This window comes from Glycine max, chromosome 2 (assembly GCF_000004515.6).
Source record: "Glycine max cultivar Williams 82 chromosome 2, Glycine_max_v4.0, whole genome shotgun sequence".
In the NCBI taxonomy this organism is placed as follows: domain Eukaryota; kingdom Viridiplantae; phylum Streptophyta; class Magnoliopsida; order Fabales; family Fabaceae; genus Glycine; species Glycine max.
In genome coordinates, this window is record NC_016089.4 from 6974347 (window position 1) to 7104045 (window position 129699).

At 30.7% G+C, this 129699-nt stretch overlaps 9 protein-coding genes and 2 non-coding genes across 24 annotated transcripts; 2 read left to right on the top strand and 9 right to left on the bottom strand.

The window, feature by feature from the left end:
• Positions 1 to 377: 377 nt before the first annotated feature.
• LOC100797930 (steroid 5-alpha-reductase DET2-like) lies at positions 378 to 2311 on the bottom strand. Its single transcript, NM_001289370.2, has 2 exons — positions 1900 to 2311; positions 378 to 975 (listed from the first exon to the last, which is right to left on the bottom strand). The coding sequence occupies exons 1-2, from the start codon at positions 2227 to 2229 to the stop codon at positions 505 to 507; spliced, it is 801 nt and encodes a 266-aa protein (NP_001276299.1). The 5' UTR covers positions 2230 to 2311; the 3' UTR covers positions 378 to 504.
• Positions 2312 to 9707: 7396 nt separating this feature from the next.
• LOC100798454 (very-long-chain enoyl-CoA reductase) lies at positions 9708 to 11628 on the bottom strand. The gene is made up of 2 exons (XM_006574735.3): positions 11251 to 11628; positions 9708 to 10392 (listed from the first exon to the last, which is right to left on the bottom strand). The coding sequence occupies exons 1-2, from the start codon at positions 11578 to 11580 to the stop codon at positions 9922 to 9924; spliced, it is 801 nt and encodes a 266-aa protein (XP_006574798.1). The 5' UTR covers positions 11581 to 11628; the 3' UTR covers positions 9708 to 9921.
• A 2210-nt stretch (positions 11629 to 13838) lies between these two features.
• Positions 13839 to 23392, top strand: LOC100806444 (centromere-associated protein E). Of its 9 annotated transcripts, none has more exons than XM_006574737.4 (6): positions 13839 to 14150; positions 14661 to 21204; positions 21287 to 21413; positions 21642 to 21735; positions 22631 to 22802; positions 22893 to 23392. In XM_006574737.4, exons 1-3 carry the CDS (start codon positions 14009 to 14011, stop codon positions 21294 to 21296), a joined length of 6696 nt encoding a protein of 2231 aa, XP_006574800.1. In that variant the 5' UTR covers positions 13839 to 14008; the 3' UTR covers positions 21297 to 21413; positions 21642 to 21735; positions 22631 to 22802; positions 22893 to 23392. The 9 variants fall into 9 exon arrangements, with proteins under 9 accessions (XP_006574800.1, XP_006574799.1, XP_014621256.1 ...); XM_006574736.4 differs by having other exon boundaries at positions 22896 to 23392; XM_014765770.3 differs by having other exon boundaries at positions 22691 to 22802; positions 22896 to 23392.
• Positions 23393 to 26357: 2965 nt separating this feature from the next.
• LOC100806977 (protein ROH1) lies at positions 26358 to 28477 on the bottom strand. The gene has a single exon (XM_003519937.5). The coding sequence runs from the start codon at positions 27978 to 27980 to the stop codon at positions 26844 to 26846; it is 1137 nt and encodes a 378-aa protein (XP_003519985.1). The 5' UTR covers positions 27981 to 28477; the 3' UTR covers positions 26358 to 26843.
• An 8316-nt stretch (positions 28478 to 36793) lies between these two features.
• Positions 36794 to 44828, bottom strand: LOC100798984 (uncharacterized). Of its 2 annotated transcripts, XM_003518549.4 has the most exons (13): positions 44583 to 44824; positions 44435 to 44500; positions 43647 to 43712; positions 43474 to 43549; positions 43280 to 43357; positions 42749 to 42846; positions 42248 to 42321; positions 41597 to 41684; positions 40726 to 40883; positions 40495 to 40537; positions 39564 to 39629; positions 38924 to 39001; positions 36794 to 37234 (listed from the first exon to the last, which is right to left on the bottom strand). In XM_003518549.4, the coding sequence occupies exons 1-13, from the start codon at positions 44679 to 44681 to the stop codon at positions 37157 to 37159; spliced, it is 1068 nt and encodes a 355-aa protein (XP_003518597.1). In that variant the 5' UTR covers positions 44682 to 44824; the 3' UTR covers positions 36794 to 37156. The 2 variants fall into 2 exon arrangements, with proteins under 2 accessions (XP_003518597.1, XP_014621262.1); XM_014765776.2 differs by lacking the exon at positions 36794 to 37234 and having other exon boundaries at positions 38947 to 39040; positions 44583 to 44828.
• A 1905-nt stretch (positions 44829 to 46733) lies between these two features.
• On the bottom strand, positions 46734 to 46818 carry LOC113000990 (small nucleolar RNA snoR118). The gene has a single exon (XR_003266297.1). It is a non-coding gene; the product is annotated as a small nucleolar RNA snoR118 (small nucleolar RNA).
• Positions 46819 to 49387: 2569 nt separating this feature from the next.
• On the bottom strand, positions 49388 to 49478 carry LOC113000991 (small nucleolar RNA snoR118). The gene has a single exon (XR_003266298.1). It is a non-coding gene; the product is annotated as a small nucleolar RNA snoR118 (small nucleolar RNA).
• Positions 49479 to 56589: 7111 nt separating this feature from the next.
• Positions 56590 to 61405, bottom strand: LOC100799499 (tubby-like F-box protein 8). Of its 3 annotated transcripts, XM_014765782.3 has the most exons (6): positions 61256 to 61334; positions 60774 to 60832; positions 59764 to 60215; positions 59544 to 59631; positions 58359 to 58491; positions 56590 to 57613 (listed from the first exon to the last, which is right to left on the bottom strand). In XM_014765782.3, the coding sequence occupies exons 3-6, from the start codon at positions 60103 to 60105 to the stop codon at positions 56902 to 56904; spliced, it is 1275 nt and encodes a 424-aa protein (XP_014621268.1). In that variant the 5' UTR covers positions 60106 to 60215; positions 60774 to 60832; positions 61256 to 61334; the 3' UTR covers positions 56590 to 56901. The 3 variants fall into 3 exon arrangements, with proteins under 3 accessions (XP_014621268.1, XP_003518598.1, XP_006574801.1); XM_003518550.4 differs by lacking the exon at positions 60774 to 60832 and having other exon boundaries at positions 61256 to 61405; XM_006574738.4 differs by lacking the exon at positions 60774 to 60832 and having other exon boundaries at positions 59764 to 60118; positions 61256 to 61402.
• Positions 61406 to 67043: 5638 nt separating this feature from the next.
• LOC100800562 (WAT1-related protein At1g43650) lies at positions 67044 to 71630 on the bottom strand. Of its 3 annotated transcripts, none has more exons than XM_006574740.4 (7): positions 71337 to 71629; positions 71177 to 71239; positions 70913 to 71029; positions 70563 to 70812; positions 69852 to 70013; positions 67611 to 67706; positions 67044 to 67378 (listed from the first exon to the last, which is right to left on the bottom strand). In XM_006574740.4, exons 1-7 carry the CDS (start codon positions 71537 to 71539, stop codon positions 67286 to 67288), a joined length of 984 nt encoding a protein of 327 aa, XP_006574803.1. In that variant the 5' UTR covers positions 71540 to 71629; the 3' UTR covers positions 67044 to 67285. The 3 variants fall into 3 exon arrangements, with proteins under 3 accessions (XP_006574803.1, XP_003518600.1, XP_025980787.1); XM_003518552.5 differs by having other exon boundaries at positions 67555 to 67706; positions 71337 to 71626; XM_026125002.2 differs by lacking the exon at positions 67044 to 67378 and having other exon boundaries at positions 67588 to 67706; positions 69799 to 70013; positions 71337 to 71630.
• Positions 71631 to 89309: 17679 nt separating this feature from the next.
• LOC100807507 (trihelix transcription factor DF1) lies at positions 89310 to 92210 on the top strand. The gene is made up of 2 exons (XM_026125004.2): positions 89310 to 89738; positions 90540 to 92210. The coding sequence occupies exons 1-2, from the start codon at positions 89428 to 89430 to the stop codon at positions 92026 to 92028; spliced, it is 1800 nt and encodes a 599-aa protein (XP_025980789.1). The 5' UTR covers positions 89310 to 89427; the 3' UTR covers positions 92029 to 92210.
• Positions 92211 to 106265: 14055 nt separating this feature from the next.
• Positions 106266 to 109859, bottom strand: LOC547624 (trihelix transcription factor DF1). Its single transcript, XM_003518553.5, has 2 exons — positions 109367 to 109859; positions 106266 to 108173 (listed from the first exon to the last, which is right to left on the bottom strand). The coding sequence occupies exons 1-2, from the start codon at positions 109660 to 109662 to the stop codon at positions 106574 to 106576; spliced, it is 1896 nt and encodes a 631-aa protein (XP_003518601.1). The 5' UTR covers positions 109663 to 109859; the 3' UTR covers positions 106266 to 106573.
• Positions 109860 to 129699: the final 19840 nt, after the last annotated feature.

Below are 129699 nucleotides of genomic sequence, written 5' to 3' on the forward strand. Positions count from 1 at the left end.
ATGTGCAATTAGTAATATATCCTTGTCATCAACTTTCTTATTAGCAACTCACATTTTTGTGTTACAATTACACCTTGATTATTTTCTTACTCTTGATCTAATTTTTAAATCTTTTGAGACTTTGCATTACAATTACAACCCGAGTAATAGAATGTGCATGAGTATAGGCTTTTGGAGTCTAAATTTCCCTTATTTTGTATAAGCTTGGTTAAATCTTTAAAGATATGTTATTTGAAATGGTTGACAGTGCAGAAGAGGTCTCATTGTGTCAACATGAAAATTTTGAAGGGTTGCAGTCTTTTCTTAAGCCTCCAGATGACATATAATAAAATTAAGCACTTTTTACTCCTCTTTCTTCAGTAGCTGCACTACAAATAATCAACCAAAGTTAAAAAATAGTTTATTAAATCACTCAAACTTGGATGTTGGAGAGCTGCAATTCCAATAAACACAATCTAGCAGCACACTTACAACTCAAGTAGAATTAGATGTTCATTACAACATTTAGAAGACAAATGGGATGACAGCCTTAACATGCTTAGGGAAATCTTCAAACTTAGAAAGATACCATTTCCTAGTTGAGTAACTCCTACCCACCAAGTACATAGTAGTGCCTACAGCGAAAGCGAATGAATATAATGTCTGAGAAATGAAGAAGATCCCATAAAACACAGTAATCTCAAAGAAGTAGTGGGGGCAAATCACAAGCTCAAAAAAGCCACCCTTTGGAATCTTGTACTCCTTTTCACCCTTTCCCCTCAATTTGGACAGAAGGTAATGGTGGTAGAAGTTGCCAATGATGCCAACTAGAAACAACACAATGCCAGGGTAGAACAGATTGATTGGTGGTTCTGGAAACCCTTTTGTTAGGTGTTGAGAATAGACCATAGTTACAGCTGAGAGGAAATAACTCAGAGTGATGGGGATTGCAGATTCAAGTGTCATGCCTCCACTATATTTGTGAATAAACAGAACCTACACATTAACAACATTCTTAATTGAGCTGAAATCCATTTAAAGAACAAGAATATGACACTAAGGGTTGTTTAGTGTTGAAAAATCAAGAATAGTGTCATCAGGCTATGATTGTGGACTGCATCAAATCACAACAACCGCAGCACAATTGTGACCGAAAACCATAATTTGAAATTCATTTGCATCATAATCCAGGCATACAAAGAAAACCATAACTGGTCTGCCACAACTCCAAGGTTTTTTTTAAATTGTGGTTACGGTTTCATCGTGATCTTTGATATTATGGAAAATTTCAGTCACTGGTGTAACTACAATTGTAGTCAACCCGAAAAACCTCGTGGTTGCGGCATACCAATTTTTATAGCCTTGCTAAATTCTATAAACCATCATCCTAAAAAAATATCAAGATAGATTTTAAATCTTTTTTGGTATAGACCAAATATATTTTTCACTGAAAGTCTGGAAACAATCTTCCTCGAACCAAGTAGAACTATTATAAAAGACAATTAGTTGCATATCCGGACTCAATCTTCACACCACTAATTAAACTAGCACAACTTTATGTCAATTGTTTCAGGTGACATGATCTTTAAAAATGACTGCAAACCTAAACTAAAAAATTACTATAAAAAAAGAACAATTTTGCACTAAAAATTCTCCTAATATTCATTTCATCACAACCCAATCTATAAGTCCACCCTAAAATATGGTGGATTGATTGGGAAAAAAGTCAAAGATAGGTAGAAAAAAAAGAAGAAAAAAATAGATTGAGAAAATGATATATGTGAAAAATGATATCATAAGAAAAGAAGAGAGTTATAGAAAGAAAACAGGATTATAATTAATAAACCTTAACTATTTCTTCCATATAATCTCTTTTTTTTTTTTGCATGCTTGAAGTGTAACAAAGCAAGTGTTACTTACCTCAAAGACCCTCTTGAAGTAGTGCAGAGTAACAGCAGATTGAAGGATGGTGAATCTGAGCCCTTGATGAGGAAAGACCCAGAAGGATGCAAGGCCAGCAAGAAAAGCAGGAGTGTACAGCAAAAGCATGCCAGCTTTGCTAGACAACTTGACCTGCTTTTCTGCAGAGGGATTAGCATTCCAAAACTTTGAATAGTTCAAATGCTTCCCTCTAATTTCTGACAAGAAAGCATTAGCCAGTATCAGGAAGCTTGTCACAGTCAACCCCCAAACCACCAGAGAAGGTGGCGGGGGGAAAATGAAGCTGAACAACACAGACTTAATCACCATGGTGTTTGCTTGTTTTGTTACCCTCTGTTTAGGTCTGTTTCCATTCTCGGACCTAGAGCTAAATAAAAGGCATGATGATCATGCACTTGTATAATAACATATTCTGTTGAAATAATTGTAGTAGTGGGATCCACATCTACTGTGTTTGTTTCTGATTAATGGACACGTGAAGAAAGTCCAAGTAATGAGAGAGAGAAAGAAAAGAAAAATAAGATACGTGATAAGGGATTGATCATTGATGTTAAAGAAAGAGAATAATAATATTTTTTCTTGCAATTTGAAGGAAATAAATTTGGGAGAGATGATTACACATTACACTTTAATTTAAAACTTTAAAGTTTAGATTTAAATTTTATTATTTTTAACTAATGTAGAATTTTACTTGTAACACTGATTCTAAAAATAGATTAGTAAAAGATGCTGTTGCTTCATGGCTTTGCGATCACATTCCTCTTCCTTCACCTTCGATGTGTTCCTCAGCTTCAGAGGTTCAGACACACACATGGTTTTACTGGCTATCTCTACAAATCTCTTCATGACAGTGATCATGAAAAGATCTGATGGTTTTTTATAAAGTGTATCCTTCTGATCTGCAACACCAGAAGGGTAGTTATGGAGAAGCATTAGCTAAGCATGAGGAAAGGTTCAAGCATAACTTGGAGAAGTTGCTGAAATGTAGCAAACATGTCTAGTTATCATTTCAAAGATGGGTAACCCACTAGTTATGGCAACCGGGATCACCACGACTAAAATTTTTATTTAAAAACATCTCAGGAAAAACATTAGAAAATTCTTTAAAAAATCTTTGAAATCATAGATGAGTTCAGGGCATGTATGTGCCTGCTAAACGGTATCTTTAATTAATTGCACAACACCATTAATTTTATAAATATTTATTTTAGTCCAAAAAACATATTCTTGAGTCTCATTATAAAAAATTCATTTTCTTATACTCTATCAAAACTCAGCACAAACAAGAATTTAAACTAAAAAATGATTAGTTATCAAATCCTCACAAACGTCATAAATTATTGTTTATTTTAATAAAATATATATTTTTTAATTTTTATTTTTTAAATTTACTCTAATCTATAAATTTATGATAGCAAATGATTATTCTATAAACTCTTATTATTTGAAAACATTAAAGATAAAATGATATCGATTAATGTTATCAAACAATTGCATGAAATAAAAAAAAGATTATTTTCTATCTAATATTGCAAATATTATGAATGATGTGAATTAATCAAAAGACAGATTTTTATTTTGCAACAAACTAAGGAAATATGATGGTTGCATCCTAGATTCTAACCCTATGATCCAGCATAAAATAAATGAAGTGATGCACAAAACATCTGATGACTTTTAGTTGTCTAGCGCGTGTGGAATTTAACACCTTAGACAATATAAAAGAAAGATACCCGTTAAGATGCTTGTTAATATACCTGTTAAGATATGGATGCAAGGCTTTTAGTTTAACTTCACTAAAACTTTCTTTTTGTTTTTGAAACAGAGATGGATATGAATACGAGTTTATTGAGAGGATTGTTAAGTCAGTCACCAGGAAGATTAATCCTGTTAGTTTACATGTTGCGGATTACCCAGTTGGACTAGGGTCACAGGTGCGATTAGTCTGGAAGCTTTTGGATGTTGGTTCTGATGAGGGTGTCCACATGATAGGGATCCATGGAAAGGGTGGGCTAGGAAAAACAACACTTGCCCTAGCAATTTATAACTTGATTGCTGACCAATTTGATGGTTCTTGTTTTCTTCATAACTTGAGAGAAAAATCAAACATCTGCAAAGCATCTTTCTTTAGAAAATACAAGAAAATTAAGTTAGCGAGTAAGAAGGAATTTCAATGATACAACCTAGGCTCCAGCAAAAGAATTCTCTTGATTTTAGATGATGTCAACAAGCGCAAGCAATTGCAGGAAATTGTTGGAAGACGTGAATGGTGGTGACTCAGGACAAACAAATACTAGCAACTCAAAAGGTTAAAAGAAGATATACAAGAATTCCTAATAATGAAATCCTAGAGATACTTAAACTCAGCTTTGATGCCTTGGGGGAAGAAGAGAAGAATGTTTTTCTTGATATTGCTTGTTGTTTGAAAGGATGTAAGATGACAGAGGTTCTGACTCTTTATGATGACTGCATAAAATATCATATTGGGGTGTTGGTTAAAAAATCTCTCATAAAGGTTAGGCATGATAAGATTTACTTGCACGACCTGATTCAGGACATTGGTAGAGAAATTGAACGACAGGAATCACCTCAAGAGCCAGGAAAGGGCAGGAGATTATGGTTACAAAAGATATAATTCAAGTTTTAAAAGACAACAAGGTAAGTAAGATTCGTGAATGTTTTTTTTTTTTTTTATCTTGATTCATCTATTTTGTCTTTCGTGTGTTTTTTTGAACTTTTCAAATTAATCAATACGAAACTCTGTCTCATTTGTATTTTGTCATATTAATCAATATCATGAATTGCATCTATGGAACTCCCCTTTTGTTTCTTTAACTTTGTAATGTGTGGTCACATCAAATGAACTTGCATCTCCTCTCAATTTTCTGATATGGTATCGGAGTTCTCTGATGGAGAGAGCAATGATGCCCCTGCCACAGAAGATGAGAAAGAGATGAAAGACATTCAAGAGAAACAGATCAAACAACACAAATTATTGAATGGCTTATCGAAGGCAAGTTTGAAGAGTACATTTTCCACATTTTGTAAATTATTGAATTAACTTTAAGATTATTCATTTGAGGCTTATTTCTTTGCAGAAGCTCGAGAATCTAACAGTTTTGAATTTTGACTATTGTGTGCTTCTGGTTGCGCCCCCACTCTCACCCCTTCCATGTGTAATTTCCTCTATTCTCGTATCCGACCTATATTACCTTTAGCACCAAAACTCAAAAATATTTGTAGTAGGAAGAAAAAAAAACAATTTATAGACTAAATGACCAAATTTATTTTATTCAAAATGATAATTTATTTTAAAAAATCACTTCAGTTTTTTTTTTTATTTAAAAAGTTTAAAACCATCATTCATCTTTTAAAAACATAAAGAATTAAATTAAAATTTTTAAAAGATAAGAAATTAAATTAAATATTTTAAAAATTATTGTTTCGGAAGGATTATTTTTCTTCTTCAATAAATTTCTAGTTTGTGACAAATGATTGATTAGGCTCTAGGTGCTAATTTACTTGGGAACTTTGAATAATGACTTGTTTAGGTAATTTTTCTATAAGTATAGAAGAAGAAAATAAGAATATATATATATATATATATATATATATATATATATATATATTAACAATCAAGGCCATAACATTTAGACTAAAATATCAATAAATTTCATTATTTTATTAAGCTTAATTTAAAGATATTATAATTCCTTTTCATTTTCTTTGATAAGTACAAGTTTTCTTTGACAAATCCATATATGCGACCTCATGTTGATTTAACAAAGAAATCTTGAAGGCAAATTGAAAGAAACAACTACTGTTGCATGATTGATTTCAGTTTGTTGACGCAATTAACCACGTCCAGTCAAAGCATGTCTTGTAGCTTCTGCGTAAAATTGAAAATGGACGTGAAAATTGGCTAACAAACACGTTCTTAGTTGTTGCTTTTACATCAATTTTAATTTAACCGTGATTATCAGTTGAACATGGATCCGAGATGTGCAATCAAACATACACTATATATAGGTGTGTTTGAATAAGCATTCACACACATTACAATGCCCTCAAACGGGAAAATTACTCTTCAAATGGATTGAAATAAACAACCGTTTGAGGTGCTGAAACAAAAACCCAAACACACATATAATCCTGATTCTGTCCAGATTTGATACAATTTTTATAATCGTGATCGCACCCATGTGCAACAACAACGTCTTCAAATCAGAGACACAAAGCATTGTGTGTAAATCAGGACGGATAAAATAAATGTTTACTCTCACTAACGTCATGCAATTTTATATGCTATAGCCTATAACTGAATGCCTGAATCATATCGAGTGACAGATCCAAGACCCTAAGTCAGTGGGAACAAATTATAAAAAATAAAATCAATGGTTCAATTATATAAATATAGATGGAATAAAATATAAAAATATAAAATTTTATTTACAAATTTAATGAATTTTAAAAAAATGAGAAGGTGTAAGTGCACCCCCAGACTTAACGTAGGTCATATCCCTCCATTTCACACTACTAAGTGCCAACACTTTCTCACCTCTCAAAACTCACTTTCATCCCAAATTAGATATTTTAAAGAAAAAGAATATGGGGTAGAGAATATTCTTCAATGAAGATAGCCTATGGGGTAGAGTTCTTATTGCAAAATATGGAACTTCTTATAGAAGAGGGGAGGGTGAAAGACTTAGTAAAGTGTCAAAGTGGTGGAGAGACATTGGGAGCGTTTGTTGAAATGGAAGGTTGAGTGGAGGAGGAAAAGATTTGTGTGGGAAAATGAGTTGGAGGAAAGATTTTGTGATGATTTAAAGTTGGTGGTGATGAGGGAGCAGGAAATTGATAGGTGAATTTGGAGGAAAGATTATTGTATAAAAAGAAGATAATGTCATTGAACAACATTTTTCTTCTCCAAAATTGACCTTACATCAAACTAAATTCTTTCTTCTTCTAACTCATCTTTAGTGGTCCAATGCTATAATAGACACCTCTCTTCCACAAAGATTTAAATAGAATTAAGAATCATTATTTGTGTTAGATTTTTTTTATCATATTTCTGTTAGATTCAGTTTTAACTATCATACATGTACAAAATAGATTTATAATTTTTTTAGGTAAGAGCTTATATTCTATAAAAAAAGGTAAAAGCTTTTATTTATATATATATATATATATATATATATATATATATATATATATATATATATAAAAACAAACTATCTTAAATCATAACTTGATAATGATTCTTGATTGTCATTTTTTCTCCTATTTCTTTCTCAAAATCTGGCAGCATAAGAGGACAAACTATCTTATATAGAAGGATGAATTTGTCACAGTGTGATCGCTAGATCGCTCTAAATGATAACATAGAAGTATATTTGTCATATAATATTTTTTTTATTTTTCTTCTTCTTTCCACTTTGCTCACAAATGTGTACCTGACCGATGAAAATATAAAATTTAATTCTTGAAAGTGTAAAAAGTGCGATAAATATACCTGAACGTTAATAGTAGATTGTGATTAATTATTATAATTAAAAAAATTTATAATAATTACAACAAAATGATCGAATTAGTAATTTAATATTTTTTTAACTAAACTCATATCAAATAACAAATAAAAGTCGATCTCCATTTAAAATTCCGATTAGGTTGTTAACTGAAATTCAGATCATAGAATTAAGATTAAATAGGTGAAAGTAAACAAAATTAAATAAAAAATATAATAAATAATTATTTTTTTTATTTTCTTTATTAACGTTAAATTAATGATAAAAATTCGTAAATTCAATTGAATTTAAAAGAAATAAACTTGTAAATAATTTTTTATACTCTCATGCTTAATGAAATGTTAAAGTAAAAAAAAAAATACTTTTTGTGAAACATTATAATTAAATCAGATCCATGAATAATTTTTAGGTAAAATTGTAATTGTAATGACATTTTTAATTTGTAAAAAAAATCATCTCCTAGTTAAAGATGTTAAAATTGAGAAACTTCTAAAAATATTAAAAAATCCAATGAGAAAAAAGAAAGCTAATGACCCGATACATTTGTTGTAATGTTTACACGTTGATTAAATTTTATATTTTTATCTTTCAGTGACGTATTTGTTAGGAAATTACACAATTTCATCATGTTTCATGGATGCATTTTCATCTTTTCATACACTTTTTACTAGTTTATGATGTTAAAATTGAAAAACTTCTAAAAATATTTAAAAATCTAGTGAGAAAAAAGGAAGACGTCTTTTTTTGTTAGGTCATGTATTTGTATTCTTCATTTATTTATTTTTTTCATTTTCGTTTCCTTTTGTTTTTCTTCCTTCTTTGCATTTTAATTAATTATTTATTTATTCATGAACTTTATTTTAAATTCTAAAAAAAATTAATGTGATTTTTATTTAGTGATTTATCGGACATGTATTTATTTTTTTAATTTTATTTTTGTTTATTTTCTTAAAAACAGGTTATATAAATAAAAATTAAATATTTAGATACATTAAAATTATGTTTATTTTCACACATGTACATTAATTAAATTAAATGCATTAAAATTATGTTTATTTTCACACAATGTACATTAATTAAATTAAATGCATTAAAATTATGTTTATTTTCACACATGCACATTAATTAAATTAAATACATTAAAATTATGTTGATTTTCACGCTTATAATTAATAATTAATTATCTTTCAGATAAATTATAAATGTCTGCTTCATTTTGTTGATGAGAATTGACTTAGGATGGCATGATAGCTGGTTGTTTTGAGATTTATGTGATATGGAATTCCAGTTTCTCTGACAATATGACCTCAGTGATTTAAGCCTGCTAAACATCAGATTGGCTTATCTCTCTTAATAATTTAAGTGAAATTTATAATATGCTTTTCATGCCCAGAGATTGCTAAATTTCAACAAAAAATATTATTTATTAAACCATTTAGCTAATATTCATATCACAAACAACAAATTTATCTTATTTCTTGGTGAACTAAGAGATGCATATGCTTTGCTACGGTTGAATGTTAGCTACATAAAGTGAGAAGAGGCAAGCACGAGTTTTAATTCTGCATGTAGACATGAGTTTAATTCTGCTGGTATGGCAAAATCTCGCAGCAGTTTCTACACAGATTGAAGAAGTAGCCATTGCCTTTCGATTTGATAATTGTTACTTTGGGCAACAATTTAATAGTATGTAGATTCTGAAAGCAAGAGTGGAGCCTAAGGATCATACAATGAAAACATGACTAAACTATTTAAAAAAGTATATTGTCCGGGCTTGATTTTAACTGAGTCCTATTTCAGTGCTTTATAATGTGCATCATGTTTGCTTTTAGCTGCTTTTGGCCAAAGTGCCAAAGGAAGGTGATAGTATTGTTTTTATTGCAGTTATGAATCACACTATTAGATAGGAATAAAGTTCACATTCTGGAAATAACAAGTGTTAGAGGGACCTCTTAAGAACGTATTTTTTTTAAAAAAAGTTAATCTCACGTCAGAGGCATATATGTCTTTTTAACTCCTAAAAAAAGGACTACAAAGCTCAACATTGTCTGATCTATTGTTTGTTGTCTTCTGTCTTTTCTCAATATGGGGGGGTATATATAGGAGAATGTCACTAATTCAACGTGGCAAATTAGGGGTTAATGCATATTTTAGGTATTTAATTGGCAAGAATCTAGGCCAACAGTTGCAATAATTGATTAAATCACCCAAATTTTGATGTTGGTGAATTGCAATTCCAAAAAACACAATCTAGCACATGTATAACTCAAGAAGAATTAGTTGTTCCATTCTAACATTTAGAAGACAAATGGGATGATAGCCTTTACATCCTTAGGGAAATCTTCAAACCTAGAAAGATACCATTTCCTAGTCGAATCACTCCTACATAGCAAGTACAAAGTAGCGCCTACAGTGAAAGATAATGCATATAGCGTCTGAGAAATGAAAGTAAAATTAGTTATTCCTTCCAACATTTCTAGAAGACAAATGGGATGATAGCCTTAACATGCTCAGGGAAATCTTCAAACTTAGAAAGATACCATTTCCTAGTTGAATAACTCCTACCTAGCAAGTATAAAGTAGTGCCTACGGTGAAAGAGAATGCATATAGCGTCTGCGAAATGAAGGAGAACCCATAAAACTCAATAATCTCAAACAGGTAGTGGGGACATATGACAAGCTCAAACATGCCACCCTTTGGAATCTTGTACTCCTTTTCACCCTTTCCCCTTAAGTTGGATAGAAGGTAGTGGTGGTAGAAGTTGCCAATGATGCCCACCACAAACAAAACAATGCCAGGATACAACAGATCGATTGGTGGTTCTGGAAGCCCTTGTGTTAAGTGTTGAGCATAGATCATAGTTGCAGTTGATAGGAAATAACTCAGAGTGATGGGGATTGCAGAATCAAGAAGCATGGCACCACTATATTTGTGAATAAACACAACCTACACATTAAAGAAAAAACAACATTCTTAATTGAGGTGGAATCCAATAAAAGAACAACAACAGAACACTATGGGTTGCTTAGTAAAATTCCCTCTACCAGGAGTTAGGGACTAATCTCTCAAGTTACTGAATGCATTGACGAAGTTGATCTTGTTCAACAAATGTTTTTCTATACACATTAGCTTGGAGATCAAAATCCCAAACTACATGCTTAAGAGACACATTTATTTGTCAATCATGTCACACCAAGAATCAATCATTTCCAATCAAAATGCAGCTGCAATTCTTTGTTATCAAGTATTTGATAGGGGTACTAATTTCTAAAACTTCCTTAGCAAAAGCAGTAAGACTGATTCTAAAAATAAATGAGAAATCAAATTAGAATAGTACTCTTTTTCCGCAACCATGATTTTAATCACGGCATCAAGGCTTTTGAACTCTTTTTCCGCAACATATCAAGTACATGTTAAAACCCTGTTACAGGTTACTAAATTCCAAGGTTTTAAATTGCCATTAAAGTTTGTTACAATCTTCCACGTTGTGAAAAATTACAAACAAATGCACTGATGCAACTACTATTGCAATCGTTCATACCCCAAAAGGTAGCAGCGGACCAAAATTTAAAACCTTGCTAAATTCTATAATTCATCATCCTAACGAAACATCAAGATGGGTTTTCACTTTTCAAAATGAATGGAAACCTAAAGTGAAAAATTATTACAAAAAAAAAAGAAAAGAAAAGAAAAGAGAGAGAACAATTTGATGCCAAAAAAGTCTCCTATTATTCATCCCATCATAACCCATAACCCAATCAATTAAGTATTTTGATCTTTTTATCTATTATAGAAGTTACATACCTCAAAGACCCTCTTGAAGAAATGCAGGGTAACTGCAGACTGAAGGAGGGTGGATCTGAGGCCTTGATGAGGAAAGATCCAGAAGGATGCAAGGCCAGCAAGAAAAGCAGGAGTGTACAGCAAAAGCATGCCAGCTTTGCTAGACAACTTGACCTGCTTTTCTGCAGAGGGATTAGCATTCCAAAACTTTGAATAGTTCAAATGCTTCCCTCTAATCTCTGAGAAGCCAGCATTAGCCAGTGACACAAGGCTTATCACTGACATCCCCGAAACCACCAGAGAAGATGGTGGTGGGAATATGAAGCTGAACAAGGCAGACATAATCACCATCGTTGGAGTTGTATGCTAATTGCTATCCACTGGTTTTGGTGAAGATAAATTGTTCCAGTGGGGTCCACGTATATCTGTTTCTCGATCAGTACAGACAAAAAGAATATAATAAATGTGATACATCATTAATTAAAATAATGAAACAAATCAGAAAGAAATACTATACTGTGTTGATAAAAAAAAAAATGGAAGAGAATGAGTTGAAAACCTCTTATCCTTTTATTTTTTGTCATCAAATCTGATGAAGTTATTTATTTAAACTTGAAACAGATTGCCATGGCTCATGATATGATATTAGTACATGATAAGTATTTATTAATTTTATTATGACTAAATTCTCCTAAACAACTTAATTAATTATTTTTACTAGAATTTTTTTTAATTACATTTAAGAGTAAATTATTAATACGAAATCTAGATCTCGTATAATGCGTTATTTTTTTTTTATTATATACAAGGACTGTTAAAAACTTAGGTACCATGCCGCAGCTTAGGAGGTCCACGCTAAATTTCGTCTAGTTTGTTAATTATTTTTTTCATCCCTGATTATAATTCTTGCAAGAGACTAAAAATAAGGATAAAAAAATTAAAAGACTAAAAATTAATGAAAAAAAGAGTTCAAGTACTGCAAATATAAATTTTAAAAAATTTAAGGACTAAAAAATCTAAATCCTTTTGTATATACAACGTTTAAATCAAGAGTTGAAAAATTCAAGTTAGTTCGTACTTTGATCAACCAGGTATTTGTTTAACACAGTTTATTTATATAATATATTCATTTAAAATTATATATATTTAAATTGTAAAGTTAAGGAAAATCTAGAATTACTATTAAGATATGCTCTCCAATAAATAGTTTCAAATAAATAATTTCAATCATATATAACTATCTGAATTATTTTAAAATAATTATTTTAAAAATTAATAAATTTATCATATATAATGTATTGTGATTTGAAGATGGTTTAAAAATTTTACACTAGTATATAACATTTTTTCTCATATATAATATATCATAATAATTCAAATTAATAATTAATATATTTTTTTAAAAAAGGTAAAAATTTTAAGCCTTAAATAATTTGGGAAAGGTCTTAAGACAATTGTCTAAATGGCCTTGTAGTTATCGCGACCTGCTGCTTATGTACCCTTTTTCTTTTGTTGAGTACTTGCCGACGAGGTTAGCATTAATATTATGGATTTGTATTCCGAAAATTCCGAACAATTGATTTTTGTTCTAACAGATATTAGTTTCACACTATTATATATACATATTCAACAAAAAATTCTATTAGTAGAAGAAAGTTTAACCAACCTTCATTTTTATTAATTACATTTTGTTGGAGTTTAGTATACAAATTTATTTGCTACTTTTAACATATATTACATTTTTTTTCTCATACGTCAGCCAGTTATAGTTTCTATTTATATCGTTAATTACATGATTCTTGATACCATGTGCTGGCTTGAGAAGTAGAAATAAGCTCTGATATGTTGGATACTTTAGTTTTAGAGTCATGGTGAGAGGGTGCATTGGTCCTTGTTATGGTGCCCTCATTCAGAAAGTCCTAGGAATCTTCCTATCAACCCAAGTTGTGAGAAATATGTTTTCTATATATAAACCTTAAGCATGTTGTTAGAACAAATATTATACAATTATTAAATGTAATAATTCAAAGTATAAGTTACATTTCTTAACCAATAAATTAAAAAGCTTTATATGGATTATTTCCATGAAAAATGGCTTCCACTTATTAAAGTTTGTCATTAATTTTTATTTCTTCCATTCCTCTATTTGAGTAGAAGTTGCCTAGCTTCTTTTTTCCAATTGATAAGTAATTTATTCCTTGAAATCTGATTGAGTTTTATGTGAATTACAAATATGATTCTTCCAATCTATGGCATGACTTGAGTTAAGCCTGACTGTAATAGACCAACACAAAAAAAATCATTAACAATAGTAAGTGAATCCTAGTAGTGGAATTTCATTTCAAGTGGCTCCCACCCACCAAACTTTGGTGCATCTGTTGTAAGAAAATAATCATGAAGCTCATCTGATAGGCTTTCACTTTATTCAACAAAGGTTTGACTTTAATCAAGAGAGCTTTCAAAACTAGTACATTATAAGGTTTTGATATCTTTAAAAGGAAAGGAAGTACTAGCTTCCCGCCAAAGAAAGAACAACACAAACCGTATAAGCATCCTCATATTTGGAACCCACAAGAGCTACAAGTGAAAGAAAAGAATAATACTTTTCTCATTTGTTGAAACTAAACAATTATGATGAGACAATGATAGAAGCCTCAAACATCATATTTCTGTTTTGTTACTCATTTAAAAATTCAACAATTTTTTTTTTATTTTAACATCTTGCACCACATTTTTTTAATCCTTGTTCTGTTAAGAAAATATTATAGCAGCAAAATAGATGGACCTGGAATTGGGGCTCAAAATCACTAAAACTAGAGATGACATTGCTTCCATCTCTGAGTATCGATTAGCAAAGGCAGGACCTATCTTTCAATCTAGAGAAACAAGCACTATGTTCATCCTCTCTGCTCATCTTAAAGGTCAGTTTTCATTACCGAATACCACTTAAATTAATTTCTTATTTCTTTTATCTTATGTGCTGCTGCCAATAGTTGTCCATAGTAGACATGCTTTTCTGCATAACGTATAGATTTCTGAGTTTGTAACAGTTTTTGTCTTTTGGGTGCATCACTGTTGTATTTATTCAGACCCCTTTGTATTTGATATGATTGAATAATATGAAAAATTCCATCCCTAAGAGTCTTCTTGTCACATTTTTACATAATTGATTTATTCTTTAGGTAGAGACCACAAAGCTCTCTCTATGAGTATTTAATGTAGTTGCATAGCATAATTAGGACTCAAACTTGAAAAGTAGGAGCAACACAAAAAGAGTTTTGCAGTCCATATTAGTTTTATTTGACTCAGCAGAATTGAGAGGATACCAATGGTCTAGTATATAACTGATGTATTTGTCTGTCTTTTTCTTGCTTTCTTTTATCTTTTATCCTTTATGTAATACATTATGGTAAGTATCTATGCAAACACAGGTTATAAGAGGAATAAAATTAACATCAAGATTAGTGAAGATGGTAGTAAGATATCAATTAGTGGAGAGAAGCCTGTTCAGAATATTTTGATGATGGGATGGTTAATGCATAGGAAAGAGGTTGATGTTGTAGGGTTCAACAAGGTTTTCAAAATTCCTGATGGGGTGAAATTGGACGGGATCAAAGCAAAGTATGATGAGGAGGAATGGACATTGAATATTTTCATGCCAAAATTGGTTAAAGGAATTTGTGGGGTTAGGATTGAAGAGATCAAGGAAGAATCAGAAAAAGGGAGATCAGAACTAGAGAAAAGTGAAGCTGATCAAATTCTTGGTAGTGTTGGAGAGACAAGCCAAAAAGGATCTAAAGAGTCTAACTCTAAAGTTGATGTAATGGAGGACGGTGAAAGTTTCATGGAGAAGAACGAAGGAGGAGTATCTGACAAGATGCTTGATGATGCCAATAGGGAAATAATTAAGGAGAAAATACAGAAAGAAGTAGAAGAGTCTAAGTTGGGAACTGAAGAAGGAAATGGAGAAAGTTCTGGAGAGAAAGGTGGAATGGAAGGATATGAAGGAATGAAGGCATCAGAACTAGAGCAAAATGTTGTTGGAGACACCTCACAGAAAATAGGCGACACAAGCCAAAAGGAAATAGAAGAATCTAAGTTGAGGATTGAGGATGAGGGGGTAAAAGGCATGGGAGGAGAGGTTGGAAAGACAGCTTATGAAGCGGTGAAAACATCAGAAAAGGAGAACAGTGTAGGTGAAGGTATGCCACATAATATTGAAGATACAAGTCATGATAAAGAGTTGGAGGTTCAAGAAATGGAGGACAATGGAGGTTTTGTAGAGGAGGAAAAAGTGGTATCTGAAAAGATGCTTGATGATGCCAATGGAAACAAAATTGGAGAGGTGATCCAGAAACAAATAGAAGAATCCAAGTCGGGAATTAAGGATGGAGATGGAGAAAGTGTGAAAGAAAAGATAGGGAAAGCAGGATACAAAGGAATGAAGACATCAGAAATAGAGCAAAATATTGGTGCACATGTCGCACAAAACATTGGAGATACCAGCCAAGAAGTATCTAAAGAGTTTGATATTGAACAAATGGGGGAAGCTAAAAGGACTGCTGGGAAGATTGAGAGAGAGGAGTCTGGAGATATGCGTGTTGAGGTCAATGTGTCTACCGAGGGAGAGACACTGGAAGAGTCAAAACAAAAACAATTTGGAGAAGAACCTAAGCCTGAAACTGAGGATAGACTAAAAGAAAGTGTTAAAGAAAGTAGTATGGAACTAATGAAGGCACCAAAACTTGATCAAAATATAGATGATCATATTCCTAGCAACATTTGTGGTACAAGCCAAGAATTCAAGAAGTCTAGGATTCAACAAAAGGAGAAAACTAAAAGCATAGAAGAAAATATGGAAGGAAGGGAAACTGGAAGGATGTCTGTTGAAGCCAGTAAGGATAGTCAAAAATGCATATTTGGAGATAGCATGAAAAAAGATATAAAAAAGCCTAAGATCGAAACTAAGGATGGAGATCAAGAACATGATGGGGAAAAGGCTGGTAAGGAAGAATTTGATTCAATGACAATAAGGGAAGTGTTTCCTAAGCAGTTACCAGAAGCTACTAATGAGGAAAACAAAGGGTTGAGTGCTTCAAAAATGCAAGACACTGAAAATGTCAAAGAAGCGATGATCAAAAGAAAATTGAAAGAGATTGATTCTTTTGTGTATAAGAATGAAGGTGAAGGACCTAGAAAGATGCACATGGAAGCCAAAAAAGACTTGACAAAAGATGTCAAAGAAGCAATGGTCAAAAGAGAAGGAAAAGAGATTAAATATGTTGTGGATAACAGTGGAGATGATGAACGCGAAAGAATGCATATCGAAGCAAAGAAAGACTTAACAAAAGAGACAACACAAGAAGGTGAAGATCTCAAAGAGGAAATGGTCAAAAGAGAAGGGAAAGAGATTGATTATTTCTTGGATGTGGATGAAGATAAAAACCCTAGAAGGATGCATATGGAAGCAAACAAAGACTTCACAACAGATACAATGCAAGAAACTAAAGATGTCAAAGAAGTAATGGTCAAAAGAAAAGACAAAGAGATTCAAAATTTTGCAGATGAGGGTGAAGGTGAAAAACCCAAAAGGATGCATATGAAAGCAAAGGACTTAACACAAGGAAGGATGCAAGAAAGTGAAGAAGTCAATGAAGCAATTGACAAAAGAAAAGGCAAAGAGATTCAACATTTTGTGGATAAGGGTAATGGTGAAGAACTCATCAGCATGAAGATAGAAGCTAAACAAGACTTAACAAAAGAGGCAATGCAAGAAAGTGAAGACGTCAAAGAAACAATGTTCAAAAGAGAAGGCAAAGAGATTGACTATTTTTTGGATGAGAATGAAGGTGAAGAACCCAGAAGGATGCATATGAGAGCAAAGAAGGATTTAATAACAGAGACAGTGCAAGATAGTGAAGATGTCAAAGAAGAAATGGTCAAAAGGAATGACAAAGAGAATGAAAATTTTGCAGAAAATGGTGAAGGTGAAGAACCCAGAAGGATGCATATGGAAGTAAAGAAGGACTTAAAAAAAGAGACAGTGCATAAAAGTGAACTTGCCAAAGATATAATGGTCAAAAGAAAAGATAAAGAGATTGATAATTTTGCTGATAAAGGTGAAGGTGAAGAACCCAAAAGGATGTATATCGAAGCAAATAAGGACTTAGCAAAAGAGATTATGAAAAAAGGTGATGTCAAAGAATTAACAGTCAAAAGAAAAGATAAAGAGTTTGATAATTTTGTTGATAAGGGTGAAGGTGAAGAACCCAAAAGGATTCTTATGGAAACAAAGAACTTAAAAAAAGAGACAATGCAAGAAAGTGAAGATGTCAAAGAAGAAATTGCCAAAAGGAAAGACAAAGATATTGAGTATTCTGTGAATAAGGGAAAAGGTGAAGAACCCAAAAGGATGATGGATGTGGAAGCAAAGAATGACCTTACCATAGAAGCAATGAAAGAAGCTAAAGATGTCACAGAAGTAATGGTCAAAAGAAAAGACAAAGAGATTAAGAATTTTGTAGATAAAAGTGAAGGTAAAGAACCCAAAAGAATGCATATGGAAGCAAAGGAGCACTTAGCAAAAGAGACAATGCAAGAAAATAAAGATGTCAAAGAAGCAATGTTCAAAGAAAAAGGCAAAGAGACTGAATATTTTGTTATTAAGGGTGAAGGAGAAGAACCCAAAAGGATGCATATGAAAGCAAAGAAGGACTTAACAACAAATACAATGCAAGAAAGTGAATATGTTAAAGAAGCAATGGGCAAAAGAAAATGTGAAGAAGAGATTGACTATTTTTTTAATGAGGGTGAAGGTGAAGAACCCAACAGGATGCATATGGAGGCAAAGGACATAACAACAGAGATAATGCAAGAAAGTGAAGATATCAAAGAAGCAACCATTAAAAGAAAAGGCAAAGAGACTGAATATTTTGTGGGTCAGGGTGAAGGTAAAGAACCTAAAAGGATTCATACGGAAGCAAAAAAAGACTTCACAAAAAAGACAATGCAAGAAGTTGAATATGATAGTGAAGCAATGGTCAAAAGAAAAGGAAAAGAAATTGATTATTTTGTGAATAAGAGCGAAGGTGAAGAACTCAAAAGGACGCATATGGAAGCAAAGAAAGACATAGCAAAAGAAACAATGCAAGAGGAAATTGAAAAGATTAAGAATGGAATTAAGGATAGTGATCAACAAAATGTACTGGAGAAAACTGGTAAAGGAAAATTTGAAGTACCAACTGAAGAGTTGCCCAAGCTAATTGGGAGGCCAGATGGAAGTAGAGGACTCAAGGTTGCAAATATGGAAGAACAAAAGGAGATGATCAAAGAAGAAATGGTTGAAACCAAAAGTTCAATGGAAAAAGTGAAAGGAGAAAAGTCCAACACAACAAGCAAGGTTACTGAGAAAAACATGGCAACTGAGATCATACAGAAGGAAACTGAGGAGTCCAACATTGAAAGAATGTCTAGAGATGGACCATATGTACCAAACAATATGGTCAAAGTAGTATTTGAAGTGTTGGGGACTTTCCAGGCAAAGCTTCCCAAGCAGGTGATTGAAGCAATTTCCCAAAATAAAAAAGAAAAAAATGAATATGTTATTGTGAAATTGAAAGGAGAAGGATCTATAAAGATGCATGTTGAACCAAATGACGCTTTTGATGAGGATGAAATTGAGGACATAAATCAGAAAGAAATCGGAAAGCCAAAACTCAAGTCTAGTGACCAAATAAGCGAGACAGATGATGTTGATGTTGGGGTATTTGATGGAAGCAAAAGACCAAAGTTTCCAAAGATGGGGGAAACAAAAGATGTCAAAGAAGACAGTGCAAAAATTGAGGAGTCAGTGGAGAAAGTAAATGAAGACAAATATGAGAAAATACAAGTTGAAGAAAAAGGGGGTATGAGAAAAGACACAACAGGGGAGTCTACTCAGACAGAAAGAGAAGGTTCTAAGATCCAAACAATGGAAAAAGATCAACATTGTTTACAAGAAACAATTAGTAAAGGAATATTTGAAGCAAGCACGGCTGCAAAAGAAGAGTTTCCTGTGATAACGGTGGATTCACTAGCTGATAAAAGAAAGGGACTAAAAGGAAAAAAGATAGATGAAGCAAAAGTTGCCAAAGAAGAGTTAGTCAAGCAAACAAGTGAGGAAAAGAAAATAATTATCAAAGAAAAGGGTTCTAGAATTGAACAATTTGTGAAGAAAGTACAAGGAGAGAAATATGAAATGATACAAGCTGAAGCAAAAGAAGGTTTGAGGAAAGATATAACTAAGGGAAAAGATCAACAAGGTTTGCAAGAAGGGACAAGTAGAGGAAGATATGAAGCAAACACAACAAGAGAAAAAACTTTGAAGCCAGAAATTCCTCTAGAAAAACAAATAAAGAAAGGAGAACCAATCACAAGAAAAGATGAGTTTGCCAAAGGACAAAAATTCAGGGAGACAATACAAGAGGAAATTGAAGGGCATAAGGATAAAATTGATGTCAGTGATCAACATGTGCAAAGAGATGTCGTCAAAGGAGTTGGAAAAGTAGACACTATAGGAAAGGAGATGATCAAAAAAGAATATGTAGCACATCTTGGCCCAGTAGCTAAAAGGATGGAAACAAAAAAAGACTTGAAAGCAACTCCTGAAAAAGAGAAATACACAATAGCTCAAAATGTTAAAGATGAAAAGCCAAGGATATATGAAGAAAATATAAAAGTTGATGTTGAAAAGGTGGATAAGAAAGGATATCAAACAAAAGTTGTAGAAGAAGGGATGTTAAAAGGGGAACACAAAGCAGAAGTAGTTCTTGAGATAAAAACGGAAAGGCCAAAGGTTGCAAAGAGAGAAGAAACTAAAGAGGCTTCCAAACTACCATTCAAAAGAGAGATGGGAAAAACAATTCAAAGTGCAGAAGATAGGAGGCCTAAAACAGGAGAAATAACTTCAGAGTTTGAAAAGGTTATTGAATTCAAACAAGCTGTAGAAAAAATGCATGAAAGTCACAACGGAGAACATCAAAGAGACTCAAAAGAAGTCACACCTAAAAAGGAGGTGAAACCTCCAACAATAACTCCAGAGCAAGGAGTTGAAAAGTCAAAGAAGGAAGATGTGTCACCTATGCCTATGGCAATCCAAAGAAAAGAACCTCATGAATTATCATTGCCAAGCAAGGACTACGAAATTCCAAAGATAGAGGGAGTACAACAAGAAAAGGAGGGGAAAAGATTCACTCATGCACTAGAAGCATTCACTTTTAAAAAAGAAGAAAAAGAACTTGCGCAAATTTCGGGTACACATTCAAAAGCAAAAGGTGAGATTGACGAGCCACAAGTAAATCAACTGCCATCTCCATCTATAGAAATGTGGAGCAAAGAGTCGCGTGAATTAGAAAAGAATGGTATAAAAGAGGATGACTCAAAGGCTAAAAGTTTAGTGAATATGCAAGAAGGAAAAAAATCTATTCATTCTTCAGAGGGTACTACAACATCAGAAGTAGTTGCAGATGAAGCGGCTAAACCCTCAAAATTTTCAAGTTCATCTTCCACTCAACCATTTGAAGTTGAAGGCAAGGATAAGATAGATGCTAGTAGTGACGAAGAATCTCAAGTTTCCAACAGGGACCCTGAAATAGATGGTCAAGAATCAACCAAAAGTGAAACAGACGAAGAAGTTGAACAAAGAGAAACACTTCAGCCAGAGTCCCCTGAAGATCAACAATGCATAAACAAAGATCAAGAAGAAAGCCATGAAACACATGAAATTGAAGAAAAGGTTTATGAGCAAGTAGATGAATTCGATCAAGAACACTCTCAACTGTTAGAGGAGCAAAAAGAATGTGAGGAGGAAGCCACTGAAGGGAAGAAGAACGGCCAAAAAGGATCAAAGAAACTGTTTGTTTCGATTATCATAGCCGGATCAGGCCTTCTTGCTTCTGGAATATTTCTCTTTATTCGACATAGAAGAGCCAGAAAAGGGTAAAAAAATGTGTTCGTTAATCTTGTTTTTCCTTTTTTGCTATGAAGAAAATCTTATGCAGTGTGTCTGTTTTGCTTGCAGTGGTAAGTGATACTCAAAGTGAGCAGAAATTCACATTATTGATCGCTTTTGAACTCAAGGAAATTGAATGGAAAAGTGCATGAAGTGGGTTGTTCATTCTATACATAGCAACATCTTTGTTCTTTTGGTAAGCACAATGGTCTGCATGACTTGGATCTTCTCATGTTTCAGGCTATGAAAAAGAAAAATATATTGGCATGATTAATCGTCAACCTTACGCAATTAATAGTGGTTCATATATTGCCAATTAATTTTTTAAATTTTTTTTTCTTCATTCCTGTAATTGATAACTATTTTTATGTTGGCAACATATTAATTCATAGCACTGATCATTTTAAAAATCCTGGCAATGGAGTTTTACCAGGAATTTTGCTTCCGTGTGAGAGTGAGGAGGATGTGTTCACTTTTGATGAAGGAGCTTTTCGTGCCCAAATGGAGGCTTGTACCTGGTAACTATTTTGTTCCACAAATTTATTTGTGCTTACTAGTGTCTTGTCTGTTTTGGGGATATTTTTTATCCTTTTAAAAACCATTTCTAGTGCATCAAAATTTACTTTTGATAATAATATTTATATTCTTTCGTTTTGTATGATCTGATAGAGCTTTATAGAGCCTATCCCTATATACATGTGCTTCAGCATTAGGCTTTGTGTCTATGCAAACATAAATGTTGAGTCATCACTCATTTGGGCAACCTGGTGTTTTCACAGCTTAAAGCAACATATTGCTTTGAAGCATGTATGCTTATTTTATGTGTTGTAAATATATGGTTAGATTTATGGTCTTATCCTTACTGCATTTGTCCTGTAGGTGGTAAAGATAATGGTACTATAGTGGTGTAAAGAACAATGCACTTGATGATTTTTTCATCTTTTGAATCTTTTATTACTTGTTTAGTGAAATGAAATATGAAATGTCTGATGATGCATCTGGATTAATATATATATTTTCATAGGCTATTAATCTGTTTATGTGCGTGTTCAGAAAACAAGCAGTGGTGATGAATTACTGGCCGGAATAGCATTTGGTCTATATGCTGCTTCTATGCTCAACCAGACTTTCATTTGTGATGTATCATATGTGAATAAATTACTTGAATTATTTTGTAAAATTAGGTTAAATCAGTTTTCTGTTAACATCAAATTTCTATTACTGCCATCAATATTTTTATTACTCTTTAAATTTTTCTTTTTCTTTTTGAAAGAAACTGTACTGCTGGAAATTTATTGTTCCATATTGTTCATTGACTTCATTCTACATCTTGTTTCGTGTTAATTAGAAGGAATGAGAGGTCATTCATTGTTATGTATGCCATAATTGAACTTCAAAACATTGCAATTGCAGCAAATTCAATACTAGACCCCCTGATAGAGATACATGCCATTGTTCTTTGGACATAATTAGATTCCGACATCCTTGAAGTTGGAAATGGAAGCATGATGACCTAGGGAAGAATATCGTGCCCCTGCTTCAGCAAAACAAATGTCAAATTTCTCAAGCACTTCTTTATAGAAAGGTACGGTGGCAGGTGTGGACAAGTCCTCTCAGTAATTTTTATTTTTTTTTATGAACAAATGTTAATGATTAATTTGTTAATTTTTATTAGCAGGAAGAATCCAACCCATAATTTTCTTTTTCTTTTCCTTTTTTCATAAGCACCCAATCAATCGTATATCTCCATTAAGTCCTCTCAGGAATAACATGGTATAGCAATAGCCTTATGGAATACAAATTCATCAAATGCAACAATATTGGGGAGGATTAGTTAATCATAAACAGAAGCTGTATTGGAAACAGGATACTTGGCTTTTGTTGAATTTGGAGCTTCATTGCTATCGGCATGCAAATGCAAAGGGATGGTCCTAATGAAATGAAAGTAAAGTACCTTAGCTAGTTAGCTACTACATCGGAAGTAGATGGTCAAATGTATCAGTGTTTATGAAGTGGAACTTTTACTTGTGAGGATTGGTTTGCTATGCCTATTATATCTTAAGATTGTACTAGAACCAGAACATGGTCATAACCAACTAATCACACTACCTGTAATAGATGTCATGTCACTATTAGCAATTCAGATGAATAAGCACCGTTTATACTTATATTAACTTGTTCATAATTTAATATAGGCTTTCAATGCAATAATGAAAAAAGTGAGTTATTAAAAATGTTTAATTATTCATTCCTCCTCATAATTTTATTATTAATATCTTTTTAGTTCTTATAGTTTGAAACTAATTATATTAGTCTCTATTGCTTATATTTTAATTCTCTTTTAGTTTTTATAATTTATATTTTAATTCTTTTTTAGTCTCAGTTTAAAAGTGATTTTTTTAGTGCTTATAATTTCTATTTTAATTCTCTTTTAATTTTTATAGTTTAAAAATGGTATTTTTAGTCTCTATATTTTATATTTTAATTCAATGTTAGTCCTTAGTATTAAAATATGAGTAATATTGTCAATTATAATTAATTATAAAAATATTAGCAAGTAATTCATAACTAATTTATCACAAGATAATTCATAATAAAAAAATAATTGATAATTTATAACAAATTTGTAACTAATTATTTTTATATATTTTTTCAGTAAAGATTAAAATATAATTAAAATATAAATTATAAAGACTGAAAAAATCACTTTCAAATTATAGGGACTAAAAAAAATTAAAATATAAATTATAAGTGTTAAAAATATCACTTTTAAATTATAAAGACTAAAAAAAATTAAAAATAAATTATAAGGACTAAAAAAATCACTTTCAAATTATAAAAATTATAAAAATATAAATAATGAAACTATAAAAATCAAATGATTAATTTAATCTTAAAAATATAAGTCATGTACAAGATTAAGAATTATTAATGTTTTTAAATAAAAGCTGAGATACCATAAAAATGGTGTGGGATTGACATGTGACACGGTCTGATGGAGGGATGGAGCTACGTGAGTATTTTTAAAATTAATCGATATGTCATATAACATGTCAAAATTTAATTAATAAAATATACCGACATTATAAAATAATTTACATTTTCATTTAATATTAAAATTAATGACATTTTCAATAATTTTTTAAAAGTTATTTGAAAGAGGAAAAAAAATACACTCATTATAGAGTAAAATCGCGGAGTGATTTATTGAACATTATATTTTATCAGTTTTACGACATTAATTACTGCTGAAAATTTTAGAGACCACCACAATCTGTGGCAGAAGAAGTGTGATGTTTACCTGAAAACACGAATTCCAATGGCACTACAAAAGAAGATACTATTGACTATTGAGTATTGACTTGATGAAGAAGTCATACGTTGATCAAATCCAAGAACAAATGTCATGAGTCATCTCGCAAAGAAAATCAATCCCACTTTTACTTTTTTACATTTTCTCCTTTCCTTTTTTACTTTTTTAATCAATTCTTTTTTTTTTCCTTTCTTCCTAAATCATCTTCTTAGTAATCTAATCGTCTATTTACTCTTATAAAATATATTTTTATTCGTAAAAGTTGAGTTGTTAACCTCTTTATTCAATCACTTTTAGGACATAAGTAGTGGGAAAAAATTGTGGAGAGTAAAGGCCACAACATTTGGCAGAACAACAATTGTGATTTTACGTTAGCTACCTGAAAGGACAAATTCCAATAGCGCAACAAAATATATTATTGACTTGTGATGAATAAGTCACACCTTGACCAGATCCAACAAATAATAATGTCATCTTAGATAGCAAAGAAATTCAATTGTAGATGATGTTTGACCAAGTCAATGTCAAAGCACTTTTATTAGCTTTGACTGGAAACTCAATCTCATAACAGATTCATCGAACTCAGTCTCGTGACACATTCATCTCTAGCACAACCCTGCGCAGTTGCAGTCACATCTAATAATTATAAAATAGCGAATCATCATCATAACCAGGGAACAAAGATCCAAATAAGACAAATAAATACTTTAATTATTTATTAGTATATTATTAGTAAATTGGCTTCAGGGACTTTTATTTTGTTTAGTAATTGAGTTTGATGAAGCATTTATACTAAAACTTGTAGTCCAAAATGCAGCACCAGAATCCTTATTTGAACCTATTTTCTCAACTCAAATTGTGTTGCTAATACTTCATCAGCGATATCTTGATTAACCTGGGTGAAAATTAAACAAGCCCTTTAGAACACTCTACTATGACCAAATACATTTGCACCAAATTACAGATAACATCATCTGATGCAGTTGTAATATATTACATTTATAATAGTGTCTATCTCCATCGCGTACCAATTACAGAATGATTATTATTAATAATCGTAACAACACGGCTCATATTAGAACATTTATAATCGGGACAGCATCTAGTCACAACACCAGTTTGTTCTATTTTTCTTTAAGACCAAATATTTGAAACATTTTATCATTCCAAACATTACTACCTCAACAAACCCCCAAACACTCACCTTTACCTCTTCGTGAACTCAAATGTCATCTACCTCTTCATACTATTCTCCTCTATATAAGCTCTTTGTTTCTCTTCAAATTTGATGTTTACCAGCATTTTGTATGCTTGGTTGCTCTTTTTTGGGTTATTGAAATTGAAGATCTAAAAATATATGGATTGGCATTTCACACATTCTCACAATCAGTGAATCAGAATTGTTAGATGAAAATAGGACAATTCATATTGTATCTTAGTAACTTAGACTTGAAACAGTTCTTATTGGCTAAAACACATTCGAAATTTGAATCATCTAATCTTCACCTAACATTTCTGTTTTGCTAACAATATAAGTACGTGAAATCGCTGACTGCAACAAATTTGAATCTTCTAAACAGAAGTGGATAGATAGACATGTCATAACAACATAAAAGCTCAAGTCAAGTACATTCAATTTGAGGGAACAAACTCAACCCACCTCATTTTTCATTTACAATAGGTTCAATAGATTGCTTAAACAAAGCCAAACTTCTTTTGCATAGAGTTACAGCTTTCACTTTTGGGTTATTATAATTACAATAATAGAATTTGCTTACAATTTATGTAAACAACTAAACATTTAAAAAAAAAAAGAAAGAAAAGGCCTTGTTACAATGATTGCTATCTGAAGGCAAAGGCTGCAATCGCAGCAACCACAAGTTTGCAAGTACAGGATCTACTTAAGGAAAATGTATCATTACACATACTCGCGATCAGAATCAACTACAATGAGGATGCAGCAATGCAGCAAAACACTGAGAAAACTGATTATACAATAAGCCACATCACAACACAAAAAAGAGAAAAAGAAAACACAGACCACAAAGGTCCACTTCAAATTATCCTAAACTCTATACATTATTTTGTGCTTCATACTTCATACATACAAGAATCCTCCCCTTTATATACCATACTATTATCATGATCCTCAACTTAAATCACCATATCCTCTTACCACTCCCTGGTTATCCTCCTAGTCAACTTTAGGTCATTCTCAAATCGAACTTATCTAAGAAAGCAAAATCAGGCTACGATCTCAAATGGCAAATGTTAAGCATCAACAAACAAACAATAGTTTTTTATTTTTATTTTTTACCCTCTACCATGAGAGTCAAGCCCCTCGGTTCTGCCGCGCACAATTCTATGGAACACCTCCCTCACTTGGCGTTCAAGAGGGTCCAATCCATCTTTCAAGGCTTCACAAACCTTTGAAACATCTTGCACTCTCTGTCTGACCTCTTCTCCCTTCTCCTCACTCAAAGGAAACTGCACAGAATCAGCCAAATCATTGATCACCCTAGCACACTTCTCAATCTGGTGAATCTCCTTCAGCAAGCCACAGGTGTTCTTTCTCTCCCTCTTCTTGGACTCCTCCAAGATCCGGTCGTGCAGCGCCACCACCGGAGCCGCCCATGGGAGCTGCCTTGGCAACGAGAAATGGAGCCCCAGCCCACGGTCCTGGCAGGGAATCGCAGCCACAAGGGCCCACATCACAAACACCAGAACACAACTCATTGTATAAATAGGCAATGCAAGGCCATTAGTGGCAACGATATCATTAGCCTTAGGTGGGGACAAGTTGTTCCCAAGTGCTTGAAGCTGCCTAGCAGCAGACCAATTCCTTGACACACTCCAAGAAAGTGACCTAAAATGACCAAAGGAATTATTGTGGTGATGATCCTTTGAAGCATTGTTTCTACCAAATGACCTGTTCCTATGTGCTATAGAGCCACTGGAGCTGGTGTCCTTGTCATCAAGCATCCCAATGGCCAAATCGACCAGCGCCTTCTTGGCGCGGCGAAATTGGCCCTCACCAATGCTCCTCTTTTGATCCAAAGCGCAGAGAACAATCTCCAACAGCTTCTGCCACTGCCTAATCTGTTCAACCCCATCACGGATTGCGTTGCACACATCAAGCGCCTTCACATTACGCTCGAAAAACTCGCCCACCATGCGATCCAAGGGAGGGTGCTTCATCACCTGAGCCCTGTGGTTGTGGAGAATCACCCTGAACTCCTCTTGGCAACACAGGAACGAATCTAGCAGCTTCCTAACCCATGAAAGAGAGAGCAATTCACCACTTTCAGCCAAAGATAGCTCCAGGAATCGCTCTGTCACATGCTTCTGAAACAAATCAAGCTCTTGCTCCATGCTTGAACCCTCCATGGAGTGAACCTGAACCCCACGAAGATTCAGAACAGAACCTTGAAATTCTGCTGTAGTACGCATTATTCTCACACAAAGGTTTTAAATTGCGGTTGTTGCAGTTGTGGTTTCGTCACGATCCTTTGATATTACAGCGGATGCAACCACAATTGAAGTTGTGGTAACTCCCAAAACCTTAGAAGTTGAGGCCAAAATCACGATCACAGACCCAGTTGCGAAAACTGAAAAATTGAACCCAAAAGTTTGGGACTTTCTCTCCAAATTGGAAGCTTGTGTTAGAGACCCATTCCAAGAATTTGGAATTGAACTTCCCAGGAACGAAAAATCCACTTCAAAAGGGGAAGTGCAGAGCTTCGAATTGGGGAAATCCAGAAACGAAATCCGAATTGGGTTGGGACCCACTTGGGAATTGGAGAGTTGATTGAGAATGTGGGAAAAAGTTAGAAACTTGAGAGAGGAATGAGACAAGACTCAAGAGGGAGTGAAGGGAAGAAGAGAGGAAATGGGGATTGTGAGGAATAGAACTCTGAAGAGAGGGTATATATATTGGGGATAACTGGAATTTGGACCGCGTTGTAGGGTTGTTGGAAAATGAATAAAAAAAAAACGGAAAAAGCTTAAAATAAAATATGTGTTAAAAGTTATTTCCATAGGGGGAAGTGAAAAATCGCTTAACTTTGATCCTTGGTGGTTAGTGAAAATTAAGGTAAGCTTCGAGACGCACCTTCACACGTTTGGAACACGGTGGCAAGAGTTAGTACAAAAAAAAAAAAACTATACTCGGGGTGATTGATTGGTTCAATTCAACATCCTCAAAGTGTGCTAACTTTTAACACCTTCCAAAATGAAATTTTTTATCACTTTCTTAAGATCAAGAGCATATATATTTATTAACGTAACTTATTTCTTTTTTTTATTTTATCAAACATAATTAATTATTGAAAATAATTTAAGTTTCACATCAGTTAAAAATAATCTCACATTAAAATATATAAGCGAAAGATAACTCTCATCCATTATTTAACATTATCTTAAAGTACTTTTTGTACAATGGATCCACTTTTTCACAAGATTTGGTTGCTTGTATCAGTATTATTAGAGTAAGATTAACACGGGTATCATCCCATTTACATCGATTATTATATATATATAAAAAGAAGAAGTTAGTAACACGAGGAGATCCCATTTCTTGCAGAAGAAACACTGCGTATCTGTAAGAAAATGAGAGAGAAAAATATTGAGAACCAGTGAGAGTAAAGTAAAAGTGGCCTAAGCACCAATTATTGGACTAATTTGCATGCACTTTAGTAGTGATCCTTCAAAAATACCGTTGCTTAAAATACATAATTAAAATAAGAACCTGCTGGTAAAAATAATATGAAAATCTTGATATTATATAAGATTGTCTGTCTTTACATGTTTATAGTTTGATAAAAAAAATAATTAAAAATGAAAAAAAATAGTTAAAAGTTATTACGTTTGTTTATTACTTGATGAGTTAATTAATAAATGTAAAATGATATAAAATTTGTATTTAGAGAAATTAAATACTTTTATGATTAAAAGAAGCAGTGTAATAATTTAAATAAATAATGTAATATTAAAAAGGATTAAATAAGAAATTTTATAAAAAAATACTAAGGATATAACCAAAAAAATTATAAGTTTAAACGTTGTTTTATGTAGTGTTTGAAAAAGGTAAAATATTTAACGAGATAAGTATAGCCAAAAAAATTTAATGAGACAAACTCATTTATTTAATAATCTTGTTTTAATTAAATAAACTTGTAAAGCCGTCAAATAAATTATATGTTCATTAATATAACTATCTAAATCTAAATACACTTTTTCTCTTTTAATGGTTACTTTTTTTTATAACATATTCAAATAAATTAATGGAAATGTGTTTATAATATTTCTTTTGTAAGAATTTCTTAATCAATGTGTTATAGACATCTATTATTATTCTATTAAACTAAATAGAAAATTATTTATATTAAATTTAAACTAAATAGTCACTAAAAATCAGTACTTTTAAAAACGTAAATGATTTTATTGTATAAATAATATATTATTAATTTAAATTTCTTATGTTAATGTAAATTGATTTGCTTCAAGATCTGGAGATTTGAAAATTATTTTTACTTTTTTATGGTATTTTGGAGGGAAACTTATTAGATGCCTTGTATTGGGAAAGTGGACGAGAAGAAAGATAATTAAATAGGAGATTTGCATTGTAAAAATTTAAATGAGTATACTCATAATAATTTAAGTCTTACAATTTAATTAATTAAACTGAATTAAAGAATGTAAAAAGATTTTAAACTCCAATTATATATGCTTTAAAAAGAAAAGGAAAATAGAATTAAAAAAGTGACGAAACAATTTTTTTATTACGTAGGTGATTACGTAACAAAAATCTTGGTATAAATTGATTTATATTTAAAATAGAGAAGTTCCGATAAGATTAATTCTTTACTTCATAAATGCGTGGTTCAAAAATCGCATTCATTTATTTAATGAAAAAAAAGGGATACGACCCACACACCATCATTAGGTAACGCCATAATGTTTCTTGGTCAATAATCCAGTGTTATTTTCTATCTTTTTTTTCGATGCATACCATTATTTTCTTTCCAATGATATGATATTTTCAATTTCGTTACATGAACATTATGGTATGGATGTAAAATATTTATTAGTTTTGTTGAAGATAAATTTAAGCACGATAACCTATATATTAATATTTTTACGTTTCAGTGTGGAGGTTATCGTTTAATTTATATTACTCAATAAGTAAAAAGGAGATAAAGAAAATAAAGTTGAAAGAAAAATATATATAAAAAAAGAGGTAGATATAGTATTATATTTACTTTTAAAAAATATTTATGCAAATAAGTATAAGATTTTTTTATGTAAAACAAAGTTAAAAAATGTTGCATATTCATATCCTTACATAAGATAACAAATTACATCATATATTTATCAAAAAAAATATTAAATTAGATAAATAATAAATATTCCCAAAACACTTAGATAACAAATTACATCATATCTTTATCATAAAAAATTAAATTAAATTAAAAAAATAATAAATATATTCCTATAATACGAATATTTTTTTCATCATATATACTAGTATGAAATATTTATTGATTTTGATATTGAACAATTTTTACTGAAAATTTTAATTGACTGTTTTTAATGAATTCTCTTTTTTAACATGAGATTGAAGCTCTTGATTTCACTCAATGACATAAAACATTTTTAGAATATTTTTTGAGTTGAGAGCATTTGAACTCTAATTTTCCACCTTTCTTTCTCCATTCATCATTTTCTAACTATTAGATAAATCTTATATACATGTTATTAGAACATTGATATTTATAACACTTAATTCTTTCATTTGAATATAAAAAAACAAAAGAACATGTTAAATAATGGTATAGTAATATTATAAAGATGAAAGAAAAAATAGAGAAAGTCACCAAGCAAAGATGATAGGTGAGATTCCATTATTAAGATAGTGTGTGCACACTCCTCATAAACTAAACTAGAGTTGTGTTGTGGATGAGCATAGTGATGAAATGTGAAGAGTGTCTCACGTGATGGTGGCAATATGGGGCATTTGTGTTGAGAAGTTGGGGAACTTGGGTGCATGGCTCACCACGTGGAGGAGTGGGTCACGTGGTTAAATGTCACAGTCCGGTGAGTGAATACACTCTACGTTGGCGCGTGTCAAGGACGACTTGTTCTAGAAAAAGAATACGAAGCGGAATGACGATGACGTGTGATGTTCTTATTCCTTGATGACTAAGTTATTGTCCTTCACACTTGTCTTATTTGATATACAATCAATGCATTTTATGTTGCAAACTATTTTCTTACTATAAAGACAAGAGACACAAACAAATGTTTGGCTTAATACGTCTCTTACTGCACTAGTCCACCAGTTTTTGTGTGGATTTATACACTTTTCAATACGATTAGTAAATAATATTTGGATTTTTTAGGGTAAGATTTTGATATTTTTTAGTGTTATTTAAAATATTTTAAGGTTATATTTCATAAAATTAGTTATTAAAATAAATAAAATATAAATAATATTTTTTTATTCATACGAATTGAACATATACTATAAAATTTATAACACTCATCAACCTTGTTCAATTAATTAAACTAAATTTCTTTGGTCTTAAATGACATATTTAAAATATGTAATAAGAAAATTGAATATTTAAAGATAAAAAAAATAAAATATGAAAATTTAGGAGTTAGAAACTAATATTTTTAAAATATTAGAATCTACTTTAAAAAATTTATTTATCAAAACAAGTTTTTTAATTAGTTAAAAATTTTAAAATTAATCAAAATAACTTCTCAAATATAACATACGTCGTTATCTTACTTTTGTTTTAATGCGAAGATGATTGTATTAATAAGTTTCTTTTTTATTATTTTTTATTTTAGTTTTTTAATAAACAGTATGTTTGTAACTCATGTGATGGATACGGTAGTTGCTTTGTCAGCTAAACCTTTTTTTTTCAATATATTAAACTTTTTCTAATTTATATATTTTCAGCATTATATAATTCCAACAATTTATTGCATATGCTCATACATGCAATTGGTTTTGATCTAGACCTTCTAAGATCAGATGTGATCCACAAATTTATTTCTCCATTAAGCTATTTGTCCTCTTCAGATACTCAAATTGTTATAAAAGAAATGTTTCATATAATAATTATGAATTATTATATCTTAAAAACGATGTTTTATGTGGTGATGAAGAAATCACGATGTATGAATAATCACCTAATTTATTCAGACCAATTACTTAACCAAATACCGGTTTGCCAATCTAATTAATCCCAGTTGAACCGATTCACTGATTGATCAGTAATTAATGTATGCCTCAAGAAAATGAAAACTAGGGACCACAGATATTTCATTATCTATGAAATCATTAAATTTATATAATTCTCTTCTCTGAAAGAGACTCTGACTTGTACAGCTTCAAGCAAGCTTTAACTGATGATGATTGGCATGCATCTTATCTTCATAATCATTTGTGCTGGAGAAAGTGAAAAGATAACTAAAAAAAACTAGAATTAATTGATATAAAATGCACAATATACAACCCCACAAATACAATTATTAGATGGACAAATAAATTCTAGAAGTAGAACAGAATCTAAACAAAATTATTCAGAGAAGACTTGTTTGTTTTATTCTCCTTTGCTTAATAAGAAAATCAACATTGAGATTATTAAACAATTACACCTACACGTGTGCTGGATTGCTCTTCCCTCAAGTTATGAAAATGATAAACTACTTGGTTCTTGTTATTATCTGTGCCATTTTTTCTTAAAATCTGCAACCAATTCACTCTAGGGCTGCGTAATTTTCAGTGTGTGATTTCTTCTATATACTCGTACGTGTTTTCTAAAAGTAACAAAACAATAGTTAAAAAATAGAAAGAAAAAAATATAGATAAAACTTGTGTGTAGTATTAGCACATTAGAATCTTTTAGTATTATTTTTCAATTAAAATTAAAATTTTAGTTTAATAACTACAAATTAAAAATGACAAAGATTATTAAAATTTCTAATATGAATAAAAAATAACGCATGTTTAAAATGTTGCATTTAAATTTTTTTCTTAAAAATAATGAAACTCTATTTCATTAATAGTAAGTGAGAAAAGGGGATATGCTAAGTACAAATAATATATGCATTTCTGATATAGATCTATTTGACTACAATAGAATAAAAACTTTTAGAGCATAAGTATTTACTGAATAAATCCATATTCAAATAAGTTACAAAAAAATATTTTAAAGGCTACTAATTTTTTAAATTTTGATTTTACAGATAATACACCTCTCAGTTCTCAAGGATATATGACAAATTTGATTCACTGGCTTACATAAGAAACTCATCCCATTCTAGAACACAAAATCTCATGACCCCAAAGTTAGTATCCTTACATAGAGAAAAGCAAATGTGGCTGGCAAATGAGAATTTGACTTTATAGACTAACAACATGTTTTCTTTTAGTACTTTTTGTGGTTTAAAAAGGGAGGGAAAAATTGAATTTGGCAGCCCAAAATTCAATATCTTCTTAGAAACTTGAGTTGTTTGATAATTACATGCATGATTACGTATGTCATTAGATACTGATGATCCACCATCAAACATTATCCTTCAAATTAAACACAAGCATAGATGTGATGTAGATGTGATTAACCATCAAACAATTTGGTATGAAATTTTAAATCAATTATTTGATGGTACGGTTCAACCATATGGTACTATCATCTTTATCCACACACGTAGTTCAGAGGAAGACCTCAATTTCTAGAGCAATAATGAATGTATATTTTTGAGGTAGGTGTATATGGGTAGAAAGAATAGAGAAAAAAAAGTGATAAATAAGAGTATAACAGAAAATAAAGAGAGAGAAAAATGAGGTGAAAGCAAATCGGAAGAAAAAGTGTATATGTATTAAGTAATTTTCAAATTTTTGTGCACATTTTTAAACAAAATAACTTAAGCATGCTGAACAATGGATAACAAACGAATGAAAGAGTTTCTGTTGTAGGAGGATTCGTTTGTTTGCATGTTTTCAAGAACAATTTTTTTAAATTAAAAATTAAGATTAAAAATTAGAAATGATTAGATATTTTTAACAAACAAAAATTCTAAAAATAAAGTAGCTCAATTTTAAATTTTTTGGAAGAGTTAAAATGGGTACTTTTGTTTTAAAAAAATCTAAAAAATATATTATTAAATGTCATTTATGCTTTATTTGAAACACGCGAAAAGTATCTCATGTGTTCCTTTTTCAGTCATCTAAAAAGAGAAAAAAAAAACAGAAAATAAAGCATGAGACTCACTAATATTACGATCCCTCTGATTTTGGATGAAAAAGAAAGAAAAGGTTATTTATATAATTAAATTTAAAAGACTAAACTATTCTAACTTCTGCATACTTCCATTTTCTATTAGAAATATTTATATTATTTTGTATACTTTTTTCTTTTATTTTCTACGTTATTAAACAAGAGAAATACTAGTTTCAACTTTTTTTTTTTTCATTTTCCTTCCTACCAAATCATATAACTTTTTTTTCTTTTCCTTTCAATTTTTCCCCTTAACCATAACATACCCCTAATTATAAAATGTCTCCACGGTCGTACGTGACTTTTCAAGTGAAAAATAGCTTCTTCTAGAAGAGTATTTGTTTATTACAAATACTGAAAAGAAAAAAAAATAGCATGTTCGAGAAATGCATAATATGCAACATATTACGTGTGCGTCTGTACCCCTACGACACGATCATACTTTGCAGAGGAAAAATAATTGTATTGTATTGTATCCAGGTTGAATTTCAAATACACCTTTATACAATTTATATTTAAACTCTCTTTAAAAAATAATTTATATTTAAACTTATCAATATATGGAGCAATAATTGTTTTTGGAATGGACTTGTTCGTTTCCCATGTGTGTGTAGATGAGGTCAAACTTTTACTTAGCTCAGTCCAATTGCACCGCACAAAAGAAGTTCTCCTTGAAAAGACAATGTTGTCCTCGTCACATACAATTGCGCTAGTCTTCTCTACGATGATGAAAAACCAAAATAGTCATTGTCTTTATTATTGAGGTTATGACAGAGCCATATCGTTCATTTTGTTGGGACTCAATTTCGCACAAAATTTCCGCAATGGAGGTTTAAAATATTAAATTAGTTCATTTATACGAATAAAGCTTGACAATTTGAAGCTCTATTCATTTATCTCAAGTTTGCATAATTTAGTATTTGGGTGGGACAAAGAACGCCCCTTATTAGATTTCGATCATCTTATCACGTAACTAACATAATAATATCATCTAAAGATAAATCATAGAAGATTAATAAAACTAGCATAAATAGTAGTAGAATGATTTTTTTATTTATTTATTTACAGTACTAATAATTTTTCCTATAACTAGTGCGCCTTTTGTTTTTTGTATCATGACAAAAACTAACATAGAATCTCAATCTGATGTTTTCTTATCATTTTTATTTTATTTTGCGTTATGAGTCCCATGTATGAACTACCATCAAAAACACTAATTAAAATGATGAGTTCCATGATAGATGTACATGCACCTAAACATAACCCTCAAACTCAAATCCAAAATAGTTAAAGTCGGTGGCAATTTTTTGGATGTTAGCTTCATAACTTTTTTTCATTTAATGCACTTTCTGGCCATAAGATAAAGTGGGGGCGATGCCGGGATCAGGTGATATTTGATTGGTCTATGGTGTAGTTTATTTTTTTATTAGGGTTTTAATAGGTCGTTGGTTAGTTGCTTTACCAAAAGAGGGTCTAAATAAGGACCCTTCTCTTGCTTGTCCCCTAGACAAGAGATTCCCGGCGTTGAACCACTCAAGCACCCAAATCAGAGACTTCAATTTGCACTCCAGGGTCTTAAATTTCTTAGCTTAGCTTGAGTATAATAATAATTTATATATTTAAGGATAAAGTTGTCTATAATGACCCTATCTCATACTTTCGCTTAGCAATGAGCTTTCTGGTACTGATATGTTATGGCTCGAGTATAATAATAATCATAAAGAGAAAAATAACAAAGAACAGTAAAATGAAAGCCTAAAATATGGAATCTCACCGACCATGGCAATCCAAAATAATGTAAGCGTTCTTTTCCAAAGGATTCAAAGCATGGGAGACAATAAAGATATATTGAAAGAGAGCCTCCATCATACGCGGTAACATTATCAACATCATGATATTAAGGTATGACAAGATACTAGAAATTTAGCAAAGTACAAATATATAAGGGAAAGCTAAGAAAAGCTAAGAATCTTAAAAGTACTATCTGCTCATTGAATGATCATATGCTCATGTTCTGTGCCATATAGCACATTAATGGCCTTCTTTGTAAACCATACAATTAGCCTTGATATTTCAATAATTAATTTGTCAAAATAGGAACTTAAAATGAACATCACAAAATCAATACAGTGCACAAAAATAATGCATTCCGTAATCTTAAGTCACATTCTGTGGTTAGAAATGCATTATAACATGTACTGCATATGAAGTTTAATCATAATAAATCCACCACTTTTCTTTTTCCCTTCAAACATGAAACTCAACCATGGTTACATACATTGAGGTGACAATTTTCTACAGAGATGGGGAAATTACTGGACAGACACCACTTTATCAACTTGCACTTGCAACATCAGCTATAAATATGCTGCCTGAATCACACCATCCAGCCAAAACATCTTTGTCGGAGCACTGAGATGTAACATACAATAGTATTAGAAGTAATATTTCACATAAGTAAAAGCCAGTAAGTGTTTAAAGATAAGATAGAGAAAAAGCTCCAGAAGAAGAAAATAGAATCTAGCCTACATTATTTATGTGCTTGGCAGAACTACAAAGGTGAAACTCAACTAAGATGGAATGGATAAGTAAAAAACAGCAATATTCTAGACATCATGCATGTTTACATCCATTGCTAATTTTTACTCCCCTCTTTCAATTTACCATTTTACCCTCATTTTTACTCATAACACTTCAATTATATAACAATTCTACCAAGGTTTAACCCTGTCATTTAACAGAGAAGGGTGCTCGTGCAAAAAGATTCAAGCTACGTCCCCTAATGTCAGATCCACCCTTACTATCATTTATATCTCATAGTAAAAAATTGGCTAAATCATTAATTTGGTCTCTTTATTTATTTAATTAGTTTAATTTGGTTCCTTAATTTTCAAAATTGATGCAATGTTGCCCTCTATTCAATTGCAGGAAACCGTGTTAGCTTCATGTATATGTGGAACGATAAAGAAAAATGGCATGTATCAATCACCACATAGGATACCTTTGTTAGAAATTTTAATGTGCTGACAAAAAGGGTAACATTGCATCAATTTTAAAAAATTAAGGGATCAAATTAAACTAATTAAATAGAGGGACTAAATTAGTAATTTAGCCTAAAAAAATTTAAGTTAAGAAAGAACCACAATCTTTGAGGGATCTCCATTTTTTAATGATTCAACAAAAGAATGTCTCAGTATGAAACCCAACATGGTATTTGTTAAGCACAGATGTGGACATCTTACTATCTACGCACACATATCTTAAGATGTTCCAAGCTCATATTTGTCTTAGACATAATCTTGAATAGCTTATAGTAGAATAAGACGTGGGTTTACCACCATGTGGTGGTTGTGCTGTGCTTAGTTTGATTGCATGGACATTCAGTTTTTCTCATCTAATATATAATACCATCAATGACCAACTCTCCTAAAGTTTAAGTCATTAGGTGCAGACACGAGCTCTCTAAAACACCCATTCATGCAAGAGCCATTTGTTTTAAGTGTTGACAATGCATGGGCTCCTGAATGGAATTAGTAAGGAACTGAGGATTGAACTCCTGAATGCTTAATTACATTGGCTTTGATGATATCATGTCAAAGAACAACTAAGCATTCAGGAATCAGGAGAGTTGTTCATTGCCATGATATCAAAGCCAAGTGAAAGCATTCAGGACTTTGATTAATTCCATTCATCTAAGAAAAAGACTTCAATATCATGTCAAAGAACAGCTCTCCTTAAAAAATAAAAAGACATAAGAATTGGTTTTACAGTTCTTAAGTATAATTTTAGTTGATTTTTAATCTGAAATAAAAATAACTGTGGTTAGTGATGACCATACACAACTAATATAGGTGATGCTAGAAGTTCAAAAAATATAAACAACACTAAGCTGTAGAAATATACCCTTATCGATGCATAGGAAGTAATTGCACAAATTAAGTTACAAAAAAAGAAGATAGAGTAAATTTCATTTAAATGGAAAAGAGTGTTAAGATAATTTTGAAAATATCATGTGAAAGCAGATCCAAAAACAACATTTAGATTTCAGTTAGAAACCACAGTTGAGTGAAGTGACAAATCATAAACAGGCTATACGCAGACCTTACTAAAGCCAAGCCAATTTGAGTCTCCTCTAAATGAAAATATTTTGTTGTTCTCTTTCCATTGTCCACAAAAGACCTGCATTGGTTACTCCAAATTGAAGAGCATTATGAGCATCTGCATGGATATGAACTAAAAGTATAATCCAAAATATGGTTTTGTTAAGGAATAAAAAAAAAGCATTCATTACTCATCTTAATTACTTAAGAAAGTATTGAATTTTTAATTTAAGGTATTAAATACTTGTACTTTTCATTTTAGTAATTTCTATTTTTTTTATTCCTTAGCATGTTCCCTAAAGGACACATTAACAAAAGCCATTCAGAAAATGCTCACTTGGTGAGTTGCTATGTCATTTCTGCACCAAGTAGTCTAATACAATTGACACAGTAACTGGCATTCCTAGTGTGTATGGCAATTGTTGTATGACAATTTCATATGGCACCAGTTCGAATGCTAGTAAGAAAGAAAAAAACAATTGACACAGTAAATGCAAAATGTTCATTTTTGATTGCCATGTCTGAAGCCTCTGGCTCAAATGCCACTTCTAAAAAATGCTTTTAACATAAGCTAATTCAAACAAGTCCTAAGTATGTCCAAGTACAAGATAAAACATTGGTTAAAAGATGAAAAGAATTACCTCATAATCAACCCCTTGAATATAGATACAGTCAGGGTCAATTGTTGAGAAAGCCAGTCCTGTTATCTGCAGTACTAACGAAAACAATTAGAGTAATCTATGGCAGCAATAATACAGCAAGTAACACATGAAAACATTAGTCTTATCCCACCAAGTGAGGTCAACTATATGAATCACACAAGATTTTGGTTATTTTCCCTGTTCCTCTACAAATTTGTATAAGAAATAAGATGAAACAAGGAAGCATTTTTGTAATTATTTGTAAAAATATAGATAATGAAAGTAAAAAAAACATTTTCTCAAGCCTAATAGACCCTTAGTATTCCATTTCCTTTTCTAGTAGATCAAAGAAAATCTAGAGCTCAAATGATGTGAAAAAGAATAAGACATTGATTAACTAGCAATTGGCATTGGATAACATCATCTATTTTAATTAATCTTAACTTGAAATTGATTGCCCTATGTCATAGAACAATTTTGAGTGCACAATTGAAGTAGAGAAAAGAGAATCATAATTTGGTGTAAAATGTGTTTCAACTACACACAGGAAACTGAATATACAGTAATATGAAAACAAATACATAAATTACACTAATTCATGATTTAGTTGACTACTGTGTATCCTATGAAGCTAAACATAAAGGGGATAATAAAAAATGCGGTCAATACACAGAATGAATGAATTCAAAGGTGCATGCACATCATTTGATATATTATCAGACTTGAACTTGTTATATCTAAAATTAAGATGATAATTTGTCTTAGAAAATAAATTAAATACACAAATTGAAGAATCAGATTAGTTTAGTAAATCAAATAGCTACTTATAAAAAATACTGCAAAATCAAGCCTACGATATTCATTAAGAAACATTCTTTGAAAGTGGTAAACAAAATTGTTGAGAGAGATTGAGGCAAAGTATTAAACTGACCTCATATTTTGAACAGTGCACCAATCTAGACAATGCCGACCATCTATATCAAAATATATTTACAGGCCAAGATTAACAAGGGCAATGTAAAAAGTTTAAAAAAAGAAAGGAACAGTTGTCATAACTTCTATACAATATTTATGTTGGTTAAATGTTACTGACACAGTCACAGACTATAATGACATGCCAATTTATTGTTAGTTTTGTTCTGAAATCAAAACAGAAGCTAACCTGCGAGGATCATAAATAGTCACAGTACGATCAGCTCCACCCACAGCAACATTACCATTGGAAGAACTGCAAACAGCATAAAAGATATCGCCAGGGCTGCCACAAATCCGATGTACACAACCACCATTTTCTTTCATTCTCAAGTCCCACGTTGTCAGCTGCAATTATATTAACAGTTGATGCTCTAAAATATATACAAAATTATATATGTAAAGCATAAGGCAGAACTCATTATAAACCATGAAGCACAAACATTGACACATGGAAACAGATACAGTAAAAAGGAGAGGCCCACCAAGTGGGTTCTAGGAGGGTAGATACATGCAGTCTTACCCCCACAAACAAAGATGTTATTTCCAAGATTTGAACTCATGACTTCCAAGTCACAAAGCAAAAACCTTACCATTGAGTCAAGGCTCGCTTTGAAACACTGAGACACTATTCTAAAAAATATAGAACACTGATATGTGTATATGCCTAAGTGTGCCAAAATAAAATGAAAAGGTTGAGTGAAATTCAGTTCTAAAAAAATATAGAACACAATTATGTGTGTGCGTCTGCATGTACCAAAATAAAATGAAAAGGTTGAGTGAAATGAAAATGGTACATGACTAAAGCACTCATGCCTTATTTTCTCCTTTGATTATTTTAAATTGCTTAAAAGTTTAAAATGGAACCAAACTCCGTTTTTTTTCAAGTACTAAAGTCCGAGCCATGTCCTGCTATGTCAACACTCAACACATGTTGTCAGTTTGTCATGCCAAACATGTGTCTAATGCGTGAACATAACACCAAAATGGGGTGTCCATTCCATGATTTATAATTTGCAACATATAAAAACATTGAAGAAACCATTAGTCAACAAATTTACCTGGCTTCCTTCCGTAATAGCTAAGGTAGGACTTTGATTTCCATTGACTCCATTTTGCAAGAAGTTTAACGAAGTAGGGTACCAAAGCCTGAAAGGAAAGATTAACTAAGAGAAATACTCAAAAAGAAATATGAACAGATAAAAACATTTGTCAGACAGTATTCCTTGGCATAGTTGTCAAAATCAAGATTGCCATCTTGAAATAGATTACCATTTTGTTTGAGAAAATTCTTTCTATGTTGTCACTGAATCTATTAGTTCAGAAAGTCTAAAGAGGAATTTGTAGTCAATATTTTCGTTGCAAGCTTGGTGCATATGGCTTATAGTGACTAGCGTATCATTGGAAAGACTGAGTCATAGGAAATAGTTCAACTTTTTATTATTGTTCTTAATGTAAAATACATTTATTATTATTTTAAGCATATAAATAGCAAGGAAGCTTGTTGAGTATACAAACTCAAGCAATTCACAGAAACCTTTACTAAATCTTTTCCTGGTCTCTTCTCAAGTGTATCATATGTTTTAGAGGTGCATGTCATCAATATTACATCAATCACATGGAAGGAGTTAGAATAAGAATGAATGACAGAGAAAATACTTATTTTACTTGCACGGAATTAGACATGAAAACACAGAATAAAAATCACTTACGGTCGTAATGAGCGAATGTGGATGTCTTGATCATAAACATCAATGCTTTTGCAAAAGCTACGAGCAACAACTGTCTGGATAAAGGAACAACTCGACACAATTAGCAAAACCCATATACAGGTATGAAGTAGTCATAGATCATTTTTTAAGTTGACAATGAAGTCCCTTAACTAGAAACACCAACCAACCTATTAATTTTTTAGGAAGCTTGCCAAATTAAAGTTCTGATCACTGCCACGGCTTATATTTCTGTGCTATTGATTTTCTTATGACAATAGGACCAAAAATTTAAAAGTAGGATTTACACTGTGCTTGTTTAATAATATCAACAGTGCATTATCAAGAGATTTAAACCAAAGTATAGCAAAAAATTATTCTAGGTGTCTATACAGTTTTCTCACTGTAAAACTTCCCTTTTTTTGGAGTTCAAGAAGTACTTTAAGATTTTTCTAAAAAATATTCTGCATATGAAACCATCATTAATGATACAAAAGAACTTACCATAGACCATTGATTTGGGCAAAAGCAGAGTCCTGACCAACTTCCTTCCCCGATACCATTATCATGAGGCAATGCAGAATATGTTAGCTTGTCAACATCTGCAGATTAGCAGAAATGTGTCCAACTAAACTAAGTTAGTGACTCAGTGATAACAGTTAAAAGATGAATATAAAATCTCAGAAGGGAAATGCAAACAGCCAAAATTAATTTGACAAAATAGGTTTTGTCTGGTTCTACTGATATGAGATATGATCACTAGGTGAGTTGGGGGGTGAACTGTTGTCCTAAGAAGGAGGGAGGTTTGGGTCTTGGCAGGTTGATTTCTAAGAACATTGTCTTTGGAATTTGGCAAGTATATGTCTATGGCGATTTGGTTCACAAACTCATTTGGTCATTCCCATTGATCATTCATGTTTTCTTCAGATGTATTTTAATTTTTTAAGAAGGATCTCTTGTCATTTCTTCAGATGTTAAATTTAATTCTCAATACAAGGAAAGCCAGAATGGTTAATGTAAAAGAGAAAAAAATACCTTCACCAGACGCATCTAGTTTAGACACAATGAGATGACCATGTGAATCCACACTTCCCAGCAATATATAGCCACAGCCTAAAAACACGGCAAGTTAAAATATAGAATTGCTATATCCATGCAAATTTGGATGGAAGACACATTGTGGCAAAACAAAATATTAAAGAAATGATCATGATGCAAAAATCACATACCCTCCACCTCAGCAAGAGCAATACTCTGAATTTCTGAACGATGAGGGCATCGGTTGAGTAACGAAGAGGCAATAATCTACAATAGACCATCAAATGCAAATTAACTAAATTGATAAGTAAACATAAGCAAAGATAAAGCAAGTAGATTTTCTTTACAAGATTATAGTATATACCTCAGTGTGTTCAGGTATCAATAGGCTATCTTTTCCTTCGCTGACTGAAGATTCTCCCAGAGCAATCTACAGAGTAATAAAACAATAGTTAAGTAAAACGACCATTTGTAGGATTAAAAGTGGCCAATGAAAACTCAATAAACCAGCAAAGTGATATTTAGAGTTTTACATCAGCACAACCAATTTTACTAAAGTTTGTTTGGATAAGAAAATAGCAAGGTAAAATAAATTAAATGTATGACATAAGTTAAAATAATCTTATGCATAAGTTCAAATTAGCATTTGAAGAAGTTAAATGAGAGAACTTCTATAAATTGGTTACTGCATAAGCTAATTTTCCTCGTATAAGATCACAAGTATCTTCGTTGATCTTGTTCAAGCCGAGTAGAATCACTGGACAACAAAACTCTCTAAATATTTAAAGCAACTACTTGGCTTGAACTCGAGACCACTACTAATTAAACTGGAACAACCCATGTCTGTTAATCCATGCCCTCACCGGTGCATAAGCTAATTTTAACTTGGCGAGAAACTTATTCTATTTTAGTATTTTATATTCTTCTATGGTATTGTAAGTGTTTATTCAGAAGTTCATCTAAACAGGGCATAACTAACAAACACCAAGAATTTTACTACTCCATCCCAAGTCTCACAAGCCACACCAAATCGACTTGGATGCATTTTAAAACATTATTTTTTCTGTTAATGGTTTCCTTTCCAACTAAGTGGCATTTGGCCGAAAATGTCTAGAGCAGAGGAAAGAAAAAAAAATGAAGAAGTGTGCATACGTGGAGCTTATAAATGTGGGGACCGGAGGCTATGTAGACAAAACAAGAACTTGGGTCCTCGCAAACCTGAGAAAAGGTTAGAGTGATTGATATTGAGTAGCAGAAAAAAAAGTAAAGAATGAGAAGAAGAGATAGAAGAGAAGGGTACACGGAGAGCAAGACGTGTGCACTGAAGGCTTCCAGGAGAAGGGTCCTCAATCAGAGTGGAAGGAACCACTGCTTTCTTCAGACACTTCGCCTCCAACATCTCTCGATGGATATTGGATGCTGTGTCTGTGTGTGTAACACTAACACTTGGTTGTCTTTAGTTTCAGACTCGAGACTTTAGAGATTAATGAATTCGGACGCCCTGCTACCTCTTTGCTTTGTCTTTGAAAGCAAAATTTACATGCAAGTTAACCTTATATTACCAAATTAAATCAGGGAAAATGCTTAAATAACTTTTGCTATCCCTAACATAGACTATTTTTATTTTTATAACTAAATTATAATTTTTTTCAATTTTAGTATCTCATCTTTATGTTTAATTTTATTACTCGCCAATAGTCTGCTTCTATTAATTGATGATGTGAATAACAAAATGATATGTGAACAAATCTTGTCATTTTCAGAGCAACTGCCTTTTTTAAAAATAAAATTTTGTCCACGGTCAAAATCAAGCAAAAACAAAGCTTAGCAATCATAACCAAAACATTCCTTGTTTTATGATAAGTATCAAAGAAGTTATTTAAACCTAAATATAAAAATTTTTTTTTATGTATTTTTACTTTTGTTTTATTATTTTTATATTAGCTTATAAATTTGAATAAAAAAAATATATACTCCCATGCTGTACGAAATTTTATGGTTAATTCAAGTGTATTAATAAAATTTTATGGTCAAATCCAACCCAAAACAACTTTTTGTTAAGGAGTATCTCCCTGAATATAACACTATTCCATAATGGACATGATAGAATATAAGTTAATTATTATTAACCACTCATGAAGTTGTTTTCCTTGCGCATTTTTTTTTTACATTTAAGTAAGATTTGCTATTAATAATTTGATTTACACTTCGTTAATATAAACAAATTTAAGTTATTTTTACCAAAGTACTTTCTTTCCATAATAAATAATTTACAAATCAAGTTATACTATTATCAAGATAGAGAATACAGAATTGAAGCGTTATTATTTCATGCCGAGGACACAAGTCTATCGTTTCTTCCCACAAACATCTCATTGATTACAAACGCAGAATAAATTGAAAATATCTATAGAATCGACATTTGATCACAAGCAACCCTTAGGCAGTAGGCATAACCCAGAATATTACACTGAAATGACTGAATATCTCAAATTTCACATTTCCTACAATCAATGAAAAATAGGTGATGATATGCTAGGCCAATAATGACTGAACAGGAGGATGATCACTATCTGCACTCCAGCAGGGTCATCCAATCTAGCATAATCTGGTATCAACAGAATTAAATAGTAGCATGCACCAGTAAAAGAATTCTAAAATGAAACTTCAGTCACTGAACACAACCAACAATAAACAAATCAACATAAAGAAACATTGAGGTACATAATTTAAAAACAAGAAAGTAGAGGCACAAGGATGAAATATGGAAGGAAAAAGAGAATTTGAAGCCCTCAGATCTCATAGCTTAAAACAATCATCTACAGCTTTAGTCACTGGTTTCATTCATAACCTTATTGCACCTTCCAGATCAGGGTTTGCTAGCTTTGCTTCGCAAAGCACACGCACACAAACACACACACACACACACACACAGAGGAAAAGAGGTATATTGAGAGAGAGGGAGAGAGAGACAGGGAGACAGAGAGAGAAAGGTGCACTTCAGGTTATGATAGATACCATGTAGCTGCTCAACAATCTATTTGTGCATCATTGGGCAAAGTAACGAGCAATTTGCTTCAATTATCACTAAGATTCAGATATAATTTTGCAGTTGAAAACAAAGAGGAATGTATACAAGAGGCTCTGCAAAAATAAAAGCAAAACAGATAGAATACAAGTAATGCAACAAGAGAAAAACACAATTGCTCAGAACATCATGGCACATGAGAATGGCTTAACATTCATCATACATATGTAAAAAGAAAATAAAAAGCAATATGCAACATGGACGAGCATTAAGAAATTCTGAGGGAGCTCTCTTTGCCCAACAATAAGAAAAAATATGATTTTACATCGAAACTCTTTAAGCCAGCGGTTAGAAACAACGTAAACAATATGCAACACCAGGAACCAATGAATTTACCAATAAGTCCCTCTTTTATGTTGTGGGTAGTCAGACATAGCTTTCTAGGCTGTGCATTTCCATCAAAAGGGCAGTTAAAACTGCTCAGAGCCCAGTGCATGTCATCATTCACCAAACATGAGAAAAAATCAACAGATCCAACAATAAACAAATCAACATAAAAAAGAAAGAAAAAATTGAAGTACGGAATTCAAAGACAAGAAAATAGAAATCCCTCAGATCTCATAGCTTAAAATGAAATCATAAAAAGCTGATGTCACTGGTTTCATTCATAACCTTCACGCACCCTCCAATTGAAAGTGTGATGCCTAGCATTCCTACACACACACACACACAAGTAGAGAGAGAGAGAGATGCAGATCGGGTTGTGAACGAAACCGTGTAGCTGCTCAACAATATAATTGTGCATCACTGGGTAAAATACAAGCAGTTTGCTTTAATTATCAAATACTAAATTTCATTTTGCAGAGTAAAATTTCTTTCAGATATAAGATTTACTCCATTGAAATTAAATAAAATAAAAAAGAATCGAACATTTACAAGTTACTAAGACCATTTGAAGGATGCAAGATACAGAAAAATCCGCAACAAACAGAAAACAAGGTTCAACACAAAGAATACGAAAAAGAAGTAAACAGATAAAAAGAAATGGCGTTAGGGTTTGACTTGGTTCGGTGAGAGGTGAGCATATATAGTGTGTTTCAGTGCAAACCAATGTACTCACCGATGGGCTTTTATCTTTGGGCCGATCAAGTAGCCTAGGACCTTTACTCATTGTTAAAAATAATTAATTAATTAAATACAAACTATTAAACCAAACTTGAATAATAAAAATTAAAAGATACACGCACATAATTCTTTTAAATATTCATATAATTTGAATAATAAAAATTAAAAGATACACGCACATAATTCTTTTAAATATTCATATAATAATCACTAACTTAATCCAGACAAATATTTACGTTTTTATAATTCTTGAATACGTGGATTTTTTTCATTATTTACTCATATCGTCGTGCTTTTATATTGGTTTTTTTAATTGTATCTAAAAAAAATTGGTTTCTATAATTTACATTAATATTATGTATTTAGCATTTAGGTGGGACTTTATAAAAATTAAACAATTTATTCTACAGAAAAAAAAAGCACAGTTAATGCCTTAAATAAAACCTTTACGCCAGAAACAACCTGAAGATTATGTTCACCATAGCAACTTCCTCAAAGGCCCACATCCAAAGTTAACAATAGTGAATTCTCCAACAGTATTCATCTATTAATCCCGTTAACAATTTATATATATATATATATAAGAGAAATACATGTGAGAAAGTTAAATAGTCTTACGATAATTCAAACAAACATTTTTCCTTTTCTTTTCAAAAACATTTTAAAATTATTTTATAAAACAGATTACTCCTTTAACAAGTTAGAAAGATTATGAGATATTTAATTATCCAAAATTAAAGTTAATTCATGCAGAGAGCATAACTCTGTAACTGTTGCTTCCCACTATTCCTCATACACTCACTACAAAGGCAAGAAAATACAAACTAAAATGCAAAGATCAGTGGATCAACTTATACTGCCCTAAGAAAATTGCAGAGCCCTCAGATCTCATAGCTAAATATGAATCAAATCATCTGCAGCTATTGACACTGATTTCTTTTACAGTCTTCTTGAACCATCTATATATACATACATATGCACACGCGCACACCCACACACAGGCACACACAAATTGAGACAGAGAGAGAGAGAGATGCAATGATACAGGTCCGGTTATAAAGAAAACTAGGTAGCCACTCACTCAATAGTCTATAAATCCATCATTGGGCAGCAACAGATAGCACAAGGACAGCTTACTGTAATTTTTCCTATATACACTTCAATGAGCAAAAATTGACCATCTATTTAAAGAAAAATGTGAAAATCACAACATTAGTTATTAAGCATTCATAAATTACATATTTAGAGCAAAACTCAACTGCACATAGCATTGTAATTTCCAAACAACATAATCCTTAACGGTGAATACAATATAGTTCAAGAGATTCTTTTATTCCAGGATTTCCAAATTTCCAATTATACGAGCAATAAAGACTAGGATTTCATAACCTTGTCCAATGCAATCCCACCTTAACAAATCAAAGCAAGCGTCATGGGGATAAGATCACAATAAAGAAATTGATCATTGGGCAGGATTGCAGACAAATAGCTCCAACTATCATTATCAATGCTTATTTTCAGATAAATTTTTTTCTGAGTCACGATTCTCAGAAATCAATTTAAAGTTGTGAACAAGGAAGGGCTATATACTATACATAAATGATTTCCTGAATAAAAAGACGCTTAAACGAATCTGAGAGCATCATGTCACACAAAGGACATAAAATTTAATCACAAAACAGATGCTAAAAGAAACCACACCAAAGACTAATTAAGCAAGAAAGCCCATTAGTACCATATCTATTAGAAAACAATTCCCAAAACAATATATATAAAAGACAACAAAGTGAGACAAAAAGTTAAAAAGGCAGCACAGTGGATAGAAGAAAATGAGAAAATTAGAGATTTTTAATCAACAGCAAAGAATAACAAATTGCGATTTGGAGGGAATTGCACAATATGCAATGAGAACCAACGAATTTACCAATCAGTCCCTCTTTTTATGTTGTGGGTAGTCAGACATAGCTTTATAGGCTGTGCATTTCCATCAAAAGTGTAGTTAAAAGTTAAAACTGCTCAGAGCCAAGTGCAAGCATCATAATTCAATAAATATGAAGAAAAAAAACCAGCAAAGCCAAAAAATAAAATTTAAAAAAAAGAAAGAAAGATTGAAGTAGAGAATTTAAAATTTAAATACAACAAAATACAGAGCCCTCAGATCTCATAGCTTAATACAAAATCATCTACGGCTTTGGCCACTGGTTTCATTCACAACCATCATGCATCTTCCAGATAAGAAAGTCTAGCTAGCATTGCTCAGACACGCAAAGAAAAAGATATAGATAGATAGGTAAATACACACACACACACAGATATATATATATATATATATATATATATATATATATATATATATATATATATATATATATATAGAGAGAGAGAGAGAGAGAGAGAGAGAGAGAGAGAGAAAGAGATTCAGATGGAGTTATGAACGAAACCCTGTTAAGCAGTTCAACAATCTATTTGTACATCATTGGGCAACATAACGAGCAATTTGCTACAACTATCACCATTGAACTTTATTTTCAGAGTAAATCTTTCTAATTCTAGCTTATAATTTTTGCAGTTGAATACAAAGGGAAAATGCATATTAGAGTCCCTTCAATAAATAAATATATATATAAAAAAACATGACAATGAATAGAATACAAAGCAAATGCAAGTTGCTCAAAACATGACACTACACAGAGGGCCAAACATTTAGATCGCAGACATTTGTCAAAAGAACGAGAAACGCGAATACAATTCACCAAGGAATAACGAAGATATTGATGATAATGCAATAAGAAAAAAAAGCTCAAATTATACAATAATCAGTAAACGAGTATAAACACAAAGAAGAAGAAGAGATAAGTAGATGAGCATAAATATAAAAAGTGTGAATGGAAAAACGGAAGGGAAAATAGGGTTTGGGATTCGAATACTGCGACTGCGAGGGGAAGAAGAAACTGCATTAGACAATTGATCTGGTTTGGTGTGAATGTAAGCAACTGAGCATGCGTAGTGGGGAAAAAAAAAACTAAGGAATTTGCTGATTTGGACCTTATTTTGCTAGCGTGGGCTTTAATATATCTTTGGGCCGGTCAAGTAGTTCTTGTGTGACTTATTAAAATAATAGATTACTTACTATTTACATACCAATTGTTGCTAAGTACACCATCATCCCTCTTTTTTATATTTTAATTACTCATTATATCATTTTTTTCCTTAAAGGGATACACCCCTTAGAATTCCTTTTTTTTTTCATTTAGAAAATTTCTTTCTGAAATAGCATATGTCTATTTCAAAAATGTATTTTCAGGACTATGATACATAAATGATAATTTTTTTTTGAAGTTGTTCCAAGTGGTGCAAAGTTCATACTTAACAATAATATTAATATACTTAGGAACAACGTCATCATTTATTAGGCCGAACGCTTCATCACCTTGCAAAAGATTCTATGGTTTTACTCTAGCATTTTTCTTTTAAAAAACATGCTGCTTTGTTTGTTTTGTTTACTTTCTAAACTACTAACAAGTAAAGGCTATAATTAATATTATTAAAGCAAAAAAGTAAGAGATCAATGTTTCCCACTGTTACACGCCAAGTAGTACTTTAAAGTTTAAACGACTGGAATTGCAAAGCACGTGTCCAGGCACAGTGTTCATAACAAATTCTTATTATGACTTTTCTTATATAAAAACTAAAAAGGAAGGAGATAAGCATAAAATGCAGGTATAATAAGATAAAATAACTGAAACAAACAGACGTAATAGATACAGTAATAAATAATTAATAAAAAAGAAGAGATAGAAAATAACAGCATGTTAAAATTCCCTTGAAGTCTGGCATCAATATAAAAACTACTTTGTGTAGTTTCAATGTTCATTATATATTATATTTTATGATTCTGATGTGAAATCAAATGATGAAAAAAGTTGATACATGAGAAGAAAATTATCATGTTTGAAACATCAAAATTATAGTTATTAACTTCTTAAAAAATTAAATAAAAAAACATGGAAAATCACCTCCAAACCTGTAACCAAACAAGCTAAACTATTTTTGCCATAATTTATTTTTCATGTCCAAAGAAAGGAACTATTTTAATATCATGCAAGAGAGTATTCACATTAGTGAGAGAGAAATAGAGAGAGATGGAGAGAAGAAATGAGTGCATATTATGCTTTTTCTCCTCGACTCCTCTAGCTGTAACTCCACTACCTTGTAGACCACAACATACTTCTGACAAACAACTCTCCATCTTTTCTGACACCAAACTGTTGTTGGGGGAAGCCCTTCATCATTTTCTTCTTCAAGGTTCCATAACCATGCGAGGCACCAAAATCTTGTGCACTCAGATCAAGTGCAACAAGAGGCACCATGAGTAGCACTCATATGGTTGGATGAAGCAGCAGTGCTCACTTCTCGTAAGTCTGTCATGGATCAACTATACCTTGATCTATCTGCCACCCCAATATATGTTTCACAACATATATATCATATTGTAAGTATATATAATTAGGTCACTGACTCAAATTAATTACTACTATATATTATAAATATATATTGGTGTAGTGAGTCTAGCTATAATTAACTTTTTAATGTGTTAAATTCTATGCCCCTTTCTAGCTCTCAATTGTCTGTTCTTACTTTGTTGCATATGCTTCAGCTTTATCTCTGAATTTTTATAATTGGGGAGGTCCACTCTTCACCATAGAGTTTGAAACTGTTTTCATCTATATTCACAAAGAAAATAAAATAAAATATATTACAATTTCTTAAATAGATTTCATTATCTCGAGAAGTAAACTTTAATTTTCAAAATATAAGAATAGTGAGAGTTGAAAAACAAAATCTATGCACAAGGGAGAAGCATAAGAAGAAATTCCATGATTTTTTATTAGAAAGTTCGTTAGTAACTAAGATGATTTAGCTAGCATTAATTAATTTTTTTGGCCAAAATCCTCAAATTTGACATGGAACCAATCCATTCCAATTAGATAACTTGTGTTATGTCTAAAGATTCTGAATAGTTGAGTTTGCCTTTTTATCTGGCCATGTGCTTTGCGTGAACCTCTTCCTGTTTGTGTGGAATAGCGTATATATGTTGGGAAAATCTCGACAACTTTATGGTCTCGTGACCGAAAGCGATCCCAAGTTCCCAACCAAAAATATCTGTGAAGTAATTATGACCCCTTGGTCCCAATTCCACACACTCCACAAATAACTTGACAAATACTGGTTTTGTATGGTAACTTTCACTGTTGTTTTCTTACTCAGACAATTCTACTACAGGGCTCCCACAGTTTTGTGTTTATTGATTTTTTTTTTTTAAAAATGACAAACTATAATTAAGTCCATAACATTTTTTTAATACTGTACCTATTATTGTTTTAACCTAATAATATAATATATGTTATTTTGGCACAAATTGTTTGCATGTTAACCTGCTCCATATCTCTCTGTCCCTGTTAATTGCCCTTGTTCTCTGTTATTTTGTGACAAGAAAAAGACTCCAATGTTCGGTGGTGTAGTAGCCGGCTACTTTTTTTCTTTTCATAAAGGAGTAAACATTTACTTTAATTGCTAAAATTTTAAGGGTTATTCAATTTTATATCTAGCTTTATATTTTTTCACATTATTTTTCAACTCTATGAAATTTTATTGGTTTTAGTTTTTAATGCTAAAGAAAAAATATTGAAAAAAATTAAAGTAAAAGAGTTTTACAATATTTTTTAAAGTCAATCAAATGAGATTTTTTATGACTTTTTTACAAAAAGATTTACTGTATTTTTATCCTTAATTTTGAATTTATACTTTTAGTCTACAATCTAAATGTTGGCTCATTAAGGTTTCTCAATTTTTTCTCGTGTTATTACTTTTAGTCTTAGTAAATAACAATATTAATTAATGACGTAATCATCACTTTAGAATCTTGAATCTTGTCATGTTATTAAGAAATATAGTGCAAGTGTCACATGTAATTTGTTTGAGGTAAACTGTATTTTAAATCTCTTATATGCTGGTAACAGTTAACAACAGATTAAATGATAAAATATTAAAAAAACAATTAAAAAAACTACATAATTTCTTGATGACATAATATGTTACCGAGCTATCAACATCATTGTTAGTCATAATAGTTAACGTTATTATATAACATGAACTAAAAGTGGTAATAGAAAAAGTTTTCAGTTATTAGATTAGCAACTAAAAGCATAAATCTGAAAAATATCAGACATGAAAAAACACAGTAAACCCTTTACAATATTATGAAAAACATACAGATCTTAAGGGAACTTATCTTATGTTGCTAGATTTTATCTATTTATTTTCATTTTAAAAACTACTTTTAAGTTAATGTTAAAAGTAATGGGTTTAAAAAATATTTATTTAGTATAAACTTTCATGATATTTTTCCGAAATCAACTAGTTAATACCACCACAAATTCCACACGATTTTATGGCTGTGCTATACGAACAAAGAGCCACCACCATACCAAATCTGAAAGCAGTTACCTACCATTGCTACTAAAAGTGACCAACAAGATTAGTCCTCTCCTCATATTGCTATAATGCTCATGATCACTATGCATGATTCACTTCGTCTTTGTTGGCATCACTTATTAGTGATTAGACTGTCCCATGCACAAAGCAGCCATAAACCTAAACTAACACCATTGTGAGTTGTGAACAACCAGTTTACCTATTGTTAACATGTAAGGTTTTAAATTGTCATTGTAATTTTGGTTTCATTGCATTTTTTGACATTGCAAGAAATTGCATATAAATGTGGTTGATATGAGTGCAATTATGGTCATAGACACTTCAAAAACTTTGATGTTGTAGCCAAAATCACGATTACAAACTATTTTCTAATACTTTATTAACATTTTTTATTAATTTGAAAATCTATATTTTAAGGTAAGTAGATATAGAGAAAATAAATGAGCATATTTCCAAAACCGAGGAACATAAGTTCCACCAAACTAACTTCATATTTAAACCACTTTTTAGCAAATTTACTCAAATAAAACTGACATTCTAATTATCTTTTATTATACATAAGAAATAATCTAATTTTTTTATCTATCCCGTTAAATGATTAAATTTTCTTGTTGAGGTATTAATATTTTAAAATAAACTTTTACATCAACCAGCAATAGAAACCAAGTTCAACGAATTGGCCCACATAATCTAACAAAAATGAATTTACTCCGACCCAGCCTTTTTCTGGGTCCAAAGCCCAGCCTCATATTGATGATAGTGGCCCGAAGTTGACTGCGCTGGCCCTATTCTCATTCCCATCAAATTTATTTCAGCTCTTTTTTGTGCAAATCCTCATCCAAATTCCTACTTTTCACGGCTCCAATCTACATCAAAGTGTATAAAAGAGATTAACACCCAAACACTGTCATTTTTACACATGCAACTAATCACATTCTTCTATTTTGCCACGTCACATAATAGTGTTACACTAGTAGCAGAAAGTTATGGAAAATAAGAATGAGCAAGTATATATGAATAATATGATCCCCAAAACGTAATTTGACGGGAGAACAAGCATGCTAACAACAAAGGAGTGAAAGAAAATGAAAGCGTGATGTTATTGGAATGATAATATAGAAGAAAGTTTTATGAAGATAAAAAAGAAAGAAGGGCCTATAAGAAAAAAAGAAGATACAAGAAAATTTTATAGAAGATACAAGAATAAGAAGATGGAAGAAAATTTTATAAAAGATTAAAGAAAATTATACATGAGATAGAAGAGGAAGAAGAAAAGGCAAAAAGAATAAAATGATAAGAGAGGCTATGGTTTACTTATAAGATCAATATGATAATTACCATTTAGAAAGTTTCATTCTATCGTGTGCACCCTAATTGGAGAGGAAGAAAAATAAGAATAAGTAATAGAACGAAATAGATTTGGTCTCATTTCCTTCCATTATCTCTGCTTAAACCAAACAATGAAAAATTTATCCCATCCATTCCACCCTTTTAATTCCCTCCTCTTTCATCAATCCAACCACACCCTTAGGAGAAACTAGTGTTGACCAAAGGAAACAAATGAATTAAAAGGAGAAAGAAACTAGTAAATAGGGATCTGTTAGTTATCACAAAGAAGTGGCTCCTTTTTCCTTTTCTTTTATCCCGTTGGTCCCATTTCTTGCGTCTTGTAACTTCAGTTGTAATGAAAAGGAATGCCATTGTCTTTTCATTCATTTTTCTTTTTATTCATCCCTTAGATCCTATTCCTTTTTCTCCCCCATTGCTATTTGTTTGTTCGTTCCCACTAATATTTTTACAGCTACAGTGAGTGTGAGAGCACTTTTAGCAATGAAAATTCTCATGACAAGATCCTGAAACAAGAATGGATGACAAATTTCTTACAAATAAATAATTCAGTTGTCATTACTAATGGTTTTAAAACAAGGTCAATTATTGACAGCACAAAGCATTGTCGAATTCAATTATCCAGAATTACTATTGTAGTTATTTATTTATTTATTTATTTATTTATTTATTTATTTATTTATTTATTTATTTTGTTTTAGTTTAGTATTAATCATTATAAACCTTTTGGTGATTAAGTTTAACATGTCAATTTTAAAAATACATTTTGATCTTAATATTTAGCCCCCTAAAAGATAGGCTAGCCCACCCCTGCCTTTTCCATTCACAGAATACTTTGTCCTATATATAGAACGAGAAACAAAATGAGAAATCAAATACACCACTATGTTATTGCTCCTCCTCCACACATTGTGTAAAAGATCATCCATTATTGGCTAGCTGGATTATTTTAATTGTAGGATGGTTGATAATGAACTACTTTTTTATATATATAAAAATAAAAAAATCCATTGGTTAAAATGGCTCGGCTCCGTGCAATCTATGAAGCAGGATTTAGTGAGATTCTGGATAGCTTTAGCTGGATTCTAACTATATAGAGAGAATGGTGAAACATAAATAGATTAATAATTTTTAAAAATCTATATACATTATAATCTAACTCGAAATTCATTCAAATCAGTCATTTTACTCCCTAACTATATTATTCATTGCAGTCACCGCAATTTTCCTGGATCAACTCCTCGAATTATAATTTGAATTATCTACTCCAAACTTTACCATGAAAGTTATGAATTTGTAAATAACTGCTGCATGCTTAAATCTTAATGAGAAATTTATATTCATGAATTAAAATAATGAAGTACCAAAATATACTAATGTGTTTTTTGGTTCAGGAGAGCCTACCATAGGAAGAAGCCCATTACACTGCAGGGAAGCAACACATAGATAGTTTGCTGCAGAGAAGAAAAGGAAAAGCATATAAGAAAAATTACATTGAGCACAGGTTGTTCTGTCCTTTACAGTTATACTCTGGTGTAAAATGACTCCATGCAGCTTCACCTCCCAGTGAATAAATAAATGGAGATAGAATCCTATTGTCTTTGTACCACACCTCTCATTGTCACTATTCACAAGCTAGTTTTGTGTCAAAACTAGTCAAGCAAATGGCAAAAGCCTGAAATGCAGATAGGGGATATCTATAGTCCATAGTAAATATATCCTTGCCAACCTTGCCAAACTGAAGAATAATCTTGTCATGATCAGACTGCGCTGGCTGCGATGACGGTGTAGGAGCACCGGCTGCAGGTGGCTGCGTCGCAGCAATCAGCTGGAAATTCTTGACGGAGGCAACAGTCACCCTTCCTCTAAAGTTCAGGCACCAACACTGCAGCTGCTCATGCCATCTTGGAGATTTGTTCTTGAGAACTAAAGGCCTACCCTTTCCCTGCTCCTCTTCGTTGCCCGCCACAAATATGTCCGAGAACCTGGAGCTGCTGAACTCGGTTGAGTTGTCAATCGATCTAGCAAAGGATATGCTCCGGAAGGAATCTTCGAGGGAGCGGGGAAGGAGCTCTGGCTGGCCCGGGACAGTGCAACCAGGCTCAAGGGCTGACATAGGGATCGAGTGCATGGTGCAGTTCATTCTGCGCGGGCCCCTAGTACCAAGGACATTCAACTCATAGGTGATCTGGGCAATATTGTAGCTGCCACTAGGGACCTTTGGAGAAACTTTTTTTGAATAAAACCTACGGCTTCGGCCTGGAGGAGACAGCTGAGCATTGTTATAGGGAGGCTGTGTATCATAAATTATAAACTTGGTGCCAAGAAAATTTGACCTGAAATGAGGGGAGATTGATACAGAATAAGTTTATATTGCCAGAAAAATGCAGACAGTGATTTCTTGAACATTAATAGGGGGAAATAATGGTATTAGAAATTACAAACCATACACACATCCAGAAAAGTAAAAAGGAAAGACATGGATGAAAACTATTATCATTTCAGAATTAAACGAAGAACAGACATTAGACATAATTGGAGAAAAGTCAAGAAATAACCAAGGGCATTAATACTTGAAAATCATTGATGTGTTTTCAAAGTGGAAATACAACAATAGAAATTTTCAATTACAGTAATTATAGATCATAGATGCAGTCAAGAGAGAGGCTTAGCAAATAATAGCTTTTACTTAACATACCAAACTTTGTTAAAGTTAAATGCTGCTGCTTAGTTCTAGTAACTTGTAAACAAAACACCAACTTAGACCTTTTGTTGGAGCTGCATATATGTTACATATGTTGAGATCATAGAGGAGATGCAGACATGACACAATTGGATAAATTTAAATATATATCAAAATATCAAGCTCATTGAAGGGCAATGTAATGTGGGAGCATAACTTATTTGTTTTTTTGGAAGGGGGGGGGGGGGGGGTAGATTTTCATTTTCAAGAATAAACTTTTCAGAAAAAATACATTAAAACATATAGTTCTCCACATCATTTAGAACAGATATCAGTAAAACCATGATTGATCACACAAAATGCACGCTGTGATAAACTAGAATCCAAAGGGAATATACCTCAGTTTTCCAATGTAAGTGCTATTAGATCTTGATATGTTATCTGCATCCATTGATATAATATACTCTGTGCATGTAGTTCTTCTGGTCCGTTTTGCAGAAAGAAGAAACTTTCCATTTTCAACTAGCAATGCTGCATGAACAGTCATGAATTCAGAACATGTCCCAGAGACAATGACAACTAAGTCCAAAAAAATTCTCAATGTACATTTATAGGCTATAGAAGGTAACAACAATGCAATTTGTAGGTTCAAAAAATAGAACTGTGTTGTTTTAGTAGTCAATATAGTAAATAATTAAATCAATTCACTAAAAATTAGAAGAAAAAAGAAGGTAATCTATTTATTGTTGAAGTAGGATAGAAAAAAGGATCACAAACTATTTGCTCATGATTCTTGGTTTCCAGTTAACCTCAACTCAACAAAGCTGACTCAAGCATGCACAAAGGAGTAAGCATCTTAATCAGCATGTTAACACTTATTACTGTCTTAATGTAGTTAAAAAGGAAGATAAAACAGCTTGTAAGTAGGAAGTAAGAAGGGGCTTAAACTTGCAATCCCATAGCTTGCTAATTTTAATAAATGAACAAAGTAAATAGAGAAGTAGGCCATAGCAAAGAACTTGGCCATTGTAAAGTGTAGAAAACAATCTCTAGGTAGCTCAATTGTACAAACAATAATTCAGTTTAGATGAAATAGAATAAAAAATTATCAGTATGACAAGGAAAGTCTTGGCAAGATCTAGTTTGTGGGGGCACAAAATCATATATTTTTAGTAGATTTGCATTCATCAACATTTACATTAATAAACTAATAATCTCGTGATCTTGTAATCTAGAATGATGCCACCAAAGTTTGCAGGATGAGCTAACCTTAGATTGAAAAACAGATTTGGTTGGTTCACAAATCTTGAATGAGAATAAAGTTTTCAAGCATAAGATAATACCATTGAGCTCTCCATTTCCCCAAAAGTACATGAAGGGTCATGTGCTATTAAGTAAAATAACAAATCAAGGGAGCACAAAATCTTCCACATTGAATGACAAATCAGATTAGGTAATTATGGAAATAAGTAAATCAGATCATACATTACATGCCATCAGCTATTAAATTACATAAAAAATAAATTCAAATCAATCACGAAAAAGGCAACAACTCATGTGGGTGTCAAAAAAACTGTGCTTACCAGGACTAAGACAAAGGAATAGGTGGTATGTCAGATTAGATTTGTCTCTCTTGATGAAACACTGGATGGTTCCATCCCTTGAACCAGGCTGTAAAACAAGAGTCAATAAAAAAATCAAAACATGATCATGCATTCTAGTACAAAATTTATATCTCTCATGCATGGACCAGTTCTCTAAAATATATCTTGAACACAGGATAGAAGATAATGAAAGTCTCACCTGCTTCAGGGAGACAGGGAAAGTAATCTTCCCACAGAACTCAGGACTGGTAACAATTTCTTTGCACATTTCTCTCCAGGACTTGCACACAGCAGCACATGCAACCACATGCTTACGAGCAGGCCATGTACTCTCACTTTCTTCCAATCTTTTAATAACATCACAAAGAAGCTCAGGCGGAAGGCTAGCCCACCTGCTGTTCTGTATAACTAGCTGGCGTTCATGCGCCTCATGGACCAAACTATTCAACTTGCCCCCACCAGAAATCCTTACATCAAAACTCCTCCTTGATAAGCTTCCAAACCCATCCCTTACATCACGAACAATACTGCGGAAGGACATTTGCTACAATGCACTAACAGCCCAAGAGTTTAATGTGAATAACTCCACTTAATGGAAAACATTCCTCTAATCAAGATATCACAACTCACAAGTATTAGCAGTGCAAAGAGCTGCAAATCAACAAAACTTTAATTTAAATCCAGCTTCAATGCTTAGTTATTAAGAAATAAAAGTATCAGAACATAGATAGGGAAAAGCACAAACAGGGAAAAGGAAAAAAAAAAACACAAAACAGAGAGATTCTCATAAAAGAAAGCCTCACATGAACCTAAAGTCTAAAGCGGCCTAAAATTACAGACTTTTGTCAGAATCATTTTAAAACATTATCTCCAAGACTCCAACAGTTGAACTCCCTAAATCTAACTTCTCAAGAGAGCAACAAATTTTAATCAGAAAATCTTAGTATCTTACAAAAAATTTATGCTTCTATAAACCAGCCTACCTTTCCCCCACAAAGGGATACAAAAATTTAAGAAAAAAGAAGTCAAAAGTGAAACTAGAGCATCATTAGTCATAAAGTAATAAGCCTAACATATCTATTTATGTTATAAAACATGTAAAGAAAAATTCCTGAACCTCTAAGAAAGCCTCTCACACGCACAGGAGCAAACACAACCACACAAAGCAGAAAACAAGACATTAAATAGCTAGTAGTTCACATAACAAACCTCAATTACCAAACTTCAGTGAGAAATAAGGCTTTCTGTCCACCCTAATTACAAGAGATCTGTGCAGAACATAATAATAATAATAATAGTAAAACCAGAAAACAAATTTTCATAAAGAAAATCAATTCATGTACCACAGAATTGACAAGTCATGTAAAAAAAACTCACAAAAGATACCAAATTAAACCCCAAATGAAAATTCGACTGAAACTCAAGACTTATAAAAGGAGAAATGGAAACTTTCAGAAGCTAATAAGAGAACCCAGAAGAGCAAACTTGAGAAACTGTTCAGTAGACCAAGAAAATTACAGGTCAACACTCCAATTAAAGTTAAGAAAAAGAAATGGAAAAGGCAAAGAAAAAGAAGAAGAAGCAAACAACAAGGACTGCAATAACAAAAAGGGGCATCAATTGCAAAAGACTAGAAATTTAGCATTCAAGAAAAAAAAAGAGGGATGATCAGAGAAGAAGAAGAAACTCACCATCAAGTTCAAAGAAGCAATGTTTTGTTTCTCTCTGTGTTTTCTCGTTCCCTTTCTGTGTCTGTGACACAAACATCTAACTCCGAAAGACACGCACTCACTGCATTTATTAAATCCCACCAAGAAACAAACTACTTCAACTATTATTAATAATTATTATGAATTACATTAATTATATTATTAATTGTTATAGATAACATAACCATAAAAGCTGGCTTAATTAGTTATTAATTACCCAATCGGGAATTTTAAAATTGAAATAAACCTGAATTAAATTAAATAAGCTAATTAAAGTTAGCACCTACTTGGTGGAGACGTTTTTTTGCTGTGGACATGAAATTACGGTTTAACCCTTGACAGTTGACTTTTATCTAGTGGTATCCGACTCCGACCGAAGTCCAAACTACGTTACCCGAGTAACGGTGTGTTTAGAGGAAATGGAATACAACGCGGAGAGACGCAGGGAAGTTACGATATGGACGCGATTAAAATATGTCTTTTTTATTTATTTTTAATTAGAATATTTGGTTTCAGTGAAAAAAAATCTTGAAATATTCCAGTGAAGTTTGATCTTTGGGTTCTCTATAAAATTAATTTTTAGTATCATGATTAGTTTATGTTCCTGCTTAAAGAAGATTATATTCTTTGTTATGCACTCTTTTGATAGGTGCACTTGTCTAATATTTGATTGATTTGTCCTAAAAAAGGAAGAAAAATATATTATGACAGTCAAGTAAGGTTTTGGCAAGAATAATAAATGTGAATGAATAGTAATTTTATTTTAAGATTCTCATGTATATTTATACATATATTTGGTGGATATAGGATCCTTATGGGCCTTTATGTTTGATTATCATTTTAAGTAATTTGTTTTAATCATAATTATGTTATTTAACCATACTTTTTTATTATTTTATGATTGATATATGTTATTCTTTATCTAGTCGAGTGAGTATTAGATTAGCCAAATAGCCTAGTCGAATACCTATTTAGTATAATTTAGCTATAAAAATAAGAGTAATGTTGGAATAATCTTGTACAATGTTTTTTTATTAGTTTTCTTAATTTATTATATAAAGTATTAAATAAAAAGTAAATATGTTTATTATTTTTTAAATGATAGAAGTATTTAAGACTTATTTGATAAGTACAAATGAGTAAAATGAGAGTTTAATATTATTCTAGAAAAATTTATGACAAAAGTATTGCAGCTCTTTGATTTGGTGCATGTGATTGTAGGTTGCACACGCAAAGGTTTACTCTTTTAAATTTAATGGGATGTCACATAAATTAGGAAGTTCTAGTTTAGTTAGTTGAATAAAGTGTGTAAGTATTATAAATCATTTGATATCATGTTTAACTCCTATAAATAAAAGAAAAATGAAATGTCACATAAGTTAAGGTGAAAGGATAAATTTAAGTTTGATAAATTAAATGCAAGTTGGATTTATAAAATCAAGGTGAAAAACATTTTGGTCCAACTAATTTGACGCGACTTGGTTTGATTAATTTTAATTTGTTTTGTTAGTTTAAAATTAAAAATCTTGATCCAAGTTTGGGATTATTAGGGTTTGGTTACTGTGTGCAAAATTATTTTTGGTCAACGATAGTCATGCACTGTAAACATGATTAGTCTCTGACCTAGTGAATTGAGAATTAATATTCGTGATCTCTGACCCAAGAAAGACTAATATTTCAAAAGTTATAAAAAGTAATTATATAATACTTTTAAGTGATAATAGTTTCATTCTAATAAAAAGTGATTATTGAAAAGCAGTTTAATTAGTAAACCAAAATAAGGAACAAGAAGAAAAAAAAAGGAAGTTAATATTTTCTAAGCAAATTAATTATATGGAAATTGATAAAAAAAAATACTAGTAAAATAGAATGCACCAAGATACATGTATTTGTAGTGTAGAGATAAAAAGTGTAATGAGTTACTCCTCCAGTTCCATTTATACAACATTTAAGGATTTAAGGTTTTGACATAGACATTATGAAATACAATTAAATTATTAAATTTTCTATAAAAAAAATTAGCTAACTTCTTAATATAACATTTATCTCTCTAATTAATTTATAAGTATTGATTAAGGATAATTTTAAAAAAAATTAATGCAACATTGATTTTATAAAATAACATTTATTTTGAAATAATATTTTTAAAAACATCATATAAACTAAAACAAAGGGAGTAATTGGGATAGTTAGAAATTGAATGGCACAACTGTTAGACAATTATTCCAATTATAGCATGATTTTGTGATGCATGCAACAAAGAAGGTGAGTAATAACACAAAACATGTTTTCACTCTTTCTCTCTCTTTCACTCTTTCATTATTTCTCTCCACTTCCTATGATTTGGTGCTTTCATTAATCATGACAAAGGAGACACATTTTGTTTGCTTAAAAGAGAAAGTTGGTCTCATGGATTTTGAAATCACAAGAATTGCTAAGAACATGAAAATGAGGTTTATATAGATTGACACCTCAATTCAATTATAGATCGCTAATTTGAATGGGGAATCACACTAGTAGTGGCTCTAATGGTGGTTCAAGAGTGTCATAATCCGATGACGAAGAACATCTTATTAGGTAAGCTCAATATTCTTTGGTCCGAAGGGAGTGAAGTCAAGGATTATATTTTCAATTTTGATTTGAGAATTATTCTTTGTGCACAATTCTCTTGCAACTCACCGAGTCATGTTAACCCTCCTTGGCCATGGTGGGATCCACATATATACATCGTACAAGTATATGTTTCATATGGGTTACTTCTAGATGTGCAAGGGTTTGTAGAGGTTATGGTTTGGAAGTTCGATATTGGTTTCTACAAAGATAATTTTGTGGAACTAAAAGAGCTGAAGCAAACCTTTTTAGAGAAAGAATATCAAACCATTCAAGGTAATCTATTGAAGGTCATATGTTTCTTAATATTAAATTTTATAGTGCAGCAAAGACATCCGAAAGATCCCTTTAAAAACCAATTCATAAGGGGATGACCTACCCAACTATATAAACACTTATCATTTTTATGAATCATCCAATGTGGGACTCTTAACATAGATTATTGTATTATAGCAAGGATTTAACTTCTTTTGTTTCTCTGTGTTTTCTTTCTTTTTCCGTTGTCTTGTGAGATTGTGACACAACCTCTAACTCCAAGAGACATGCACTTAATGCGTCTATTAAAAGAGAATTGTAGTAGTACTGTATATGTAATATGTTTCTTAGAATTGTGCTTCATCAACTTTTTAGTTCTGAAGTTAAATGATTACTTAAAAACATACTTGCTTTTTGCTTAAGTAGGTTATAATCTACAAGTGGTTGCATTAATAAAGATTTATGAGGGGGAATTAATTACTTTTTACCTCGCATAACAATTCTCATTGAATATAAATTTTGGCCGGCCTTTCAGTTATGACTATTATAAGTTAACTAATTATATTTACTTAAAAAAATTATGCGTGTACATACATATATTTAATTTTAATTATTCAAATGTAATATAATAATTTTTATTATTGTTCTTACATTTTCAGAATAATCAAGTGTTATCATGTTGACTAATTGATTATGAGCAAGTTCATCTTGTGGTACTTGATGAGTTTACGATCGAAGCTTTGGTTACTCTGTTATCAGAATGTGCTTTGTTTCTTAATCCAATTTTTCTTTGTCCAGGCATGTAAATATAAGAGATTTCATTTCTCAAGATGCAAGGTTCCATAGAAAACTGTACGTTGATGCTGATTGTCACTCAACTTTTGAATTCAGAATTTAACGGATAGTTAGATAGATGTAGTGAAGCCTGAATAATTTCATCTGTCACATTTCAATTTGTGGTCGAGGCTCTGGTTCATCTATATAATTATGTGGTATGAATGGACAATGAGAATGTTGTAACTAATTATGGTGATTATGTTTAATTTGTATGATGAAAGTTCAATACTAATTCACTTTTGACTTATTTTGTTTCAACATTTCTATTGCGTGATATCACTGGTTAAGAAAACTAACAAGTCCATAAAAGAATTATATATGTATTATTCTTCCTCTCTCTTGTTGCTCTTGATCTTTACTCTCTAGAGGCATTGCTTCTTCTGAACCTATATTTTTATCTTTGAACTTGGTTAAAACCTTTGTTTTTAACTTGTTAAACTAGTTCTTAACCATTCTTCAAACTGTGAATTGGTGTAATATTTACATTTCACAATGTTAGAAGAATTATGTCTCTAAATATGATCATGCATTAAATAGTTATAATCTCCGCTAAACTTATCAGGTTTAATATAAAAAATACAAAGAATGGGATGGTCAAACATTTAGTTAGCATCAACATGTAACATGATTTGAAGAACATGTATTAGGATATATCATGAAAAAAAAAATGTTTCTCTTAGCTAAGTTAGTACATGTTCATCTTAATAAGGTAACTAATAATCACCAATTAAGCTGAAGCACAAATTTTGATTTTTGAATTTGAATCAACCTCAATCTGATGATGCTCACATGCTTAACTTGGTGTGAGAATTAGGCAGCTACCAGTTGCAAGGAATGAGTCTTTTAGTAGCATGGTGGTGTAGGTAACAAGGTCATCAACATATTTGTCTTAGGCCATTGAGAATTTAAGTATAAATATACATGGCAATAGAAATAGTTGTGTTATGTTTTAATATTTTAATAATTAATTGGTGAGAGAAATAATTAATTAATTGTGATATTTAAAGATGTAAGATTAGGATCGCAACAAACACACATAAAAACATTTTTAACTTAAAAATGTAGAAATATAGTATAAAATTGATAATTAATATAATTTTAAATTTTTCTAAAAAAATTCACATTTGACCCGCAAATACCTAAACACGACCCTGTTAGTAGTTCATGATCATGCAAGAATGTTTATAATCTCATATGGATCATTAGTGTTTCTGCTCTTGTTTCATTCTTACCCACCTACACCTTGTAATCTCATATTTTGCAAGAAATTCCAACTTGTTGAACAACTACAACTATGTGAGAACCCGACCTTTTGAAGAAATGATGGGATGAAGGAGAATTGGTTATGCAAAGCTTGTTATTAATTTTGAAAAGCTTGTTATTGATTCTTCTCTAGTATTATTCTTCCCATCTAGTGTGGCATTGTTGCTTGATCTCTACTCTCTGGTGTGACATTACTGCATCTGAAACTTTTTTTTTAATCCTTGAACTAGTTAAAAAAAAAGTTTACTTGTGTTAAACTAGTTCAAAGCCATTTTAACCGAAATGCTCTAGAATTGTTTGGCCTGGATGTTGAATTTTTTTAGGATTCAGCTTCATCTAAAGTAATGCGTATTATTACGGGTAAGGGAGAAAAACTCCGCTTAAATTTCTTCCCCTTGTTTTGATTTCTTCTAGTAGTGTCCCTAATTAATTTAAACATCATCTTTACTTTAATGCATAAAAATGACTACAATAGGTGACAAAATAAGTTTTGGCAAATAAGATCAGACAACAGAAATATAAACTAAGTTAAAAAAGCCTGACCTGTGAGTTTCATTCCTCGTTCTACAATCAATTCAAAAATCATAAAATACAATTAAGTATCATTTAATCTTAATTGTTGATTTTTATTTCATGTTGCATTACATACATCGGATAATCCAAATAGTAACAAATTGTACAAGTCAGTAATTGTCTATCAGTCGTTAAAAATGATAATATCATATCCCTATTTATCGACTCGAACGATTTATCATTTATATGACTGATATACTTGTACAAAAGATAAACTAAAAACAGTTTAATATAACGACAAAATAAAGCATTATATGTAATAAGATATTTACCAATATTCTCTAAGAAAAAAAGAGTATCCGATTAAAAGATAACAAGATATACACATAATGCAAAGATGCATAAGAAAAAAGACATTCAACATTCAAGGACATCTTTTGCTAAATTTTAAGTGCGGTCATACAATCTTATGCAGAGTTTTAGTCTAATCAATGTTGTACAAGGCACTCCAATCTGGTTTCCTCTTTTGTTTGTTCAGCTTCTAGGTTTTCTCCTTTTACACCATCCTTGCTCTTCCCCCACAGAACACTGTAGAGTCCAACCACTAGTAAAATAGTGCCAGCAACACTGCCATAATTAATGAAATGAAAAACAATGAGCCTTATTGTTATTTTGTTAAGGATGGTATATTTTGACAATCTTTTATTTTAAACAACCAATTAACAATTTTTTTTTCTTTTTATTACATCACATAATTTATCATATTAATTAATGTTTTTCTCTCTCAAGTTGTGAATTTGAACCTTCCCAAGTAAAGTGTTTCTTTCCACAAAATTGCTGAGAATATTGCTGTGATTACAAGAGCTAGAGGGGTGAACATTGCTGTGAAAACTGGGCCTTTCGTCTCTATTGTGCATACTTGCAGCCAATAACAAATGCCTGTTACAATTACACCCTGCCAACAAACACGGTTAGAGATAACGAAAAAGACAAAATATAAACTGGAAAAGGAAGAAGAAAAAAAGGTAATTTATCTGTTTGAAGAAGTCTAACAAAAAGACGAACTTTAATATTGGATAAGATTTCTTCTCAAATTTACTGAATGATTTAGACCACTGTTATATTTATTAATGAAATAAATGTAATTTTCTTCAATGATAAAAAATATTATAAAAAGATAAAAAAATTATAATTAACATTTTTCACATTACCTTTTACTGAAAGTTCTCACGGAGAGAAATTTGAACCTTTAAAAAAGTATTGTACTTTTATAAAGGAAAGTATAAATTAAAATAGTTGATGTGATGGAAAAATAACTATTTATACAAAAAGAGGAGATAATGAATTAAACAATAAAATGCTTGTATATCTGTATTTCACTTTTAAAATATATTTAAAATTTTAGGAGCTTTTTTTTAAAGATAAATTTTAGAAGCTTAAAGGATAATGATGAGAGCAAATATACTGAAAGACGTTGCATAAAGTTAAAAGATACGAAAGCCAAATACATTTAATTCATATCATAATCATCTCACTGTTTTTGTCTTATTCATTTTAATGTTAGAAAATGACTTTCATATTAATAAAAAGTATACGTTTCAATATAAACACAAGTTTTAAATTAATTTAGAAATATATCTCAATTTCTAATAATTCAGAACGAATTTTATTAAAATCAAATTTACCTAACTTTAAACCAAAAAATGTAAAGTGAATATATATATATATATAATATAAATTTTGTCAATATTTATTATTTCTCTTTTATCTCTTTGCTTATCATATGATATTATCCATTATTCATACATTTTTCTTTTCTTTCTCTCTTTTTTCCCTCTCTAACTATAAAGTAGTATTAAGCATCTTTAAATTATTTTTCATTATATAAGTAAGATTTGGTTCTATCTTTCCTATAAGAATTGGTAATAAGATCTAAGCTAAAACAGGAATGGGTTGCAATCAAAGTGTGGTCCATATAAATCTTATACCTTATACGTCAACGGTGTTCTCATATGATGTGATGGGGGCAACATTTTCCGGTCATAATGTCTATAACATGATTATAAACACATGATGGCTGTGAATATGACATTCTCCTATTCCCTAAAAGAGAAATGCAACCACATTTGGACGAAGACTTCCACTACGCTCTATTTCTTAAAAATGGAGCACTTGGAAATTCATTGAGGGGAATAACTATAGCAGTCCAAAATTCTATGATTATCAAGGTCTATGTGTACAGATCAATATATACCAACTTTCTTGGTTCCTTCGGATATCAAGACTACAAAAACAACTCAATTTCTATAAAGAAATTAACACAACTTTATCGTACGCAAAAGAGCACAAAGTTTTAATTTTCTTTAGGGCATCAAACTTTCGTTGACCAAGTACTATAATCCGATTTGTGATTCATTTATATTATTATTTTCTGCATCTTTTATTTATCTTCATATAAAATGTTAGGTATGATTCGATAAACTTCATGCATTTTACCGTGTAACTAAACACAGGCTTATGTATTTTCAACTTTTATAAAAGTTCTTTCCTATATAACTTTTTCATAAGTTGGGATGTATAAATTGATTTTAACTTATGAAATGTGTTTGATTCATTATGTTTTAGAGTTTATAGAAAAATTGAACCAAACATCACCTTACATCAACTAGTAAAAAACATTTAAATTTTTATGGCCTGATATATATTTTATATTTTTCTTCCATTCTCGTGATATTATTAATTATATTAATCACTTTGTCTCTCTCGATTCTTCTGTTCTTCTTTTTTTCTAAAGGTGTACAAAAATCCCTCCAAGATGTGGAAAACATAACTTTGCAAAAACAAAGGGAAAACATCAAAATCTTTCTTCTATATACATATGCCTAAATAAGGGGACAAAGTAGTTGATGTCAAACATGGTATTTTTTTCCCTTAAGAAAAGTTATTCATTTGTAGGGGCATATTTACAACTTTTGGACTTTTACCTATTCACTAATCACTAGGATTTTAATTTATATTTCAAAACATTTTAATATTTGTAATCTTACTATTTAATTTGCTGTGTAGTCTATGCATGCAATATTAGATTATAAACGCGTACACAGTAAGCCACAGAAAGAAGATGAATATCCCATCCAAGCCTCCATGCTGAAGGATTATTCCTCTCTACTGCTACAGCCACAACAGTAGACTGCATGAAGCTAAACAAGCATTGTATAGCAGTGAGGCGAAATTTTGCTGGGTACTGCTTCACAACAAATCCCTGAAAAAAGTATATATATTAGTGAAAAAATTTAGATGAAGCAAAATGCTTATCGTATTAAAAAAGAAGAGAAATTATATTTCTACATCTTTTATTGTGCAACTATTTTTATAATTAGTAAGAGACATAACAAGAGAAGAGAGATGTGATCAAAAAAGGAAAATAAATGTTTTAAAGAGTACATGTAAGAATAATATAGTAACTTGAAAATAAATCATATCATAAATCTACTATTTTATTGTAATAAGTAAATTACATTAATTAGTTACCCTTGAAGTTTCATAAAATCACTTAAACTTTCACAATTTTTTAAACATTTATGGTAACCTCTCTTATAGAGGAGTTTCGTATAATGTTTATTTAACGATCAGGAAAAGTAGTGTAATGTATAAGAAAATGTCAGTGTATATTTTTAAAAAATTAAAGAAAATTAAAGTCAAAGTAGATAAAAGCAGGAAAAAATTGTCTAATTTCACAAAATCTTAAGAGTAATTACTGTAATTTACTGGATACTAATATAATGAGGGAAAGGGCAATAAGGTACCTTACCTGCAAGATAAGCCACAAGGACCATGCAGTGTTTGCTGAGAGCATCATAAGAGAGCCTCTAACTATATCGACTTTGGAGTGAACCGTTGTTAATAGGTGAGAACTATGGTTTTGATTTTCTGGATACCATTTCATAAAACCCAGGGAAGGTCCTTTGACTAAAGCAAATGTAATTGCCCCAGCAAGGCTTAGAACAGACCCCAAAATCTTGGCCAATCCATGCACACGTTTTATGGAAATGCTTTCCACCCTGAAATTTCCAAAACCAATTTCACCATATCAAAATTTTGATTTCTCTCTCTAGGATTTGACCCTGCTTCAGAAAAATGGATGGTTATTTTTAATGTTACCTAATTAAAGCAGCCATGATGAAAGTAATGGCAGGGACAGTGTTTGTGGCGGCTGCAGCAAATGTTGCAGAGGTGTAGTTGATTGAAACACAGTAAAGGTTTGAACTCGCCGTTAACCTATACATCAAAGCACATACAAAAACAAAAAACTTAGGATATCATCATGTCACTATCAAGGAGTATATAATTTAGAATTTTCAACTTAAATCTTTGAATTGACAATTTTAAACAAAGTAATGGGGTCAGGAAAGAGACATATCATACCCAACAAGGGAAACTAGAAACAATTTGCACAACAAGCTGCATGACAAAGGAGCTGATTGCTTGCTGCAAAATTAACATACATATTAATATTTTTTAAGCATACTTATGGTAAGAATTAAGAGGGGCTGAGTGTAAAGTGTAAAATATAACTCTTTAGAACCTGTCAAAGAAAGCAAATGGAGATAGAGCAACAGATGCAAAGGCTTGTCTATAAACAACAAACACATAAGGGCTCATTCCCTTTGAAATTGCAGCCTTGGACAACAAGGCCATTCCAGCATACATAAACTGAATAAACAACATTGCAAAATAGGGTCTATTTTTCTCCACAGTGGCCACACACCCCAACAAAAAACTCTTCATTTTTGTGTGCTACCTCTGAATGGCCCCCTAGCAAGGAAACTTGTTCAATATATAGAGATTTTGGACTCAATATATGGCTTGTTGGCTTTATGCTTTTCTTTATTGGCTTTGCGCTTTATATATTTTGATATCAAAGTGGCAAGAATTAGGCCCACACATTTGAAAAGTTATATCACTAGGCACTAGCATCGTTTTCAGCAGAAGGGCAAGGCTCACACTGGCGCATGCTAAGATTATTATTGTACCTTTGCATAGCAAAGAAAGCAACACGGTTACTGTTATTTTTACTATTTGCAGAATTAAGAGGAAGCTTTTTGCAAGCACTAGTACTATGCCACAAAGAGATATTAATGAAACCAATCATGCATTCACTATTATGAGTACTTTGATCGATAATTTGTTTTTATCCTTAACAGGACCCTCAAAACCATGTTATGTGAGCTTAAAGCGTGAACAAAGCCATGTTAGTTTGTGCTGAAATTAAGTTTAATTAAGGGAGAATCTTATCCTTAAACAGGCTTTATTGTAAGGAATAAACTGTTCCAAAACAGTTGAAGTTATTAAGTTTTTAATATTAGTTAACTTTTCTCCCACATAAAGTTAACGTTTAAATATATTTTTATTTTCTCCAAAATATGACTTTTTTAATTTTACTTTATGATTTTTTCTTCTTTAAAAATTACAAAAATTTATAAGTGTACCTGTTAAAAAATATGATGATAATTTTCCTTTGTGTATCCTTCACGATAAGTTTCGTCAATCAATGTTGTTCTTTGTCAAAACCAAAAGGATGAATACATGTAAAGACATTCTGACATTCTCAAATAAGATATCACTCCAAATAATATATGAGAGACAAATAATAAATAAGAATATACAATATCTTTACCTCCAGAATTTAATCTTTTCTATACACGTTCTAATAAATCATCACATATATGGTGCATGGATCTTACCTTATCTTAATATTTACCTGCAGGTGATATCTTAGTAACAATTTAATTAAGATAAACCAAATTCTCCATCTTAGGTTGTGTCCTTAGAGTATTCGGGGAACCGACACCTGCTCAGTCCAATGCCAAGCTAAGGTTCCCTAGGATATGGTCTAGGGGTTCTCGACCATATAGGCACAATAAGCTTTCATAAGAGACTAATTAAAATTATATTAGTAGTACTTTATATTAAATGTAGGAATTAAAATAAAAACTTTCATATTTTTGTGAATTAAAAATATATTTAAATCTAAATTTAATCGATCAAAAATATTAACTAATGTACTGAAGTAATTATTTAAGAAAACAAAAAACAATTTTTTTTATGCGCAAAAGGGCTTAAAGGCCACTCAAAAACCTCAATTAAAACTTAAACCGGCAGAATCTACTAGCAAGTACAAAGAGATAAAACCAGGCTAAAGAATAGATAACCTCATGGCAACTGAAGTAGAAAGAACATACGTACCTCTCTAAGACATCCGCTACTTAATTAGCTTCTGTGTAAATATGCTTAAAATTAATAGAGACCTGATCCTAACTAAAGCTTTAATATCAGACGCCACACCAAGTTAAAAAACTCAGCAATTTCCATCCGTATAAATCCTCTATCTCAAGCAATTGTTAAGCCATTATGAACTCATAATTCTGCAGCAACCACAGAACAAACAATATTTGCAGAGAATCTCACAATTAACTGAGAATTATGATCTCTAGCTCTCACCAAACCTCCACTAGCCTCCTTGCCATCCACAGAACAAACAGCAGCATCAGTATTAATCTTAATAAAACCAGGCATAGGTGATTTCCATCTAATGTTCTCCACCCTCTGTTCTGGTTACCTCCCTTGCCCTTACTCATTTTATCTAATTAACAAGGTATTCATTATTTCAAAATTATAAAATTAATAGACTTAAATATATTTTTTATTATTGCAAAAAAAAATTATTTTATATCAAAATTATTTCAAACTTTCATTTATTCATAACAAGGTATTCATATATTTTTCACTAAATATTTTACTTAAATTATTTTATATCCCAAACTAACAAAAAAATTCCAACTATTTGAATAGATATAAGATTTTGAGGGTTAATTTTACACAAAAAAAAAGAGAGAAATGAAGATAATTAACTAGATTGTACAGTATGATTTTAAAAATAAAAAGATTTAATGTCTTTGAAAAAAATTGGGAGACTATAATCATACAAAGTCTAAACTAAAATGACTAAAAGTGTAATTAAATTTCTGAATAAATTGTGAATAAAAAATTTATTGGGATTAAAAAAATGTTATTTTTTTCTGTAAGAAAATGTTTTTTTTTGTTTTACTTTATACAAATACAGGAATAGGATAAATTAATTTATATTAAATGTGAAATTTTCTAAAGTAACACGTTTCATAACATATTTAGTGAAATCAGTAAAAAAAATATTTAGTGAAATTAAAATTTATTAAACTATTAAATTATGTGATTTTATTCTAATAATAAAATATAATATTAATTAATTTTTTTAAGTCATTTTTAACCGGATATAATCTTATTTATACTTGCACATTCTTTAAATCTTATTATGGTGTATATTTCATTCATTATGTCCCTCTTGTTGAAAGTCTACTAGAAATTATTCCTTATTTTTGTCTCATATCTTTTGCACTATTGATCGCTCCCTAACCTAGCTAATTGATGTTCGGAATGTTAAACTACCGTGAGTTTTGTCTCTTTTTAATTACAATTTTTTTTTCATACACACGATAAATCAAATATTCCCTAATAATATATTTGGAAAAATTCAACAATCTATTAACTATATATATGCTGAATCTTACTGCCATTATATATCTTCATCTGTGATCAGATAACTGTTTAGGAAAATCTTTAGATGTATTCTTTCATGCATTTATTATTTATTCTAAAGATTTTAATTTGGTGTAGTGCTTACCATTAATGATTATAGTAAATGTTTGATTTTAAGTGGCGAATTCCCGCATCGCATGCCAATAGGAGTTGCATTACTCTTCTTCGCAAGGACAAATCCATCCCATCAATTTTGGCACTATTAAGTAAGCACTATGATAGTTGAGTCGATATGCACTAAAACTGTGTTTTCCTTTCGAATTTCACTCATATAAAGGAAACAGTATATTTAGAGAGTAAAAATCTCAAATTATAATGTTTGGTAGAAAAAAAATAATAAATTATATTATTGATATAATTAGTTTATACAATAATTTTTACACTATTTTTTTTCTTGCATTTAAGCATTTATATTCATATCTCACTTTTCTTTTTCCTTATTTCAGTCTTTCATTAAATCTCGTTATGATACAAAACTTGGATACTCCTCAAATATTTAATGTATAAATACAATTTCTCAAAAGCAATTATTAAATTTGAGAGAATATCCCCTCTCTATCTACACACACGTGCTAATTGAATTGGATTGGTCAGTCAGATTAGTTAAATAAAAAAATCGGTAAAGTAACTGACTTAGAAAACTTAAGAAATTGAAGGACCAAAATGTTGGTTAAAATGAAGTAAAAAATTGGTTTGTATGAGATATCAGAAAAAATACCTTTTTATTAACTTTTTAAAAAATTTAATTTTTAAAATATTTTAAGCAAATAAAAATTTATGTATGTGAATTGCTACTTTTTTTTTAGAAGAATGTGAATGGCTACTATTTAAAACATTTATTATAAATTTTGTTAAAATATGTTTTAGGTATTTCATAAATGACCAATTTTTGTTTTAAGCCCCTAATAAAAAAAAATTGTTGCATTGGATCTTTCATCTATTTATAAAGTATCACATTATCATTTAATTAATTATAGGAACTCAACAAAAATTTTGATATATCAAGTTTTAAAGTAACCAAAAAATTTGTCAAGCACCGTTACAAAAATCAGAATTTATCCGTTATAGTTAGTGATAGACATGCATGTGTAATAAATCGTGAAGATATTAAATATGCCTCTTTAAGTTTCCTATTAAAACTTGAGATACACAAGTTTTCAATTCAAGTGCAGTCCTCACTTTAGGTAAACCTTTACTTTCAATTTAGACATGGAAAAATCTCCATCGATCAATAAATAAAAAATGTTAGACACTTAGACAGAAAATGGAGTCGCGTGGAATATCTCAAAAATATGATTCTATAAAAAAATGTACATGGGCTATATGAATAAAAAAAATCATTTTGAGGTTTTCGGGGTCAGTCTGCTCTATCTTTTGTTAGCAGAACTCATGTACCAAATATTGATACGCTCCCTCAAAGAGAAGCGAAAATGATTGCTAGTTTGAATTAGTGAAATAGTGTGCAAAAAATATATATAAGAAAATTGAAAACTTGTATTATATTATTTGGATGAATAAAAATAATAAAGAAAAATAAAATTATTTATTTATTTATTTAGATGAGTGGAAAAAAGAGTGAAAATAATAAGTAAATTATATAAAAAAATTATATTGATTATAAATAGACTTAACACAAACAAATTTAGACCATTTACTATATCATTTTTTAATATAAATCCATTTATTTAATTTTTTTATGTTGAATTATTTATTTATATTTTTTGAAAACATAAAACAATTTTTTAATAACAAGAAACAAATTATAAGTTATTTGAACTTAACTTTTGAGATGTGTTTTATATCTAAGGCATGACTTGATTTAGAAGCATCAAGAAATGTGTGAAGCATTAGCCTATAAAATGGAAGTCTTATGAATGAAAAATATATTTATATGTCATGCAGGGGTACATGTGTGAAGGTATTATTACTAACCCTTAGAACTGGACTTAGACCTGTTGCCGCTGTGGTTTTAAACTGAAGACTTCTCCTTAACTTGCTTCTTGCTGTATCAGTAACAACTTAAAAAATTGTTTCAGTTCATTGATCATGTTGAAAAGCCGTTTCCTGCATAACATATGCAAATCATGAGTACATGGATGAATGAGTAATTCAATAAGGAACCTAGTTTCATAAACAAGGTAATTCAAATATAACATGTTCAGACTATAAAATATATTATTTAAAATGAAATGTATTATATTTAGACTTGAAATGCTCTTTAAAATTAAAACTATTGACTCGTGTTATTAAGTCATTCTCGATAATTCAAAAGCCTTCTTTTAATAGTTCAATCATATATAATTTCGTGTTTTTAAAAAATCGAAAAACAATATTTTAAATGAAGCAAGTAACAGATTTGTATTACATGTTTTTATCGTTACATGCATTAGTATATCCTTAAGCAAATAAAAAAGAAGATCATGGACCTAGCTGCTTCAACTTTTCGATGAAATAAGTTCTAAAGACATGAAATAACTCCCTCTGTTTGCCAAATGTTACGATCATGTTTACAGTCAAAGAATAGATGCCATTCTTTCTCAAAGTTTGACGAACAAAAACAGCATTCGTGAGGGCAAAGGATGCCCCTGGACTGGAATCTTATTAATGTTCATCACCATTCATGATATGAAATATTGAAATAGCTATTCATAAAGTTATTATATTATATATTATATTCAAAAATAAGTTTATAGAATCACTTTGAATGTTATGCCTTCAGTGGACAGATGTTTTTAACTTTAATTTCTGAAATTTTAAATTTTATATCATTATGATAGACTCATTTTATTGTCGTGGACTAACTTATTAGCTGTAAATAAATCCTGCCAGTATCCCAAGTGATCACTTGTTGGATCTGAGCCTAAATGTCAAGCGCCAAGTCCATTGCATATAGACTCCTTTTTACTTAACATAGAATTACAAAGTTACTATCTTCTCTAAGTTACATTCTCTAATGTTTCTACTTAATTCCTTTAGCCAAGAATTCATCGACTACTTTTGATGAATTCCATTTGCAAATTGCAGTAGAAAAAAACTACTTAATTGCTTAGTTGTATCTATGCCTACAGAAATCTAACATGCTCAAATAATACAAGTGTGCATAAAGCTTATGAACAACTAATACAAATTATTTGCAAAATTGTCATTGTATAATATTTTTTTACATTGTTTTTTTTAACCGATGCAAAATGGGTGTAGTAAAATGTATATTTTTAAGTAGTGAATATAAAGCATGTCATCCTTTAGAAATAAAGTGTGCTTATCAGAAATAGCTTTATCAAAAGGAAAATTGATCAAAAGCATACCAAAGTGAACTTGTTTTTAAAAGATCAAAGTGTCACAAAATCAAAAGTTGTATATGATCAGAAATACAATTGGAAGATAACTTCTATCAAGGGATAATAATATAAGAAGCTACACATGATAAAAAGAAATTATTAAAAGATACTGAAATGAATAAAGAATGGGATATTGAATTTATAGTATTCAAAAGCTACAACATCAAAAGTATCATGCTTAAAACTAAATTGACAAGTGTTCAAAAGTAGAACTGATTTGGACCATTAGGTAATGATGTAAACAAAGCAACTGGAAGATGAAAAGATTGTTGCACAAGTACTACAATAACAAAAAAAAAATACAAGAAGCATCCTGCATAGATCTATCTTCAAAATTAACATTCTTGGTGTAACATCCTCGGCCCTGATGGAGGCGAGGAGCGATCTCTCTGGTGCAAAAGAGAACAAACAAGGAGCAACTCCTATCTAGCTTTCATCGGAAGAGACACTTGAATGGATTAAATACACACTAGAATGAGAGATATTTAAAGGTTATAAATGTATGAGATTGTATAATTAAAAATGATTTAATAAAATTAATTAATATGACATATACCAACAAGATGTATTTAGTTTTTGACTGTCCATCACTTAACAATTTTACAGTTAAGCATGCTTGACTTGAAATAATTATAAGATGAGTGATTTCTTGAAAAATTTCATAAGAAGAGAGTGAGTGAGGTCATAATACGTTAAAAGGCTTTGTGCTCATTTGTGGGAACAATAATCAATCTTAAAAATAATCAAACGTTAAACTTGACAAACTTTAAAAGTTGTCATGGAATGAATCACTAGAAATTCAACTCACAACAACTACTAAGTTTTCAAATTCAACTCACTATAAAAAAGTTATTAAGGACCCAAAAAAATTTCGTTAATTTTATAGTGACCTAAAGCTTATTTAAGCTTATAATTTAATTGATACAGAACCAGACTCAACAGCCACAAAGACAAAAAGGGAGGTGCAAATAGAGGACAAGCCCAAAAGGAAGCTCACAAAACCAGCATACCTAAGTGACTACGTATGAAGAAACGGACAAAAGCTCAGGATCCTTGCTTGCCTTAGTGTTGTCTACTATCAGGGGACAGCCTAACAAATTCCATTAGTGTAATATTCCTAGGGAATCAATTAGTACAATTATGTTACTAGGAAGCACTATAAATAAACAATGTAATAAGAAAGCAAGCAATGAAAAATTTCGATACTTATCTTTTCCTTCCTTCCTTATCTTCTTCTCCTTCTTCCTCTATTCTGAAGGCACTGGCCTATTAAATCAGCTTTAGAATTTGAGCCTATCATTAATACACAATGTAAATAAGATTTTATTGTATATTTTTATCGTGTTAATTTTTCTGTAAAAAATTAACACAATGAAAATGTATTTCCATTGTGCTTTGTGACACAATACACAAATAAAATGTGTTTCTTTTTGTATATTGCAAAGTCACACTCTTATAACAATTGAAACACATTTCTGAGAAGGTTTATTTTGTTAAAATTTTGGAAATATTGGGAATGAACTTAGCAAATAAATAGCGTAGGAATAGCAACCGAGGCCCACAATATGTTGATTGGATCATGTTGTCACTAATCTCTTTTACAGTCCAAGGCTCATGCCCATTTCAACCTTCCGTTGGGTTTATGCAATTCCTATTTAGTCCTTTTCTTATTGAGCCTCATCCCTTTCGAGTTATCGATATATTGTCAGGCTGTAATTTATAAATAATTTATCTGCGATTTTAGTTTAAAATAGATTTAACCTCAATTATATATTCAAATGTCAACTTATCTATTTACGTCAGTGTTACTGTCACTCATTGAAAAAAAAAAATCATCCCCTAGCTTTGGCACCCATTAAGCATGGAGTGATGCTACTTTCATAATTTCTTTTTCCCCGGCCCTAAAGTGTACAATTTGTCACGCCAGAATGGATGGGTTAAGCGTGATCATTCTTTTGATATGCCTTATTATTAAATATCCATTACATTTATATACAAGTGTATATGTCAAATTTGGACCAGATAAAAGATATCAAACAAATCAAAATGTCATGAATTATCGGTACGGATAATAATTTTGTTTTTTTATTCATATTTTTTTTGTTACAATGAATATTTACTAATTTTATTGATAATTAATTTTTGATAAAAATTTAACTGATTATCTTTAGTATTAGAGTTGAATATTACTCGTACGGATGACATGTAAATTTCTTTATTCAATATGAATCCAAATAATAATAAAAAAGTGTCCACAACTTTTATTTCAACCCTGGAAGGGAGCACAAAACCTATCATGAAATTAATATGTATTACACATGTAATCAATATTTAATGAAAAAAAAACAGTAAAATACTACGACAAAACATGCATCCAAATATTCAACGATTAAAAAAGACCCTATGATCAATTGAACTTCCATGAATGCGACGTGTGCTCTCGTTATGAATACTTAGTGCATGTTTAGTTTTGACTTGTAAATTTAGTTTCTCTATTTATTTTAACTCATAAATTTGATTTCTGTAACCCTAAAAATAAAGTTGAGTGTTAATTAATTATGTTAACCGTCACCTGTTGTGTTTTTATTTTTTATTTGCTTCGTGTTGCAGCCCAGCCACTACTATCCCCTATTTCTCCTTCCTTCTCCAACAACACAAACACCAACATCAAACAGCAAAGGCTTTTTTTATTACCTATCTTCACCAACAAGATCTCATTTTATTTCTCCCTTTCACATAAAACACAAATCAACCAACCACAACATAAGATCTCAATTTTTTCCTCCCTTTCACACGTCGATAACCAAATGCGATTCAAACATAGAACCAAGGTCACTGTTTTTTATGTAAAAAAATGACATTTCTTCTCTCTTTCGCACGTCGTCGCTAAAAATATAACATAAGATCTCTTTTTTTATGCTCCATTTCGCATGGCAGATGAGGTTGGGAGGGTTTTGATGCGGGTGAGGTGGAGCAAGGACAGCGGGGGTGGAAGACATGGTTGATTATGGCCAAGGGAAGGTCGTTGGCATGGTGGGGTGGGTGTTACCGAAGAATTCAGATCTGAAAAAGAAAAAAAAAAAAAAAAGGAGGAAACGAAAGAGATAGGATGAGAACATAAAAAAAAATAACGTCCAATTAAACTGAGAAATCTGAAGGTGAACATAAGCCATTAACAAGCATCGTTTAATTTTAGGGTTGAAAACTAAAATAACTGGAAAAAAAAATAAAGAACTCAATTGGTGGAAAAAAAAAAAAAGACTTAATTGATAAATTAAATTACAGGCGATCAAATTGATGAGCTGAGATAAATATGAGTGGCCACTAAATTTGTAATTAAATCGTTTAGTTTTCAATTTGGAAGTCTAAAAGTATGCTAAAAAAGTAAGACAGAAAAATAATTTTGTTTGATTTTTAGTTGAGCCTTTTTCTAAATCAAGTTTTATTTCAATTTTGTTTTGAAACTCGATTTGAAATATAAATAAAGGAAGGATTTTCTTTTGCAAATTCAATTTGCAAAATAAATTTCATCCAAACTTAAAAGTTCACATGTTGTAATCCAATAGCTAACAATCAATAGCAAATGACATAGGGACATAGACTAAAAATATTAGAACAGAGAGACTGGAAATGGAGGGTGATGACAACAAATTAAACGACAAGGATGAACTTGGTTAGGCAAGAATAGTGAATAAATGGGATTCATTTTTTTGACCTAGTCCTGAGTTCATACTCTCATAAACCCTCGAACTTGAGTACATATTAAACTTGAATTTTTTGTTATCCCAAAATTAATATTTGAGTTTATGGGTTTATCTTTTTTTTTTTGCTAACAATAATATTGATACAAAATATTCATTATAAGAAACATTGACTAATATCTATCATAGACCATAAGTGCACACAATATAAGTATTTCTTTTTTAACATGATTTATTTCATATCATCTTGAACAAGATAATGTAAAAAACTTTATTTTCATGGTCTAGCGAGAGTTAACTCAAAAATAGAACCAAGACCAATGTAATACCTCAAATGATTACACTAAAATGAGAAAGATCCAGAGGTTATGAAAATATGAAACTATATAATTGAAAATAACTTAAAAAATTAATTGACACTATTTATAACAATCATATATATATATATGGTGCGTATGGTTAACAAGTCCACAATCAAAAATATTGTAACGAGGATGGAATGTGACATTTTCTCTTTTGTCACATGATAAAAGCTTTAAATTTCCGTATATCCGCGAGTGAATATATGTGCGGTGTTTGTGCATACTCAACGTGCCATGGCACAAAACACACATGGGGTGTTGAAAACTACTTCCTCAAATAGAGATGCAATTTCGGTATATGACAGCTCAAGAGGCACATCAACACAATATAAGCCACCGAACCTCATCATGCGGATGGTCCTATCTATGACCTATATCCCAGGCTTGCCTTCAAATGGTAACCAGGCACAGTAACATATATATGGTCCCTTCAAGCTTTTCATGATTGTGCTTGAAGCTGCCCATGATCTACCCATATACATTCAATTCCACTAGCTATATGAATGTGACCCTTGTGTGATTTTTGAGTGAAGGAAATGGGCAACATGCGAAAGAGGTTATGTAACCCCTAGGTAGAATGACAAGGGTATATCAATAAAAACGTGTAAATCAATTGGTGTATGATTGTTCTATTTAAATTATTAATTTAGAATTTGAATTTTAAAGATGCAATTGTATTAAATAGTCAAAAGAAAAACTAATTTTTTTTACTCAAGTAAATTATTTTTTATTAAAAAATGTCTTAAAAAAAATCTTAGCATCTACATAAGCATGCTATTCTTTTTCAAAGTCAAGAGATATTATTGATTTAATTATAACAAACCAAAACCAGCAAAAGAGGTGCTGATGGTTGTCTTACAAATTAATGGGAAAAAATCAGCACAAGCACGCTATTGAAGGTGAAAATAATAAATGATACAGGGTTAATTTGTGTGTTCTCTGTAATTTACAAGGTATACATTGCATGCATATATATATTCACATGTTCATGACATTTGGTGGATGCATGCAACTTGCGAGAGAACGCATTTGCACCATAACAATAATTTAATTTTCTGTTTTTTTCTGGACCAACACCCCTTTGAGCGCTTATAGGATGAATCAAATTATATTGATATATTTTTAATAAATATTACACCAAATTGTGATCGTTCATTCTGTTATCACCCGACCCCTCTAATAAAATTACTAAAACCAAACACGTATCTATTATTAACACATAACTTATGATTGAAATTTTCTATATTATCTATTATTAACACATAACTTATGATTGAAATTTTCTATATTGCCCTTAAGAAGATCAAAACTTCTAGATTCATACTTTTTGGGTGAATTAAAATTGCAGTGTTGCATTCACACAAATTCAGGTTGGATTTTCTTTGTTTTTTTCTTAATTTTCTTTTTAAAAAAAACATCGTTTAAGTCCATCCTTCAATTCAATCACCGAATACCCATGTAATGGATTAAAAGTCCAGTGATTTCAAGATTTTGGGAACAATTGAAATCACAGGTTTCAATCGCTAATTGCAGCGATGGGTATTTTTTGGGTATTCTATGATTTGAACAGATAATGGAGGAATTCTATATAGTTGCAGCGCATGATTTCTTAAAAAAACAATTTGCACGAATTCTATATAATGGAGGGATTTGTGCTGTTACATGATCTTCTAAGGGGCAATACAGACAATTACAGTCATAAGCACGTTACCAATGTCAGATGATAATAGAATGAACGGTCAGAATTTAGTGTAATTTTAAAAATGACATGTAATTTGATTCCTTGTCTCTCTGTTACATGTATCTATCTATTTACAAAAACTAGTTAGTGTTTATATAATAACTTAAATAAATAATGTCCGACTTTCTAAATTATGATCATTTAAATATAATTTTGTACTTTATATTTATTGTTCTTCGTTTTTCATAATAATCAAGAATTCTCGCTTTAAATGTTTCCTTCATATATGAGATATATCTAGGACGGTTGAGAGTGGGGTCAGTGAGAAGTAAAAAAAGTGTTAATTCTATACATATAATCATATATATGATTAAAATTATTTTAGTTAGTTTTAATTTTAACCATATATTTGAATTATACAGTTTCAAGTTTATACATAATACACTTCATCTCTCTCTAGCTATATATACGTACAGGAGAGAAGTGTGAAAATATAGATGATATAAATATACATAAATTATAAAAAAAATTTACTTAGATTAATGTTAATCATTTACATAAAATTAAACGATTACAATTAATTTTTAATATTTTTATATTAAACGATACGGTTCTTTTATACAAGTGGCTGGTTTCATTCTATGTTGTCGCTGTTGATGTTTAAATTATGTCCACCCTTCTTAAAACCATAACGTGGAAAAATTTCTACTTCATACTCGAAAAATTTAATAGCATCATTTATAGCTTCTTTTTGTTATTGAAGGGAAGCATCAATTATAGCTAGCTAATATAATTCATAACGTGGCTAAATGATATAATTATATTCGCTTAACTGATATTAGCCATCCAACTGTAATATGAGGATCTCTAATGAGTTTCTTAAGTGTTTCTTACATTTTTTTTTTATTGGAGTAAATCTATGATAGGAAGAATTTTTTAAAAATAAAATTTATATCTTCTGTAAAAAAAATTACAAGAAACTATTTCTTAATAATAAAAAATAATATTTATCTAATACATAACAACACTATTATTAAATTATAATTAAGTAAAAATTAAAAAATATATAAAAAGTAAGTTTCTTAAAATTTCTTCTTACAGTTGGAGTAAAATTATATATAAATGTCTAGTAATGATATGAAACCGTGGAGATTATAAAAAACATAATGATGAGAACAAAAAAAATACTCTAAATCAACTAAAAAAATAGCCATGCAACTAAAAAATTGTCCTTGTCAGCACATAGTAATTAATTAAAGAACTGGAATTTAATCTCACTTTTAAACTAGATCGAAGCTTAAAGCAATTTGATCTCATCAATGATGCTAGAAAGCTGTAAAAGAAAAACGAGTAAATTACAGCAATACCTGTGAGGTTTCATGTAAGTATTAGAAATAGATGCTAATTAAATGTTATGAAACATGCGACTGAAACTTGTCTATCCAAATTCTTACTTATTTCGGTGGGTTCATTATGCATAATTTTAATTGGCTGACAAGCTTTACAATATTAATATGTTATCCTCGTTTGATCCATTTGCATGCACATTACGCAAGCAATGTAAATAATGAATTTAGTTTGAATAAAAGAATAAAAAGAACTTTGGGATGGAAAGCAATTCATGATTGGTATATGCGCGAGAAAAGAGGAGAAGCAAAGACATATCGTTTTTGCAGTTTTTGAAGTTAAAATTATGAGGATTGGGCAAGCAAACGCACGAGAGCTAGTGTCGACAATTTGGAACAAACCAGCAAATAAGATGCTTCGGAGAGGCCCAAAATACACATAAACAACAGAAAGCTTGATGGCCTTTTTTCCCTCTTACTATCAATTATATAATATTTCATTCCATAGCTATATAAAAATAAAAATAAAAAATCATTTCATATGCACTACATGGCTATTGTTCCGGATCTAATAACGAGAAACCCAACAAAAGCTTAACCTCGTTGGGCCAAGTTTAGCCATTTACACCAAGGTCAAAATTATCCCAAGTTATTTGTCATGGGTGTGATCGAATCTAAAGGTCCACCCAGTGATGTCACATCCTCACATCCTATGTTTCTTTTCAGAATATTCTTGGCAAATCCTATACCAGATTGCTAATTTGTTAGGATGACATTAGAGTTTGACATGTATCACATAATTGTACTCACTGCACCTGCATTCCAATTCTATAAGTTCAAGTTTATACTTTTTTCATATGGATAAAACTTAAATGTAATTTATATTTGGCATTAAAATTTTATTATAGTAATTTATATTGATCTTTAACACAAATTTTATTGTGTTATATATATATATATATATATATATATATATATATATATATATATATATATATATATATGACTTGACTAGAATAAGATGAATATTTTCATGTCTTGATTAACTCCAGTAGGGACCTGGTAAGGTTTAGTAGCTAAGTTAGAGTCTCTAGAAAGATTGGTACAAAGAGTTACATGCATAAGTCTCTCGGGGATGCTAGACATGATTCTCGTCATGTTTGTCTTGCTAATGAGTCCTAAGTATTTTAGTGGAGGAGAGATAATAATATGGAATTCAGTCTAGAGCCTCAAACAACTAAGCACCAAGTGACTTGAGTATAAGTGGGTCAACTTGGTCATTGTCCATAACAACAACAAATTTTAATTAATAAATAATATAAAAAACACACTGAAAAAACTGTATTTATTATTATTATTTTGTCCTTTTCTTATAGAAAAATGGGATGGAGCAAATGAACTAGCAGGAGCCAGCCGTTGAACTCTCTTCTAGACTGAAAACAATCTTTGAAAGTTTTGAAATGTTTTCAATATATATATAAACGTTTCGAAGTGTTTTATTCTTGGGTCTGGGTTTGCTGATTGTATTTGGGAAAGATTTATGTACTTGTTTAATTTGCTTCCAAATGAGGCACATCTTGTGCTTGGTTAATTTGCTTCTAAATAAATTAATTTTGCAAGAAATTAACCTAAGTCTTTTTATTGTCAGAATAGATAACTACAAAATAGTCTCTACAGAATAGATAACTACATAACTCAAGTGAAGCACCTTGGTCATTATTGATGCCAAATAAAATGGATAAAAAGAAAAGAAAAAAGTATATAAAATAAAAAAGAAATATCAGTGATGAAAGGTTGTGAATTATGTACAGTAAAATCTATAAATTAAACTCGGATCAAAATTCTCAAAGCCATATATTGTATCCTTTTTCTCTGGTAAAGGCCATATTCAATATTATTGGTTGATAAAGTCCAGCACGTTGAAGCACGTTGTGGGGTCACTACAAATTAATGGATTTATTGAATTCAGAGTACAAAATAAGAAAAATGAAAGCCAACTTTATCACTTTTTCCTCTTTCACATATAATTGGAAAACTATTTATTATTTACAATGAGAAATAAAAACAGAAAAACTGACTCAATAACTCTATCTAACTAGTAATAGTAATTTTTTTTTTTTTTGATAGTTAAGAGATTATGAGTGACTTTTAATTTATTTAGACTAATTTTACTTATAATATGTGACAGTTATTTGTCTAAGAAATTTTATACATAATGAAAATTAAATATAAATTATTCTGTTGATGATTTTCACTCATATATACATAATAAAACTTATACTATTACATCAATCTTTTGAATTAACCAATACTAATGTATTATTCATCGGCAAGACGCTTCATTACCCACACTGTTGCAAATGGTCCCTAATAAAAATTCAAATAATTGGTGATCATAAAGCGTTAGAAGGTTGTTAGCCATCAAAATATTCATTCTATTTATTATGTTAGGTCGAATATAACTGAATTTGTCACCGGTTACTTCCATTTCATAAATAGACTTTGCCTTTACACAGTGACCTATATCTAACCAAAAAACCATTAATTCATCATTATCAACAAATTAGGTTAAAATTATTATTTTTCTTAACCAAGCTTCAAACTAAACTTTGTCAAACCACGGTGATCTACACCTGCCCACGTGGCCGCATGATCACCTAAATTTCCTTCAATTTATTATGAAAGTAAGGGATCTAATTTCAGTTTATATTAGAAACATTTAACCATTATATTATGGCAACTTTTGTATATTCTAGATAATCCAAATATAATTAATTTTTATATATTTTTAGTACTAAACTAATATATTAGTAATCCAAATATAAACTTTAGCTTTCCAAACATTTAAACATTAAATTAGTCTTCCAAAATTCCAATTAACACAAAAGTGCATAACTTTTTGTAATATAAATCTTACAAAAATTAATTTAATGAAACTTTTGAAGTTTTAAAGAATTAATTTATGTCAAAAGTATTTAAAATGATAAAATTTGTTCCAAATGTATTTTTGAAGCATTGATATTGAATTAAAATTTGTTTTTAACAATATAGTACAAATAATCTATAACTATTAATAAAGATAATTACTGTTTTGGTGTACATATTTCTTATTCTTAAACTAACATTTAATATATATATATATATATATATATATATATATATATATATATACTTTTATTTCTTTTATAAACTTTTAAAATATAACTATTGTCATTTTTTCTAAAAAAATCTATTATCACTATTTTTTTAATTACTTTTTCTTTTTTCTGTTTATTTTTTAAAATAAAGATAGAGACACTTCGTGTCTCTCTTTCAAATAATTAAGTAATAATGCAAAAAATATTACAGTAACTTTAAAATCAGTTTAATGCGTTAGTTTAGGATTACTTAAGTAATATTAAGTTGGTCCACATAGAATTGAATTTTGAGATTTTAAGTTGGTTTAAATAGAATTGAGTTTGAAGATTTTAGGTTTCAAATATTGTTAATAAAATAAGAGTAATTACAAAGAGAAATTCTACTATAAATGATATGATATTCTATATTCGCCCAAAATTAATAAGTACTTCATGATAAAAGAAAAAGAAAAAAAAGTTAGGATCAATCTACGTTTTTTCCAGTCACACATTGGGAAAAAGTCCCTAACAGTATGAGTTTCCTTGACGGAATGAGTATCACGATTTTATCAGAGGTCAATGATATCCATCTTTAGGGTCAAATTAGTAATTTCAATCTTCGCCAATTGTGAAAACGGCCACTGAAATCCAAAACTCCCAAACGCAAAAGCTGACCTACAAAAATGGGCCACAAGTTATTATCTTCATCGTCGCATCTGCGGCCTGTTCCCACTACAACTGTGAAATTTTTCTAAAATAATAATTGCATAAATAAAAAATTAAAAATCTTTTATATCTAATATTTTCACTTGTCATTATTTTTCCTTTAGTGGTATATATTATATTTTATATTTTATTGCTTTCATTTTTCTTTTCCGGCACTTACATGTGACACAAAGATATGAGAACCAAAGCGACTTTCTGTCTTCGTTTTTTTTTCAACCCAATTAAAACCCAATTAAAAAAATGAAAGAGTTTAATTTATTTATCATAATGCGTAAAAATGTAAAATATTTTTACATGTACATTTAATGTGAGTTTACTTTATACATTATATATATTTCTTTTTCTCCTAAAAATCAAAGTGAGTTATCAATAATTCAAAGTATTTATTCAACTAATTGAGTTAAACTTTTTTTGTCTTTATACATTATAATAATAGATAAGATAAAGTAGTTATATATTATGTAATATCTCTTTAAATTTTTTAATAAATTAAAATCACCATAAAATAAAAAAAAATAAACAACAACAATTTACAGCACTCGGAGTGAAAGCTGCTTCAGCTTCATTAAAGTCTCTTTATTATCATCCCTTTTTTTTCTATGATAAAATAGACAGAATTTAAACTCCACCCAATAAATAAATAAAAATATATAATAACCTCAAGCACACCCTGCGCATTAAAACCCTTATATAGTATTCACCTTGTCTTCTATTATTCATTTTTCCCCCTCTAGCTGTAATTGCATAGGGAAACAACATCTCTATAGCTATATGCAGCTAGGAGACTCAAGTGTGTTGGAGATCTCCTCCCATACCGAGCCCGAGATGGCGGTGGTGTCGCCACCAGAAGAAGCACCACATGAAGGCGGCCACAACAGTGGTGGTGGTGGTGGTAGTGATGAGATGATTGGGATGGATTTGGATGCAAATTCAGGTGAAGGAAATGAAGGTAACAAGATGAGCTTTGGAGGGAACCGGTGGCCCCGTCAAGAAACTTTGGCTCTCTTGAAGATAAGGTTGGATATGGATGCAGTTTTTCGAGATTCAAGTCTTAAAGGTCCACTTTGGGAAGAAGTTTCAAGGTATATAAATAAATAAATATAATTTATATAATTCAATTTCGATACATCTAAATCTAATCTCTCAACTCATCTCTTTTCATTTTTTTTTCTTTTTGGAGTCACTTCAATATCTTTTTCTTTTTGTGGGTTTGAAGAAAGTATATATATATATATAAACTTCAAGCTCCAATTCTAGATCGTGCATGGAGATCTATGAATTGGTTTTCAATTTCCAGTTCAGACAATTAAAAATCATTTTCCTTCATGTATATTCGAGCCGTTAAGAGCTGTTTTTTTTTCTTAATTAATTACATGCACCATCAACTTTTGAAATCAGCGAATCTTATTCTTCCAGTCTGAGATAATACATATTCAATACGAACTTTATTTTAATTAACTCAAATTTTTATATTTAAGTGTCAGCCGTTTATAAACAAGGCATATATAAAATGGACCCATGTTTGAAATGAATCATCCGTGAGTTTTTCGGTTTTCTATTGATTTGCTCTTAATTTTTGAACCTCTCTTCTTTGTTGCCTTTCATATCGTTTTCATTGTTTTTTTTTTATTTGTCTTATCTGTTAACTCTTTTAAGCATATGAACCATCTCTTCTGTTGTTAATTTAGTACATCAAGGCAAGTACATTAAGTTGTCTGGGATTTTTTAGCCTTGGTTATGTGAAAGCATTAGCTCATTTTTATTTATAATTTTTTTCTCAACTCATTTTTCTATTGGATAATGTTGAAATTTGATCTTTCTCTCTCTCCCTCCCTTTCTACATCTGAATATCTCTAATTTTATGCATAAATCTTGCCACGCAGGAAATTGGCAGAGCTTGGATATCAAAGGAGTGCAAAGAAGTGCAAGGAAAAATTTGAGAACGTGTACAAGTACAACAAGAGAACCAAAGAGAACAAAAGTGGCAAATCACATGGAAAAGCCTATAAATTCTTTGATCAATTACAAGCCCTCGAGAACCAATTCACAGTCTCTTACCCGCCAAAACCACAACCTACTTCTACTTTGACTACAACAAACACATTGACAAGTGATCATGGTAACAAAGTTATCTCTTATGTCACACCTTTTCCTTCCACAAACCCTACTCTCATTCCACCTTCTCCACAAACCAACACCAACACCACTACCACCACAACAACAACATCCACTACCGACCCTAGAGACTCATCACCACCACAAACCAACAACAACAACAATAGTGTCCCACATTCTTTGCCAAACATGAACGCTCCTTTCTTAACCACCACCACCTCCACCTCTTCCTCCACAGCATCAGATGAAGACTTGGAAGAGAGGTATAGGAGGAAGAGAAAGTGGAAGGACTACTTCAGGAGGCTCACTAGGAAGGTCTTGTTGAAGCAAGAGGAGATGCAAAAGAAGTTCTTGGAAGCCATGGACCAAAGGGAGAGGGAAAGGGTGGCACAACAAGACAATTGGAGGATGCAAGAAATGGCAAGGATCAATAGGGAACATGAGATTCTTGTTCAAGAGAGATCAACAGCATCAGCCAAAGATGCTGCAGTCATTGCATTATTGCAAAAGATGTACGGCCAGCAAAACCCCACACAACATGTTGAAGTAGAGCCACCACAGCAACAGAAGCAAACAATGCCACAATCACAGCCTCCAATATTAATGCCAAACAATAATTTTGAGGTCAAGAAAATGAATAATGGTCACAGTGCTACAAGTACTACTACTACTACTACTTCTCCGGTGAGTTCTTCTTCTTCTTCTCGGTGGCCAAAGGCCGAAGTTCATGATTTGATAAGGTTAAGGACAAGTCTTGAAATCAAGTATCAAGAGAATGGACCAAAGGCTCCATTGTGGGAAGATATATCAATTGCAATGCAAAGGCTTGGGTACAACCGGAGTGCAAAGAGATGCAAGGAAAAATGGGAGAACATCAACAAGTACTTCAAGAAAGTTAGGGAGAGTAGCAAAGAAAGGCGTGAAGATAGCAAGACATGTCCCTATTTCCACGAGCTTGAAGCTCTATACAAAGAAAAGGGAAAATCTCAGAACCCCTTTGGCATGTTTCAGAATATGACGCCAAATGAGACGATGATGATGGAGCCATTGATGGTGCAACCGGAGCAACAATGGAGGCCTCCACCTCAATCATTGGAAGAGGGTATAGGGAAGGATAATGCAAGTGAAGAATATAATCAAGAAAAAGAAGAAGAAGTAGAAGAAAATGGTGGTGATGATGATGATAATATTGAAGAAGATGGAGATAGTGTGGAAGATGCAGGACCAAACCCGTGTGAGATTGCGACAAATAATTAAACGTGCTTCAGTGGACACCGTTGAAGTAGACAAGATAAGGAATTTTCTGAATGGAGAAAAATTTACGTGTGTGCTTAATTTACTTTTACTTATTTCGGAAAAAAATAGTCCTTTATTTTTTTTATCATTTTATTAAACTTCAAAATGTGATTATTTCTTAAGGAAAACAATTGTTGGGTATAGTATAGTCATTCAATTTTTATTTTTCTTATGGGGTCGTAAGTTGTAACACCTGCAAAAAAAAAAATTGTCATAAATTGTTGACATTAAAGACATGGCACAAACACCTGCGCCAGAAAATTCAATTCTTTAATCATGATTCATGACCTATCTAAAAGTATGGGGCTTCTGTGGCTGCACATAACATACCCTATCTGAGGAGAGACTTTTTCTGAGCATGGGGTATCTTAAAAGGTGATGATTGGGGTAGTGGGTCAGATTTCTGCCGCCATGAACTATATTCAGAGGCCTAACTCCAAAAACAGCCACATGGGCCAGCAAAGCAGCTATAGTGGGGTGTACAATGTGTTTCGGACTGATAAATTACCAATAATGTTTTTTTTTTTTTAATTCTTACAAACTTTTGATGGGTGAACTTGTAATTTGATACTCAACAATATAATCTACTAGCACTTAGGTTTATGAAAGTATTAAAATTTTTTTAAAAAAAAACTTAAAAGTGTTATTTTTCTATCATTTTACTCTTGTTAAAAAAAAAAACTTTTTGTTAGATCGAGTTGTTAATGTTTACATCTATATGACACACTATGTGTAGACATCTATGCATTGATGATACATTCATGATTAAGATAGGATAATTTAATGTATACATGACAAGTGACACTGTTATGTAAAAATTTAATTTAAAAATTAAAATGATAGTAATTGAATTGTTATTTGTTATTCACATATACATTATTTATTGTCACATACACCATCAGATTGTAACATATTATTTACATGTACATCGTCAAGTAGATAAATAACATCTTAAAATAAACACAAATGTTAATTTTAATAAAAATCTTTTAATAATGACTAAAGTGATAAATAAATTTGACTTTCAGGGATTTTTTGAAATTTTAATATTTTTAAGAACCTAAGCCATAGTGAGTTACACTTTCAAGAATCAAAATAATTGTTTATCACATTTTTTTTAACTACTTTTCAATTTTCATCTCTTTTAATTACATTCCTTGTTTTATTTTATATTTTGTTTTTCTCTTTTTATCCTTTTATATTTTATATTAAATTATGAGATGTTTAAGTGAAATCAGCACTATTCATGAATTATTGGTAAAATATAAATTGTAACGGCCATGATGATAGAGAGAAATCTATAATACATAAAATTAATGTCACATGCATGCATTCAAGCTAATCTTGTAATTTTCCTTTTGCTATGTCTACACATGTGCTGGCGATGGGAGCTCTCACATAATCACCCTGTTGTACTTTCAATTTTTTCTGTGTTTTTGGAGGCTTTAGTTGCGTGAGAGTTGTTTTATGACAAGGGAAAACTTGGTTAATTTTCCACCATTGACTTCACATGTTGTTAAGACAGTTTTTATTATTTTAAATAATTGAGACTGTATTTAATTTACATGATATATAATTAACATTTATTAATGTTTATCTTTCTCATGCATTTAAAAATATTGTACTAACATGAAATATCTAACCTAAATTATGCTGAAAGACAAAACATTTTTGCACACCACGTCCTATCTAATATTATACCAATCTCGCGCGTATGCAATTGTAGTAAGGCAGTTAATTTACCAAACTTTTTTTTAAGGAAATAAGATTATTTCATTTCATGTAAGGGAATGCAATCATAATCATGAGGGTCATCATAATATCTTGATGCCCTAATAAATTTATGATGAGCCACAAAATTTGTTTGTCTTTTAGCTAAACTCACTCCAAAGTTGTTTATAGATGAAAGTAAATTGTTACAATGAATTAGAATGAAGCTAAAATCTGGTACTCCTGTCTGCCGTTAATTTACAAAACTTAAGCACTCTTAAAAACTAAATAATAAAGATTTCATTACATATTTTATCTTTTGACTATCATTATTTTACAAATTTTATCATCATGTTTTTTAATTTTCGAATATTTTATTGATTTGATAAATGCATTATAATGTATTGACATGCTCCTAAAAAATAATATCATTTTGTCACCATTTTTACAAAACGAAATTGTTGTTAGCAACATAATCATAAAATGCAAGAAAATTCATGAAAAACATGTTGTAAAATACACGAAAAAAAATTTCTTGGATGGTAAAACTAAAATGCAAAAATTAAAAACATGATGTAAAATACGCAAAAAGGAAACATGAGAGGTAATCTGTGAAATAATAATAAGTGATAAAATTTGTCATTAAAAAAAAATTAAAATATGGTTATTGTGAAACATAATGTCTATATATATGGAGTTGTTTGGACTATTATAACTATGTTAACACATTAGTCATAGTAACGAGATTCATACCATGTAAGTCATTAAAGTCAAACTCTTAAGCCAATTAGTTAATTCTATATCATTTTATATGATCAAAGTGAAATTAGTTAGTTTGACTAGTAAATTTCATATCACATGACTATCAAAGTGAAGTGACTAAGTAGTTAAACTACCTACTTTTGTGTCACATTTTTTTAAAATGATTTTTTTCATATAATATGTCATTCATTGGTTAGAGTAATGAATCTCATGTGACATAACACATGGGAGTTAAATTTATTTATTTATTATAATAATTAGATTATAATAAAATGAGATGATAAGAATGTGAAATAAATCTAAAAAATTTGGTGTAAGTTTATCTTTCCTTATTACACCATTGAAAATAATGATTTAAAGCTTAATGGTCGAATGTTGCTAATCATATCGCGATCTAACCAATTGTAATTAAATTTACAATTTTAGTTTTATAAAAAAAATATAACTTTAACAATATATAATATTTTTCTTTCTCAAAATATAAAATAATAATAATAATATTAATACATGTGAAACCAATAAGTGGTGGGACACGAAATATAGGTAAATGTATATATATATATATATATATATATATATATATATATATATATATATATATATATATATATATATATCACCCCTTCTTCCTAGCTATCCAGTCCAGTAGCCCCAAAATGACAATTTTACAAGAGCAACCATCTGGGTCCACTGTTAGGAATGCTGTATGTTCAGAAAATAATGCCATTTTATTACAAGATTCTATATGCTCATCTGTGTTGACTTTTGAACAAAGCAATTATGTATATTGGAGTTCTCTGGATCAATAAGTTCATTATTGATCACCGATGGGGAGGTTGAAAACGTTGACGTGCCATCCTATTGCACAACGAACAACCAGGGACAAAGTAAATAATATTGGACTTTTCTATTGTTACAGTGGATCGATAAAGAAGATTGACTGCACAATTTTTAGACAAGGTCATTTATATATTGTTTTGGGCCACTATACACCCACCTTAATCAGTCCATTTATCCAGCTAGTATAAATATATTCGTTCAAAGGACAATTACTTATCGCACGCCATTTTTTTGCTTGATTCATCCCTCATTTTCCAAAATCCCCTTCTTGCCCTTCTTCTCCCAAGCAATGCCTCTCCTCCAAACCTCCATGGTCACCGCACTTGACCTCCACACAACACGTAATGCATTTTACTTGTATTAGGATTCAACAATCCATAATACAAAAAAATACATTACAAATTAAGTAATTTGTAACACAAATATGTTACGGACTATTCAATCTGTATTACATTTGTGGATGATGTGGTGCAATTGTGGATTTGATGTGGCGTGATGGTTCCGTTGATGACAGTGGTATGACGTGAAGGTGCAATGTTGGTCATGGAGTGCGGCCATAATCCTAGTTTTGTTTGACGTAGCATCCATGCTTCCCAGGTATTGGTCAAAGAGGGAATGTAACAGAGATTCACTACTAGAAAACTGTTATTCTACATCGGTCGAAATGGGTATTCTACATTGGTGCTCAACCGTTGTTGATACTAACATAGTTGAAAGTAAAAACTTTCAACAACGATCAACAATCGCCCGTTGTAGAATTACACTGATTTCTACATCAGTGTCAACCAAACCACCAATGTAGAAGGGTGCCTTTCGAATACGAGGATGATGTCAGCAACGACTTTGAAAACGTGTTTTCTACATCGATGGTGATGTCAAGCACGATGTAGTAACTTGCATTTTCTACATCAGTGTTAGCTTTTGAACGATGTAATAAATATGTGTTTCAACATCGGTGTTGACGTAAGCACCGATGTTGAATGCTGAATATTTCTATATTGTTTATGTCAGAATCGATGTTAAATATTGAATAACCTGCAATTAAATTTTAGGTTTATTAATAATCAATATTTATATTTACAATATTATTATATAATATGAAAATCAATATTTATAATTACAATATTATCTATATTACTAATAATCAATAAATATAATTATATAATATGAAAAGCTATATTTATAATTACAATATTATCTATATTAGTAATAATCAACAAATATAATTATACAATATGCAATAATATTATCTATATTATCTATTTATGTAAATGTTGCATAAAAAGTCAAAATAATTAAGCATTCATCAACCTAAAATGACCTTGTATGTGCAAGTGCTAATGAAATGAATGTCAATATGATTTCATAGTTATTCTCAATAATTTTCTCCTTCTCTTTTACCAATTGAAGTTGCATATTAGGATAGCATGTTATCTCTACCTTTTATATATAAGGACACATGTGTATGCTTATTTCCAGTTTTCACAAGACACAACTTATATGCATGCAAATTCACAAGTTCTTCCTCTTCTTTTTGTTATTGAATAATATTTCTCTTTATGGCGAATCAATTTCTGTTTGGAATCAACCAAGGATTTGCTCTTCTACAATCAGTTCTAGACCTTCATATTATCCCATCAAATGGCCTCAACAACTCAAGATTTTAATGGCTGGAGAAGTGAAATTCTCGAACATATATTCAATGAAGAAGATAGCAAAGAGATACAACAAATGTCTTTAGTCAACATTGTTGGACAAGATAAAATCTTTTGGAGGCTTGGCAGCAATGGAGATTACTCAGTCCGTAGTGCTTATCATCACCTTATGGAGAATATGTTGGACAATGAACATTTAAAGGTGGAAGTGACCGGATGCAGATTTGGAGATTGAAGATCCCACCAAAATTTAATTTATCACTGCATATACTATTTTCTCATATAATATATATATATATATATATATATATATATATATATATATATATATATATATATATATATATATATATATGTCAAACTCAATGGCATGCGTGTGGTTACGTGTCATCGTTAGGTCGATTTTCCTTTAATTGACAGTTTACATGTATAATAACTAACTCATCAAAAGTTAATCAATTTCTTAATCTCTAATGCATACCAAGTGGCAACATATCAAGTGTTGATTGACTTTTTCCTAAAAAGTGATTAAACCCGGAATTTCTGGAGCCACCCGAATATTTTGACCTGTGGCTATGTGACAATGAAAGAAAAGATAATTGTGTTCCACCTAAATGGCTAAATGTCTTCTCTATTCTCTACAACCCGTACCTCTAGGTCCTGTGCATTTTTTCTCCCAGAAAATCCACTTCGAATGATAGCTTGATATTAATCAATTTAAATTTAATGCGAAGAAAAGGAATTTACGAGACCATGAATAAATTTGAAAGGAATCGATTTATCTATCTAAATCTATGTACACATCATTAAAGTGTTTCCACTCAAATTAACACTACATTATAGTATTTTATTAGACTTTTATTTTTATATGTTTTACAATCCAATTACTTTTTTTTTATTAACTAGTCAATTGTATGTATATGTTTCTTTATCCCTTTCATGTTTCCAATCTTTAATTTCAAATTTTAATTTTGAAATTTTTAGTTATTTGTTAAATTTTTAAATGATAAAATTTAAAATAATTATGTTTAATAAGTTAGAAAAATATTTACTCATGTAGACTAATCTTAAAAGAAAAAACAAACGATACTTATTCAATTAATACTCATTATTTATTATTTTCCACTCATTTATAAATGGATATTTGAATTTCCCCTTTACTTCTTAGTTTAGAAAAATTCTAAGTTGATAAATTAATGAAAGAAATGAAAATTTGGAAAAGTAGAAATTACAAAAAAAATCGAGGAACCAGCTAGCCACTTCAAATAAAATGATCAGATATTAAAAAATAAAGAGAGTGAAATTGGAAGAATTTTAAAAATAAAAAACAAAAAATTGTGTGATAGTTTTAGTAAGAAATTTTATTATATATATATATATATATATATATATATATATATATATATATATATATAATGATTAATGATAGATAGATATTATAGTTAAAGAACTAAATTAAAGAATTGTGATGCATATCATATACCGCACGAATATATATAAACACGTGAGAAATGCTAATTATATACTCTTTTGAACATAATTTTTTTATTGGTTAAAAATTGTTGGAAATTACCAAAAAAAAAAAATTGAATCCCACATCTTATTTAATCATTTTATAATTTCTAATAAATTTCAACAACCAAATGTGTTTTAAGATGATTATGTAAAAGTATGTTGTTAGTACTTCTCAAAAACACTAATCATATTTTATAATGTGAGATAACACATTATGAATGAGTTTTGACTCTCATGAAAAATGATAAGTATTCGAGAGTAAATTAATTAAACTACATTTTTTAGGCACAAGAGGTTAGCGGAGGCTAAACAACGTTTAACATTCCAATTATTAATTGAACTAAGTTGTAAATTAATTAAACTAGCTCACAGTTACACAAGTAGACATTTCCTTTCTTGCCAGTGTGATTAACCATTTCTTAAATTCTCCTTGTAAGGACCATTTGTTCAACCCTTTGCCGCATATGCATTTCTCAAGACAATGATTACGTTACAAACAAATAAATTTAACCAAATAAAAAAAAAGCATAAAGAGGAGTCATAGCAATTTATATGAGAGCACCGTTTTGCTTTCTCGGAGACCTAACTCTAATAGAATAATAGTATTGAAATTATTGTTTGTGTTGCAATTATTAGCATCGTAAAAAATTTGATAAACATTCTGTCAAAAAAGTATTCAGATTTATCTATAATGTTGAGTAACCCAGATTAATTTATACACATTTAACTTTTTAAAAGTTATCTTATAAAAAAAAATCTTCTTTAAAACTTTATATTCATTTTACTTCATACTACTATTTTCTCATTATATATATATATATATATATATTTGTTAGAAAGTCTATGCACGCAGTCCTTAGATTTATTTGCATCCCATCAGATAGATAAAAGCTGCTGACAGTCGTAGGTTCAGATGTTGAATGGAGAACATACATCATCACAAAGAAGTTTCAGTTACATTTTCTCGAGAGTTTTCTGTGTCAATGATAAGATTCAATTTAGATTCGACACAGCGAAGAGGTGACGGTACAACGCTAGCTGCTAGATGACGTTGAACAATGATCAACATAAAACTATGGTCTGATTTTGTTGCATGTCACCCTTCTGGTAAACATTTGCATTTTCAGCAAGTGACCTTCTGGATTTTGTTCTACGTACTATCCACAAAGCATAGATTCATTGTCCATCAGTGAAAGCCACCTTAATTACCTGCTTTTTGATATATTATATTTGTAGACTTTTCCATTTTTTATTTTGGCTATTTGAATGACGTTGTATGCTTCAATCATGGATATGCACGTATGGATATATATAGCAAGATTGTTATATGCCATTTTTAATACATTGATTTTGCCTACAAAAAAAAAAAACAAGATTGTTATATTGGGGCATTGCTTTCATTTTACTAGCCGTAGGTTCATGTTTGTATTATGATAATATTAGTAGTAATAATTATGATTCATCTAGTGAATTAAAAAAAATACTAAACGAGGATCTAAAAGTTGAAATTTATATCAAAGAATTGGGTCCATGTCTGTGAGTTTGATCTCTTAATAAGTTTTTGCATCAATCAAATTTTTTAATGGAAAATAAAATGAGCATATATTAATTAAGTTCACAATACTTTTTGAATTCATGTATAAGAGAAGAATTATTACATGAAGACTTGTGATTAAATGGGTATTATGAACTTCACCTGCTTGAATATTTTACTCTCTTAATTATTATAAACAAAAAAATCTTATACATTTTTAAAGCGATGTGTATTCTCAAAAAGTATTTGGTATGAGTGAAACTAAATTTTACTGTGCAAAGTCTTATGTTGGAGCCTTATAAATGTCGAAAAACATAATTAAGTTAAATAAAAGGATAAGGTTAATCAAGATTACAATTAAATAATACTAGTACTATTAATTATATATACGGAGGCAGTCATGACTTTTTGGAGTACACAGTTGTTAAATTAAGTGCCTTCTGTACCCCAAAAAAGTGCCTTAAAATCTCTAATTAAATGTGTTCAAATTTCTTTGAAATACTTAATGTTCAAGGCTAGGCTAATAATTTCTCCACCAAAATGTAATAAATAAATAGTTATATAGAAGAATAAAGCGAGTTTTTGACTAAAAAAGAAAAGTATAAAGAGATTGAGAAGTAAAATATTTATACTTATACTCGTACTTTTAAAATTTTATAAGTAATTATCCATATTCATATTTAAACTCCTTGTGTAAATAAAAAATTGAATCACTGTGAATATATATATATATATATATATATATATATATATATATATATTTGAATTTTAATTTAATTTAAAAATAATTATATGCCATCTCTAATACTAATAATAAAGTTTAATAAATATACATTGTGTGTATAAAAACATTTTACATTTTAGTGTATATCTATTTTCTCTTGAGAAATTTCCGAAAGAATCGTCGATCTTTATCATGATGACTTTAGGTTTCATTAAAGCTATTTTGGGTTCTTTAATTGAAAATATCCATTTTCCTTCAATATTAATCTAGAATACGTCTTTTTTAATTGTTCTTGATATGCAATGTGGAACACCTCATCTGCTCTAGGGTAACCCATATGGTACTTTACTATTTATAATATATAGTTATTCAGTGACTCGAACTTTTGTTGTTCACCGCGTGTCTGGCACTAACGTCCAGAGCGATAAATTGCTTGCAATCAAAATATCATATTACTGTTTGGTCGGCAATTAAAATAGGATATTCCAAAATCTTTTTTTCTTTTTTTAAAAAATAAAATTAAACCTCAGGTATGCAAAAACTCATTTTATTGACTGAAATACTTGTTAAATTAAAAATCTGAAACGGAAAATTTTTAAAATGGTAAAAATAAAGTTCTTATGATGAAATACAAAAAATAATAATAAATAATAGTTGTTAATTAACTTTTTATTACTTAATAAAAGATTAGAAAATGATTTTACTAGTAGTTTCAATTCGACAATTTTTCAAAGTAACAAAACTTTCATTTAAGGCCCTTCATTTAGCCTCTCTTTTCTTTAAATTATTACTTCTGAATATCAAATGTTTTATAATTTCCTCGAAATATCGATCACTATATTTTAATTGATAATTTATTTCATACTTAGAATATGAAAATAAAACTGTAAACACAAAATACTACGCCCCCATATATATGTGTGTGAGATTCAGCTGACAAACTAGGCCCAAATATTAATAAAATTTATTTCCACCCCAATTTTCAAAATCCATTCAAAGCATATCTTATGTACTGGTCAAACCCACGCTAAAATGAAAATTAACTCTACACACAAATGTATCACATCTCATTATCTAATTTACAAAAAATAATTTAATAACTAGAACTAAAATTAAAATTAATCTTAAGAAAATGATCAAGTAAAATAAGATAGGATTTCTTATCTAACAAGTTATAAGTTCGAACTCTATTTTTCGGAGTAAGATAAATGTAAGATTCTTTTTACCGTGTTTTTTTAAGTCCAGAAAACTTTTTTATGTTAGACTTGGATGCTATTATCTCTCTTTCTAAGTTTCAACTAAAAAAAGATTTAAATATCTTTTTGAGTGCTTAAAATATAGTATTTTTTTATTCCTGTAAAATTAATTTTTTTTAGTTTTTATAAATTATATTTGTTTTATTTTAATTTCTTAAAATATTTTAAATAACACTCTAAACAATGAAAAAAATATTATTTAAACCACTAAAATACGAAAAGTGCATACCGCATTTCATCCGGTCAATTAATCATAAGAGCAAATTATCACTTATTTATTTTATTTTTGCTTAGAGTAAAATTGCAAACGCTTTAGGGGAAAAAAGTGTCATAAATGGTGTAGTGATGATCATGTGCTTAACATCAACAAGATATGTTGATGGTCAACAATGGAAATCTTCTCGTTCCAAGAACAGTAGTGGAGACTTTTTCTTAGAATGCATGATTCTAACCTTCAATTCAGTAGAATCTAGAGATAATTGAAGGGTAGAGAAAATGTGTACCTTACCATAGTTGATATAATACATTTATAACTTGTTGAACTTATTTATGATCGTTATAGTTTCCAAAATTATTTAGAAAAATATTATAAATAATATTGAGTTGAAGTTTTAAATATGCAACCACATTAAATATTTATAAAAAAAAATTGTTTATAATAATTTTTTTTGACTCAAATAAAAATTGTTTTATATAATTTTTTTATTATGTTATTAGCACAGAATATTTATCGATTTTATCGATAATTAATTTTTATTAGAAAATTTGATTAATTATTTTTAATAAATTCTTTATTTCCTCTTAATACTTTTTAAGATGAATGTTAATCCTTTACATAATTAAAATATAAATTTTTTTATTAGAAAACAAAAAATTATGCTTCTATAATTTTTTTTGTTGCTTTCTTATGATTTGTATATTAAATATTTTTTTAATTTCTTAATCAATATTCTAAAAACATTAATTTAACTATTTTTTTAAAATTCATAAAACTCTAACTTAAAATTATAAGATGGAGTTTAATAGCAGTTAGCTAGATCAATAAAATGTTGGTATTGTGGAGATGATTTCTAACAATTCCTACTTGATTTAAATGCTTGACTAATACAGATTTAGCATGTATTGTAGGTTTTGGACATTAATTGCACCGGCTTCCCTAGTCTGCTGGGCAGTGTCTGAGTACAGAGCAGATGGATTTCTGTGCCTGATGAAGCTTTCCTACCTAGTTACAACGGATTTGGCCAATGATTAATAACAGTTGAATTGATGATAGTATAAGCTTAAACAATAAAATTAAACACTGAAGAGGGGCTTTGAGAATGAGATTGAGTAGAGTACCATCATCTAGCATCTATCAATTATTACTAGACAGTATGATTTTTGGCTCCAAGAGAGAGACTTTCTGCGTGCATGTGTCTCTATGAACGAGGGTACTGCAACGGGTGCGTTTATGTCTCAAACTGTAGCTGTGTAACAGAATATTTATTCCTATCCGTAGGTGGTAAATGCATGGCAATCAATATTGTGGGGCACATCCTTTAACGCGCAAATAGGCACCATTTTCATCAGAATAGACAAAATTGTAGGGCACCCACAAGTCAAAGATGCATGCAAGATTGGCATCTGCCAATTGCATTATTTCGAATAATATAAACAGCGCCTCTAACCCCGGGCCTCTCAATCTCTCTCTCATCAATCCTTTTTATCTTGTCTCTCTGGTTTTTACATAATTTTGCTTAAAACGTACGTGGCTTGTTTTCTGCATAACGTAAAACTCAATTTGATGAAGTCATGCATTTGTTATATATATTACTATTATAGTTGAACTAATTAATTACTAATAACAAAGTACGAGTATGTGTCCCATCAGGAGTAGAGTTTAGTGGAATATGGACCAGTTCCTCATGATAAATTAACCCTTTGATCTTATTCCAAATAAGATTGTTTCTAAAAAAATACTCATGAAAAAACAAAAAAGAAGTATAAATTTGAGAGGGTTTTTTTTTTTTTAGATCATAATAAGAAGGAATTTTTCTGTCTTGCCTAAATTACTAATGCCCTTCATTGCGTTTCCTTTCTTTTGCCCAGAATGTGTAAGTGATTGTAAAGATTTCCATTAATAATTTAGGGTCCAATTGTTTGAAATTTTTTAAAAGAAAAAGTAATTGTTTAATTAAAAGATATGTTTTAAAAACTTTTATAATAATTATGTATTTTTTAAGAAAAGAATGTTTAATATTTTTTTTTGTAGTTAAAATTCATTGATAATTTTTCTAAAAAAATAAAATCAACACTCTAAAAAAGTTTATTATAAAATTACCTTGAATGAATGACAATTATGTTTTGAGATGCATTATTAATTAAGGTAACAATTTTCAGTTTTGTCATTTTTTGTAACTTAATTTTACAAATTTATTTTAATTTGTTGTTTATTCCTTATAAAAACTTATAATAAATAAGGAATATAAATATCAGCTGTCAGAACAGATATAATAATATGTATTACTTGTCAGTAAAAATGAAGAAAACGGTAGAAGAAAATTTTTCTATCATGGAAAGTACAAACAATACCAACAAAATCAAGAAAACCACATAGAAAGGGAGAGATGGATGGCAGCAAATACTATGTATGCTTGAAAATTCAAGAGAGTGGGATTACAGACACATTAAACTTATGAATAATATATTATTAGCACGTGAAAGATAGTATTAATGCAGGTTTAATTTGCATTAATTATTACAATTTTAATAATTAAAATATAGATAGATATGGTGTTATGAGAAAGTTTATATATATATAAAAAAAAAGAATAAACTAATTCAAGAAATTTAATAGAGAACCGAATATCACCAATCATTTTGTAAGATCAAAAGAAACTAACATGAATCTGTCTATAATTAATTGACAAATGTAATGAAAGGTTATAATTTGCATTGGTCACTGTGAAACTGGAATTAAAATAAAATAAAACCTCAGAAAATCAGACCATCAACAATAAAGAGCAGAATTGGATACCCACCAATCCGTATGAAAAATACCGACCTGTACTATTTCAATTGAAAATTCCTCCCTTGTATAGCATCTCTTAGACGTACATATAAAATATACCAAAAGCATAATATAATCTATGCACTCCATTACTTCTAAAACTGACCGCTATATATACCTCTTTTCTGGACCCTTTGTGTTTTTCTGGGGATGCAAACTGTAGACAAAATTACCAAAATCAACTCTTATACTTTTTTCATTATTTATATATATATATATATATATATATATATATATATATATATATATATATATAGGTCCACAACACTTATTCTTTTCACAAGTACATTTTTTTCTTCTTTAAAAAACGTGATTAGCATTAGATGCTGATGAAAGCTTTAACAAAAATAACCAAATTGACAGCAGAAAAAATTTACCCGATAAACTATGTTGAAGATGAACCTTTCATTGCTTTTTTAGTACTGACACTCATGAAGAGAAGCACATATCTTTGTGTTCACTGCAAACAATACAGTTACCGTATGCGGTGTTTTAGACTCAAATATATTCACACAGTGAGTGAGGTTATTACTCACACCTCAAAAGATTCCTCCCTGCTGGTGGCGGACCCTTCTTCAAGGGTTTATGACTCCATGTGTGATGCTGGCATTTTCTGCTACTGGAAGGGCCCTGTTAGAACACAAAGGGGTTCGGTCACTGTCCCTACAATTTAAGCCTATTTTCTTATTCTTTTTTCTTCCATTCATTTTTCTACTTTTGCATCCCATTTTAATTTCTCTGAGCCAAAATTTTACACTTCATTTCCATTTTTTTTAGAACCAAAACCTATAACCAACATTCTCTTCTCTCCCCTTGTACGTTTTGAAGAATTGCTACTGAGTTTGTGGAGAGCAGGTAGGAGAATTAAAAGAAAAAATTAACAAATTAATTAATCAAATAAGCAAGATAATGTACAATGAAAGAGGAAAAGAAACAAAAATCATTGACAAACATTTGAAGAGTAACAAAATTGAGAAAAGGAAAAATTCAACGAAAGAAATATTGAAGAGGAAAAGAAACAAAATAAAGACAAACCCCCCAATTAATCAAGGTTTATTGCTTATTCATTTTATGTTGAACCTCGCGTCTCAAGTCTGAACTTTTTTCTCTATCATATATATAACCTTCCCCCTCTCCCTCATCAAGTTATTTATTTAGCTAAAAAAAATAATTAATTATTTTCTTTTTTCAAAACAAAAAAACATATAATCTTACTGACTATATGCTGCTATTGTACCAAGTACTTCCAACCTAGATTCCCCCACCCTACTGGCTACCCCTATACCCATGTGTAATTCTGAAGTAAGTGCATTTCCAAAATCTTCAATACAACCCCATCACCATCCACCACCACCACCCCTATCACATTTCACTCCCACACCACCATTTTCCGACAATCCTGAACCCAAATTAACCCACCATTCTCTAATTAATGCACTTTTTCGTTGATATTTGTTTCTCTCACTCTCCAGAAGCTGGTTTGCTAGCTACTATCTCATAATTATCACTTCCTTCGTCGTCCTCGTCCTCGTCTTCATCTCCAATTTCCTTGTCGGCTTCGTCCTCCTCAACTTCCTCGTGCCGCCGGTCCATGGGGTCATTCTGGGCGTCTCCCATGGTCACTTCTGGCGGCACCACGTGCGTTTGAGGAGGCCATTGTTGCTCAGGCTGCACCATGAGCGGCGCCATCATGCTATCCGGCTTCATCTGCCCCTCTCTCTTGTTCTTCTCCCTGTATAGAGCCTCCAACTGGTGAAAATAGGGACAAGTCTTGGAATCTTCTGGCCTCTTCTTGCTGCTTTCCTTGACCTTCTTGAAGTACTTGTTGATGTTCTCCCACTTCTCTTTGCACCTTTTGGCATTCCGGTTGTACCCCATTTTCCTCATCAACGCTGAGATCTCCTCCCACAGTGGCCCTTTTGGTCCATTTTCCTGGTACTTTGTTTCCAGGCTTGTTCTTAGGTTTATCAGTGCCTGTACCTCCATTTTTGGCCACCTTGAAGAGCTCGCTCCCATCGTCAAATTCTCACCGTTATTGTCAGCTTTATTGTTTTCAACATTACTCACCACTATTTGTTGTTGTGGTTGTGGGGCCTCAGGAACTATTGTTGTTTGTGCTTGTTGTGGTGTTGGTGTTGGTGTTGTAGTTGTTTGTGGCACTGGTTGCTGTGGAACGACAGTGATGCTGTTGTTGTTGTTATTCAATGCTGGCTCAAGATTGATTTCTTGTTGCTGATGTTCGGCTATCTTTTGCAAAAATGTCATAACAGCAGCATCTTTTGCTGCAGCAATGGACCTCTCCTGTGCTAGAATCTCCCTTTCCCTGTTGATCCTTTGCATCTCTTGCATTCTCCACGCTTCCTCTCTCACCACACGCTCTTGTTCTCTTTTCTCAATGGCCTCCAAGAACCTCCTTTGCAGCCCCTCCTGCTTCTCTATCACCTCCTTCATCAGCCTCTCAAAGAAGTCCTTCCACTTCCTCTTCCTCTTGCGCCTCATTCCCCCTCCCCCCATCGTCGTTGTTTCCTCCGACGAAGTCGATGAAAAACTCGAATTCGACAAGAGATCTGCGGAGAAGTTGGGGAAGGAAGCTGGGGTGATGGTGTTTGGAGGGTTGTTGTTGGTTGTAGGGTTTGGTGTTTGTGTTGGGAAGTATGTTGTAGGGTTTGATGATGGAAAAGAAGGGGTTGTGATGTTTAGTGTTGATGGTGGTGTTATGTTGAGAATGGCTTGAGGCAAAGGGGGTGTATTTGTGGATGGAACAGTGGCATTATTAGACACTAATGTTGATGGTGTAGTAGTTGTTGTTACCACTATTGACACTGGTGTTGCAAGTAGTGCTGTTGTTTGTGGTGGCTTTGAAGGTGTTGGTGTTGGGGATTGCATAGCATGGATTGAAGGGTTGTTTTCAAGGGCTTGTAATTGATCAAAGAAGCGATAAGTTTTGCCTTCTGATTTCCCACTTCGACCTTCTTTGGTTCTCTTGTGGTACTTGTAAACGTTCTCAAACTTCTCTTTGCACTTCTTGGCATTTCTGTGGTAGCCAAGCTCTGCCAGTTTCCTGATAATAATAATAAAGCCAAAAGAAGACAAAGTAAGAAAAAAAACTAGCTTTACGGCTTTATCTTATCTAACCAAATTCATGGCATAGGTGGCAATGGAAGCATAAGATAATAGAGAAAAACAAAATTTCATCTCAGGATTTCAAGTACCCATGAACGGAAATGAGGGGAAAGGAAGTAACTGAACACCTTAAAATGAGGAAAACTAAAGGAGAATATATAATATAACAATTGGTGTAGTAATTGGAGTTAAAGTTTTTAATTAATATCAAATGCAATAATGAATCAATGAATCGGTGAAACGGAAAATGCTTTCCCATGGAAAACACACATGAACCCAAAGTGAGAAGATTGTGCAATCTACCTTCATTCATTCCCAACCAAGAGTGGGTAACCGAAATAAGGCAGGAAGAAAATGTTGCTTTTGAAGACCCAATTTGAATTGGAAAACAGACCATGTATATTATCAAAAATGAATGTCAGAAAATCACATCACATATCCAACTCTAAATTACATATTTTCATAAACAACAGTTGCACTTTAATACTTTATAAAAAGGGCAGGCAGGAACGGAACTAGAAAAAATTATTAACGCGGGCAAAATTATAACAAATGATAAACAAAATTAATAATGACTAATTTTTACTATAAAAATACTATATTTATTATAAACAAAAAGCATATTCTTTATAAAAAAAATTGCTGGATATTATAATAAAAAAATTTATTTATAAAATCAATTGAAAACAAAATTAAATCCTAAAATATAAAAATTATTGCCTGAAGGAAAAAAGAGTGCCTCAAATGTTCAATATTTGTTTACAGCACAATGAGTTGGTGCATAGTTTCCAAAAGACGACTAAAATGACCAAAATTTGTATAAAAAAACTGATAGCTTTTAACGTTAAACCAACTATATATAAATTAGTAATAAGAATGAAATAAACAAAAAATAAAAACTAAAAGATAATTAAACAAATCCAAATGAAAGAGTGCAAAATCAAGAGAGAGAGAGAGAGAGAAGGAAAACATTAGGAATTGAAGTGAAACACATTCCCAAGAGATGAAAGAAGAAAATTAACTTGAGCAAGAATTGGGAGTTTTCAGATCTCCAAAATAACCAACAACTCAAACTGGTAATAGTACTCAATTAAGGTGATGAAAAAATAATAAAAATTGTGAGTCACTCACCTAGAAACCTCTTCCCACAAGGGACCCTTTACACTTGCGTCTCTAAAAGCCACGTCCATATCCGACCGTATCTTCAACAAAGCCAAAGTCTCTTGTCTTGGCCACCTGTTCCCACCAAAGCTCTTGTCACCTTCCTCAACTCTATCATCCCCTGAATTTGATCCGCCGCCGCCGTTGGCACCGCCTTCATGTGCTCCTCCTGATGCAGCAGCACCACCACCAACAACCGGTGGTGCTGCCACTGCATCACCAGAGCCTCCTCCTCCTGTTCCCAACACTGCTGAGTCCCCCAACATATCTATTAGTTTCTCCCTCTCTTTTTATAAATTTTTTTTTCTAGTTCTGTGGTCTCTCTAACTATCTATCTACCTCCCTCTCTCTAGAAAAAAGGTGAGAAATAGGAGGAGGAGGAGAAGAAAAAGGGTGGTGAATTCTTTGATGGGTTTTTATCATAGATGTGTGTATTGTATATGAAGTGTATGTTTGGTGAATTTATTTATTTGGGTGGGATCTGCCTGGTGGTAATATATACTAATCTCAAGAATTTTATTATTACTTTTTTCCTTATTTATTTATGTCAAAATAATGAATTTTTTTACTTTTGTATTATTTTTATAAATAAATATTGAATGTATTCTTAATTAGTGAAAAAAATATTTTTAAATAGTCAATAATTAAATCACATCACATATAGTATTTTTCATAATTTTTACAATAATTAAATAATTTTATATTGTTATTTAATTACAAATTATAATATTGTTTGACTTTAATAATCATCATTTTAAAATTTATGTTTATTATAATTTTGAATTAGTAAATAATATAAAATTCAATTCTGATTTAATTATTAATAATGTAATAGACTTTATTTTTATTCAAGGTGGAATCCTCTATCTTTCATTTTTATATTGTTTTTTAAAAGGTTTTTTTTATAAAAGGTATCATCTGGGGGAAAGTAAATTACTAAATTCATGCACCTGGGTTTTCTCCCACTGTAATAATAAAGTGGCACAGAAAGATATATACAGGTATTTATTATTTATCGTTGTTTATACACGGAGAAAATAAACATTGATTAACTGGTCCACAGTGTTTCGAACAGGTGCACAAAGAGACGATGGACATAATAACTTGGGTTTTGTCTATGCAGCTAAATTTAGTTAAAGGCCGAGTCATGTAGGTCTGTTTTTTCTTTTTTCTTTTTTTTTTTCCAATTTAACTTTTTTTTTTTACTTTCAAAATATTGTGTTTATTTATTTAGTTTAATTGTTTTTCTTTCCCAGATAAGATTATTAAACTTAAGAATTTATGTAGACTAATAAGAGTTTCATAAGTTCAACTCATAGATTCAATTCGTAGAATCGTAATAGTCTACTTCATATAAAATAATAACAAAATATCTATAAATAACATACTAATTAAACATTTCAACAATATAATAAAACAAAACAATAAATTATAAAGTTCAGAATATTTAAATAATCAAATTTAGTAATAATATATCATTACTAGATAATAACTTACAGATATTGTATTATAGTAGTGGTAGATCGTTCTCATTGTGGGTTTGATGTTATTAGAGAATAAGAATTTGATATTATTAAATGTGAAAATTTTGTATTTGAGAACAATACACTAAATAAAGATATATTGAATGCTAAATAAATAAAAAATAAAAAAATTACTTATATTTTGATTTAATTTTTTTAACTTGTTAACTCGTTGATTTAGTAATAAATTCGAGAGTCTATCGAATAGTTTACTAAAAAAAGAATTTACTCAAAAATCAACTCACAATGATAAATAAATTTATAAACTCATAAAAATTAACAAATTATCTTTTAAGAGTTTGATAATCATATCCAAAATGCCTAAAAGCCTGAAGATTATCTTTTTAGTCTTTACACGTTTTTTTCTTTGTGATATTTTTGGGGGTTTTGGATTTCAGTGGTTGTTGGGCACATTGAGCTGAAATGACCAAACAGGACATGAACACGACTCTGCATGGACCTTTAATCATTGAAGTTAATCTATGATGTGTTTTTATTTAGATTAACAGGTCATTGTGATGTGAGCCTCTCCCCTTTTATTTAAGACTTTCGTTTATTTATTTATTTTGTTTTCACTGTATCAAATGTGTGATGCCTAAAATGTCCCTGATTTATAAAATATTAATTTTACACACCCTAATTTCAACTCATTTTGCTTTTGTTTCTATTTCATTTCATTGTACATGTTTAATTTTATTTCCTTATTATTTCATTTTATCCCGATCATATAATATATACATTTCAATAAGGTATGAAAACATTTTTTTATGTATAAAGTTAATTTGAAAGAGAAGAAATCGTGTACTGTGTGGTACTCTACATGTGGTCTTTGGGTCCTACATGTGATGGCGACCATCACAATTTTGACAAATTGTACTTAATTGACAAAAAGCGAAGTTTAAAATACTCCTGTTATAATGAAAATTTAAAGAAAAAATTTGTTGAAGGAATGATATACAGAGATTAATTTATGGCTTAATTTGTTAATAAAATATAATGGAGAATCCCTTCCTATTTTAAAATTACGGTCAACCATTTATAGTGAAATAACATATTACTTATTGGAGAAATTTTCAGAATTTAAACATAATTCATGTAATTATCATGAAGCGGAAAATTAACTACGTACTGATCGAGTTAACCCCATTCGCGTGACTAATTTTATCTTCATATGCTTTTAAATTCAATTTGTGAATTAGGACGGAAAGTGCAAGTGGTATTAATTTAAAAATCATCAAATATATTTTCTTAGTAAGATGTAATTTAGTAGTATATCTTAAAATAAGGAGTGGAAAATTCAAAAATAGATTTTCTACATATTTTCTTAATAAATTTATTTATGAATTCTCTACTTATTCAATGTTATAAAATCATTGTTAAATAATGTTGGCATTTGAGATGTTTGAATTTGACTTTGACTAAATTGATTTTGACTGTGAAACTGCGATAAAGTTTTCATCGACTAGGATTTGAGTTATAGGGATAATAGTTCCGTTTTCTATTGCAGTTTAGTGCAAGTGTAGAGAGGTTGAGTAATTATAGTACTCTCCGACAGTTAGTGATAATTTTAATATGAAAATCATATGTAATTTATATACAATATTATTATAAGTTAATTGAAATGTATTGTTAAAATAGTTTGGATAATTTGGATTGTCTACCACTGATCCCTCAAAAGAAGGTTATTGTAAAGTTAAAAAAATAGAAAATGTTTGTGTAATTTTACAAATTTTTATGAGTGATTAATATGATTTATTCTCTTTTTTCTTCTTGTCAAAAAATCTAAAGAGACACACTAAGAACTCTTAAAATGTTCAAATAAAAGTGATTTAAAAAAATATAAGGCTGAAACAATAGACTCTAAAACTATATCGATTATATGTAGCATATATATATATATATATATATATATATATATATATATATACCAAAAAAACTTGATTGATGCTGGTCATGTTATTAGGCCAAGCCATTTATGAACAGAAGTTAATAGTGGCCAATCCAATTGGATTTGTAACCTACCGTTATAAATGGCATCAAAATTTCGATGGCAGTCACTGATCCAAGGAGAATTATTGGATTGCTAACCCTGAAACAGTAGAGGGGCAGAACGAAAACAGTCACTCTCAAAGAGTTCTTATTTTACATATTTAACATTATATTAATTTTAAAAGGAGTATATATTAATAAATTATTTAACAATTTTGAAAATATAATATATATGTATAACAATAACTTTTATTTCAATGGAATATTTTGAAATAAAATTATTTAATAAAAAGGTGTGTATCCAATATGTCGTCTACAAAAACGTGTCAGCAGCACACCTCAACAAGTTAACGGTAGGAATTCTGATGAAATTGTCATAGTGGTGGTGTGATGGTTGGTTTCATACAAGGAATGTTCCAACTCGGTTACCCTTGATTGAGTTGGATCTGTGTTGGCCTCCTATGCTTGCAATTGAGCTCAGATGGCGTCGTTTTCCTCCCGCAGTGCCTTGAGGTTGGCTTCTTGTTTCTATCTCAGCGCAACCATTTCTTTTGCGTTCCTCTTTTGGAGAGCTTCTAATGGCTCTTGAAAACTTTGGATTACGAAAGCTTTTTCCATCTATGTTGATCTGATTGTCAAGCTTTTGGTTGTTACCGTATACTTCTATGACCAAAGGAAATTTTCCTCGATCCCATGATGAGTGCCAAATGTTCTTACTAGGATAAGATGTCTCCTGACCTGCTTCGATATGTATCACTCTTTATGTTCTTCTGGTACTCACCCCCACCAACAGAGAAGAGACTCATACACACAAAGAGAAGGGAAGAAAGAGTGATATAGATCAGAGTAGGTTGGGAGACATCTGATCTTGGTAAGAGCACTTATTATCTTTTTTTTATATATCATGTGGTGACCAGTATGGGTTCATATATATAAATATATATATATATATATATATATATATATATATATATATATATATATATATATATATATATATATATATATATATATATATATATATATATATATATATGAAAGGGTAAAAATCATAGGTCTTTTAGAGTCATACATGTGTTTCTTAATAATCCTCTAACCTCCATACGTAACTTGGCAAGGTTAAAATCAACAAGGTACCATTTGTCAAGCCTTGCATACCGATAAATTTTTTAGGTTGGAGATAAAGATGATACAATAACAGAGCATTTGATTTATCAAATAGAAGTTTTTGTAGTCTTTTGAAGGTGAATCAATAAGTTACTTAGAAAGAAAAATTATGTTTTTATAGTTTTGTTGATTTTCATAGAAGGTTGGATTTAAACAAATTAGCTTTTATTATAAAGAGAAAAAATGGTTATATAATAGATCAAATTAATATTTTTACATTATCATCCAACAATCACATCATTTATGATGAGTTTGCTGATTTTTATAATAATTATATTAAAAGTCATATTAATAATGATTTGTGAATAGATGACAATCTAACATTAATTGTTTATATTATCAATACATGATCCTTAAACTTATAATAAAATTTATAATAAAAATAAAAATAATAAAAGATTTAGGGTGAAAAATAATTGGGAAATCGTAAAATTGAGAGAGAGAGACAAAAATCTTTACTTTTATTTCTTTTATTTTATTTTCTCCACTATGATCAAGTCGGTAAGTAAATAATTGAGTCCAAAAACAATACAAGTGGGAGTTCAAGAACGTATACAAATGGAAGGATATGGGAGGCTACTCAATCAATATGCCATTTAATGCACAGAACAATCAAGGGTTATTAGCTTTTTGTAATTTGGGCACCTATAACATCATTATTAGGTGTACAAATCAAATTTACAGATCGAGGACGTGCGGAAAGGATATATTTGTCAAAACGAATGTTGAAAGAGGATGGAGATAAACAAAGCAATAGCTAATGACGTGGGTATATTGGTAAAATGAGTAGTCTTATAAACAGGTAATTAAAATTAATTTCACAAAAAAAAGGTAATTAAAATTAGTAGAACCTCCCAGGTTTTTTTTTTATATTTGGTTTTGTTCAAAATTTTAAAGGAGTATAATTGTAATTTAAAGTACAAATTTAAAAATAAAGTAAAAATATTTTACTTTTAATTAAAAACTTTTTAAGTTAAAATTTTCGTTTTATACCTATAATATTTGACCTGCATCATTTGTTTAGGATTAAAGAAAGAGAAAGGCTAGGGTATGTTTCTTTTGAAAATTATTGTTGTTTATTCTAAAGCTATTTTTTCTTTCATTCTCTTTGATTTTTAAGAGTTTTTCTCTAAATGAGTTTGACTCAACTTCTCTTTTAAAAATTAAAAGAAAAAATAAAAATCAAAACTACTATATAGCTAGTATTCATTGTATCAGAGAAAAAAAATCTTTTGTATGAAATATATTTATAAAAATCTGTTCAATAAAAAAATGATACTACAAAGTAATGACAATTTGCATGACTTTAATTAAGTGATCCATAATTTGAATTCTAATAAATAATATGAAATAAATTATGTTTAAAAAAGAATATTTATCTTATCTATGTTCAAAGGTCTTAACAAAGATTTATTATTATTTTCAATAAAAATAACTTTTTATGAATACCACTGATAAAAAAAGTACAAAAATTTTCATGTAATGGTAAAATTTAATAGGAGTATATTGAAAGTATAATATATATTATAATATAATATATATTTTTATAATGTTATTTAATTATAAATTATTATATAATAGAAAATTGATGATTTTTATTATAATTATTTTAAAATTATATCTAAACTAATTTCTTCTAATTGTTAAATAATATATCAAAATTAAAGTCTTATCATTATTACTCCACTGACATCATAAAATTTTGTTTTACGGGATTGTTTCCATATTTAGTTAACAAGAATATCTTCACAAACAATTTTTTTCACATGTTTAAACCTATGGCATCATAAAATCTCCTCCATTACCCGTATCAATTATTTTAAAACCATGAAATCTTCTATCATCCTTCGGTTGAATCAGTATGAAATTTGCAGAAGTAAAATAATTAATAGAAAAAATGCTTTTATTGAATTTTTAGCTGCTTTTTAAAAGGATATAAAAATAAATAAACAAATTAAAAGGAGATCATATCAAAAGAACTTATCAGATATAGATGGATCACCCCACAAGGTTCACCATAGAGTAATAAGATTAAAAAAAATCCTAATGCATAAATATATTTTATAACTATATTTTCTTTAATTAAGGTATTTTAATACAATTCTAATAAGCTGGAAAATAATTAACGAGTTTAAAATTTATGCACTCTTAGTGTAATAAATGTAGATTAAATTATTCACGTGGTCATTTAACTTTATTTTAAGTTATAATTTGTTCTTCAATTTTTTAAAATTGTAAAATGACTCCTTAAGTAGTGTCTTTTATAGCATGTTTATCATTTTTGAAACATTGATAATTTTTTATTTATTTTAGAACACAATTTTAAACCTTTTTTTTAGTTATTTAATACATAAAATTTGTCTTATTATACTCACCTATATAAAAACTGTGAAATCCAACTAATTTTTTAATAAAAAAAGACATAAATATGATAAAAATTACATGAAAAATAATTCTTGTGGACAACTTTTCATTGATTTTGGGAGATTTTTTAGTTTTTCTATTGTTCATTGTACAATTTTCATATAATATTCATCTTCTTTGTGTCTCTTTTTGGTTCAAATATTAGTTATGTTTCATAATTTTTATGTAAGTTTATCTAATAAGATAAATTTTATATTTTGAATCAATAAAAAATATTCAAAATTATACTCACAAATTAAAAAAAGATCATCATTACTTATAAGGATCAATTTACAACTTTTAATAAATAATATATAATAGACTAAATTATAACCTAAAATCAAGTTAAGGGACCTAATAAGTAATTAATTTTATCAATTTTTTGCATTTTCAATCAATTAACAATCATCACTGATGTGATTTTTAAAATATTATTAGAAAAATCAATGCATTAAAATAAAATTATTTTATATTATTAGTACACAATTTATTTTCTCACAATTAAATTAAAATTTTAAGATGAAATTGAAATCATTATTACTCTTAACAGCTCATAAAGTTGGACATATAATGCGAAACGGAATTCCAATTATAACAAGCTTGCATACTGTTTTTCTATAAAAGTCACTCAGCCCAATTTAATATTCCTTGAAATTGTTTTAAAACACAGTCACACATGCATGTCTCAAGCTAATATTATTTATTAGTATATGTATAGCTTTCTGTCTTCTCCTTTGTTCATTGAACATGTACAGAATGAAAGAATATCTGATTGGCCAATATTAATTGTTGTTGTGAATAAAACGAGAGTAGCTCATGTACAAAAAATAGTGGGTATCTCATCATAACATTTGCCATATCTTTTTCTCTTTTCTTTTTATAATAATTGTTTGATTTATTTTCCAACAGTAACTTGCTTAGGCACATTGCTTGTCTTACAAAACATGAAAATTTGATTTTACTAGTTCATGTGTCTTATTTGCTTCGCTGGCAGTGCCCTCTCTAGAAGGATAGGACATATGCCTTGTAGATCTTCTCAACCTAGAGAAGATGCCTTACCCACTAGCTATGCCCACTATTTTGGTATTTTACAGCCTAACAGATACCACAACTGTAATTTTCTCTCTCCTCGCCTTTCTCTCTATGCACACACCCACAATGTATTTTTTATATTTCATGTCCATCTTTTATAAAAGATAATATTATACAATGTATGATCATCAGATATTAATGATATTCCAATGCAAATTTGAATTATGGCAAACTGTTTTGGGGGAAATTTATTCCATCTATAGTATTTGTTTTGTATTTGTAATTTGTATATTGTAGTATTATATAAGGACCGAGGAGCTAGCTAGGGTTTGCATAATCTTAAGCAGCATGCTGTGCAATAATATAATTGGGTTTAATGACATACATAATGCAATGACTTTGACAGCTTGTCCCAGAAATTTCGTTTTATAAAAAAAAATTGAATTAAGGAACTTGATGAGTGCAACGTTATGTGTCAAATTAAAGCATATTTTCATCAGTCCCATAAGCATTGAAAAACAAAATAAGTACATAACCAACATGCATGCATGCATACTTGAAAAACAAAGCGGTTCGTTAGAAGAAAAGATATCAATGGACAAGGTTCTAGACACCACCGGCAAAGAAGGGTTGACACTAATTTTAAAACTAGCTACATTGATCATTGAACTAATTAAGCCACTTATTTAAGTTGTAATGTTTTAATAATTCAACTGTAATTGAATTATAGTCAATGTGATATCAATAAAATAATGTTAAAGAAATATAATATCATAATTTTATAAAATTAAAAATTAAAATTATTTTATAGATTTTTAGCATCTAAAATATATACAAAAGTCCAAATCTAATATATCATGATACTTATGTTTAAGTTTCAACAATACTCATTAAAAATAAGAAATTTATATTTAGAATAAAAAAAGAAAAGGACAAATATTTTAGGTTATTTTTTATTTTTAAAAGAAAAAAAAATCAAAACATCACCGTATTAAGTATTTTTCATTAATTTAACATAAATCACTTTTTTTCCGGTCATTTGCCAGTTTTCCAAATCTTTAATTGGTTTTTTTCTCAATGTTGGTTATATGATTTATTTGAATCGGACACTACATTGGTTTAACTTTTTTTTAAAAAAAATCAGCGCTACATTGGTTTATTGATTTTCCGATCTAACTGATTAGTCCGATCCAATTTTCAGAATGTGGTTTTAAAGTATATTGAATTATTTGTTAGACAATTAATTTTAAATTATCAAATAATAATTGCAATGTGCGTTCAATTTAATCTTAACGATAAATTTATAATGAAAAATACTTTTTTATCGTACAATACTATAAATAATTTTCTAGCATTAAAACACAATGTGGCAAAAAAATTATTTGAATGATTGGAATTTACTAAATTCTAGTAAGGATTGAAATACTTGTTTATTAGTTGGTAAATACTTCACACTTACTACATGGTGGAAAAAAAATACCTGTTTACTTACAACTCCAATGACATGTTTGTATATTTTTAAAGAACTTCCCGCAGTTTTAAGGATGGAAAAAATTGTTTAGCAGAAATTTACGTTCTGTTATCTAAAACATGTTCTCATACAGCGAATCTTGTAATTAAAATAATTCTAATTAATTAAAGGAAATAGTGTAAAGCAAGTTGCTAAGTCTTAATTGCTTGTGACTCGAGAAAAAATTCACATGACAAATAATTATATATATATACCATTAGTTAGTTAACTAATAATCATTAGTTAGTCCGTTAGTCTCTCCTAGACTTTATCAACTTAGTTATTTTTTTAGTTTTATGTTATAATGTTATAACAGATAATAGTTAGATAGTTTTAAGTTGGTTAAGTTAGTCAGACTTAAAATAGTATTTCTATTTTTTTTTATAGTCTAGATCAATAGAGAGATTGTATCCGGAGGAGAGATTATTTAGAGTTTAAATAAAAGTGATTGTTGTGAAGAGATTTAGAGTTGATTTTTTACTCAAGTCAAATCACGTTTCTTTGAAGTTCTTTTGTTCATCCCCTTTTTTTACATTTTTGCTCATTCTTGTTCAAATAAGAAACTCATATATTTTGTGAGTAAATCTGACATTGACACAACAAACTGGTGTAGTGAGCGTGGATGATTTTGGGCTCGATTCAAGCAATGGGCTCAGTCAAGTATGAGGTTGAAAAATTCACAGGGCAAAATGATTTTGGGTTATGGCGATTGAAGATGAGAGTCCTTCTTGTTTAGTAGGGCCTTGTGGAAGCACTTGATGGAGAAGCCAAACTCGAAAAGATGATGGCTAATGGGGATAAGAAAACACTACTGTAGAAGGCACACAGTGCAATTATCCTTAGTCTCGGAGACAAGGTGCTGAGGCAAGTCTCTAAGGAAACAACTACTGCTAGGGTTTGGTCAAAGCGCTTGAAGGTTTGTACATGACCAAATCTTTAGTTAATCGTCTTTACCTAAAGCAATCTTTGTATTCGTTTAAAATGCATGAAGATAGATCAGTAAGAGAACAATTGGATTTGTTTAATCAACTGATTCTAGATCTTGAAAATATCGATGTCACCATTGATGATGAGGATCAAGCTTTATTATTGCTATGCTCTTTGCCTAAGAGTTACTCTCATTTCAAAGAGACTCTATTGTTTGGAAGAGACTCTGTTTCTCTTGAGGAAGTGCAGGCTGCTCTGAATTCAAAGGAATTGAATGAAAGAAAGGAAAAAAAGTCTTCTACAAGTGGTGAAGGGTTGACAGCAAGAGGCAAGACCTTCAAGAAAGAGAATAAATCTGATAAGAAGAAGCAAAAGCCATAAAACCAGAAGAATGGTGAAGGAAATATCTTCAAAATCAGATGTTATCACTGTAAAAAGGAGGGCCATACAAGGAAAGTTTGTCTTGAAAGGCAGAAAAATGGTGGCAGTAACAATAGGAAGAAGGACTCAGGGAATGCTGCCATTATTCAAGATAATGGCTATGAATCTGCAGAGGCACTAGTGGTGTCTGAAGAGAATCCAGAAACTAAATGGATAATGGATTCAGGGTGTTCATGGCATATGACACCAATCAGATCATGGTTTGAACAATTTTCTGATCAAGCAAATGGGTTGGTACTCCTTGGAGATAACAAGCCTTGCAAAATTGAAGGAATTGGGTCTATAAGGTTCAAGTTTCATGATGGGGCTGAAAGAATTCTCACAGAGGTCAGATGTGTACCTAAGCTGAAGAGAAATTTAATCTTTCTTGGTGAATTTGATTAAAAAAAAGGGTATGTGTTCAAGGGTGAAAAAGGAATACTAAATGTAATTAAAGACTCTATGATTGTCATGAAGGGAATTATGAAGAATGACCTCTATTCTGTGGATGGTGAAGTTGTAATTGGCTCTACAGCCACTGCAACAAGAAGATTTTTTTTTTATCAAAAATTAAGTTATGGCACATGAGGTTGGGCCATGTAAGTGAAAATGGGTTGATTGAATTGGGAAAGTAGGAGCTGCTATGTGGGGACAGACTGGAGAAATTGAAGTTCTATGAACATTGTGTCTATGGCAAAACCTGTAGAGCCAAATTCAATATTGGACAGCAGAGAACAAGAGGTACCCTTGATTATGTTCATGTTGATCTTTGTAGTCCAACTAAGACCCCCTCTCATTCTGGAGCAAGGTACTTGAGCATTGTGGATGACTACTCAAGGAAGTTGTGGATCTACATTCAGAAAACAAAAGATGAGGCTTTTGATAACTTAAAAAGCTGGAAGACACTTGTGGAAAACCAAACAAGCAGAAAGATCAAGAGGTTTCATACTGATAATGGTCTTGAGTTCTGCTCTGAACCTTTCAATGCTTTTTGCAAAGAGAATGACATTGCAAGGTACAGGACAGTTGCGGACACCCCTCAACAAAATGGTTTAGTTGAAAGATTCATCAAGACCATTTTAGAGAGAGTGAGATGTATGTTGCTGAGTGCAGGATTACCCAAGATTTTGTTGGGCTGAAGCAGCAATGACTGTTGTATATCTCATCAACAAGTGTCCTTTAAAAACTCAGAATTTTAAAACCCCTGAGGAGATTTGGTCTGGCCATCCACCGAGTCTGAAACAGCTAAAGGTATTTGGTTGTGTTGCCTATGCTCACATTAGGCAAGACAAATTGGAACCTAGAGCTGTCAAGGGCATCTTTCTAGGATATCCTGAGGGAGTGAAAGGGTATAAGTTGTGGTGTTTGGAGTATTGTTTTAAGAGGTGTTTAGTGAGTCGTGATGTTGTCTTCAATGAAGCTGAGATGGCCTACAAGATCAAGCCCAACATGGTTCAGTCCAACACTGATCAGAGTAAGGAAACTGGTTCTGAAAAATTAAATTTTGAGGTAGAAACTAAGGACAATCATGCTAAAACACAAGCTGTTAATTGGCCTCTTGATGAAGAGAAATCTAAAGAAAAACAACAAGAAGGAGTTGGCTATATGCTAGCTCAAGATAGAACCAGAAGGGAAATCAAACAACTTGTGAGGTATGGATATGCTGATCTAATAGCATTTGCTCTGGTAGTTGCCAATGAAGTTTTGGAGGAAGATCCAAAAACTCTTAAAGTTGTATTAGCTAGTAAGGAGAAAGAGAAATGGCTAAGTGCCATGAATGAAGAGATTAAGTCTCTTCATGACAACCATACATGAGAATTGATTAAAAAAACCCTGGTTCTAGAGTGGTCAACTGTAAGTGGATCTTCAAGAAGAAAGAAGGCATCCAAGGAGTTGAACCAGATAGATTTAAAGCTAGACTTGTTGCTCGAGGATGCACTCAAAAGGAGGAAATTGACTTCAATGAAGTTTTCTCTCCTGTAGTGAAACACAGGTCAATGAAAATACTTATGGCTATGGTGGCGGAATTTGATCTTGTGTTAGAACAAATGGATGTGAAGACAACATTTTTGTATGGAAAGCTTGATGAGGTGATATTGATGAAACAACCCGAGGGGTTTGAGTCAGAGGTAAATATGATTATGTTTGCAAATTAAACAAATCCTTGTATGGTTTAAAGCAATCCCCCAGGCAATGGAATAAGAGATTTGATGAATTTATGACTCACATAAAGTTTCATAGAAGTCACCATGATAACTGTGTTTATTCAAATTTCTTTCTAAAGTTGAGTTTGTGATATTGTTATTATATGTTGATGATATTTTGATAGCAAGTAATAGCAAGAGTGAGGTTGAAAAATTGAAATCTAAGTTGAGCAGGGAATTTGAAATGAAGGATTTGGGAGCAACCAAGAGGATATTGGGAATAGAAATCAAACGGGACAGAAAAAAGAAATTGTTGTATCTGTCCCAGGAGTTATATCTCAAAAAAGTTCTTGAAAGGTTTGGAATGTCAAATTCCAAACCTGTAACTACTCCTATGTCTCAACAGTTTAAGCTCAGTACAAGTCAAACACCTAAGACACATGATGATATAATTTACATGGAAGGTATTCCATATGCTAATGTTGTAGGGTCACTGATGTATGCTATGGTATGTACTCGCCCTGACATAACCCATGCAGTAAGACTAGTAAGTAGGTTCATGGCAAATCCAGGCAAAGCACATTGGCAAGCCTTGAAATGGATACTCGGATATATTAGAGGATCACTTGGAAGAGTTTTGGTTTATGGTGGAGCTAGGAATAGCAGAAGAATAGTTGCTATTGAAGGTTTTGTAGATTCTGATTATGCTGGCTGTTTAGATTCAAGGAAATCCCTCACAAGATTTATGTTCACTACTTTTGGCACTACAATTAGTTGGAAAGCTAGCCTTCAAAAGGTAGTGGCTTTATCAACCACTGAAGTTGAGTATATTGCTCTTACAAAAGCTATGAAAGAATCTATGTGGCTTGAAGGCATTGCAAAGGAGCTGAAGATACAAGATGAAGTGATCACAGTACACTGTGACAACCAAAGTGCTATAGATTTATCCAAAAATTTTGTGCATCATGAGAGGACAAAGCACATTGATATTAAGCTGCATTTTGTCAGAGAAGTTATTGGTCAAGGATCAATTATAGTAAAGAAGATTTCAACTGGTCACAATCTTTCTGATATGATCAGAAAGGCTCTTCCAAGCAGCAAATTTTTTCATTGTTTGGACTTAATTCGGCTGAAGGGTGATTGAATCTTGTTTCTGTAGTAACTGTTTTTGTTCTTGTTAATGTTTTGTTATTGAATCAAGGTGGAGAATTGTTGTATGTTGGTTCACTAACAACCATTAGTTAGTCTCTCTTAGACTTTATCAACTTAGCTATTTTTCTGGTTTTCTGTTATTATGTTATAACAGTTAACGATTAGATAGTTTTAAGTTGGTTAAGTTAGTTAGACTTGAAATAGTGCTTCTATTTTTTTCTGTATAGTCTAGATCAGCAAAGAGATTGTACCAAGAGGAGGGATTATTCAGAGTTTAAATAAAAGTGGTTGCTGTGACAAGATTTAGAGTTAATTTTTTACTCTAGTCAAATCACATTTCTTTGAAGTTTTTTTATTTATCCTTTTTTTTTTCTGCATTTTTGTTCATTCTTGTTCAAACAAGAAACTCATATTTTTGTGAGTAAATATGATCTTGACACAACAATATATATATATAAGTTTAGAAGCATAATTGGGTACTAATATATGATATAATTTCATTAAAAATAAATATTTTTCTTTTTTTTGCAAAAGAGAATATTAGTAACATAAAGTGTTCCCTGAAAAAAGTAACATAAAGTGTACTAGTAGTGCTCTAAAATACAGAGAGTCATCCTTAATTTGAACAGACATATACAATCATGCTTAAAGTGCTCCGGTTATTATTAACAATCTAATAACTAGTCCTAATTTTAATTTGAATAGTGTACGTTGAGCATTAAAACAATAGAATATATACATGTACAAGTAACTTGTTTCATTTTAAAAAAAAAGTAACTATAGTTTGTTACGAGGTAAAGAAAACATTTTATACCTACCTACATGAATAAGGATATATATAATAGTTGCAATTCACATAATTCGAAAGTAAAATATATACAAGTATTTGTGTGAATATATATATATATATATAGACACACACGGGCGTACGTATGTTTATAATCATTTATCATTTATATAAACAAAGGTACACAAATGGGGGCTGCAACTTGCAATCTTTATATAGGAAATTGAATCGGGATAATATAATTTGAGAGTAGTGGAGGTTGAATCTATTAATTGTAACGTTTCATTGATTACAGTCTATAACTTTGTCTTTTTTATAGAGAAGAACATATACTACCGCAACGTAAAAAATATTACTCGTAAATCACTAGCTAGAGGGTATATATAATATGAGGGGGGTGAATCGAAGAAGGAACAAACCCACCTCATATTTTGTTTCTAGCAATAAAATTTCCTTTAAAGTACCAAAAAAAAAAAAAAGATGGCACTGCAGAGCGACCCAGAAGACAAGGAAGTTCCAGAAAATAGGAAAAATAAAAGGGGGAGTGATTGTTATTTATGTGATTGCTTAGAGGTAGAAATTAATAAATTAAGAAAAAAATAAAAAATAAATAAAAGGGCATATAGATATATACATACATATGCACTCATTGAATACGTAACAATTTGTGGATCTCTGGCTGACTTTATATTTATATTACAGGACCCATATGAGAAAAAAAAGTTTTAAATGTAGACAAAAGGTTTACTTCACATGGGAGCGTGCATGTGATGTGAATGTACACTTACATCTTCTGTCTACCATGTGGATTAACCCTCAGATTTTTCTGTCACCAGCTAAGCAATCCACCAAGTTGATTCTTTTTTTGTCCCCCCCTTCTCCATTTTTCTTATCTTACCCTTACCCTTACGGTTACCCTTCTTTTTTTCTTTATATATTTCTTGTACAAGTTAATTAATTAAAAATCTCCTAAATGACACCACCACAACAATCCCAATAACTAGAAATAGGGAAATTATTTAGGTTTCGTTTCTAAAGGGGTATTGAACTTCCTAGCTCCGGCTTTTTTTTTTAATTTTTTTTCAATTTTTTATGATCAAATCATTGTGGCAAATTGGAGCAACAAGTCATGGTGAATTAAAGGCATTATGCTACAGCTATTCTTAACTTTTTCTATAAAAAAAAATTGATACTTGCTTGCTTCTTTCCTTTTCTCTTATAATAAGCTTTGCGATTATATGATTCCCTCATCCTACAAGGATTTTAAGCCGCTATATTAAGCAAAATATCCGTTACCCATCTTTTAATTAATTCACTTTTTATTTTATTTTATTTCAAAAGTTGATAGCATTCTTGTATAGAAGCTTCTTCAGTGGAGCGTTCAACCTCTTTTCTCTCATTCTTTTTTCTTCATCATGTCATGCCTTTAAGAAAGCTTAATTTGGTATATAATACATAGTTTAAAGCTTGTACTACGGAGTAAACATATTTAGAAAATGTTAGTGGAGAGTAAATTACAAGCAATCATAACCATGTGCAAAAGATTTGGTCTTTAATAATAATAAGCTTATAACCTCTCATTTGTAAGCTACCGTCAAAAAAATCCCTTTCAAGTCTTGTACCGTAGATTCATTATTGGGACATGGAAGCATGGGCGCACACCATATGGTAATAAACAAAATCCTTAGCAATCCCAAGGATAATCTTAGCATTATTATCATTTATGGGTAATTAATGTATAAACCATAGCAACCACATATACCAAAGCTATGCCATTGCCAATTTGCAAATGTTAACCCTAATAAAAAAATTTCTTTCTCTTTTTATCCGCCAGCCCTAATAAAGATTCAAGAACCACACTTTTTTGGTCAACAAGAACCACATTTAAACAATGAGTGCGACGGTAAAAAGGCCACAATGTGGGCCCTGAGAAAGAAAGCACTCGAAAAAGCCCATATTGGGCAAGGAAGAGTGGAGGGCCCATAAGCCCATCACCAACAACTTACGGTAAGGGGAAGAACTCTCACGTCCACTTCTTGGCCTTTTCATTTTCCGTTTAATTAATTTTAATGATTTTTTTATTAAAAAAATCGCCACCCCCTCCTTTTTCTTATTATAATTTTCACTCATATTCATTTCTGTGATGTAAGATTCAAAGGGATGATTGGATAAGCACGATATTACACTATATAAGCCATGGGCACTACGTTATTTTCGTAACTTACTCTCTCTATTAGTCTCTTCATCAATCTTATTTATCATTCAAACGAACCATAAAGGAAAATAAACCGTCAATATCAAAGTCAAACAATTGGATAGGGATGAAAATTGAAAAGTTGTTAAAATCTTGAGCTCGTAGAGGATAAAACTAAAAAAAAAAAAGAGCCTAAATATAAAGGTTGAAAGTTAAAAAGCATCGAAGGAGGAGTCACTATTCTTCAGCCACGTCTAACTTTAGTGCCGTCATTGCTCATGTGTGTCCCATATATTTTTTTATGATCTTGGGTTTCTTTATTCACTTTCACACATTTTGATCACTATAGTAATAGTGACGGTGTGTTCAATTCAATAGGGTGGATGGGAATGTCCACATCTGGGGCTTCATTGATTCCAATTATCTGGCGTCAGTGACATTCAATATCAGCTAAGGAAAAAGTTCAAAATTCCAATTTTGAGCAAAAGAGAACAATTCGGTGGACACTAATATATACGTGGGTATATTCATTAGCCTAAACCTTATGAATTCGATTTTAGGAGTAGTATAAGAAAAGAAAAGTTTAAGGTAACATTTAGAAGGATAAAAGAATACCACCTGAGAGTTTTACATAATTAACTAATAAGTATGTGCTAACTATTTTTTTATTTGTCTTGATGACTCATACTTTTGACTTTTCTAATTGTTTAGGTTAAATAAATTCTTAAGTGCCATAGTGTGAACATAGTTGTTGAAGATGGATTCATAAGAAAATAAATAAGAAAATTGGTTGAGCATATATAGTAGAGAAACAATGTGTAAATGCATAAATCATTAGAATTGATTTAGTAGTGGAAGTTTGGAATAATATATGCATGAGATCTAGATTTAAATCTTGGTGCCATCATTATATATAAAAATGTATAAACGCTAGAGAAATCATATTAAGAATTACACCCATACACATGTATATATTTTCAAGTCAATATTGGACTAAGTCATTGAACAAACAATGTTGTGCTAATAATTAATTCCATAAAAATTCATTTGCAGTTCAAAATGATAATGGTAAAACTTTGGCAGTTAGCGTGAGAAGTTATATTGAGAGTTTTTAAAACAAGTGTAAGATTCCTCCAATTTTAAGTTTGTGATATCATTCAAGTATATATGGATAATGGATAGTTTTTATGATTTATAATTGGTAACGATTATTCTTGATCGACAACCTACTTATTATAGTTTGGGGTTTATATTGACTAGTTATTGATACGAACTACTACTATAATCTATATATAGTATATACTACAAATGGCTGATGCAATGAGGCCTTTCAAGTAATCATTTTGGGCAACTTTTCAGATTATGATCAATTGACTCTTCAAAACCCTACCACCATATATACTTAAATTTACACGAACTCTTGTCTATAAACTTAGACATAATAAACATATTTAATCACACATGAATACACACACAACACAAATTGTTAAGTTGATATGACAATTTATCATCGTTTTTATTTTTGTTATACTTTGTAAAATGTAAATACATGTTATTGTCTTTCCAACCGCTCTTATGGAATCTCTCTTTGTTGCAATTTTTTTATATATAAAATAAGGAAATACTCAAGACCCCAAAGCAGAGACAAAATTTCGATATTTATGCATTGTCCAATCAGTTTTCCATGCCTATTTCTTTAATGTTTGAAGATGATTGGAAAAAAAAAACTCAGGTTTTCATGTTTCAATAATTGACTGTCATCCTTTGTTAACGATTTAGAGCTCTATTAGCCTGATTTCTGAGTTGCATCAAGATAATCATGGAGGCCTTACTCTCTGTTTGAGTAAAATAGTTGATTATTTTGTAATGTTGGGACCAGGTTAACCACTGAAAATTGAACAATTGATTATGTAATAGGCTGTTAGGCCCAAAAACGTCCTGCACCTAAATAAAAGGATTTTATTGGATGGACTTAGATATTTACATTACATATATTACAGTATTTTTATTTTAATTCTTTCAAAATAATAGGATGCTGACAGGTAGATGATTATTATTTACTATTTCACTTATTGGAAGCAGTTAGATTATTTATGTATATTCCTCTTATGAGATCGTACGAGAAAAAAGAATGATCTTAGTAGTATTTTTTTTATCTTCTCTTTAACTTTTCTAATGATAGCCTCATAGTATCACCGTAGCTTTATTTTAGATTCCTAACATACAAATGGATAACTGATTATCAATATCACTAAAAATTAGAAATGCAGAATTACAACAATACATTTAGAACTCATGTTAATCGATTACCACTTTCTTAAAATTGTGTTGATCAATTTTCATCTATTAATCAACTACCACGCCTCTGGAACTAAAGCTAATCAACTACCAGATCCTATTACCCATTCAATGTATTTAGTCGCTGCTTCTTCTGTTGCTGTAAAGTTTATGTTTGGTAGTTAAGTTTTGAAAGGGAAAAGAGAGGAAGACAAATTTATGTTTCAGTAATTAACCAAATTTTGTATGGGTGGCTAAGTAGTTGGGGCATGGAAGTTAGATTTAAGCCCTTTATCAAACTTAGTTAAGACAAGCTCAATATTAATTTCAAAAGGTTCCACTTTTGGGGTTGATTAAACTCCTTAACACCCCCACCAAGTGTTCTTCAAAGAAGGTACTATAATATGCCAAGGTAATGATGTCATCTTAAGATGTAAATCCATTGCACAAATTAGAAATTAGAGCCAACAAGGATCTGACAAACCTCAAATTATAGCTTGTGGACAAGTATCTATTAAGGCAATGTGCTACATTTACATTAGGCAAGCACCAAGCACATATAAGCTCTAATTTTCTAAAATTAAAGACTATACACCCTCATTTGCCAGAGATGCTGGAACTGTTCGATTTTGAAGAAATCAAAGAGTTGCAGGGTTCAATTATGCAATAGATGTGAGCACAAGCCATGCAGTTCTAGTGCACAAAACACATCAATGATCCCAAGATAGTCTAAGAAACTTCAATTTTTTGTAAAAAGAAAAATTTGACTGCCACTTTT

Bases quoted from the DNA above. Each gene is read 5' to 3' on its own strand.
- LOC547624 (XM_003518553.5), bottom strand. From the start codon at position 109,662: ATGTTGGGGGACTCAGCAGTGTTGGGAACAGGAGGAGGAGGCTCTGGT. The intron at 108,174-109,366 runs GTGAGTGACTCA...TATTATTATCAG, and splicing joins TTGTGGGAAGAGGTTTCTAG to GAAACTGGCAGAGCTTGGCT.
- LOC100798984 (XM_003518549.4), bottom strand. From the start codon at position 44,681: ATGTTGGAGGCGAAGTGTCTGAAGAAAGCAGTGGTTCCTTCCACTCTG. The intron at 44,501-44,582 runs GTACCCTTCTCT...ACCTTTTCTCAG, and splicing joins GCACACGTCTTGCTCTCCGT to GTTTGCGAGGACCCAAGTTC. The intron at 42,847-43,279 runs GTATTTTTTTCT...GCTAATCTGCAG, and splicing joins ACTAGATGCGTCTGGTGAAG to ATGTTGACAAGCTAACATAT.
- LOC100800562 (XM_003518552.5), bottom strand. From the start codon at position 71,539: ATGAAGAGTTTTTTGTTGGGGTGTGTGGCCACTGTGGAGAAAAATAGA. The intron at 70,014-70,562 runs GTAAGGTACCTT...TACTTTTTTCAG, and splicing joins CCTTGTGGCTTATCTTGCAG to GGATTTGTTGTGAAGCAGTA. The intron at 67,379-67,554 runs GTTCAAATTCAC...TAATTATGGCAG, and splicing joins GAAACACTTTACTTGGGAAG to TGTTGCTGGCACTATTTTAC.
- LOC100806444 (XM_006574737.4), top strand. From the start codon at position 14,009: ATGGACCTGGAATTGGGGCTCAAAATCACTAAAACTAGAGATGACATT. The intron at 14,151-14,660 runs GTCAGTTTTCAT...ATGCAAACACAG, and splicing joins CCTCTCTGCTCATCTTAAAG to GTTATAAGAGGAATAAAATT.
- LOC100798454 (XM_006574735.3), bottom strand. From the start codon at position 11,580: ATGGTGATTATGTCTGCCTTGTTCAGCTTCATATTCCCACCACCATCT. The intron at 10,393-11,250 runs GTATGTAACTTC...TTTAATGTGTAG, and splicing joins TCTTCAAGAGGGTCTTTGAG to GTTGTGTTTATTCACAAATA.
- LOC100797930 (NM_001289370.2), bottom strand. From the start codon at position 2,229: ATGGTGATTAAGTCTGTGTTGTTCAGCTTCATTTTCCCCCCGCCACCT. The intron at 976-1,899 runs GTAAGTAACACT...GTTAATGTGTAG, and splicing joins ACTTCAAGAGGGTCTTTGAG to GTTCTGTTTATTCACAAATA.
- LOC100807507 (XM_026125004.2), top strand. From the start codon at position 89,428: ATGCAGCTAGGAGACTCAAGTGTGTTGGAGATCTCCTCCCATACCGAG. The intron at 89,739-90,539 runs GTATATAAATAA...CTTGCCACGCAG, and splicing joins CTTTGGGAAGAAGTTTCAAG to GAAATTGGCAGAGCTTGGAT.
- LOC100799499 (XM_003518550.4), bottom strand. From the start codon at position 60,105: ATGTCCTTCCGCAGTATTGTTCGTGATGTAAGGGATGGGTTTGGAAGC. The intron at 59,632-59,763 runs GTGAGACTTTCA...CTTGTTTTACAG, and splicing joins TCCCTGTCTCCCTGAAGCAG to CCTGGTTCAAGGGATGGAAC. The intron at 57,614-58,358 runs GTATATTCCCTT...CCCTCATTTCAG, and splicing joins ACTTACATTGGAAAACTGAG to GTCAAATTTTCTTGGCACCA.
- LOC100806977 (XM_003519937.5), bottom strand. From the start codon at position 27,980: ATGCGTACTACAGCAGAATTTCAAGGTTCTGTTCTGAATCTTCGTGGG.